The sequence below is a fragment of the Trachurus japonicus genome, chromosome 5 (genome assembly GCF_045865225.1).
Source record: "Trachurus japonicus isolate A0001 chromosome 5, Traja_1.0".
NCBI classification, from domain to species: domain Eukaryota; kingdom Metazoa; phylum Chordata; class Actinopteri; order Carangiformes; family Carangidae; genus Trachurus; species Trachurus japonicus.
The window spans coordinates 475054-619232 of NC_140911.1; the positions used below are offsets into that span (position 1 = coordinate 475054).

Here is a 144179-nt window from a genome sequence, read left to right on the forward strand (position 1 = left end):
AGTGCTGAAATGAAATGAATGTCACCACCCGAGAGAGAGAGAGAGAGAGAGAGAGAGAGAGAGAGAGAGAGAGAGAGAGAGAGAGAGATGCGCTGCGATCGGCTCTGACTCTTTCTTTTCTTTTTTCCATGGACCAGCTTTCCTGCTTGTGTACACATTTGTCTTTCATCTTATGACATGCGCAGTCCCTGCAGATTGGCAGCTGATTTGAGAACCTAATGCATATGATTTACTATTGCGCATTTCCTTTTGCTGCTGTAATAATTATACAAATACGATGGAAACTGGTAATAACAAACATGCATCAAAATTAGAGAAAGAAGTGTCAGGCAGGGAAGTGAAGTTTTGCTCGGTGCAGAGGGAGAGAGCACAGCAGCAGATATTTAGCCTAACTGCTCCACAAAATGACACAAACAGGAGGCAAAAAAGAAAGAAAGAGGCAAACACATAAGCCGTGAGTCTCCTTCGCCTCGAACCTTTCCAAGCTGACCCATAAACTAGACAATTAGTCATTATTCTAAAGCCTAAAAAACTCAAAAGACAATCAATCATTTTTTACTGCCATCTTTGATTCAAATATATGTCAATTTGATAGGCTTTCAAATCACTAAATGATTTGCTGTGAATAATTTCGTTTGTTGTAATGATTGTGAGCATGGACAACTGTACTGTACTGTACTGTACGCAACGAAATGTCATGCAAGCGGAGCTGAACAGGCAGATGCGTAAAACACATATTTTGACTACTTCATGCTGTTGCTATTTTTTTTAAAGTTACCTTTCGTTTCCTTTGGATTTTTGTGCGTATTATGAAGCTGTCCTGGTCCATGTTTGTAAGCCTTTTTACCAGGAGTAAATTCCCAAAAGTTGCAACAACTTGTAGTGATCCACTGGGTTTGCCTGGCCAGCTGGGGTAGTTGATTAGCAGGTTTGCTCCCCAGGTTTTTTTCATTGTGTATTAGGCCAGGGAAATGATCAATTATCCTTGTGGTTTGCTCACAGGGACGTGCGGGCCTTTATTGAATGAATAAATGTTTCTTTTTTGCTGTAAGTTGTGTGCGTAATGCGGAATGGGGAAGTGACGTGGTGAGAGGGGAGGAGAGAGAGAGTCAGTCACCCTCACCATGCGCCAACACACACACACACAGACTGACTGTGCGCTTGCGCACCCCCGCACACACACATACACGCCGGCACGGACAATGACAGTGCGCTCGCGCACCCACACACATACACACTCATTCCCACAGCTGGGACTCGGACTTAATGGACAGCGGGAGGGGGGAGGGCTTTCGGGTTCTGTTGATCAGTGTGTAATTGTTTATTATATGCCGCCTGTGGTGGGCGCGTTTTGAGTTCAGTGAAATACAGAGACTCAGACTAAGTAGCGAGCCTAGGTCCGCCTGCAGCAGGACGGCGTTGTGCCAGTTCCCCTTATATCCTTATTGTAAGGGAAATTGTTACAAAGGTGGAGCGTGCTACTATTTTCATTCATGAATAATACCGGCGGTTCCGCTGTTGTGTTGCCTGTTGCGTTGGCTGTGTTTGTTTATCTCAGTCTAAACAATTTTTGTAATTAGTCATGGTTATCATAGATTAGCCGGGCTAACGGTTAGCTACCTGTTTAACTTTAATAACTCAGTGACTCAATAAACGGTCCATGAAAAAATATTTTCTCCAGCGGATATCTGAGTTCCAACATGACTGAGCTAACTGGAGTAGTTTCATGTGGTGTCCCACAACGGGAGGGTTTTAACAGCTGACGTCCTGCTGCTACCACCGTTAGCTTTGCTGCCGCCGTTAGCTTAGCTACCACCGTTAGCTTTGCTGCTGCCGTTAGCTTAGCTACCGCCGTCAGCTGTCCCTGTCAGGTGCAGCCACTGACGCGACACCGTGATTCCCCCAATAAATACCACACATAGCGACACAAAACACACACAGAGAGAAATAGTAATGTTTCTTCAGGCATTTCAGATTTGTCTAAACGGCGATCGAGCGTGACAACGGGTAATTTCATTTTCCACTTCGTTTTAAGCATCGGACCTCACTACATTTTGAGGGCTGATTTTAAGGGCAAATCGCACTTCCCCTTCCTCCCTAGAGTAATGGGACACCCTACCCCTACACGTGAACGCGCAAAATGTAGGGTTAGGGCAAATATTTAGGGTTAGGGGGAGAATTGGGACAGGGCCTTTGTGTTTGTTTTTTTATTAAGCTTCCACTGACTGTATCACATCTTAAAACATGCAAAAAAACCCCCCCAAAAAACGGAAACAAACACACACCCTAACCACCGCTCGGAGTAACACACATTTCCTTATGGAAATTAAAGCCTTGTCGGAATGGCGGGACGAAACTGTCGGAATGGCAGGACGTTTGCATGTCGGAATGGTGACATGTCTGAATAGTCGAATGTCGGAGTGGCAGCATGTAACCCACACACACACACACACGTCTTATGTTTACAGTCATTTTTTGGCTACAGTAACAGTAATAACTGACAGTTGTAAAGTTTGCTAAGTGAATAGGCCTACTTACTCTAATCCCTGAGCAGACGCGTTCCCGTGTCGGGAGCGTGCCTATGTTCCCTCAGCCCTATGTTCCCTCTGGACTCTCTCTACCTATCTGGCCTGTCTAGCCTCTACCTGGTCTTTTTACTAAACTTAACCAACTCTTTTCTTCATTGCCTAAACCCAACTAATGGTGGGACCAAAGGGCTGTGGGAATAGGGCCTAATTTTCAGTGACGACAAAAGTTAGAAATGAGGGAACATAGGGCTGTGGGAACATAGGGATGACCCCCCTGTGTCCAGTGACTTGCACATCTCTTTCCACTCTGAGCCTGATGAATTGTATCGTTTGTTGCTCACTCCCTGTTTGTAAGCAAAACCTATGCCCTTAAGGATCGATCTGACCAAATCATCAGACTGCAATAATCACAATCTACACACAGTTGTGACAATCAACGTTTTACTTACATACACACTTCTTCTTTCTGGCTCTTTCCATCGGACCGCTTTGGTTTATTTACAGATTGTTTTTTTCCTCCTTTTTTTTTTTTTTTTTTTGTTGATATTTCCGGGTATTCTGACGGCATCCTGCACAGCGCTATGAACTGTGGGTAATTCCCTCACCCAAAGTCCGCATCGGTGCTGACTTGCGGTAAGGGGGCAGTAAGGGCTCATTCACTGACTCACTGGCTGCGTTCCAAAAGCGTGTTGAGTCGCCCTCGTTCACTTGCCCTCAGCACTTGCCCTCGGGGGAATCCCCGCCGCCATCATAAGGGCTGTTCCATTTCTCTAAACAGCTGAAGTGAACTTGGTGAGATCGACCCTTGAGGGCTGAGTGATCAAGTCAACATCGATGGTCACTCCAGAGCTGTATATCACCCACAATGCATTGCAGTGGTGCACGAAAAATACGTCCATGCGGTGGCGATAATGAACCTCAAGCACCAGTTGTGTGTTTACCACCAAAGAAAAAAATAAATGAAAGGGTCAGTAAATATTCAATTCAATAAACTAGTTTAGCAGTGACATGTCAGAACAAACTATTTACAAGTGGTCGGCTAGTAGAGATATATAACAGGCAAACTTGTTTGTCACAAAAAAAAAACGTGTCTAAAGAGCCTTTTTAATCTGACGTTTCATATTCACATAGTTGCTGTGCCTGTGTTGATGTGTAGTTTAATAAGGAATTTTAATCAGGATTGGTCTGATGAAGCAGAGCTCATCATCAGTGACAGACAGAGAGAAAGAGTAGTATATATTGATATTACAGAGTAGCCTATTGAATTTTCACCGTAAACCGGCCAATGTGTTGGGGAGCATACGTCAGTCCGACTGCCCACAAGTCCGACGGCTCATTTCTCCGACTACCCATTCTACAGTGTTGAGGTTAGGTTTAGGGTAAGGTTAAGGGTTAGGGCTACTTAAGTCGGAGAAGTGGGAGGTCGGACTGATGGACGCAAAAATAAAGAAATGTATGGTCGGAGTCGGAGAAATGGGTGGTCGGACAGACGTCATGCGCCCCAATGTGTTATGTGAAAACAATAACTAGTAATGAAAGCATAGATGCACACAAAATATGTAATGGAAAAGTTGTAGCCTAATAATTTCCATGACCACAGTTGTCTATGACAGCAAATTTGCAGAAAAGTTGCAGTGATTAGTTAAAATTGCAAGGCCTGGGGCCTCATTTATCATTGTGGATACACCTTTTTTCCCCCGTTTTGTGCGTACGCACTTTTCTCCGCCAAATTTGGGATTTATCAAACCAAAACCTAATGGGAAAAAGTGCGGACATTTACACCCATTTTGACCCTGGCGTACCGTGATTTACGCCTTTTTTGAGGAACAGGAGGAATTGGCGCCACCGTTGCTGAGTCAGAGAACTGCAGTGTGAGAGGGAGAGAGGAGCGGAGTACATTTAGAAGAGCACAGTAGGATTCTTTTGAAGTAATTGTGGTAGTGGTGGACCGTTGATGCTGGCAATCCAACCCGCTCTATAATAACACTAGGCTTTATGTTAATTGATAAACAGAGCGGATTGAGGATTTTGCTTTTTTGCTTTTACACACTCTAGTGTGACGTCTGACAAGGATCAAACCATCCAAGTTTAAAAACACACCGGCAGCAGCGCACACTGATCTGCAGCCTAGACTGGCATTATTCTGTCACCTGAGTTAACGAGGTGCACGTGAGTTTGGAGCTGACGAGAGAATAAAGACTGAGACAACGCGGCCCTGAGGAGGAACTGTGAAGGACTCAGCTGTAATGGAAAATGACCTAAACCGAGTCCAGTAGAGCTGTAACTGTGTAGTAGAAAGGCGTGCAAAGTAACGGTAACTATTGTGGAAATCCTGCTAAACGTTGTTTTAACATAGGTGTAAAAAAAAAAAAAAAAAAAAAAGATATTCTGGGATAAAGGGGCAGATTACATAAGATTCTTCTTCTTTCTGCTCCCTTTTGTTGAGATTTGGGAGGTTTTTGTTTTTATTGTAGCTTATTAAAATGCAAGATCATTTTTCTGACTGAGTTATTGCCCGATATCGCCGTGTATGTAGTTCCGCTTCTTTCCCCCGTCCTCCGCCTGTTGTCTCCGTTGTCTCCATTGTCACTTTGTTGTCACTTTGTAGCCGCTCCACAGAGCGCACATGGCTAATTAATATGCACGTGCTGACCATATATGGCGTTGTGGGGGTGGAGTAAGAGGTGTGCACCATTCTTGGGTCCGGTGTGATTTATCAAAAGGAAATTGTGGAGAGTTGTGCGTACGCACTGTTTGATTGATCTGAAAAAGGTGTTCATATTTTGGGTGTACGCCATTTTCGTCTTTTCGCCGTACGCAAAAATGTAGTAGCAGTTTTACACCCTCTTTGATAAATGAGGCCCCTGGACTGGTTCAATTTAAAACATTGACATACCATTGTCACTTTTGTCCAACATTTAAGATATTCATGTTGTGCACTTTTGTGCAATATTGCTTAGTGTACTTTTTATTTTACCATTGTAAATGTAAATTATTAGTGACGTAGTTCGATAAACCTAGGGGTCACTCGGCATAACCTCAGTCTTACTTTTGTTCAGGTTGTAATTTCAAAAGAGATTAAACCAGTATGGCTATAAAATGTACATTTTAACTAATTTGACATGCCTTCTTTGTCACTGACCCATATGATACTTCCTTTCTACAACATCTCTGTAGAAGAGGTGGCTGCTTATGAGTGCATTGAGGGACCATGTAAAGATAGGCCCAACTAATAATTGGACCTGATTGAGATATGACACCTTGTGAAGGTTGTTTGAATGTATATATTTTATTTTTTGACCACCTGCAACTTGGCTCATCTGTCTGGACCGGGGACAGCTCTCCATTCCGACACACCTTCACTTCGAAACACCACTGTTCCGACACAGTCCCCCCGCAGCTGTCCAATGTCCAAGGTGCTGAACCGCGTGACGTTGTTTACATTCTGCTTTGTGGCTTGTCTGTGAAACGTGCTGCTCAGGGACTGGGCAGATCTGTCCCACTTGCTTTCTCCCCGACTCCGTTGTTGGAGATCTCCACACAGTAATAGAAATACACCCACCCCCCCCCCCCCGCTCCGCTCGAGCGCGGCTGAACCCGGCTTGAGCTCACAGGGGCGAGGCTGCAGCCGCCGCTCGTGCTGACAGCTGACTGAGGGAGATGCTTTGGTTGGGCTTAGGCAATGAAGAAAGGAGTTGGTTAAGTTTAGTAAAAAGACCAGGTAGAGGCTAGACAGGCCAGAAGCATAATGAACATTATGTCATTAATATGAAGTATTTGCTTGTTTTGCAGTTAATTATGCACATGATCCGTTTGACCCCAAAAAGGAAAAAAGGATCACTGCGCACTGCACAGCCTCCGTTTCCTTTCTGATTAGGTCCGTCTGTCCGTTCGGAGTGGGGGGGGGTTTCCCCCAATAGCCTTTTCGGAATAGCGGGGTCTTTAGAAAAAATAGAAAACCCCGCTATTACGATGAATGGAAGTCTATTGTCGGAAAGGCGGGGTGTAACCGTCTGGACCCTCTCGTGCAGACATTGGGCAAACTCTTCCATAAAGGGCCATGTGGCCAAAAGTTTTAGTTCCAATCAGTCAAGAGCACACAGTCTGACCAATCAACTGTCTGAAGACTGAGATCAGCTGATGAAATGGATCAAGTCTGCTGTGCTGCTGCTTGGTTGGAACAGAAACCTGCAGCCACACAGCCCTTTGTGGAAGAGTTTGCCCATGGCTGTTCAGGTGGGTAGAGAGGGATTTGCCTCTTCACCAATACTAGGTGGAAGTGGGGTAGTGGTGAGAGGTAAATTATCATCCCTGATAACATGGGCCTCATTCACGAACCGTTCTTAAGAAAAAATTTGTTCTTAAGTCCTACTTACGAAGTTTTTACGAAGATTGTGGCATTCATGAATGTTTTCTTATCCAGAATTTGTTCTTAACTAAGAACAAAATCTACGAACAGTCAGGAGTATACTTACGCACTTTTAGGTGCTGAGACTTCTGCAAAAATAACCGATTATAGCGTTTTCTTTTGTTCTGCAGTTGTATGACATTATATGATTTGAATAAGAATTATTTTCTTATATTTTATGATGTTTTTAATAATCATATATATTAATAATAATAATTGACAAATCATTGCAGTCTCTTAAAAAACATTATAGACACTTAATTCATATCAGTTGTTTTTTTTTCTCTGTTTGGGGGGGGGGCACTTACTGTAAGTGTTCACACTACACACAACTGTTTTTTTTTCATATGTGATAATATGATGATATTTATGATGGCACACGTGAGAGTGTGGTCTGAGCTGCATCCACTAGTGATGCTACTAAATATAGCCTAAATATAAAAATATAAACTAAATATAAGCCTTTTGTTTGTTTCTTTGTTTCATTCCTGCCACAGTAGCGCCACTTCACTACTTAAGTTCTTTTTACGTTTGGAGTCTGGTGCTCCCTCCCAGATTTTCATTTGAGCATTTCAACTTTCTTTCTCTCTTCACCTTCTCTGCTCAGTGCCTGTGGGTGCTGTGTGCACACGGCCCTGCAGTCTCATGCCCTTTTACGGGCATTGATGGGGTGGTTACCTATGCTAATCCTATGTTAATTAGACTCACCTGGCACACGCCCTCAACTTACGAGGAGATGGCATAAGAACACAGCTGCGAACAATTCTGAGGCTTACGAACGCGTTGATGAATCTGACGTAGGGTTTTCTTAAGGAACTTCTTAAGAACAACTTAAGAAAGAATCTAAGAAGGTTCTTAAAAAGATATTGGTGAATGAGGCCCATTGTGTCTTTCATAATCTTTTGCTTAACTTTTGTTTAACAGCCTGGCTGGCAATTGGCCAGTCTCACCCTTAGTACATCTAACGCATCGTGATCACAGTCACTGGGGACAGCATCTTTTTTCAAAGTAAAATAAAAAGAAAAAAAAGAACTGAGAAGAAAGTTAGCTACTTACACTGTGTTATTCTGTGACCACACTAAACACAGTTGAGTGATTTTTACTAGACACCTGAAAGATGATGTGTGCCAGAAATCTTTGTCTTATCTATATGTCAACCTTATTTACTGACCTTCTTTGTTGAGGCTTTGATGCAGCCATCTTCATCAGGATATAATCAGCTCTGATCATGTAACAATTTACACTAAACATATGAAACTGCACATAAATGATCAGGAGGATTTCTTACTTAAGTATTTTTTGGAAACATATTAATACTCCATTTAGGGCCTTTCAACTGGAATTCGGAATTTTCAAAAAATCTGGTGCCAGGTACCCCAACTTTCAGCAGTTTTTTTTAGGAAGTTTCCCATGGGAGTTGAATTTCAACATTATAATATGTGATACTGCACACCTTCCTGAACACAATAGTGAAGAAATTTCTTGGTTTCTTGGTAGTTCCCAGATTTTTTTTTCATGTTTCCCTTCTCACAGTTATTTTGATTTTACATTTCTGTTGTTCATGTTAGGAAATCCAGGGTACCAACCAATATAGCCAAAATAAACATACATAGGACAATATTTCAGGCTGGGATCATTTGTTTACAAGACATCTTAATGATTGTAAAAATTAGGGCTGCAACTAACGATTATTTTGATAATCGATTAATCTGTTGATTATTTCTTCGATTAATCGATTAATCGGACTTTTAAAAAAAAGGCACAAATTTGATTTACATTGTAGGGAAGAGAAGAACGAGAGGAGGAGTTGTTTCTCAGTTTGATCCAGCACGTCACTGGTAGTGGCGGCCGGTCAATAGGGGGCGCTAGGGCGCCGCCCCCATCAAAATTTCAGGAAGAAAGTGTAGACACAGTAAACATAAATAACATAATAAAAAGTAATTACCATATCTGTTCAGTGTTCACTCATACAATGGGTTTTACTTTGAAATTTGTAAGCCTTTCCATTCCATATTGGGTTTATTCTGGGTTGTTTCATACGTTTCAATAGCGAGGGGCGCTGGCCTAATGAGTGTGTATGTGGGCTCTTAAACTTTTGGAGGGGGGCTATAAACGCGTCTTTTTTTTTTACATGATGCAAATGAATGAAACAGGCTGGCCGCCAGGATCGCGATGTAAACGGAAATAATATTAGTGGATTATTGGAGCTGGATGACTGCCAAGGGCGCCGGAATGGGGGGGGCCAAGGGGCCATTGGCCCCCCCACTTTACGCCCCTGCCCTGCTCTACCGGTCACTGATCACCATAGGCCGCTATCCCGGTTTCAATAATTCCCCCGGTCCCACCCACATCAAATGAAATAAACAAATTAAACATAGGCAAGAAGAATCTTTCATTTAAAATCAAATCTAATGCTACTCTGTCTGTAGTGCAGCCCAGTAAATAGTCCCAATTCAAGTCTCTCCGGCCATATGGTGCCCACGTGAATGCACAGCTGAACGAAGCTTCTCCGGCTTCCGTCGTCCTCCCTCCGCTTATTAGTCACCTTCACCTTCGTCACCTTCTCATCCTGTAGGCTTCATCCACAAACACTGTGGACCAAGTCAAAGTCCTTCCTAATTAATCAATATTAGAACGTCTCGTCTCTGACCAAGTGCACCATCTCAGAAAGTGCAACTTCTGCTCTGCCGGTGAGCGAAGGGAAGTTTACTTTGAAAAAATGCGAGGAAAAGATGAATTAATTTAACCTTAAGTGTTAATAGCCTAGGCTAGTTCAGCTTTGGTGATATGCCTTTAGTTATTTTCAATTCCAGGTGTTTTACAGTTGTTACAGTCGTTTCACCTGGAGATGACGTAGCTACATGCCAGGTGGTGAACCGGACTACAGCGGCGAGAGATTTATGACGTTACGTACAGTAATTCAATAATCAATATTAACTAGGGCGAGTATGGTGTCTGCTTATTTCCAGCATGTCACTGTCTGTTTACAAAATCACCATCTAGCTTATTCCTAAAGTTTGTGAAGTGTGTGTGGAGCGGTCAAGCGGACCTGCTGACAGATGTGCAGCTGACAGCCATGACATCACCAAACCTGAGCCACCAGCTGATCCTCCCTCGCGCACGTACTGAGGACGGGACAAAGTCTCCTGGATATTATTTTTTCTTTTCCTTTATTCATTTCTAACTGGCTCGTTTTGCCAGTAAAAACCATAACTTGTGAGAAAAAGAAGAGACGCAGAAAACAACAAAATGGAAACATTGTAATAACTCATGTGACCACAGCTGGTCGAGTGGTCTATAACAGCTGTCTTTATGAAGCGAGCACAGTCACGGACTGAGACAAAGTTATTTAGCTACATAAAGTCCAAACGTCTGTCTAAGCAGACGTTGACCTTAAGCATTGTTCCTATTATTAAAACATGAATGACAAGAATAAGAGGTGAAAAGTAGCCGCTGCAGACTGATGCGCCACAGACCTGAGTGCTCATAAACTGTTACTTCGGCTTTTACAAAGGCTGATTTTCTGCTTGATCCATGATGATTAATTTACCTACAGAAAAACTAAATGCATGGTAAAAGTAACATTACTAATATTTTAGAGATCTCAAATTCACAAATTATGTTTTCTATTATTAAAATTCTGATTAAAAATTGGGTCAGGTCGGACCACGGGCTTCTTTTATTTTTTAATTTTTGCCGTGGTCCAGCTGAGAGACTGCTCGTGAGTCCGGCTGCATCAGGTCCAGGCTTCAACACCTGGATCGGACCGGGTCGGGTCTTTGAGAACCTAGCAGTTTATAGAAACTGCTCAAACGGGCTTTAAGAGGTGTATTCACAACATTTGATTTACTTAAACCTGCAGCCAGACCAGCACAGGAGACCGGAGTATAGGGCTTTCTTTTTTTTCTCTTCTTTTTTTTGAGAAGTTACGGTAGGCATGACGGTCTGGGAGATGCTGGCGGAGGGGGATTACGCATGCATTGTGCTAGTATTACGCATCACGCAGTGTTGCCAACTTGGCGACTTTGTCGCTAAATCTGGCGACTTTCCAACCCCTCTTGGTGACTTTTTTTGTCAAAAGCGACTAGCGACAAATCTAGCGACTTTTTCCCGTGATATTACAAACGTTTCTGGACCTGAAATCACGTTACCACAGCTGTTTTCAACGAGCAGCGGCGCTGCCGCGGGCACTCACAGGTATTCAGCCTACACACAGTAGTGTCACGGAGCTGCCTCCGCTGCATTCAGAGACGCTCTGCTCCGCGCCACAGACATAAAGAGCGCCGCTGGCCGCTGCCGCTGCCCCCCCCCCGCTGAGATAACGACGTCTTTTAGCGACTTTTACGACAACCAATAGCGACTTTGCTTACTGAGGAGTTGGCAACACTGGCATCACGACCGGACACTACAAATGACTATTGCACCGACAGTGAGTGTGTAAATCTATGCCCCGTAACAACCCAACCTCCATGGCCCCCCCACCTCTAAAATGAATCCGGCGCCGCTGATGACTGCTGCTGCTGACTGTTTTGGACATGGGTAAAGATAAGAAATATTTCCTTTTTTCCCCTGGCTCTGGGCCAAGTTAATCGCTACCCAACGAATCGATAATCAAATTCGTTGCCAACAAATTTAATAATCGATTTTTATCGATTTTATTGATTCGTTGTTGCAGCCCTAGTAAAAATATAAAATTTTAGAAAAAAAAATCACTGGGGTGTGGGTTTGGGTTAGAATTAGTGGATACTGGATGGAAAGTGATGCTCTTTTCCAGAGATGGGACCAAGTCACACATGTGCAAGTCTCAAGTAGGTCTCAAGTCTCAAGTAAGTCCCAAGTCATGCGTGCCATGGTGTCTTTTCTCTCTCCCTTTCTTGTTCCTGATCCGCATAATTTATGATTTTTTTTTTTTTTTAATAAATTTTGCGACATTGCAAAATCCTGGAGGGTCTGTATGTTGTCCTACAAAGAAGAAGGGGTAGAATATAAGTTAGGCCTATACTATATTGAGTATTTAGTAGTAATTTACATGCCGTATTTATGTGACATTAAAGACAACCCCTGCCATGCTAAGGAATAGCCTCTCTGTAATACATTGTATTGGTGGTGGGGGGGATGCAGGGGTTCCGATGAGCGGGAAATGTGGACATGGCTGTTTGTTTTTTGTTTTTTTACCACCAAGGAGTGTTTTGGATGAAACTAATACTTGCAATCAACTCAGAATCATGAAAAGCCCCTAGTTTGACCCCTCACAAGCTACTTAAGGCCAAATTAAACAATTCAGAATTTTCAAAAATCATGTTAGGAAATCCAGGTGGTGGCAGCCAAAATAGCCTAAATAAACATACATGGGATAATACAGTATTTCAGGTTGGAATCATCAACATTTGTTTACAAGACATCTTGAAGATTGTAAAAACATAAAAGTTAGGAAAAAAATCTCAACGGGGCGCTTTGGAGAGGAGTTCCTGTGATAGAATTCCACAGTTGTTTTAACATTTTTTGTGTGTTTTTTTTTTTTATGTACCACACATGATTTAATCATGGCAATCTTCATCCCTACCAATTCCTCACGCCAAGACAAAAAGAAAATGGGGTCAGTTGTCTCTGTAGGATGCATAGTTCAGGAGCTATATAGATTTACATTTTTCATTTTTTACAGTCGGAAATCAAGGATGGCCACAAAAGGTGGTCAAAAAAAAACATGCATGGGACAATAATTGGCACAGGGATCATCAAAATTCATTTACTAGACACCTTAAAGGGACAAAGTGTTTTCACTTGTTAAAGTGAAGTGTTTTCACTACATTTATGAGCCTCCGCACCGTGAAATTCTTTGACCGGCGCAAGACAGACTCATGTTTTCATTCATCAAGAATTAAAGTCAGAGGTTGGAAGACGATCACATACCGTCGTAGTTCCGACTATAAACGGCGAATCGGCAGCGTTATTCTCATGACTCGCCACGAAACCGAAAGTAAAGAAACGCTGGTCGTCTCGCCCAGCATTTCCACCACCACTAATAATAACAAATTAACGATAGAGACAAAACGATATATTTATCGAACAACAACAGCAACAGCACAACAAGTGTGGGTAGCGTAGACTCATCCACATTAACGTGAGACTTTTTTTATAACCAAATAGAAACTCCTCGTTGTCCCTTTAAGGATTACAAAAAGCTAAGTTAGAATTTAATAATCGATTTTTATCGATTTTATTGATTTGTTGTTGCAGCCCTAGTAAAAATATAAAATTTTAGAAAAAAAAATCACTGGGGTGTGGGTTTGGGTTAGAGTTAGTGGATACTGGATGGAAAGTGATGCTCTTTTCCAGAGATGGGACCAAGTCACACATGTGCAAGTCTCAAGTAGGTCTCAAGTCTTAACCTTCAAGTCTCAAGTAAGTGGGTAGCGTAGACTCATCCACATTAACGTGAGACTTTTTTTATAACCAAATAGAAACTCCTCGTTGTCCCTTTAAGGATTACAAAAAGCTAAGTTAGAAAAATATATCTTTAGGGTGCATGGGAACCCCCATTGGCTACTAGACTATTAGTGGAATTTTGGCTGTTGAGGGCTATATGGTTCATGAGTTGAGGTTGTTTGTCTCCTGAGGTGCAATAAAACCTGTGTAATCCACAGCCCAAAATAAGGCTGCACGGTTGGTATTGGGTTGCTCTACCCGATCAAATGTTAACCGCATGCATGATTCCCTCTCATGGCTGATGGTAGATAACAGGTTAGCATCAAGCAGTAATGTTTCAGTAATGTTTCAGTCAGTCTTGATCAGTAAGGCACCTGACTTTTTATTTACTCAAATTGCTTTTAGAAACACTGTGCACAACTACAGCACTAGAGGGTCCAGCAGTGGTCAGCTGGAAGTGCCTCACCCAAGAACAAAGGCCTTATCTCGATCTTTTATCTATAGAGCAATAACTCTGTGGAATAATCTACCTCACTACCTCTGTTGTATTGAAAGTAAACAGGTATTTAACTCATTGAGTCCCAACCACGTAATCTCCAGCAGCTCGGAGCAGAAACAGGAAACTCTCAGCCGACAGTCCCGCCCGGTCTTCATCTGGAGCAACACCGTGTCCTCCCCAAAGTCCTTCCGCCGTAAAATGTGATGGTCTCTGGGCCAAAGCAGACCGGCACCACCGAGCCGTACCACAGACGGACCGCGACCACCGGCGGGACCGGGTGTTCCCGAGCCGCTGTGGCCGAGAGACCCTCACGTTCCGCGGCGAGAGGCTGTGACACGGCACGGTGCGTCTGTGTTATTGCTGTTTAGTGGCGCCCCCCCGCCCCCGATGGTGGTTTTGTGAATAGAACAACAATTGTTGTATATATTTATCTTATACGAACCCTTTGATCCAGAAATGCGAGTGTCAGAAGAGCGACAGGCACAAACAGAGCACCTTTCATAAAAGACGCTCTATCTCCTTTTCTAGAAAAAAAGCAGGGATTTTGGTGAAACCCAGCCATGTTTAGCTTGACTTTTCTCAGGAACAGAGGCACGTAGAAACAAACGGTTTGTGGCCATTTGAAGCATAAAGTTTCACCTTTCAAATGAGCCACAGTATGTGTTGGTGGCAATAATATAGAATACACTGTGGCTCCACAAAAATCGTCAAAAATGGTCTAAATTGCCGGTACACTTGACTAAAACTTTGGAAAGGAGCGCCGTACTCAATGAGTTAAAAAGAAATTGAAATTCTATTTTTTACGAGCTGTATACGAGTAAGAGTGGTTCCATTTTGCTGTCTAAGAAAACCTCTGTTTAAGATTTGTGGAAATTTTCAAATGTTTGTTTTAACTTTTTAACATTTAGGTTATTGTGATTGACTGTGACTGTAAATGTAAATGTATGGTAGTTTAGTTTATTATTACAGTCGTTGATATGTTGAGGACGTGATGTTCTTTTTTTTTTTAAGTATATTTTTGGGCTTTTTTGCCTTTATTCGATAGCACAGTGAGATAGACAGGAAAGGGGGAGGCAGAGAGAGGGGGAATGACATGCAGGAAAGGTCTGCCCGACACGGGACTCGAACCGGGGACGCCTGCGGTGAGGACTATAGCCTCTACATGGGGCGGCCACTTTAACCACTGTGCCATGCACTGCCCCGACGTGATGTTCTTGTGTATATTTTGTGTTGTTCCTTGTGGACCCCATGAAGACTAGCTGGCTACTAAGTGTGACAGTTGAGGTTCCTGTCACTATGCCCCCAATTGATCATTGGCCAAGAGGATGTCCCTTTGGATGACTGGCAAGCGCGCATGACTCTTACCCGGGAGGTGTGGGTTCAATCCCCGCCCGGGCCCTCTTCACCTTGCCACATTCTGGCGTTGTTGGCAGGATCCATGTAGCACTAGGGGTGGGTCCATGGTGTGGCAGCCTGCACGGAAGCACGAGGACGTGCTTGTGAAAAGAGGGGGAGAGATGTGACAGTGGTGGTCCTGTCACTATGCCCCCAATTGATCATGCGCCCTGGCTACTTGGCCAAGTGGCAAGCGCGCATGACTCTTACCCGGGAGGTGTGGGTCAATCCCCGCCCCGGCCCTCTCCACCTTGCCATAAAAGGTACCAGATAATGGGGATCCTTAATAAACAATTAAACGTGGGTGTATTCCTTGGGCGTTATTGGTGTCTGTCTGTGCTGTTCCTCTGATCTCTTGATGGTTGTCTATGTCCTAATACTTCTTGTGAATATTGAGTCTTGCAAGGTCTAAGGTCTTATTTTGGAGTGATCATAAATAGGTTCACAGTGTTTCTTGTCATCTTAATCTTAAACCTAGTTTATGTCTCAATGTAAAGCATTTTGGCTTCCCCTGTGGTTTTTAAATATGCTATATAAATAAAGTAGATGATTGATTCGATGAGGCCAACATCATACTTACTGATAGCCCACGGTGTCTTAGGGATCACCTGTAGGGCTGGAATAGCTGTTACTTGTTTTCCAGACAGAAACAAACAAACTTAGAAGGGTTTTTAGGTACCAGCTGGATTTTTCTTTGAGTGTGTACAACAGATGTTAAACTCTAAAGAGTAGTCCTGCAATGATGGTAAAACTAAGGTAGATCAATCAGTCGAACATGTTTTTCTTGAATGGGTCCCAATCTTCCCAATCATCTTATGGGTGTTTTTCAAGTGTGATGTGTGGGACTGAGTGGTCCATGGTGTACATGTCAAATAGAATTGCTGTGAGAGAGAATGATAAAGCACATCTGTGTTGTGTCTGGTAGATATGTGTTCACAATAGTTTATCAACTCTCTCTCCCAACCAACCTTCCTCATATGTCTCATCAGGTCCTGGTGACACAGGAGGGACAATGCAGGTCCTCAGGTGTCATAGAATTGTTAAAACTCTTTCTTCTATCTTCTGTAACAAGCTTGGAAGAGGCTGTTGCAATTTCTATTGACATGCATACTGCAGGTTTGGGGTGTGGTGAACAAAGGAGTGTGAGAACATTAGATAGTTTGTTTTGCTACATCTGGGGTTGAGACCAGACAAAGGTCTAATTTGCACATCAAGTATCTGCCCTTTAGGTTAATGGGGCAGATTTCACAGGGCATGGATTCATGTTTGAAGCTTGTATTTGGCCCATCTGCACATTTAAATGGAATGGTAATGGTTTTTCTAACTAGTTGACCTGATGGACACATGCGCATCATTGTCACTCAGTTTCTCCATAACTAGTGTCAGTGTTGAAACACAATTTGTAGTGATGTGTATGTCTTTGATCTGTGTGTGTGAATATGGTGCAGTACCTTCCTCAGACCTCGGCCAATAACGTAATAACCAGCCAATAATGCAATAACTTGTTACATTATTGGCAAGAGGTTATTACGTTATTGGCTCAAAAATGTTATTACATTATTGGCTTTATTACATTTAAAATGGCCAAAATTATTACGTTATTGACTGTTATTACGTTTTTGGTTGCTACAAGGTGATTCAAAGAGTCCATTATCATCCCGGTTCCCAAGACCAAGAACATCTCTTGCCTCAATGATGACAGACCCATTGCCTCCACATCTGCAGCCATGAAATCTGTAGGAGCCATTCTTTAGTTTGTGTTTTGTGCAAGTACTTTACTTTGACTACAAGGGTGCAGTACCTTTTCATTTAGTTTGCTTAACACCCAGCAGCTGCCCAGCTGCCTGAAATGAAGGGTGACTAGTTTGAGTTGGATGGTGGTGGGTTCACACAGTTCTTACCGACAGCCGGAGGAAAGCCAGTCATCTTTGTTTTTGCTTCAATCCACATCAACTACTGTTTTGTTAATAACCATTTTTGTTGCAATAAATGGGAACATCACCCAAAAAGAACAAACTCTGCACAACTGTATTCTTTCTTCTGGAATCGAGTACTTTAAATTACACATGTTCTACACATTCTAGCCCTTGTATTTCTCTGTATGTTTTGTTACAAATATTGTTTTATTTTATGATATTTTATTTATTATTTATATGGGAATTAAATATATTTCCATGGCTTATTATTTTAATTTACTACTTAATTTCTAACTAGGCCTACCTTCAATTCTGTGAGAAATTTCCTCTTATCACAGAAAGCTGAGCAGGATTTTCTAAAGAAATTCTTGCTCATTATCTAATCAATTCATAGTCATAGCAGTGGTGGGGGATGCTTGGAGGTGGTAATGTCCTGGACCAGGTGTGAATGTTCAGGAGTGTAGGGTGTGGTGGTAAGTTGGGGGATGCATGCATACCATAATCACAGAGAATAATAGGTTAGCCAGACAGTATTGTGTGACTGGTGAAATGTGTGAATGTGTAAACACCCCCTACCACCCCAACTTTTCCTGCAGGTTATCTACAAGCTAATAAGCATGTGTATGATTTGTACATTAACATCTGTTTCACATTTATTTTTTCAATTTCAGAAGGACAGATCCTTGATACAGTGTGCTGGATGTGAGTGTTATCATCCAAAATGGATAGTGTGATGCAGAGTCCGGTGACAATACCTGTGGACAAGTGGACAAAGTAAACCAACCAGGAACTCATTGCCCAGTCAATGTGGACATTGAGTCCCAAAAAACACACCATGCTCCATGACTGGTATCGCTAGTAACATGCATATTGGTCCCAATAATATTCTCTCTGGTCCAGCTCTCACAGAAGATGTACTTTCCCTCCGAACACCATCACCACATTGGAATACTTCTGGAAGTTTGTGTCTCAACATATTATTTAAGCTCCGACAACAAACACAAATGAGTTCAGTGTTTAAACAAATGGAAGATCTGTAAACACTAATGAAAAGGAAATGGAGCAGATGTGCGTCTTTACTTTCTGGGATTATCGCTGCAAACGAACATCAAAGTTCATGTTTTTGTAATAAATTACTATTTATAAAATATGACTGAGTTAACTTGGAGGAGGACATATAGAAAACCAGGGGCCTTATTTGGAGGGAAACCGGTGGATACTCCTTGCTTACTAAAAATGCTGGTTGCCCACTTTTCCTCAAACATTTCTACAGGGTCACATGATTCTGAAGTTACAGCCCAGTCTATTCTTCCAACCGTCAACTCTGACACCTTAGCAACGGTATCTAAGGGGAGGAGACTTAGCGATGTGACTCCAGGGAGAATATAAAGGAAATCAGATGGTCCTTTCCACTAACAGCTCGGCTCAGCAGGGCTCGGTTGAGGTGCTTCTCCAGCTCTGAGTTCTTCATAGTTGCTCCTCAGCGGGGGCGGGGTCGTCATATCACGTCGTCTCTCTCTTGTTTCTCTCTTCTCGTCAGCTCCAGACTCACTCGTCTTCCAGTGATGATGCTCTGGCCAATCAGTGGAAGGCAGTCGGCTGACAACACGTTTAGTATCGCTTCGGCTCGCTAGGAAACAGGACTGGGGCGTTACCAAAGAAGTAGGAGGTACCAGGTAGGAGGGGCTGGAGGAAAAGAGGATAAAACCGAGTAGAGCCCTGCTGTACCGTAGTGAGCTAGTGGAAAAGCACCATGAGGAGGTCCCGTCTGACCAGGACCAGGATGAAGGAGGAGAACCTAGACCGGGAAATTAGCGACCTGGATCAGAACACGACCGGAATTAAGGAGGAGAACCAGGACCAGGACTACAACATGATGAAGGAGGAGAACCAGGATCCGGATTTGTTTGGGCAGACTGGGACTACAGAGGAGGAACAGGACGCGATCCACCAGGACAACGAGCCCCCCGGTCCGCCCGGTTCCGGTCCACAGGTCTGTATTTCTGCTTTCAGTGGGAGTGAGTCAAGAGATGAAGCTAACAGCTGTTAGCTGCTAACTCTATATTTTGTGGTTCACTAAAAAGTCTATAACCTGCCTACTTTATTTCCTGCTGTAGCGCTGTTACGTCACTTTATTCAGTTTTAAAATAGTTTTTCATGCGAGAAAGTAACTGTTTAGATCCCCAATATAAAGTTAGTTTATCCAAACGCTGTTTAGAAGTTTGCTCCTGCAGAGCTGGTCGACCAGCCAACCTCCGTCGTCATCCCGGGGAAGAAAACGATCGCTTATTAACTTAGCCGCAGATTTTTTCAAGGTTTACCACCAGCTGGTTAAATTCTTTTTGGTAGATAAATGCTGGTCTCATTGACTAAGTCTAACAATTGTGGCTGCCGCATTGTTTGAATGAAAGGTGAAGCATCATGTGCGTATTAGACAGAAGAGCAGTGCTGCCTCGGGGCTCTGTAGCCAACGTACAGACATTACTAATTTACATCAATAAATACATTTTCCAACTGTAAAGTTGCATCAACTGCCACAGTCCACTGTGAAAATGAAAACTAATTGCGTAGCCTCTAACACTGGGAAATCATTCGCCATCCTCATCCTCCATCCCCCTCCCTCAACGCCCATCCTCCCTCTCATTTTACGCTTATTTCTGTTGAGTGGTGGACCTTATCAGCTTTTCGATGACGTCACGAAGTAAACGCAACATTTTTCTTTCTGTGATCAACAGTAATAACCAATTATCTCTTCAATGTAGTGATTACTTTGTGTTGTATTGACCTGGTTTGGGAAGGGTTTGTTTGTTGGAGGGTGGGGGGGTTACTGTTACTGTTCTGTTGTTGAAATAATGAAAATAAATCATTGTTTCAACAATACAACAGTAACAGTGGGAGCACGTATCACAGTTGTTTTCAACGATTAGCGGGTGCTGCCGTGTTGATTAGTGGGGTGGTCGATTAGTCGACTATGGCCATAAGTGATGACCACTGGTCAAACCAACAAAAGCTTTGGCCGGGGCAGCCCTAGGAAACAGTAACTTTTTGAGCCGTTATTTTATAAACGCCCTAATTCCCATCACTGGTTACTGTATCAACTCAAACACTGACATGTTTTGCTTAGTTTCAAAGTATAATTTGTACTGGAAATAATTCTGCTTGTAAGATTTGTATTAATAAAAAATTTAAAAAGGAAAACAAATGTCCATCCATCATTGATTGATTCTCTCTCTTCCTGTCTGTTGCCATAGAAACAGGACCACATCAAGGTGAAACCACGCAGCTGTAATGGGTGTGGGAACACGTTCAGGACCTCATTCCATCTGAATGCTCACCGCCGGCAGCGCCAATGTGGACAGACGGCGTACAGGTGCGAGCAGTGCGGCACATCGTGCACCAACTTGTCTGGACTGAAAATTCACCAGCGGATCCACACCGGAGAGAAGCCGTACAGCTGTGAGCAGTGTGGGAAGGCGTTCACTACCTCCAGTGGGTTAGCAGTCCATTTGCGCATCCACACCGGAGAGAAACCGTACAGCTGTGAGCAGTGTGGGAAGGCGTTCACTACCTCCAGTGGGTTAGCAGTCCATTTGCGCATCCACACCAAAGAGAGGCCGTACAGCTGTGAGCAGTGTGGGAAGGCGTTCGCGACCTCCGGAAATTTAATGATCCACCGGCGTCTCCACACCGGAGAGAAACCGTACGGCTGCGACTGGTGTGGCGCCGCCTTCAGAAGGGCAGACGCCCTGAAAAAACACCAGCGGATTCACACCGGAGAGAAACCATACAGCTGTGAGCAATGTGGGAAGGCGTTCACTACCCCCAAAGATTTAACGGTCCACCGGCGCGTCCACACCGGAGGGAGGCCGTACAGCTGTGAGCAGTGCGGGAAGGCGTTCGCGACCTCCGGAAATTTAATGGTCCATCGGCGCATCCACACCGGAGAGAAGCCGTACAGCTGTGAGCAGTGTGGGAAGGCGTTTGCTACCTCCAAAGAGTTAACGGTCCACCGGCGCGTCCACACCGGAGAGAGGCCGTACAGCTGTGAGCAGTGCGGGAAGGCGTTTGCTACCTCATCAGAGTTAACGGTCCACCGGCGCATCCACACTGGAGAGAGGCCGTTCAGCTGCGAGCAGTGTGGGAAGGCGTTCACTAACTCCAGTGGGTTAGCGGTCCATTTGCGCATCCACACCAGAAAGAGGCCGTACAGCTGTGAGCAGTGTGGGAAGGCGTTCACTCAATCCGGACAGTTAAAGGTCCACCTGCGCGTCCACACCGGAGAGAGGCCGTACAGCTGTGAGCAGTGTGGGAAGGCGTTCACTAACTCCGGACATTTAGTGATCCACCGGCGTCTCCACACCGGAGAGAAACCGTACGGCTGCGACTGGTGTGGCGCCGCCTTCAGAAGGGCACGCGACCTGAAAAACCACCAGCGGATCCACACCGGAGAGAAACCATACAGCTGTGAGCAGTGTGGGAAGGCGTTCACTACCTCCAAAGATTTGACGGTCCATCGGCGTGTCCACACCGGAGAGAGGCCGTACAGCTGTGAGCACTGCGAGAAGGCCTTCGCTAGCTCCTCAAAGTTAGTGGTCCACCGACGCGTCCACACCGGAGAACGTGTGGGCAGTGTGGGAAGGCCTTCAGCCTCTCCAACAACCTGAAGAAACACCAGCAGCTCCACAGCAGCTAGAGGACGGGATGGTCCAGTCCTACACCTCAGAAACTAACGATTATTTTATCATCAATTAATCTGTTGATATGTAATATTCCTTGGGCCAGACCAGATCCGGTATCACTTGAGTGGGCAAAACCTTACCTATACTTAATAGTTTTCAGGGTCAATATAAGTAAATTAAAATATGATTGCCTTTTCATAGGAGCAGCTTTTTTATATTTTTTGTTATTTTCCCCTATAGGCAGATTGTCATTAAAGTGGCTTGTCAATTGGCTCAGATCGGATCTGTAACATGAGAACATGTAAACGGGACAAATATGCACGGAATTGGATATTGTCAGATCAGATTAAGGCCCCCATTATATGTGGAAATAAATCAGATACAAATCGGATATCTGCCAATACGTCTGCAGTCTAAACAGACAGATCGGATCTTTTCTGGCAATGCGTGTCATACGTCTAATATTAAGTCACGTGCCCACATGTTTTGCTGAACCTCTGTAGCCTGTTATTGACACGTGGGACCGACCTGGACTACCTTGGCCAGTTGTCACAGGAATTATAGGTAACACTTTACAATAAAGGTCCCTTAATTAACGTTAGTTAGTACATTATTAAGCATTAATTAACTGTTTACAGAGATATTAACAATCATTGTTATGTATTACTTAGGATTAGGAAACACATTAATTAATGTAGCCTATTAGTAAGTAGTTAATTAATGTTTACTTCTCAAAGTTAGTTAATAAATTAAAAGTTGAATAATGTAATTAGTTATGTATACATTACTCAGCATTAATTAACACATTAGTTTATATATTAATGCTTAGTAATGTAGTAACTAACGTTAATTAAGGGACCCTTATTGTAAAGTGTTACCGAATTATAGTGTTTAATTTTCATGGTGTCCACGCGTCTGCTTTTGTCCAGTCTATGCAGATCGATACGAGGGCAAGCAAGAGAGCGTGCGCGACAAACACCAGATTTCGTTTGAGAAAGGCTCAAAATTGTTCAAGTGAGACTCTCGACAAAACCTTTGATACCTATGCCATCTTAGATGATGGATTGGAGTGCACAATGTTGTTACCTGGTACAGCAGAATATCTGGGCTTGGGGAGAGAGTCTGAGCAACTTGAGCTTCGTAGAGTGAGACAACAGACCAAGAAACTTGAAGGAAGAACCTTAGATTATCTGCTGCCTCAAGCCCTGAGAAAAAATACTTAATTGACAGGGCTTTCACATCCACCACCTTTTGTTCAGATTTTGTTGATCTGCGTTCATCATTGTTCAGTTACCAAAATAAAGGACTGAACTTATATCTGGATCCAGTGTTTTAATGTGCACACCACATGGTTGTTCTGTGAGCCGGCACCACCACCACCACCACCACCACCCAGCACAGTTTTTTCATTGTCAATAAAAGTCTGTCTGTCTGTCTGTCTGTCTGTCTATTTAAAGCAGAAGTAAGTGATATATTTGTGTTAATATAAGTCTTAAATAGTTATATCTTCCGACAGCAATCACTTACATAGAGTGTTTGGACTGAAACACGGGTCTGTCAGTCACTCTGCTCTGCTCTGAGCCGAAGAGAAAACATTTATCGTATCCTACAGTTTTTATCCAATGAGGAGAGAGAACGGCATGCAGGGCTGTGTGTGCAGCCAAGGGACGCCGTGAATGTGGCGACGTAGCGACGAGGACTGTTATGGTGCGTTCAAGGAAACTCATATTTTTCCGACCTGTGAAGTGGTACCAGTTCGATCTGGTACAAGTTCACCGGTCGGAAGTTACGAGTGGCCGTTATAGTGACTTTCACCGGTAAAACAGGTCGGAAAAACACGAGTGGGTTGCCTGGAACGCTACAAAGTCGTAAGTTGTGACTTGAAGCTGTAATTTACGGTTTCAAAAGCCTGCCTGGAACGCAGCATTAGCCAAAACGACCGGACCACTTACTTCTGCTTTAATTTGCAAAAAATAGCGAAAAAGAACAATCATTGGAGTTTTTCAAACGTCTACTGCTCAGGCATACTTTCACCTAGAGACTTCATTTAAACTTTAAACAGTAGACACAAGTCTTGTGTATTGTCGTATTACTCCACGTTTTGATAGGTCATATAGTTTTTGATCAATCCCTGTTCAATGACCATGATCATTTTTGGAGAAATTCTGAGATTATAATGGTTGTGTATTGCACGGAATGTTCTTGTCAGAGTGCGTGACATCATCGGCTAGAGTGGGTGAGAGCCCAGAAAAATTCCTGATTTTTTCTCTTTCCACATTCCCCCTGGACACAATTTACACTCTGCACACGTGATTTTTTCCAAATTTGTTAGACAAACCTGTTCTGTGTCTCACCATGTGCTCAAAATATCAGAGAGACTTACAGAATTTGAATTATCAGCCTCTGAGTGCGGCCACGTCTGTCCCTGCTCCTCATTGAGTCCAATACAAAGATTTTCTGAGAGAAGCAGAACGGACCGATGTTTTAAAATTGCCAGTGTCTCCAAAATATTTACTGTAGAAACACCAAATCGTACCAAATTTTTCAGGAAGTCCTTACAGCACCGTTGATCTGTGTTTTGTTCTGATAGGAGTTACCGTTTTGTCACAGTAAGCCTTTTGCGAGACCAGTGCAGAGGCAGAAAATCGCTCTTCTTCTTGATGTTTCTTTCTGCCTCAGCCTGGGTGGCCCCTATCGTCATTGGCAACCACCTCAAGTTGCCGTGGTAACGTCTGATTCTCAGAGGCCAGAGCTTGTTAACTTCATCTTCAGCTTCATGTGATTACAGTTACAGATCTCTTAGCTGTCCATCGTGTACGATGTTGTCGCTGGTGCCACTTCAGGTGGCTGACGAGGCCGATCCATGAGCCGATCATCCGGCCGCAATCTGGGCAGGGGAGCCCGGATGCAGGTTGGATGCCGGCTGCCCTTTGGTGTCGCTGGGCACGTCTCTCGGTCCTCCTCTGCTGGTTGCCGTAGTGTATGGACGAGGTTGCTCTGGCACAGGCGGCCTGCCAGGCTGGTCGATCAAGTGCCAGAGATTCAAGCTGCGTGGGGTTGATGGTGCTGCGCTTTAGCAGGTCTTTTGTGTAGTCCTTGTAGCGTCTCTTTTGTCCGCCAGGGGCTCGCTTTGCAGCACTTAGTTGGCCATAGAGGACTTGGCGGGGCAGGCGGTGGTCAGGCATGGGGATGGTGTGTCCTATCCACCGCAGGTGTCTTTTGGCAACGGCTGCGTCCATACAGATGGAATTGGTGCTGTTCAGGATTTCAGTGTAGGGAGTGCGGTCTTCCCATGACAGACCAAGGATCTTCTGAAGGCAGCGGATGTGGAAGCCCTCCAGGTTTTTGATGTGCCGTCTATATGGAGTCCATGTTTCTGCCCCATAGAGTAGGGTTGAAACACAGACTGCGTGGTAGACGGCGACCTTGGTGCTAACCTTCAGGTTACGGTTTTCAAATACTCTGTTGCGCAGGCGTCCGAAGGCTGATGAGGCTTTATTGATGCGGGTGTGTATTTCGGTGTCAAGGCTGCAGTGTTGGGATAGTGTGGAGCCGAGATAGGTGAAGTGGTCGACTGTTTTGAGTGGGATTCCATTTAAGTGAAAGCACGGGGGTGAAGCTGAGCCTGTGTCTCTACACTGAAGACTGCACACAGACACCTCACCAGAACCAACACTGAACATATATTCTCCACTTTGACATTACTGATCAACACTGAATATATCTCACTGATGATTGTTTTATTAGATTGAGCACTTACACATTTTACCCATTTAAACAAGTTAATCCTGAGTGATGTGGAAATTGTGTCTTTATGTAACCATTCTGAACTGTATTTGAGCTGATGTGTCCTGTTGAAGAATGTGAGGGAGTCAAGCATTAGCCCTGTGGTACGAAGGGTTAACACATGGAGAGAGGAGTCAGGACATATAGAAAGATTTATGTACCTGTTTATGCATTCACTTTAAGTAGTAGTAAAGTTTAGTCTCATGTTTTAACTAACCTACTGTGTCTTATATTTTTGACTAACACACTGAGTTTAAAGACAACTGAAGCTTGTATTCATAATGTAATGAATACCAGTAACCTGTTTGATCGTTCAGAGAGCACACAGAGCCACAGTGAGAGGAAAACATCTCCAAGGCCGAAGGGAGGAGAGGATGAGATGCTGAATGCAGCATTGTGAGGAAGAGTTTTTAATGATCTGTCTTATTTGCCCTGACCCCTCAGACACCTGGGATGGAGAGTTATGTCAGTGTAGGGAGGGTTTGTTGTGTTTCAGGCCCAGAGGTTCGTGTGCTGGGAAGATGGGACCAGCCTGTGCAGCCTGAGGGCACCAACGAAGGGAGGGCTAAGTCTAAACCACAGCCACTCCCCACCTGTTTCTGACCAATAAGAATTAATTACACTCACATAGTGCGAGGTATTAAAGGGATAGTTCACCCTAGAATGATATTTCGCTCATTATCTACTCACCCTCATGTTGACTAAGGGCTGGAAGAAGTTTCAGAGTCCACCGTCCCTTCTCTCAGTTACAGGGGGTCTCGGCGTAGCAGTGCATGTCCATATAACGGTTGCAAAGGGACACCAGAGCTCTTCGTAAAAAAACACACACAAAAAAACATCCAAATACCTCCATGATGCTCGTATGTAATGTCCGTCTTGTGCTGAAGCCCCAAATTGCGTAATTGTCCCGAAAAAAATTAAATAAGTCTATATTTTAAGCTTGTTTGTAGCGGAAGCTTCTCGAAGCTCCTCTTCCTGGTCCGTCCAAATCTCGCGTGATTTGCGCCGGCGTCAGTGCGGTTACTGCGAATCACGCGAGATTTGGACGGACCAGGAAGAGGAGCTTTGAGAAGCTTCCGCTACAAACAAGCTTAAAATATAGACTTATTTAATTTTTTTCGGGACAATTACGCAATTTGGGGCTTCAGCACAAGACGGACATTACATACGAGCATCATGAAGGTATTTGGATGTTTTTTTGTGTGTGTTTTTTTACGAAGAGCTCTGGTGTCCCTTTGCAACCGTTATATGGACATGCACTGCTACTCCAAGACCCCCTGTAACTCAGAGAAGGGACGGTGGACTCTGAAACTTCTTCCAGCCCTTAGTCAACATGAGGGTGTATAATCACATGAAGTTACCTGTGTGTGTTAGAGTGTGGGAGAGGAGTGCGCGCTTCCGCGCGCATTTGTATGTTACCTGTGTGTTTTGATGTGTGTGTGTGTCTGTAACTGTAATCACATGAAGCTGGCTCTAGAGTCTGTGTGTGTGTGTGTGTGTGTGTGTGTGTGTGTGTGTGTGTGTGTGTGTGTGTGTGTGTGTGTGACTGTAATCACATGAAGCTGGCTCTAGAGTCTGTGTGTGTGTGTGTGTGTGTGTGTGTGTGTGTGTGTGTGTGTGTGTGTGTGTGTGTGTGTGTGTGTGACTGTAATCACATGAAGCTGGCTCTAGAGTCTGTGTGTGTGTGTGTGTGACTGACTTGACACATAGTTAGTTAGTAGCTGCATCCTGTGTCAGTCTGATTTAGCTGTGTCTGTGTTTATAAACATTTAAACGAGCGCCAGGTGGATTGTTTATGAAGTTAACGAGCCCTGGCCTGAGGATCAAAGAGGTTACCACGGCGATAGGGGCCCCCGCAGGCTGAGACAGACAGAAACGTGGAGAAAAAGAGCCATTTTCTGCCTCTGCACCGGTCTCACATTTAGGCTTAGCATGACAAAACGGTAACTCCTATCAGAACAAAACACAGATCAACGTTGCTCTAAGGACTTACTGAAAATTTCGGTACGATTTGGTGTTTCTACAGTTTTTGGCGACGCTGGCAGTTTTAAAACATCAGGCCGTTCTGCTCCTCTCAGAAAATATTTGTATTGGACTCAATGAGGAGCAGGGACAGACGTGGCCGCACTCAGAGGCTGATTCTGTAAGTTCTGTAAGTCTCTCTGATATTTTGAGCACATGACATGAGAGATAACAAGTTTGTCTTACAAATTCTGAAAAAATCATGTGTGTAGAGTGTAAATTGTGGCCGGGCTGAGTGTTGAAAGAGAAAAAATCTGGAGTTTTTCTGGCATCTCTCCCACTCTAACCGATGATGTCACACGCTCTGACACAAACATTCCGTGCAATACACAACCATTATAATCTCATAATTTCTCCAAAAATGATCATGGTCATTGATCAGGGATTGATCAAAAACTATATGACCTATCAAAACGTGGAGTAATACGCCAATACACAAGACTTGTGTCTACTGTTTAAAGTTTAAATGGAGTCTCTAGGTGAAAGTATGCCTGAGCAGTAGACGTTTGTTAAACTCCAATGATTGGTCTTTTTCGCTCTTTTTTTTTCGCCCGTCCCATTGACTTCAATGCAAAATTTTGCGCAGTTTTTTTGCTGCAGCTATTTCATAGCTGTAGGGATCAGTGCCCGGTGCGATGGCCCGTGGCCCTAATTAATGTAACGCTTTTGTCTTGAGCAGATGACAAAGAATTCTGGCTCTCTTGGGATGGTGGTTGCAGCTAACTGCTTGCAGACTGCGGTTTCCTGAACAGGAGAGTTTCTTGTATCTGATTCCTTTGATGATCCAATCTAATAAATAGTTAACCGGAATGTCGTTGTTTGTCCTCTCTTGGAATAAACAAACACACGTCAGTTTTCCTGTTTTTTCAACCTGACAGACGGAGAGTCTCTGGTAGTGACAGCAGCTTCAGTCCTGTGCTTTAAATGTTGCTGGGGGACGAGGTTTACCTTTGGTTTCTATTTGAATCACTGGTTGTGCCTTTAATTATCTTGTTCACACTGTGTTAACACTTTTCTTCCAGCAGTCTGGTAGCTTCTCATGTTTTATTGTTTTAGGAGGAGAACAGCAGAGACTCTCAGACTTAGTAGAGAAATGTTTTCACTTTGATGTTGAACTAGTTCCACTGAAGCTTCAATAGTGAAGTGAAGTGAAGTAACAAACACTCCTCCTGTTGTTCCAAAGTAGAATAAAGAAATCCAGGATCAGTGGAAAAGCAGGTTGGACAAAGGCTACGTTTACACGTGCCCGGCTATTTTCATAAATGGACATTTCACCCTCTATGTTTACAAAAAACACTGCGTGCACACCAGTCCGTTTTCAGAAAACGTTTCGTTTACACTAACCCGTGTATATATGCCGTCAAGAGCATGCCAAACCTGTAGGTGGCAGTGTAGCGAGAAGCTCAAGCCCATGTCAGCCAATCAGAATCCCGCACATGATCCTGCATAGCAACCTGATAGCAACAGCAACAACAACAACGTCACTTGCCATCCTTGTGTGTAAAGTTTTAATATTTTTTCATGCGAGAAAGTAACTGTTTAGATGCCAAATATGCGGCCAGTTTATCCAGATGAGGCTGTTTAGAAGTTTTCTCCGATGTTTCTCGGAGAGGTGAAGCTTTTTTGCCAGAGAAGTGAAGCTCCGACATCACAGAGACAGCAGCCGGTCTGCAGAGCTGCTTGGTCGGCCAGCCTCTGTCGTCCTCCCGGGGGACAAAACAATCGCTACCCAGGACACCAGGAAGACTAGCGGCGTTTTAGAGCGCAGCTAATGGGGATCCTAACAAATAAGAGGTTTACCACCGGCTGGTTAAATTATTTTTAGGATATAAATGTTGGTCTCATTGATGAGATCTAACAATTGTGGCAGTAGCATTAGTTAGTCTGAATGTTGTCGCGACCACGCGCCACCCTGGCAAGTTAACTTCACAATTAAGGCTCTAACAAGTCTAGGCTTCAGGGCGGACACCGGTGCACATACTTCTATTACTAAAACCCTGGAGTTTGGTAGAATCCGCCGCCATATAGTGCAATGTTCTGACTCACCAGTTGCTTCACGGTCATCACCTGTAGCTTGGCTGGCGAATCCCTCTTAGCTGACTGGCGTCCTGCTGCTGTGGCACCGGGCCGGCACCAGCTCGTCAGTCCGTCGTCACGCGGTCGTGGCTTTCTTAGTTCATTTGTGTGTGGACGAGACAATAACTAAACAATAATTCAATCTTGAGGTGAAACGTGTCCTTTCTCATCGTCAACTTCTCTTGACTACTCAGCGGGGCTGCAGCCGCGTCCATGCGGCTCTCACTCTGGGGTTTTCCCAGCATCCCTTGCTCCTTCCGCTCACGTCAAACCTAAGCGGACAGGTAGCCAGGCAACCAATCTAAACATTACACCCCCCATTACACCCCCCTTCTCAAACCCACGAAAGTGACCGTAACAGCAGTTAAAAAGAGGATTTATTTACAAAGATGAGAGAGACTACTCACCTGCAAGTTGTCTCTCTGGGACCGTCACGGTGTGGCTGGCTGACGCAACATCCTCCTTGAGATGATTGTCAAAATAAAAGTCCCATAATTGTATTTTCGTGATGGTCGCCCCAGATGATATTTCAGACAATGAACATAGATTGTGTATTATGATTGAAATGTATGTACAAATGCTTCATAACTTTATCAACAAATGGAAAACAAGTTTGAAATTATGCCAAATGGGGCAAGGATTATATTTAAATTGTTTTAATGTGATTTAAAACCAGTTGTCCAAATAGAAGTCAAGGCCGGACGGTCGCCCCACATGATGTTTTCACACTTCAGAAGGCAGAAAATGACAAGTAACCAACATGTTTAAAGAAATTAGAGTGGGCACATGTATAAGGAAGGTATTAGACATTCATGTTATATTTGTATTCATTTTAATGTTTATTATTGAGTAAAATGTTTCTTTGAACCATTTACAATAATAGCTCAGGGCCAGTCGGCTCAGGTACAATCTCCATGGGTCCATGTCGGTTCAGGACCCGTGGAGACCTCTAGCTCAACCCAAGATGGCTGCACATGCCGACATTGGAGACATGCCCAGCATCGTTACACCAACCACCCGAATGCCCCGTGTATGCAGCTCCTCCACAGCTGGACTGAGAAGGACCCCTTGTGTTTCTGGAGACAGAGACTTAAACCCTGTTTCCACTATGCAGTACGGTACAGGTCGGTACGGAACGGTATGCTTATTTCAGCGTTTCCACTACCATGGAACCGTACTGGTTACCATGGTACCCGTTACCATGTTTGTAACCTTTCTGGTTGGGGTACCTAGCACACAGGACCGGTTCCCTTGAGGAGGAGCCGAAGCACTGCGAGCTGGTGATTGGTTGACGGACATCTGAAGCACAACAACACAACCGACCGCGAGCCAGTGGCTATAGCCTGCCCCACAGTAAAAATGGCACATAAAAGAAAAAGAGGAGTAAAGCAACATATATTTAAGCATTAAAGATGTTCAATCAAACCCGCATAGTTTGAAACAACGTTCAAAACACACACAGCCAGTGTCAGAACGAAGCATATAATGTCCGCTAGCTTAATGCTAACGTATAATGTAAAACACCATAGACGGGCTAACAGAAATTAGCCATTTCGCTGCAACTGAGCCATAGCAGTAAAGCTGCTACGTCTTCCTCTCAGGAGAGTAAACGAGCCAAAAGTAACGTATCCGCACGCTTTTAGAGGTTTACCGCTGGCTGGTTAAATTCTTTTTAGGAGATTAGTGTTAGTCTCATTGATTAAATTTAACAACTGTGGCAGTCGCATTATTAGTTTGTTTGAATGAAAAGTGAGCAGGGCTGCCTCTGTATTTCTATGGGAGTCCTATCGCCACTCTGTTATATCAATCGCTCTGGTCGGCAGTTGTCGACTCGTCGGGGCGGTGTGTGTGTGGGGGCCTTTAGTAGTGACGCTTCGACACGCACTCCCCTGAAGGTCCCCTTACACAGTGGAAACGCAGAGCTGACCATATCCGACCCGAACCGTACCCCAACCGTACTGAAAGTGGAAACGAGGCTTTAGTCTGGTAATATGCAATGGGAGCCTTCCAGTGTCCTTGCAGGCCAACCACCATGAACACCAGAGCCTCAGTAGCAACATCAGTCTCACTGCTGCCATCACCCATGTCTACTAATCCAGACATTGACTGGGTATGTGGATTATATTGTCATGTTTTCTGATGGCCACGGCGTCCAACATGAGTGCAACTCATCCATATTTACCCTGGTCTTCCTGGTTTTCCTGGCTCTTCGCTCCAGCATCATCTTGTTCAGGCTCGTCATCCGCCTGACGCAGCCACCTGGAGAAAAAATTGACACGTAGCTATTTATTTAGTATCTTTAACGTGTCAGTATGTTCCCATAATTAAATCAGACAACATTAAGACTACCTTTGTACTGTAAGTGGATGATGGAGGGGAAAATGTTGAGTCTCTCTGAGGTATTTGTACACCTTTGGACCCTGTAGATGGAGCGTGAGCGCTAAGTCTCTGTAGCCCTTTGTGTACTCATGACCCTGGTTGGCCATCAAGTCTATCTGAACATCTGAAATGTTATGAGCAAAAATTCCCTAAAAGTCCCCTACTAGGGCTGTAACGGTACACACAAGTCACGGTTCGGTACAACAGACACTAATTGAATGTAAAACTAAAAATGATCTTCTGTTAAAGGTTTTTTTTTATTTTTTATACTTTATTTCTTTGGTTTTCATAAGACAAACATGAGGTCATATACAAACATTCAGTCACACTGAATAATACACATAAGTGCACGCCACAGGGTGATAAACTTTTGTTCACAATCTACAACAATTTCAGCCGTCACACTCTGCGTCTGTTATAAAGGTTTTAAAAAATAAATAAATAAAAAACAAAAACAAGTGCATTAGGAGTGTTACAACACCATTCATTCATTCTACAGGAAAAAACCTGCACTTGACAACTGACAGCTATTATAAAAAAAACAAGAAACTAACATCAGTGTTGTTTTACACTGTTAATTTAGGCTAGAGGCCTGTTAGCCTGGTCGCGCCCACACTAGTGACGTCACGCCTCGCAAAAGCGCTGCTGACTGCTAGTCTGGCCAACCGTGCTATTAACTGGATTTCTGTCTCCCGAATTTTCGGGAACTCCACCCTCTTTTTCGAGAGCCAATCAACGTCGAGCCTCTCCAACGGCTCTGGGTAGAGGCGTGTTCAAGTAAGTGACGCAGTAGAGGAAAGAGCGGTGTGATTGGTTTAAGCTTCGACACCGCCTATTCTGGCTTCAACCAATAGCAGACTGAGGCATTTGAGGGGGGTGGGTAAACCAGGTTTGAAGGATGCGCTTTGAGAGATGGATTCTCTTAACGTCTTGGCCAGACCCAATGCTGAGTATCAACATTGGAAAGTCGTGCCAACCAAGCTAGAGGCCTGTTGCTATGGTGGCGTATTTGTGTGTGACCCGACACGGGATGAATATCAATGCCGTTACACCCCTATCTCCTACTGATAATAACTAGGGGAGAGTGGGGTAAAGTGAGACACTTTTTACATTTGCTCCCCTCTAAGCAAGCTAAAATGATTTATCAGTAAAATTTACACATTTCCCATTAATTCAGGATGTTTCCTAGCAATGGAAATTATCAGAATGTATTCAGGATGAAGGACAGTGAAAATATGATAGTTTAAAAAAAAAGTGGTCTAGTGTCTCACTTTACCCCAGCTCAGGGGTAAACTGAGACAAACCAGAGAAATCAATGGGGTAAACTGATCCACTTACTTTTTCCACTCTGAAACTACCATAACAACACATGTTGTAACAGTTAGAATCCTGACAGCTAGCTTGACAACCACACTTCCCAAAACTAATGTCGGACTAGTAGCAGAATCATGGGGATTGGTCAATTAAGCACTTTTTTTTTCTCAACACAAAGTGACTCAAGAACAAAATCAAATACAACACAAAATGTTTTAATTAACATTCAAATGACAGATAGACCCAGTTAGATAGGCTGGGGGTCAGATTGTAGGACCCGACAATTGTGACCATTTCGATCAAAAGTCCTCTTTTATGTGGGGGGAGCCGACAAAGTGGAACGTGACTAAAATTGAATGTAACCAATATTAAGCGAGCTGACTGAAGGGCACATATCATAACAAAGCAGTGTGGCTACAGATCATGCTTGATCACGCAAGATTTCTGGCTTGGGGGACGAGATTCTAGTGTAAATCTTTGTGTGTGGTGTGCTCACAACTTGTCTCACTCTTGGATTTATTATAATGCATCCATGGTCTCACTTTACCCCGCAGCATTTGTCTCACTTTACCCCAACACCCCCATTTTAGAAAAAACGACCTCTCTTAGAAATTCAGGCTAATTTTCAGCCAGCATCATCACATGGTTTTATGTGTTGGTAGTTCATCATCATGTATCATATACGTTTTTCTACCTGAATCAATTTGCTTTGGCACAACAGTTGATTAAGTTGACAGCAAGAGAATTTACTTTTACATGCAAAAATCATATTTTTGTGAAAAAAACATGCTTTCCACAGCATCATGAGGTCCTCTCCTTCATGGCCATAGGGAAATGGAAGGGGCTTGAAAACATAATGGTCAGATGACCATAAATGTGTTCCGTTTTCTAGATACAGGGGGTGTCTCACATTACCCGGTGTCTCACATTACCCCACTCTCCCCTAAGGAGTTTCCTAAAGACATAAGAATAACATGAATTTCAAAGTGCTGATTTCGTTTCACCTGAGTAGAATTCAAGCCGCTCTCTGAGCTCTTCATTAATGAGGTTCTTGTCCCTCAAATCCCCAGAAGACTCCTCACTGTGGTCTTTGCCCTCTTTTCTCTGGCCAAGGCATTCTTCTTCTCCCGCTCCAGACTTTCCACTCTCGCCAACGCTTCGTTGAGTCTGGTCTTCAGAGCGGCAGGAGAAGGAGGTAAGGCATAGCCGTGATCCTATAGGAGAGAGAAGCAGGTAAGGCATAGCCGTGATCCTATAGGAGAGAGAAGCAGGTAAGGCATAGCCGTGATCCTATAGGAGAGAGAAGCAGGTAAGGCATAGCCGTGATCCTATAGGAGAGAGAAGCAGGTAAGGCATAGCCGTGATCCTAGGAGAGAGAAGCAGGTAAGGCATAGCCGTGATCCTATAGGAGAGAGAAGCAGGTAAGGCATAGCCGTGATCCTAGGAGAGAGAAGCAGGTAAGGCATAGCCATGATCCTATTGGAGAGAGAAGGAGGTAAGGCATAGCCGTGATCCTAGGAGAGAGAAGCAGGTAAGGCATAGCTATGGTCCTATAGGAGAGAGGAGCAGGTAAGGCATAGCCGTGATCTATAGGAGAGAGAAGCAGGTAAGGCATAGATTTCAGTCTGTTGTCAGTTGGTTTCAGTTTGTTGTCAGTTGGTTTCAGTCTGTTGTCAGTTGGTTTCTGTCTATAGTCATCTGGTTTCAGTCTGTTGTCAGTTGGTTTCAGTCTGTTGTCAGTTGGTTTCTGTCTGTTGTCAGTTGGTTTCAGTTGTGTTTTCTACTTGTTTGTTTAGCAACACAATAACGGAGTCGGCAGAGACGTTTATCACTTTTACTTCAGCTTCTTGTAGCATACAACCGGAAAACAGGATATGACAAAACAATGACGTCATTACCCACTTAAAGAAATAACAGGAATAAAATAAGTCTGTTCAATACACTACAGTTTCAGTCTGTTGTCAGTTGGTTTCAGTTTGTTGTCAGTTGGTTTCAGTCTGTTGTCAGTTGGTTTCTGTCTATAGTCATCTGGTTTCAGTCTGTTGTCAGTTGGTTTCAGTCTGTTGTCAGTTGGTTTCTGTCTGTTGTCAGTTGGTTTCGGTACGTTGTCAGTTGGTTTCGGTCTGTTGTCAGTTGGTTTCAGTTTGTTGTCAGTTAGTTTCAGTTTGTTGTCAGTTGGTTTCGGTCTGTTGTCAGTTGGTTTCGGTCTGTTGTCAGTTGGTTTCGGTCTGTTGTCAGTTGGTTTCGGTACGTTGTCAGTTGGTTTCGGTACGTTGCGTTGTGAGGTATGCCTTGGGTATAAAAGGGTGTTCCAAGCCAAGCAGGCTGGACTCACTGTACAAACAGACCAGTTAGCGTCTGAAGAAGGCTTAGTCAGCTGGAACATTACGCCACAGCTGATCTATACTTGGGCCGTTTAGGTCTAATTTTTTGATATACTACCACCCACTCTGTGGTGGTGGTAAAATAAGATTGTATTAAAATGTAAACATATTGATGTGTGCTGTCATGTGGGCCTATGTGTGCGGCCATGTGAGGTGTCGGCTGAGCCGGGAGATGCCTTCGGCCTGGCACCTGTCAAAACACTTTTTCACCTAACCCTACTATACACCTACTATACACGATGACACCACTCCCAAGTCTCTAGGACATTCCGTTCAAAAGTTACCCGGAAGTGACCCGGAAAGGGTGATTCATTGCTATTTTTAGAATCAGCGTACCCCAAAATGGGGGGGTAGCCAAAGTTTCAAGTCCATGAATCATTGGGAAAGGTAATGAATCAGCAAAACCAAAGTGGCACTCTTCCCTATTCTCCTCCAGTCAGGTGGACCCCCTCCCCTCCTCCACACGCAGACACAGACATGAAGAGTGTGTTTCATGGTGAGAGACGTGAGGTCGTTTTGGAATCTCCGGTTGCTATGGATACGGTACGACTTCTGTGGGTGCGTTATGGCTACTGTGTGTGTGTGTGTGTGTGTGTGTGTGTGTGTGTGTGTGTGTGTGTGTGTGTCTGTGTGTGTGTTGGGGGGGGGGGGGACTTGGCAGAAGTTCATAAAGGGACCTCACGGTGTATTGTCTTGAAATCTCCGACCAAGTCGCAGAGTTTACTTTAACTATTGTTATGCGTGACACAGTTGTGACGTTGTCAGGTGATGGAGAAAAACAAAAACTGATTAAAAAATAAAAAATAGGGTTACTTAGCCTGGTGGGGGGGCAAGTGAGACCTGCGGCCCGCCAGGCTTATAATACACTGGGGGAAACCCTGAGCTATCCACAACAGATGACACACCAATGGACAGGCCATAGATAAGATAAGATTAGAGGCCGTTATTGTCACTGCAGTAAAACTGTAAAACTGCAGCTGCCCATCACAATGGTGGCATTCATCATTCATCATTACACATTGTAAAAGTAGGAAACAGAAAAACACATAAAAACAAGGAACAAGGTAGATTAAAAAAAGATAAGACGGACACAACATGGCAGGTTGCATGAAATAAGGTGCTTTGAGTGCACTTGTAAGTGGTGGGGGGGGGGGGGGTGGCACCTTATCTTATTACAGACAAAAAATCTTTTTATCTTAAGTGAAAAGATGCTGTTAGTTCAGGTCTGTTTATCTCCTGTTTCTCTGTCTAGCACTATGCCCTGGTTTGGCGGGGAACAGAATTATCTACTGGAGATTACACTCAGGGGCCATTTGTAACACATACAACCCCACTTACAAAAAACTGAATTATCCCTTTAAGTAGCTTCCATCTGGCTGGAGATACAGCCGAGCGACCTGCAGGATCAAAAGGCTGAGAAACTCCTTTAATCCTTCTTTAATTTTAAAAGGTGATCATGTTGTTGTACTCATTGCCTGTGATATTGTATGTCTTGATGGCTGTGTGTGACACTGCTGGCTATAAAACGAATTGCCCCTCAGGGATAATAAAGTCTTCCTTGAACCTTGAACAATGAACATGTCAACCACAAGTCCACTCTGTTGTGTCACATGATTTATCAGAAAGGTCTTCCTGTTTTGTTGTTCCACTTCCCTTTGCTGTGACAGCAGCTCAGAGACCAGTCAACTGTCACTGACTGATGGACAAACTGATGAAGACCCTCACATGTTAAAGTCCTGATGGAAAGTCTGTAAGTTCTGCTGCTTTTCTCTCTTTCTCACTCTTTCTCTGTCTTTCCTGTTGTGTTCATGTTAATGTCTCTACTCTTTGACTGTAAAGTGATTAGAGACTGATGCTGATGCTTCTCTCCATGTTTTCGCCAGGGGGTGCGGGGGGAGAGTTCTGCAGACCACTGTGTTCTGTGTTCTGCAGACCACTCGAGCTGTGTCTCCCTTTAGGAAATCACCCCTCACCCTCACGACAAGCTGGTGATCAGCTGTGGTCATTGAATTGTTAGACTACACTACAGTAGGTCATCTCAATTTGCGCATCTGTGTTTTTTCCTTTTTATTTTTTATAACATTTAGGCTATATGCGCATCGAGTGAGTGAGTGAGCAAGCGCCAGAGAAAGAGCGGGTGCACCAGATGACCAACCGGCAACAACTGAAATGAGACGGTTAAAGAGAGGAAAAACACAGAATATACAATATTTATGTCCAATAGACTTTGTCCCATTGTCACAACATGAGGGAGGGAGGATCTGATGGTGGCCCAGGTTTAGTGATGAGGAAACTGTCACTGCAGCTGCACATCTGTCAGCAGCTGCTCCAAACAGACACATTACAAACTTTATTTTTTTTACGAACTTTATTTTTACAATCGAACTCCCCCCTCCCCACGGTGCGGCTTGAAAACTTTCTTTGTCCAAAGCGGGAGATGACAGAAAGAGTCTGAGAACTACTGTAGCCTAATCGAAGCTACATTGTTGCGAGTTATTGGCTCCGGCTGAAGCTCTGCGCCATGAACACTGTTTCGGCTCCCTATTTTGTCATAGTTTATCAACGTTTTTCCGTCATTCTTCATTAGGATAACGTTCAGTTAATTTTGTGGTGGGGACAAAATTGTTCTTGACAAAAAGTGGTGGGGACATGTCCCCAGTGTCCCCAGCGTAAATGACGCCTATGATGCTATGCCTAATTGAAAATGTTATTTGCCATGTGCAATCAATGTAAATGGCTGTGACGTGACGTGAGTGGATGCTATGCGCAGGCTGAATGAATCACAATCTTGTCAAGACGAATCTGATTGGACAATATGCTTTGACAATAAATAAACGTTTGTTTTATTTTATTTTATTAAAATTACCCCTATATTCAGACTTCATCTCAAATATGGCTTACAATGTTGTGGAACAGAAACAGCAACCACAAATATTTTATTGTCATTTCAATTTCTCAACTTTCGCCACCAGGGAGTGCCGCAGCCCCTGCCACACCCCCACTTCTGGCGCCCCTGCTTCTCTCTGTGTTTCCTCTACAGGTGAAGGAAGAGCGACTCTGACTGGATGTGGGTCTGAATTCACCTGGTGAGTGTCGTCTTTGTCCTACAACCCAGCTGATTTATCTCCTTTGTTCTGTTTGTTCTCCAGTGGATAAAGGTTCAGTTGTATACGAAGGAAGGTGGTTAATGTTGTGTTTTAAACATTTAGCTATTGAAGGGGAACTATGCAAGATTTGCAATAACAGTTTGACATCAGAAGGATTTGAACTTTCTTTCCTTCAGCACCATCTGCTGGTTGACAGCAGAATGACACTGTGGTGGACAGGTGTGTAAACCTTGTTGTGTAAACCTTGTTGTTCTGACTGAGTGCAGCTCTCCCTGCAGGTGGAGGCTCAGCTATGGATCAGTGTGAGGACAGACAGGAGGGAGCCCCCCCCTCTGAAACCACTGTGTGTGGGGAACATGAGAGCCGGACCAGAGGTCAAAGGTGAGATGAGGATCTCTAACTGTCCAGGACTCAGATCACTGCTCGGCACGGGTGGAGATGCTGCTGTTAGCTGATAGCAGCTTTTTAATGTGACAGGGTAGTGCTTTATTGTTTTACTATTATTATTGGTACTAATAACAGTGAATAACTAATTTAAATCAACAAGCCATTGTTTCAGTCTCACAACAAGATCAGAAGAACTGAGAGGCTTTATTGTCATTATAGAAATATACAGTTAAATTCTCCTGGATGGTAAATATATATATATACGTATATATATAAATGTTAAGTAGAATAACAAGTGAAGGTCAGTAACTCTGTCTGTGGTTAGAGTACCAAGAGTTCTGCTGATCAAATGTTCACTGGAACAAATGAACCAGTTTCAGCTTTAAGATCATCATACACACTGTCATTTTAGAAATTGTTCTATTTACTCACAGTATATGTTAGAAATAAACCTGTCTGACCCAGAACTTCATGACTGTTTGAGAGAATACACACTAAGGAGAACTACACTGCCTTTGCCATTTGTGCTGTTCAAAAAAGAGATTCAGGTTTATATGGACAAGGAAAATTTGGCCAATATGGTTCATCCATTTTACAAGGACTGTAAACAGCAGCTAAATATAATTACAGACAACTAGCTACAGAACTTTATAGTGTAACATTACATCTCCCTGTTTTCTATTTCTTTTACAATGCAATGAAGTTCTGTAGTGTTCACAACGGGTTCACACAGGCTCAAAAAGGGAAAACACAAGTTCAAGGGAATCAGCTTGTGGCTCTGCCTCAGCTGTGTGATACCATTATGAGAGGCGACCAGAGATTCAGACTGGTTTGAATCCATCTGACCATCTGTTTGCCTTTTGGGAGCGGTTCATCTCTTCTCCTTACCCCTGTAAACTGCAAAAATGGGTGCACAATACATACAGAAATTTGAAATTAATCAATAAACAGTCATATAGTAAGTCAGAATTCAGTCATACAGTGTAAACCCAGTTTCAAACTGTTTGTCATTCCTCTTTCAGGGAAAAGATGGAGACACTCCCAGATATCCTTTTGAAGACTTTGGAGGATTTGGGAGATGATGATTTTGAAAAATTCAAGTGGTACCTGTGGCACAGAGTCCTAGAAGACCTCCCATCAATCCCAAAAAGTCGACTGGAGAAAGCAAACAGGGAAGACATAGTGGATCTACTGGTCCAGACCTACTGTATTAACACTGTGAAAGTCACCAAAACAGTCCTGGAGAAGATTAATCAGAATGATCTACTGAGAAATTTCACACAGCCCATCTCAGAACCCAAACGTAAGTTTGATCAAAAAAGTGAAGTTATAAGGACATTGTAGAGTGGTCAGTCAAAACCAGGTTGATGAGGACAGTTTCATCATCCAAAGAGCTTCTTTGGTCTTGTAAGAAGAGTGGGGAGTTTCTGTGGGGAGTCTTGAAACATAAGGCCAACAGTGAAGTGTCAGTGCTGCAGTTCCTCTCCTGGCAGGTTGTTGAAGCATCTTGGAGAAAGCTCAGGGTGAGCAACAGAGGAGGGATCCCTCACCCAGGACGGACAGACGGGACAGAGATGTTGTTACAGACAAGAAAATAGTTTATAGTTTATGTGGGAAACATGGAAATGAAAACAGAGAAGGTGTTTCCATGATTAATGTTTTCTATGCAATAACTAAAATAATAACTTCTCATTGACGTCATTGGTCCTTTATTCTTACAGAGATTCTCACTGGCTGCCAATGTAAACTCAAATCCAACCTGAAGGAGAAGTTCCAGTGTGTGTTTGAGGGCATCGCTATAGCCGGACACCAAACCCTTCTGAACCAGATCTACACAGAGCTCTACATCACAGAGGGAGGGACTGGAGAGGTCAATGATCAACATGAGGTCAGACAGATTGAAACAGCATCCAGGAGACCAGACAGACCAGAAACAACCATCAGACAAGAAGACATCTTTAAAGCCCCACCTGGAAGAGACCGACCAATCAGAACAGTGATGACAAAGGGAGAGGCTGGCATTGGGAAAACAGTCTTAACACAGAAGTTCACTCTGGACTGGGCTGAAGACAAAACCAACCAGGACATACACTTCACATTTCCCTTCACCTTCAGACAGCTGAATGTGCTGAAAGAGAAAAAGTTCAGCTTGGTGGAACTTGTTCACCACTTCTTCTCTGAAACCAAAGAAGCAGGAATCTGCAGCTTTGATCAGTTCCAGGTCGTCTTCATCTTTGACGGTCTGGACGAGTGTCGACTTCCTCTGGACTTCCACAACACTGAGATCCTGACTGATGTGACAGAGTCCACCTCAGTCAACGTGCTGCTGACCAACCTCATCAGGGGGAACCTGCTTCCCTCTGCTCGCCTCTGGATAACCACACGACCAGCAGCAGCCAATCAGATTCCTCCTCAGTGTGTTGACATGGTGACAGAGGTCAGAGGGTTCACTGACCCACAGAAGGAGGAGTACTTCAGGAAGAGGTTCAGAGATGAGGAGCAGGCCAGAGAGATCATCTCCCACATCAAGACCTCACGAAGCCTCTACATCATGTGCCACATCCCAGTCTTCTGCTGGATCACTGCTACAGTTCTGGAGAAGATGTTGAAGACCAGAGAGGGAGGAGAGCTGCCCAAGACCCTGACTGAGATGTACATCCACTTCCTGGTGGTTCATCTAAAACTGAAGAAGGCCAAGTATGATGAAGGAGCTGAGACAGATCCACACTGGAGTCCAGAGAGCAGGGAGATGATTGAGTCTCTGGGAAAACTGGCTTTTGAACAGCTGCAGAAAGGAAACCTGATCTTCTATGAATCAGACCTGACGGGGTGTGGCATCGATATCAGAGCAGCCTCAGTGTACTCAGGAGTGTTCACACAGATCTTTAGATTGGAGAGTGGCCTGTACCAGGACAAGGTGTTCTGCTTCGTCCATCTGAGTGTTCAGGAGTTTCTGGCTGCTCTTCATGTCCATCTGACCTTCTTCAACTCTCGATTCAACCTGATGTCACAACAACAAATATCTTGGTGGTCTCAAGTGTTTGGAGACACATCTACACCTTTCTACCAGAGCGCTGTGGACGAGGCCTTACAGAGTCCAAATGGACACCTGGACTTGTTCCTCCGCTTCCTCCTGGGTCTTTCACTGAGGACCAATCAGAATCTCCTACGAGGTCTGGTGACTCTGACAGGAAGTGAATCACGGTCCAATCAGAAAACAGTTCAATACATCAAGAAGAAGATTGAAGAGACTCCCTCTGCACAGAAAAGCATCAACCTGTTCCACTGTCTGAATGAACTGAATGATCGTTCTCTCGTGGAGGAGATCCAACAGTCCCTGAGATCAGGACGTCTCTCCACAGATGAACTGTCTCCTGGTCAATGGTCGGCTCTGGTCTTCATCTTACTGTCATCAGAAGATCTGGACGAGTTTGACCTGAGGAAATACTCTGCTTCAGAGGAGGCTCTTCTGAGGCTGCTGCCAGTAGTCAAAGCTTCAAATAAAGCTCTGTATGTGCACATATATCCATCTACATTTACTGTATCTTCTTAATAAAGGGATAGTTCACCCAAAATTCAAATTTCACTCATTAACTATGTAGCCTGGCTAAATTGAACCAGCACAGGACACAAAAATACCACACTATGCCTGACACACGGGACGCTTACTGTAACTCTGTCTAGTCTGCTATATTCACCAGATAATATCCGTAACCCTTAAGTAATTATCCTATTACAAATAGTGCAAAAGTAAACAATGTAGACTAGCACCAAAGGGTACAAAATGTGTCTTGAAGTTCAGTACAAAGAAATATTAAAAAAGAAGTCTGCGGGCTGCTATCAGAGTGTACAAAAATGTACTTATAAGCAACAATAGAGTGCAAGAATTAACTACAGTGGCTCGACCCTATAACACAAAGAGCCCACTAATTCACATTAAACACTCTTACATTCACAGGTCAAAATGTCACAATGAATGTGCAGTATTGTAATACATAACTTTACAAACTTGTGCATTTTTCCCGTAGCACAAACAGCACTGATGACGGCCTGCTACACGACAACCGTTGGGTCTCTCTTATTGTCTGTTTATCTGTTAACCACTAACACATACGGCCACATTAACATAAAACATTTCAGTCTGCACATGCATTACTCTTAAACATATATCCATTAGATATTTTATGTAAACAGCCACATTTATGTTATATTTACCCTCATAAACCTCTGAAAACCGTGGTGTGGTCGCACCGCTGTGAACAAGATGGCGACTTCCGGTATCTTCCTCCAGTTCACCAAACTGAGAAAGTGCCCTCTGGTGGCGTTAGTAAGCAGTTGCACTACATTTTCCCACCGGCTACATCTACTCACCCTCATGTTGACTAAGGGTTGGGAGAAGTTTCAGAGTCATCCGTGCCTTCTCGGAGTTACAGGGGGGGTCCGCGCAGCACTGCACTGCCATATGACTTGTCTCAGTTCACTGCTCTGCCGGTGTCGTACAATTTGCAAAAAATATTAGTTGTTTACTTTTGTTTTCCTGATTTCTCTTCAGACTGAACTACTGTAACCTCTCAAAGGGAAGCTGTGAAGCTCTGTCCTCAGTCCTCAGCTCCCAGTCCTCTAGTCTGAGACACCTGGACCTGAGTAACAACAACCTGCAGGACTCAGGAGTGAAGCTGCTGTCTGGTGGACTGGAGAGTCCACACTGTAGACTGGAGACTCTCAGGTGAGGATCCATCCAGCTGTTTATCTGATGACACTTGAACACAGCAGCAGGTGTTGACAGAGGGTTCCTGTGTGTTGTTGTGTGTGTTCAGTCTGTCAGGATGTCTGGTCACAGAGGAAGGCTGTGCTTCTCTGGCCTCAGCTCTGAGCTCCAACCCCTCCCATCTGAGAGAGCTGGACCTGAGGAACAACAACCTGCAGGACTCAGGAGTGAAGCTGCTGTCTGCTAGACTTCAGAGTCCACACTGTACACTGGAGACTCTCAGGTGAGGATACAGCTGTTTGTTGGACAGCTGATCTTTAACATCCTTCTGTAACTTGTTGGTGAAGATGCTCAACATCTGCAGGATTTCCCTGTTAATGTGATTTTCTAAAACTCTGAGTTCATCATATTTTCTATCTCCAGTCTGTCAGGATGTCTGGTCACAGAGGAAGGTTGTGCTTCTCTGGCCTCAGCTCTGAGCTCCAACCCCTCCCATCTGAGAGAGCTGGACCTGAGCTACAACCATCCAGGAGCCTCAGGAGAGAAGCTGCTGTCTGCTGGACTGGAGGATCCAGACTGGAGACTGGAGACTCTCAGGTACAGTCAGACAAGAAGGACTCAGTCTGTCTCCTTTCTTTTACGTTTCGCTGCTCGGTCAGTCATTATGAAAGACGTCTGATTTGTCTTAAGCTGGGGACTAGGGTTGGGCACCGAAAAACGGTTCCAAATAGGAACCGGTTCCTAACGTCCGGTTCCGGAATCGTTAAGAAGCCGTTTGAATTTCGATCCTTTTTTTCGGTTCCTAAATGTCCGCACTAGTTTGTTTGTTTTACTCCGCTCGCACTAGTTTTAAGTAATTTGACCCGCCCCGCACCACCGCATCTATTTTCACAACCCTCCCCGCTGCTATTAAACGTCAGACAGCGGCCTTTTACTTTGAAAGGGCAGACAGAGGCGCTGTGTTGCCGGTAGCTTGTCAGTGTGGAGCTCGTGAGGAGTGGGAGAGTCACAGTGCAGCACGAGTGCAGCAGCCGCCGCCGCCGCCGCCGCCGCCACCTCTCTCTCTCTCCGGTCTGCTCTCTGCTCTCAGTGAAACCAACCCCGCTCTGCTGATGCGCCCAGCCGCCGTCTCACCCGGTTCCCTCACACCTCCGCCTGCTTTCCCATCAACATCAGCGCGCCCCTGATAACACACTCTGGACTTCATCATCAGTTTTTTTAATGACCCGCCCCACCGCGCCCCGCACCGCAAATAAAGTAAACATTTCTTGACCCGCACCGCGCGTCACTAGTGTACAGACCTCCTCAGCCTGAGAAGGCAGACATGATTATCTTCTTAAACAAAAACTGTTTTTGATTTGTCATCATGACTGCTCCAGTGTTTGTTTTATTTTGTTGCATATACATTCACCTGTTCTGCAGCTCTTTGTATGTTAGACTGCTTGCCAAGTTTCAGTTTTATAGTTAGTTAGGGACCCTCCCTTTTAATTGAATACCATAGTTGGCAAAATCTATTTTTGGAGGCCTTTTGGAGGTCTTAGAAGCTGTGTAAGATGTATGTTTGAAGTCCAAGCATGCATGCAGCCTGTGTGAAGAGTTTGTCAAATAAAAAAATATCCTGTGAAATAAGTTGTGACCTGTTGACCTGCACCTCAAAGAATCGGAATCGAGAATCGTTTGGAACCGGAATCGAAATAGAGAATCGGAATCGGAATTAGAATCGTTAAAATCCAAACGATGCCCAACCCTACTGGGGACACACTACACGATTTTCACAGTTGTTGCCGATTTAGAAAAGACTGAGTTCACACTAACCAACTGACTTCAGCAGATTTTTATAATGATCACACACGACTTCACTAGATGAAGGGGCACAGACTACACGCAGGGCTCCAGACTAACACCGTCCTGTTGTCCCAGGGACATGAAAATATGTATTTGGGACGATAATCAATATCCCCTGGGATGCAGTCGGGACGAAACAGTTTTTGTTTTTTGACTGAAAATGCACACACCACTGTCACTACACAAATGGCACAAAGCTGCACAAGACTCATACACAGACTATTGCACGAGGCTGACAATAGACCCGCAAAATTAACAATAAAGACTAGAAAAAGCATTTCCAAGAATGGAAATGTTCAGTTCAGTTCAGTTCAGTTTTTATTTATCCCGAGCGAAATTTAATTTGCAACAAGCATTACCAAATACAAGACAAAAAACAGCATCCAAGACATCGACATGTCACAAGCCACAACATAATATAATACATTAAAAAAACAAAAAACAGTACAAATAATAAAAACATACTCCTACTACTAATAAATTACTGTTAGTCAGTTAGTTAGTTCCATTTATTGTCCACAGTGTGGAAATTTGTTTTTGGTCTCATAAAAACAACAAGCAGGACACCAACAACAACACAACACTGTTGATATTGGGGCGGTGTGTGGCGCAGTGGTTAAGGCGGCCGCCCCATGTAGAGGCTACAGTCCTCAACGCAGGCGTCCCCGGTTCGAATCCCACGTCGGGCAGACCTTTCCTGCATGTCATTCCCCCTCTCTCTGCCTCCCCCTTTCCCGTCCATCTCACTATGAGCTATCAAAACATATACTTTAAAAAAAAAAAAAAAATGTCTTCACTCTGTACATTAAGGAGAAGTGGGAGAATGAAGATGAACATTACTGTAGAGGAGTGGCAGAGTATGTGTGAAGCACAGCACACAACCACAAATTCGAGAATATGGCGGGAATTCGGGTGGAAAAACCTGACCTGTTTTTTCATCACTCCCAAATTAAAAAGTAAACTAATAGGCTACCAGCACTCATGTTGGCGTTCATGTGGAGAAAGGGAAGCGAATCATACACACATTTTCTGGGGATGTCAGAAACTTAACCCATTTTGGGAAAACGTACACGATATAATTAAGAACATCCTGGGTTATGAAATACCCAAAGAATGTGGTGATATGTACCTTGGGAACTTGAATCAATATGTCCTGGTCAAAGACAGATATTTAATAAAAATATTACTGGTCACATGTAAAAAAAAAAAAAAACAATAACAAGAAGATGGTTTAAGGCTGAGCCACCAGCTGTGAATGAATGGCTAGAAATCAGTAGAGTAGTCCATAACATGGAGAGAATCCAAGATGACGCTACGAGCCTCTCTCTCCCTTTTCTTTGTTTTTACTCTAGTTTTTAGCTCTTTTGTTCACTCGACGTCTTCGACAATTACTTATGACCGCCGGACTCTATTGGACATCAGCCAAAGTGTCCTCGGCTCCTATACACCACCAGGGTTTTTGAGAGACACAGTGTTCAACCCGAAAGTGTCCTGGAACACCGGCTATGAGTGCCAGCACAGGCGGAAACGAGGAAGACGTGGCAGGTTACTGGTGAGACTACGGCGACGTCCTACTCGGCCTCCCATCCCGAGTATTCTGCTAGCCAACATGGAGTCCATTAGCAACAAGCTAGACGAGCTCCACTGCCGCATCAGCGCCCAGCGAGATATGAAGAACTGCTGTGTGTTCTGTTTTTCTGAGACTTGGCTAACACCAGACACCCCGGACAGTGCCATACAACCCGAGGGCTTCTCCGTGCATCACCTTGACTGCTCGTGTGAAGCAACCGGCAAGGCTAAAGGAGGGGGAGTGTGCCTTCTGGTAAACAACTCGTGGTGCACCGACATGGAGGTAATTTCTCGCTCCTGCTCGCCGGCTCTTGAACATCTCACCATCAAGTGCCGTCCATTCTACTCACCAAGACAATTTCCTTTTGTCCTGCTGTCTGCCGTCTACATTCCACCTCAAGCCAACGGTGCGGTAGCTATGGAGGAACTTCATGGCGTTATCAGCATTAATGAGAACCAGCACCCGCAGGCTATGTCCATCGTGGCAGGGGATTTCAATCACTGCAGCTTAAAATCGGTGCTACCGAAATACTACCAGCACGTCAGCTGTTATACCCGGGGCAACAAGACTTTAGATCACTGCTATTCCAACATAAAGGGAGCGTTTAGGTTTATTCCCAGGCCTCATTTTGGGAAATCAGACTGTAATATTCTCAGAGAATACGATTTCCGACCGGTCCCTGAAGTATACATGAATGTGATTGGCACATGTGACGTGTGTGTGTTTATTTCCTAGTTTACTGCAGGACTGTTTCTTGGAGAGTGCACAATTCACATTAACCCCAATGCAGTACCTGTAGTTCACCCACAAGACATTATTGTGAAAGTCACTGAACCAACTGAATGGGTTAATTCAATGGTGGCAGCAGAAAAACCACGCACAGGAAAACTGAGAGTATGTCTTGATCCAAGGGACCTGAATGACTTCATGTATTGTGCCAGTGCCTAAAAAAGCAAATGCTCGTGACATACAGGATTTTAGGCCAATAGCACTGACCTCTCAGCTTATGAAATGTTTTGAAAGAGTGGTCCTTGGGCATCTTAGTAAGCAGGTTTCTGCATACCAGGATCCACTACAGTTTGCGTATAAGAAAGGAGTCGGTGTGGATGATGCCTTACTTTATATGCTACACAGAGTGTACAGTCACCTGGAGAAAGCTGGTGCATCTGTAAGAATTTTATTTTTTGATTTCTTGAATGCTTTTAATACTATTCAGCCGCACATTTTAGTTAAGAAATTAATTGATTGGAATATAAATAGCTGTACTGCCCAATGGGTTATGGACTACCTCACTTGTAGACCCCAGTTTGTGAAAATGGGTAACAAGGTACTTAAAACTATTTTAACAAACACAGGGGCACCACAAGGTACTGTTTTGTCTCCATTTTTATTTACTTTGTACACATCAGACTGTAGATCAAGCTTGTTGTCTGACTGTCATCTCCAAAAAATTTCTGATGACTCTGCACTTGTAGGTTACATCACTGGTGACAAGCACACATCCTACTTAAGAGAAATAGACAGCTTCGTCAAATGGTGTGATGATAACCACCTTATTTTAAACTTAAACAAGACAAAAGAACTTGCAATTGATTTTAGAAGGAAAAAGACACCAGTCACTCCGGTAATTATCAAGGATGTGGCTATCGAGATCGTCCCCCACTACAAGTACCTTGGCATCCTTGTGGATAATAGGCTGGACTGGAAAGAACACCTGTGCTATTTTCACAAAGGCCCAGTCCAGGCTGTTTTTCCTCAGGAAGCTAAGATCATTTGATGTTAGCAGGCCACTCTTGAATGTGTTTTTTCATAGTATTCTAGCTAGTGTGCTTTTTTATGCTGTTGTCTGCTGGGGGTGGGGGTTGAAGTCTGAGGACAGACACAGGATTAACAAAGTGATTAAAAAGCAGGTTCTATCATTGGTTTGCCTCCTGACTCCTTAGAGGTGGTCATGGAGAAGAGGGTGGGGAGGAAACTCTGGTGCATTCTGCACAATAAGGACCACCCACTCTATGTTTTCTTCCATGAACTGAAGAGTTCTTTTAGCAACAGACTTGTGATGAAGATGTTCCTCAGAAAGATTCAGGAGGTCTTTTGTACCTGGTGCAGTGAAGTTTTTTAATGAACATTGTTGTTAATTAATGTTGTTTTCTGTTGTGTGCTAAGTAATGCATTGCATTGCACTTAATGTACTGCCTGAGTTGTCAATGCTTGTCATGTTGTAGTATTGTGTGTTGGATGTTCAGTTCAGTTCAGTTCAGTTCAGTTCAGTTTATTTTATGTCCCCAAAGAGCAATTTGGATTGCAGCTCATAGAATCACATAAAGGTAAAAAACACAAAGACATATAGTGACATAGAAACGCATCATTATAAATAACAATATAAAAAATATGCACTAATTGTGATCATATAAGAGATAAATATAGGAAATACCGTTAAAACACAGAATACAAGATCCAAGATAACACTATTAAGAACATAGTGGTCAAGTAAAGTGCATCAGATAAAGTGCAGTCTCACACAGAGGAGAGCAAAATGATTGGGACAGTACGGTGGCCAGTACAGACTTAAACAGGTTACAACCAGTCATTATTTCGAGGCATTCAGTGCTTGAATGGAGACAGGCACAAAGGAAAGTCTGTATCTATTTTTTGTGGCCCGAGGGACGCACAGGCGAAGGCCTGATGGGAGGAGCCTGTTCTCTGAGCACAAGGGATGGGCATCCTCTGAGCGAATGGACAGAGCTTTGATGAGCACCTGTCTATTAAATATGTGGTCCATCAAACTGGATGCCTGCGACCTTAGAGGCCACTTTCACAATTCTTCCGAGGGAATTCTTATCTCTGATGCAAAGATTGCTGTACCAGCAGACAATGGAAAAAGAGATGACAGACTCAATATAGGCACAATAAAACATTTTCATCAGAGTCTTGTCCACATGAAACCTGGCCAACTTCCTCAAGCAGTATAGGCGCTGCTGGCCTTTCTTACATAACATTTCAGTGTTGAGGTCAAATTTCAGTTGATCATCAATTATTGTACCCAGGTATTTATACCTGTTTACAAATTCAACTTTCTCACCGTTTATGTTGGATGGGTACGCCTGAAATCGATGCAGATCTCTTTTGTTTTTGTTACATTAAGTTGCAAGAAGGAGTCATTACACCAAGACAGAAAGTCATCAAGAACAGGACCATGACTGTCCTCATCATCATGTAGCAGGCTGACAATAAGTGAATCATCGGCATACTTAATGATGGATCTATTTATGTGACGGCTGCGACAGTCATTGGTATATAGAATATACAAGAGGGCAGATAATACACAGCCCTGAGGTGAGCCGATGGAAGATGACAGGGTGCTGGACAAAATCCCATTAACTCTTACTCGTTGAGATCTATTTGTTAAGAAATCAAGAATCCAGCCTACCAGACATAGATCCAAACCAATTCCAGTCCTTAAAACTAATTTTCTGCACTTTGCCTCTTTTTAATGCAGTGCGATACACGGGAATGAGATGCACACAGTTATGATCGGATGCACCCAGGGGCGGGAGGGGTAATGACTTATATGCCTCTCTGACATTGACAAAACATTTGTCAAGGATCTTGTTGCTCCTGGTGGGGCATGTGACATATTGGAAAAAGTCTCTCAGAGTTTTATTCAGTGAGCAGTGGTTCATGTCGCCAAGGATGATGTTTGGTGCGTCTGGAGAGATTATTTGGAGCTTCTGTGTAACTCGGTGTATTTGCTCACAGGCGCTCATTTCTCTGGCCCCGGGATGGATATATATCAGGGTGATAAATATCTGGGGGAACTCCCTGGGCAGGTACGGCGGCCATAATGAAACGGAGAGCAGCTCGATGTCAGGAGTACACAGTCTCTCGCGGACGATAACAGATTTAATACTACACCAGCGCTCATTGACATATAAACATACCCCTCCGCCCGTTGACTTGCCCGTGATTGTGGCGTCTCTATCCAGGCGGATAGGTGTCCCGAACCCGTCGATCTCCAGGTCAGCATCAGAGTCCCGGTTGGATAGCCAGGATTCGGTGAAAGCCAGGATGCATGATTCCCTGAAGTCGTGATTGAAGCGCACCAGCGCTCGCAACTCCTCGGATTTATTCCTGAGGGACTGTGCGTTGGAGAGGATGATGGATGGTAGCGGGATACGGGAGAGGGGTTGTTTTTTCCTTTGGCGAACGCCACCTCTCCTCCCTCGCTTCCTGGTCTTACGTTGTTGATGTCCTCCGAGGGGCTTCTGGCAGCCAGATCACCAGGATTAGGCACGATGAGGTCACCCGGACGGTCCTGCACGTTCCAGCGGAGTAGAAGCTCTCTGCTGTACTGTATTCTGGTGGGGTGGCTTGGAGACCGTAGGCTCCAGGCAAGGTGAAACGCAGCCTGCACCAGGAACAAGGTAAAGGAGTCCATGATTGTAGGCTATGTCTCAGGTCGAGAGTTCAGGAGAGACTCCAGGAGGGATTTCCTCGCAGACTCAAGCTGCGAAACTCGGCCCGCACACAAATGTTATCTGGGCACACACGAGCGAGCCCTGAGGAGGAGGATGTTGTGCGTACAGAGTGACAATCAATTTCCCTTCAGAGGGATTAATAAAGTAAACCAACCAACCAACCAACGAATAAAGTCATCAAACGCCCGCACTACCCTTTACCTACCCTTGACGACACCACATCCAAATTGGCAGGAGCCTGTTTCTTCAGTGTAATGGATGCAAGGTCGGGCTACTGGGCCATTAAGCTCTCAGATGAGTCTTCAAAGCTGACAACCTTCAACACTGTTTTTGGACAATACAGATTCCTCCGCTTGCCTTTTGGATTGATCTCTGCTCAGGATGAGTTTCAGCGTAAAGTTGATGAGACTTATGAGGGTTTGCAGTGTGTCACAGTAATAGTCGACGATATCCTCATCTATGGCAAGAAGAACATGATACCAACCTCCGTGCCATGTTGCAGCGCTCCAGGGAGCGAGGAGTCAAGCTCAACCCAGATAAGAGTACAATCTGTGCCACTGAGGTCAGCTACTTTGGACACAGAATCACCAAGGATGGAATCAAGCCGGATCCAGCTAAGATTGCAGCTGTAAAGGACATGGAGCCACCAAAAGACAAAGGTGAGCTGGAAACAATCCTTGGCATGATTAACTATTTGTCCAGATTTGCCCCTGGACTGTCTGATGTCAATGCAGATGGGATGCACAACAGGAGGAAGCATTCTGTCAGGTGGGAGGGTTTTGGACTAGAGTTTGGAGCCGGACTCGGGGGTGCAAGTAATGAAAAGAGTTTATTAACAAAAATGGTAGGTGCAAAGTACAAATGAAAAACAACCACGAACTGAGGGGCGAGAACTGAAAAGGTGGTGGCGACAGGGGACGAGCTGACCCAAGGCACGGTGGACTCCAAACGTTGGCTGTCTGAAAACAGGGAAACAAAACGGAGGAATTACTAAAAAGGTGCTGGCAGGACAGGCAAGACTTACTGAATGAGTGGTCGTGGTGACTACCGCATGGGACGGAATAATCTGGCAGCTGGGTGCACTGGTGAAGGTGTTTTTGAGGAGCTTGATGAAGGTGGAATTGGATGCAGGTGTGCAACCTGGAAGTGGGTCAGCTCCGCCCCCTGTCACCACACACCTAAACGGAGGGAAGAAAAAAAAAGAGAAACACAAACACAGGCCAACACAAAATCCAAATCAAACCAAAACCATGACACATTCAAGAAAATTAAAGAGCTGCTCACTCAGGAACCAGGTCCAGTATTAAGATACTTTTACCCGAGCAAAGAACTCAGACTCCAAGTTGACGCATCAAAATATGGATTAGGTGCAGTACTGTTACAAGAAGGAAAGCCCCTAGGCTATGCATCTAAATCACTGACTGATTGTGAAGTCAATTATGCACAAATTGAGAAGGAGCTATATGCTATTCTGTTTGGATGCAAGCGCTTCCACCAGTACATCTATGGTCGCCACATCATCGTGGAAAGTGACCATAAGCCACTTGAATCCATTTTGCGAAAACCACTTGCAGCAGCGCCTCCAAGGTTACAAATAATGATGCTTCAGCTACAGAGGTATAACTTTACCATCACTCACAGACCAGGCAAGGACATTCCTGTCGCAGACACTCTCTCCAGAAAGTCACTGCCTGACCAGGACACCAGCCTCAGTGAAGGTATGGACATGCAGGTGCACACTGTTTACAGCAACCTACCTGTCAGTGACACCAGACTTGAAGACATCAAGACAGAGACTGGAAAAGATGCTCAACTCATTGTGCTGAGAAAGACAATTAAGCCAGGATGGCCTGAGGAGAGGAAACTAACACTTTACTTGAAGGTACCGTCATAAGAGTGACATGACAATGTCATAACAGTGTCATGTCACAGTCATAAACGTGTCATAAACATTAAGTCAATGTCATTAAACATTTATGTCATTAAGTGTCATTCGTTTTTGTAATGACAAGTTGACATTATTTTGGTTGTCTTGATTATGACACCTTGACATTAATCAAGGTGACATAACCAGAAGTCGTCTTTGTCATGACAACTTGACATTAAAGCAGAAGTAAGCGATCCGGTGGTTTTCGCTAATGCTGCGTTCCAGGCAGGCTTTTGAAACCGTAAATTACAGCTTCAAGTCACAACTTACGACTTTGTAGCGTTCCAGGCAACCCACTCCTGTTTTTCCGACCTGTTTTACCTGTGAAAGTCACTATAACGGCCACTCGTAACTTCCGACCCGTGAACTCGTACCAGTACGTCTTTTTTTACAGTCTATGTACCAGATCGAACTGGTTTCACAGGTCGGAAAAATATGAGTTGCCCTGAACGCACCATAACAGTCCTCGTCCCTACGTCGCCACATTCACGGCGTCCCTTGGCTGCACACACAGCGCTTCATGCCGTTCTCTCTCCTCATTGGATAAAAACTGTAGGATACGAGAAAGTTTTCTCCTGGGCTCAGAGCAGAGCAGAGTGACTGACAGACCTGTGTTTCAGTCCAAACACTCTATAGAAGTGATTGCTGTCGGAAGATATAACTATTTAAGACTTATAGTAACACAAATATATCGCTTGCTTCTGCTTTAAATTTGTTTGGGATGACCTTATTATGACAACTTGACATTACTCAAAGTGACATTACCAGAAAAGGGCCTTGTCATGACAACTTGACATTAATGAAATATTTTCTGTTTAGTTGACATAATGATTATTAATTAGATGTGCAAGGTTACAGAACAAATCTAGCACATGGTCATTGTTGTTTGACAGGATGTGGACAGGATACCCAAACCTGACTGTCATGACACCATTATGACAGTGTAATGAAGAAATTCTCTGACCTCAAGAAAAGTGGTAGCATTTTTATTTGTCATTAACATATCATGAAGGATAAACTGACAGTCATGACACAATTATGACAATGTAATAATTTTTTCACATCACGTAAAACAGAGATCAAACATTTTTGAAAGCTTGAAATTATAAAAACAATTATACTGACAATAAATAAAAAACAAATATATAATAACATTGTCTAAAAACCATAAAAAAACATAAATAAATCATTCAATTTCCAGGTGGAATTTTATGTCAAGGCATGCCTTGACCTCAGCTGCAGCGCTGCGTGTGTTCTGACCCAGGGGTGGGTTCACACCATAGGTTCACACTCAGGTTTATTCCTGTATGACGGCGACATAAAACAAAATGGATGTGAGTGAATCTTCTCCTACCACAGAATAAATAAAATACATTTAGCAAGTACACTAGTACATGGAGGACGTACTACCACATGCACATCACACACACACTCACTCACGCACACACACACACACACACACACACACGCATGCACACACGCACACACACACACACACACACCCACGTACAGGGAGAAATCGCGGCAAAATAACTTTCTCTCTCCTGCTCAAAACGGTTCTTAAAACATGCTACTCGACAGAAAACACCACAAACACATCTCCAAACAGTTTTACATTAACATTCTTTCGATAAATTAGCATAACTTTTTGGTCCCGGAGCCTACTACATTACCTCAATCAGTCAGGAACAGTGCAGACTGACGATTATGACAATGTAATGAAGATATTCTGTGACCTCAAGTGAAGTGGTACCTACCTCAATCAGTCAGGAACAGTGCAGCCTGACGAGGGAAGGGAGCTACATGCGTCATATCCACGAACTTTCAAAATAAAAGCTTGGACTTGTAAAAATGAAAGAAATACAAAAATAAATCCACAAAAATTGAATTATTGAATTATAGTAACAAAAAAACCCTATGTAAAACAGTATAATTCAAACTTTCATGGATTTATTTTTGTATTTCTTTCATTTTTACTAGTCCAAGCTTTTATTTTGAAAGTTCGCGGATATGACCCATGTAGCTCCCTTCTCTCGTCAGTCTGCACTGTTCCTGACTGATTGAGGTAGGTATCACTTCACTTGAGGTCACAGAATATCTTCATTACATTGTCATAATTGTGTCGTGACAGTCAGTTTATCCTTCATGATATGTTAATGACAAATACAAATGCTACCACTTTACTTGAGGTCAGAGAATTTCTTCATTACACTGTCATAATGGTGTCATGACAGTCAGTTTTGGGTATCCTGTCCACATCCTGTCAAACAACAATGACCAAGTGCTAGATTTGTTCTGTAACCTTGCACATCTAATTAATAATCATTATGTCAACTAAACAGAAAATATTTCATTAATATCAAGTTGTCATGACAAGGCCCTTTTCTGGTAATGTCACTTTGAGTAATGTCAAGTTGTCATAATAAGGACATCCCAAACAAATTTAATGTCAAGTTGTCATGACAAAGACGACTTCTGGTTATGTCACCTTGATTAATGTCAAGGTGTCATAATCAAGACAACCAAAATAATGTCAACTTGTCATTACAAAAACGAATGACACTTAATGACAACAGTCATAAATGTTTAATGACATTGACTTAATGTTTATGACACGTTTATGACTGTGACATGACACTGTTATGACAGTCACACGTCGTGTGTTGGCTCAACTTATGTTACACAGTACAGAACAAGACACAGACCATTCATCGGTACTCCTGCTACCTGTCTATAGGCAGGAGGTTAAGAGGAAACCCACCTTGAGGACAGTCCAGTGCTGGTCAGCGGAGGACGAGCTTAAACTGCAGGGCTGTTTTGATTTAACAGACTGGACAGTTTTCAGAGACCCCATTAACCTGAGTGAGTACACTGATACAGTTACAGACTATGTTCAATTCTGTGTTGATCTATGTATCCCCAATCGTACCATTCGCTCCCATACAAACCAAAAACCATGGGTTAACAGCGATGTGCGCATGAAACTGAAAGAAAGATCTGCTGCTTATAAAGCGGGACAGAACGAGCGCTACAAGGAAGCCAGGTACGAGCTGAGGAAAGCCATTAAGTCAGCCAAAAAACAGTACCAGGACAAACTCGAACAGCAGTGCAATGAGGGGGACTCTAAGCGTTTATGGCAGGGCCTGCAAGCCGTCACAGATTACAAAAAAAAGCCGGGCGGTTTTATCAACATCACCACTCCAAACCCGGACAAGCTGAACAGTTTTTATGCCCGCTTTGAACATGCGGTTGAGCCGCCATCACTGGTCCTGGATGAGGTGTCACTCAACGAGCCAGTACATCAAGTGAGGATGACGTGAGAAAGGTCTTTAAACAGTAGTTTAGATATAAACCACTCTGACTGTGTTTCTTCCTCCAGGTTGAACAGTAGTTTAGATATAAAACCACTCTGACTGTGTTTCTTCCTCCAGGTTGAACAGTAGTTTAGATATAAAACCACTCTGACTGTGTTTCTTCCTCCAGGTTGAACAGTAGTTTAGATATAAAACCACTCTGACTGTGTTTCTTCCTCCAGGTTGGACAGTAGTTTAGATATAAAACCACTCTGACTGTGTTTCTTCCTCCAGGTTGAACAGTAGTTTAGATATAAAACCACTCTGACTGTGTTTCTTCCTCCATGTTGAACAGTAGTTTAGATATAAAACCACTCTGACTGTGTTTCTTCCTCCAGGTTGAACAGTAGTTTAGATATAAAACCACTCTGACTGTGTTTCTTCCTCCAGGTTGAACAGTAGTTTAGATATAAAACCACTCTGACTGTGTTTCTTCCTCCAGGTTGAACAGTAGTTTAGATATAAAACCACTCTGACTGTGTTTCTTCCTCCATGTTGAACAGTAGTTTAGATATAAAACCACTCTGACTGTGTTTCTTCCTCCAGGTTGAACAGTAGTTTAGATATAAAACCACTCTGACTGTGTTTCTTCCTCCATGTTGAACAGTAGTTTAGATATAAAACCACTCTGACTGTGTTTCTTCCTCCAGGTTGAACAGTAGTTTAGATATAAAACCACTCTGACTGTGTTTCTTCCTCCATGTTGAACAGTAGTTTAGATATAAAACCACTCTGACTGTGTTTCTTCCTCCATGTTGAACGGTAGTTTAGATATAAAACCACTCTGACTGTGTTTCTTCCTCCAGGTTGAACAGTAGTTTAGATATAAAACCACTCTGACTGTGTTTCTTCCTCCAGGTTGAACAGTAGTTTAGATATAAAACCACTCTGACTGTGTTTCTTCCTCCAGGTTGAACAGTAGTTTAGATATAAACCACTCTGACTGTGTTTCTTCCTCCAGGTTGAACGGTAGTTTAGATATAAACCACTCTGACTGTGTTTCTTCCTCCAGGTTGAACAGTAGTTTAGATATAAAACCACTCTGACTGTGTTTCTTCCTCCAGGTTGAACAGTAGTTTAGATATAAAACCACTCTGACTGTGTTTCTTCCTCCAGGTTGAACAGTAGTTTAGATATAAAACCACTCTGACTGTGTTTCTTCCTCCAGGTTGAACAGTAGTTTAGATATAAAACCACTCTGACTGTGTTTCTTCCTCCAGGTTGGATCATGGTGGAGAGAACAGGCTAAAACCTGGTCCCTGGAGATGTAAGTGTGGATTTAATGTGACTAATGATCAGACAACAGCTCTGTCAGTTTGTCTTTAAATACAATGTTGATTCAATGAACCATCAGAAGATGAACTGCAGCTGTGTTGTGTCTTGTTCTCTCCATCAGACGCCTGTCAACTGGAAGTGGACATGAACACAATGCACAGACAACTCATCCTGTCTGACGACAACAGGACGGTGGAATATGAGTTATTGAATAACTCATACCCTGACCATCCAGACAGATTTGACCAGTGGCCTCAGCTGCTGTGTTCAACTGGTCTGGCTGGTCGCTGCTACTGGGAGGTGAAGTGGAGGGGAGCGGTTCAAATATCAGTGAGTTACAGAGGAATCAGAAGGAAAGGACACAGTCTGTTTGGAAGAAATGATCAGTCCTGGAGTCTGAGCTGCTGTAATGGTGGTTATTCTTTCTGTCACAACAAGACAGAAACACGAATCTCCTCCTCCTCCTCCTCCTCCTCCTCCTCCTCCTCCTCTGTCTCTAACAGAGTAGCAGTGTATGTGGACTGTCCTGCTGGCTCTCTGTCCTTCTACAGAGTCTCCTCTGACTCACTGACTCACTGATCCACCTCTACACCTTCAACACCACCTTCACTCAACCTCTCTATCCTGGGTTTGGATTCTGGTCCCCCCTTATTTCCTCAGTGACTCTGGTTGATGTGTAGGATGCAAGGGCGCCAGTTTACTTTGAAAAGTGGTGGGGACAATGATCATATGTAGCCTACCCCCCCCCCCCAACCGCCGCCACTGCTGCACCCCGTACCACCGCACCTGACAACGTCTCCCAGACTGTCATAGACTACCGTTCTCAACCTGGTCTCCTAGTGGACCGGGTCTGGCTCCAAGTTTGAGCAAATAAATGAGCAAAGACCCGACCAGGTCCGACCAGTGTTGAAGCCTGGACCCTGGACCCGATGCGGTCGGACCGCGACAGAAAAAAAAAAAAAAAAAGCTCGTAGTTGTGTTCATTCATAGAGACGTGACAGGTGGGGCATTTTTTTTTAATAACATTTAGGCTATATGCGCATCGAGAGTGAGTGAGTGAGCAAGTGTGAGAGAAATAGAGATGATTGCCAACCGGCAAAAACTGAAACGAGACATTAAGCATATCGGGTGCTGTCCAGTACAATTGACGTCCTCCCTCCCCCCCAGCCCTTCTCAAGAGAACCCCCCGCCATCCCCTCCCCACGGTGCAGCTTGAAAACTCCTCTTTGTCCAAAGCGGGAGATGACAGAAAGAGTCTGAGAACTAATGTAATCGCAGCTACATTGTTGCGTTGGCTCCGGCAGAAGCTCTGCGCCATGCACACTGTTTCGGCTACCTATTTTGTCATTTGCAAAAAAAAAAGCACCGGCTTATTTTGTCATAGTTTATCAACGTTTTTTCGTCATTCTTCGTTAGGATAATATTAAGTTAATTTTGTGGTGGGGACAAAATTGTTCTGCTGCTTGCTTTTTATGAGAAGCGCTGACAGATGCACATGAATAGGCCTAATTATGAAAAATAGCCTAATAAATATTGTAAATGTATTTTGTTTGTTTAGAAATCAGGCCATTATGTACACAAGAACATGGAATAAATGTATGAAACACATTTATTTCTGATCAGAGTGACTGACTTCACAGATAAAGACAACAGAATCAACTAACTGGTGCATTTATCACTTCTAGGCTAGACTACTGCAACTCTCTCCTGTCAGGATGTCTGAAAAACTCTCTAAAGAGTCTCCAGTTGGTCCAGAATGCCGCAGCGAGGGTTTTGACAGGAGTTAGGAAGAGAGAGCACATCTCTCCCACCTTAGCTTCTCTCCACTGGCTTCCTGTAGGATTTAGAATAGACTTCAAAATCCTTCTGCTGACTTATAAGGCTCTTAATGATAAAGCTCCAACCTATCTGAAAGAACTAATCATTCCTTACTGTCCTACCAGAGCACTCCGCTCCCAGAACGCAGGTCTGTTAGTGACTCCCAGTACCTCTAAAAACAGACTGGGAGGTAGAGCCTTCAGTTACCGGGCTCCTTTACTGTGGAACCAGCTCTCTCCATGGGTCAAAGAGGCAGACACTCTAACTACATTTAAGTCTAGACTGAAGACCTTCCTTTATGACAGGGCTTTTAGTTAGGGCTGGTTCAGGTAGCTCTGAACCATTTTATAGCTACGCTGCTATAGGCTGGCCCCATTTCAACCGAACTTCTGCGTTGGACCCCCCTCGGCCCCCCAGATGACAGTATTATCTATCATTTAAACCGTCGGCGGTGGTCGCCCCACATGCAGGGGCGCCGGAAGTGGGGATGCGGCAGGGGCTGCAGCACCCCCTGGTGGCGAAAGTTGAAAAATTGCGATGACAATAAAATGATAGATTATAAATATTTGTGGTTTGCTGTTTCTGTTCCACAACATTGTAAGCCATACTTGAGATGAACCACTTTTTGTTAACAATTGTGTCCCCACCACAAAATTAACTTAACATTATCCTAATGAAGAATGATGAAAAAACGTTGATAAACTATAGGCAGCCGAAGCAGTGTGCACGGCGCGGAGCTTCTGCTGGAGCCAACTCGCAACAATATAGCTTTGATTAGGCTACAGTAGTTCTAAGACTCTATCTGTCATCTCCCCCTTTGGAGAAAGAGGAGTTTTCAAGCTGCACCGTGGGGAGGGGGGCGAGAGGGGTCTCTTGAGGGGGGCTGGTGGGGAGAGAGGAGGTCGATTGTACCATAAGACAGCATCCGATATGTTTGGGTGCAACAAAGTCACTGTTAACAAAATCAACATCTAATCTAATCTGTCCCTTCAAAATAAAGTTTGTAACGAGTGTTTGGAGCAGCTGCTGACAGATGTGCAGCTGACAGTGACAGTTTCCTCATCTGGGTCCTCCCTCCCTCACGTCTTAATGACGGGACAAAGTCTCTTGGACATATAAGCCTATATTCTGTGTTTTTCCTCTCTTTAACCGTCTCATTTCAGTTTTTGCCGGTTGGAAATCATCTGGTGCACCCGCTGTTTCTCTGGCGATTGCTCACTCACTCACTCTCGATGCGCATATGTTATAAAAAATAAAAATAAAAAGGAAAAAACACAGATGCGCAAATTGAAATGACCTGCTACTGTAGTGAATGTAGTCTAACAATTCAGTGACCACAGCTGACCACCAGCTTGTCGTGCCCCACCTGTCACGTCTGAACACAACTACGGGCTTCTTTTTTTTTTTTTTGCCGTGGTCCGGTGCAGAATTAATAAAAACAAATAATGCTCGTCAGTCCGACCGCTGGGGTCCAGGGTCTAGGCTTCAACACTGGTCGGACCTGGTCGGGTATTTGGAGCCAGAACCGGTCCACTAAAGACCAGAGTCTGTTTGAGAACGGCAGCCTGCTGTCTGGGAGGAGACGTTGTCAGGTGCGGTGTTACGGTACGGCGGGGGGGGTACAGAACCCCCCCCCCCCCGCACCCGCACCCCCTGGCGAAAACTACTTCCTGCGCGTCTGCCCACATGATGTCTAATCAACTATAACAGGCTAACGGTTAGCTATAGAATCCAAGCTAGCTGCTTCCCCCCAACATATCACTAACAAATTTACCTTAAAAATATAGATTTTCTAATAAAACTCATTATTCAGTTTTAGGGTGGTCGCCCCACATGATATCCAAATGTGACGTATACATTGCAGGAGTTAAAAAGAGGATTTATTTACAAAGATGAGAGAGACTACTCACCTGCAAGTTGTCTCTCTGGGACCGTCACGGTGTGGCTGGCTGACGCAACATCCTCCTTCAGATGATTGTCAAAATAAAAGTCCCATAATTGTATTTTCATGATGGTCGCCCCAGATGATATTTCAGACAATGAACATATTCCGACAAGATTTGTGTATTATGATTGAAATGTGTGTACAAATGCTTCATAAATTTGTCAATAAATGGAAAACAAGTTTGAAATTATGCCAAATGGGGCAAGGATTATATTTAAATTGTTTTAATGTGATTTAAAACCAGTTGTCCAAACAAAAGTCAAGGCCGGACCGTCGCCCCACATGATGTTTTCACACTTCAGATGGCAGAAAATGACAAATAACCAACATGTTTAATGAAATTAGAGTGGGCACATGTATAAGGAAGGTATTAGACATTCATTTTATATTTGTATTCATTTTAATGTTTATTATTGAGTAAAAAGTTCCGTTGGACAGAAAAAGCAAGCGTCACGTCTTTGACCCATTTACAATAATAGCTCGGGGCCAGTCGGCTCAGGACCCGTGGAGACCTCTAGCTCAACCAAGATGGCTGCACATGCCGACATTGGAGCCGATCCATTGTTCCACACAGCGAACGCCCCGTGCATGCTGCTCCTCCACAGCTGGACTGAGAAGGACCTCTTGTGTTTCTGGAGGTAATATGCAATGGGAGCCTTCCAGTGTCCTTGCAGGCCAACCACCATGAACACCAGAGCCTCAGTAGCAACATCAGTCTCACTGCTGCCATCACCCATGTCTACTAATCCAGACATTGACTGGGTATGTGGATTATATTGTCATGTTTTCTGATGGCCACGGCGTCCAACATGAGTGCAACTCATCCATATTTAGTCTGGTCTTCCTGGTTTTCCTGGCTCTTCGCTCCAGCATCATCTTGTTCAGGCTCGTCATCCGCCTGACGCAGCCACCTGGAGAAAAAATTGACAAGTAGCTATTTATTTAGTATCTTTAACGTGTCAGTATGTTCCCATAATTCAATCAGACAACATTAAGACTACCTTTGTACTGTAAGTGGATGATGGAGGGGAAAATGTTGAGTCTCTCTGAGGTATTTGTACACCTTTGGACCCTGTAGATGGAGCGTGAGCGCTAAGTCTCTGTAGCCCTTTGTGTACTCATGACCCTGTTTGGCCATCAAGTCTATCTGAACATCTGAAATGTTATGAGCAAAAATTCCCTAAAAGTCCCCTACTAGGGCTGTAACGGTACACACAAGTCACGGTTCGGTACAACAGACACTAATTGAATGTAAAACTAAAAATGATCTTCTGTTAAAGGTTTTTTTTTATTTTTTATACTTTATTTCTTTGGTTTTCATAAGACAAACATGAGGTCATATACAAACATTCAGTCTCAATCTACAACAATTTCAGCCGTCACACTCTGCGTCTGTTATAAAGGTTTTAAAAAATAAATAAATAAATAAAAAACAAAAACAAGTGCATTAGGAGTGTTACAACACTATTCATTCATTCTACAGGAAAAAACCTGCACTTGACAACTGACAGCTATTATAAAAAAAACAAGAAACTAACATCAGTGTTGTTTTACACTGTTAATTTAGACTAGAGGCCTGTTGCTATGGTGACGTATTTGTCGTGTGACCCGACACGGGATGAATACCAATGCCGTTACACCATAGTGCAAATTACAGGGGGGTTTGGGGGGGTTTGACCCTCCTAATTACGACTGCGACCCCCCTAAAAGAGGTACAAATAACAGATAGGGGGGGTTGAAACATGTATCTTTCTTATTAGTAATCATAAATACTACAATATACAGTATTTCCATAGTCATGCCAGGAAGATGCTTGTAGTAAAATTTCAGACACCCCTAGTGGACTAAACCATTTAATTGTCTTTGCTAGGGTGTGTGTGCATGGGTCTGAATTTCGGCAGTTTAGATCTAGAATATTTTGTTGGTGATTACAAAAATTGTTTGTGTGGTACATTATGTGCCGCATGAACTGTAAAATTGTGTAAAATTTGGTTTATCATCATCTACAGACTGTAGACATTTCATTGAACAAGCAAGATACTGTAAGACTTCTGTTAACTCAAGCACGCGCCTGCGCTGTACTGCGCGCTGTGTAAAATGTTGACCCCCCCAATTGTCATTGTATAATTCGCACTCTGCGTTACACCCCTATCCCCTACTGATAATAACTAAGGAGTTTCATAAAGACGTAAGAATCACACATACATGAATTTCAAAGTGCTGATTTCGTTTCACCTGAGTAGAATTCAAGCCGCTCTCTGAGCTCTTCATTAATGAGGTTCTTGTCCCTCAAATCCCCAGAAGACTCCTCACTGTGGTCTTTGCCCTCTTTTCTCTGGCCAAGGCATTCTTCTTCTCCCGCTCCAGACTTTCCACTCTCGCCAACGCTTCGTTGAGTCTGGTCTTCAGAGCGGCAGGAGAAGCAGGTAAGGCATAGCCGTGATCCTATAGGAGAGAGAAGGAGGTAAGGCATAGCCGTGATCCTATAGGAGAGAGAAGCAGGTAAGGCATAGCCGTGATCCTATTGGAGAGAGAAGCAGGTAAGACATAGCCATGATCCTATAGGAGAGAGAAGCAGAAGAGAGAAGCAGGTAAGGCATAGCCGTGATCCTATAGGAGAGAGAAGCAGGTAAGACATAGCCATGATCCTATAGGAGAGAGAAGCAGAAGAGAGAAGCAGGTAAGGCATAGCCGTGATCCTATAGGAGAGAGGAGCAGGTAAGGCATAGCCGTGATCCTATAGGAGAGAGAAGCAGGTAAGGCATAGCCGTGATCCTATAGGAGAGAGGAGCAGGTAAGGCATAGCCGTGATCCTATTGGAGAGAGAAGCAGGTAAGGCATAGCCGTGATCCTATAGGAGAGAGAAGCAGGTAAGGCATAGCCGTGATCCTATAGGAGAGAGAAGCAGGAAAGGCATAGCCGTGATCCTATAGGAGAGAGAAGCAGGAAAGGCATAGCCGTGATCCAGTGTTAATTTTGACAACAAATTCTAATTTAGTTTTAGTCTTAGTCTTTTGACTAAAATACAATTTAGTTGTAGTCATATTTTAGTCATCTGAAATATTTTAGTTTTAGTCTAGTTTTAGTTGACAAAATATCTTTAGAATTTTAGTCAGCTAAAATTACAGTGAATTTAGTCGACGAAATGTTTCTCCAGAATATCCAGTCATTGGAATTATCCATCAATCTGTTATGGAATGGTATTAAGGTTTGAGAGTCTACAATACAGGCACAGAAACAGTTGTAATATGGTGCATTTTGTTTTATTCATGTTCTTTTAACTTTCATGTTAATACTGAGTTTCAATCAAATTGCTTTGGTTTTCTTTGGAACAGTTTAGTCAGTCTCCCATCTACTATCTCCATCATTAGCACAAAGTCCTCAGCTGCAGTTGTGAGTGGTAAATGTGTGTGTCCAGTCCATCTGGCCTGCTCCTTGGTCTGTTGTTCTAGAAGAACTGAGGTTAAGCTGTAGAGATGAACTGCTGCTGGGCTGCACAGCAGCACTAGCTTTATCTCCACTTGGTCCATGGTCATCTGTGTCATCAGAGTCTTCTGTATCTGTGAGGGTGAATAAGGGGGGAATCAAGTTGTGATCTTTGTCGCTCAGTCCTCCCAGATCTCTCTGTCACACTATACACACACACACGCAGGCACACATGCACGCGCTTGCACACGCACACACACGCGCAACGAATCAATCTTCTAATCAATACAATTCAGAGGTGGTTTCCTTTAGCTTCTATTGCATTTCATGTTTAGTCCTATAAACACGGTGGTTTGTCTGATAATATAACTTAAAAGTGTGTGCTTACTGTCGCGTGTTCTGGATGAGCTCTGTGTAGATGATGCTTCACGTTGCTGGTGTGTGGATCGATGTGGGTCCCCGCGATTTCTGCTCCGGTTTACAGGGGGTCCTGGGCATTGTCCTTGTTGTCATATGTGAAGTGTGTGACCAGATGTCATTTCTTCGTTTCCGTCCTAAACTCAGCGCTGATATTTCCGTGGTGTTGTGTTCATGACTCATGCTGTCGCGCTCGGAGCGCGTGCACCGCAGGACGCTAAGGAGCGAGGCCAGTTTTATTTTTAAACTTTTCATGTGCCGCCGCCGCGGCTGTGGCTCTGCTTCCGGAGAAATCAACATGATTGGACCTCTTCTCCATTCGTCCCTCCCTAACATTTTCGTCTCGTTTTTATTCGTTGACTAAATTGTTTATTAATTTCATCATCGTCTTCGTCATCACAGCTGACTTTTTATTTAGTTTTTATTTAGTTTTCGTCCGTGAAAAAGGTTCGTTGACGAATATATTTCGTCATAGTCTTCGTCAACGAAATTAACACTGCCGTGATCCTATAGGAGAGAGAAGCAGGTAAGGCATAGCCGTGATCCTATAGGAGAGAGAAGCAGGTAAGGCATAGCCGTGATCCTATAGGAGAGAGAAGCAGGTAAGGCATAGCCGTGATCCTATAGGAGAGAGAAGCAGGTAAGGCATAGCCGTGATCCTATAGGAGAGAGAAGCAGGTAATAGGAGAGAGAAGCAGGTAAGGCATAGCCATGATCCTATAGGAGAAAGAAGGAGGTAAGGCATAGCCGTGATCCTATAGGAGAGAGAAGCAGGTAAGGCATAGGCACATTCACCACGCTATGAGATAATAACACAACGTTACCAGACAGAGTTGTTTTAGAGGTAAATTCATGTAAAACCACTGATGCGTGTTGCCTTCAGGGACAGTTTTTCATCAACAGTCTCTGTATTTCCCTCTAAAACAACTCTGTATGGTAACGTTGTAGGGTTGTTCGGTATACCGGTACTAGAGTGGTACCGGGGTACTAACACATTTAAAACGGTACCATACTGCGCTTAGATGGGACCGGTACTTTCATTTTGCGCCGCCGGCAGCGGTGACGTCGCCACGTGAAGTCGCCGCATTGTAATTTGAGCCGAGGCGAGCGAGTGAGCGAGTCACAAACGAAGCAAGGTGCTTTTTTAAAATTACCGTTACAGCGCCACCTGTCCACGTGCCTGTGTTTGTGTGTGCGCCGCGCGCGAGAGAGAGAGACGGGCCGCTACAGACTCGTTAATTAATGCAAACACTGTTTCGTTTCTACCGCGCACCACCACTGGCTGCATGCTCTCTCTCTCTCTCTCTCTCTCTCTCTCTGTGAGTGAGTGAACACAGCGAAGGAGCGCTACGCGGAGGAGGAGGGAGGGGGGGGGGGTTAGAATCAATTTGGTCTACGTGAGGGAAACAAGTGTGTGTTTGAGTAAAATGAAAGTTTGTGTTTCATTCATTCTATAAACTACTGATAACAATTTCTCCCAAAAATTACAACTGGTCAAAATAACAAAAAAAAGATGCAGTGTTTTGAGACCTCAAATAGTAATGCAAAGAAAACAAGTTGATATTCATTTTTAAACAGACCACTAATGTTTTAATTTAGGAAGAGTTCAGATTAATATAGATGGAAATTTAATCCTGCAGCAGCAGTGACTGTTTACTGATTTACTGATTATTTACTGATGCATATGTTATAGTTCTAAGATTTTCTATTAAAATAAGGCCAATAATGACATTTCTCTTTTTATTTGGAAAAGTACCGAAAGTATCGAAAAGTATCGAAAAACATGCTGGTACCGATACCGGTACCAAAATGTTGGTATCGTGACAACACTATAACGTTGTGTTATTATCTCATAGCGTGGTGAATGTGCAGCTCACAACTTGTCCACCAGAGCGTTGTGGAGTTGTTGGATTGTGTATTTGATGAGTTTGATGAGGGAAACCAAGAAATCCCATAATGAGCCTCCGTAGCGTAGCTCTGAGCAGCTCACGGCTCTGCCCCGCCGTTCTAAAAACAGCTTGCACCGACAATTAAAGGTAACGAACCTACTGCTATGACTATAGGGATTATGGCAATGGGACAATTTGCCAAAATGTTGAACTATCCCTTTAAAGTAGTACTCACGTCACTAGGCTGAGGCTGAGGTTGTGGTTGAGGTTGAGGTTGAGGTTGTGGTTGAGGTTGAGGTTGTGGTTGTGGTTGTGAGGCTGCAGCTTCCTGAACTGACTGGCCCTCTGCAGCTCTTCTGGACGTAGCTGTCGTCCTGCTCTTGTCCGGCTGAAATGAAGAAGATTAATACAGGGATCAGTATCTCACCCCGCGCTGTGATTGGTTACAGAATATTTACATTTCGTTAGCCTAATAGCATAATTGCCTAAGTCATATTTGAACATTTTCGGGAAAAAAAGAAAATACACAATTTCTAGCAAGCAAAGTCAAAAAGATGACTTAGGCAGATAGTGATTTTGGACTCTAAAAAGTGTTCTGATTGGTTGAGGACATTTCTGAATGCTAACAGCCTCATGATGATACACCTACTCTCTGGAGATGATCCGTGAAGCTGAAGACGGACGGAATGACACCATCTCTGAGTCGGACAATCTGGCCGGTCCGATCAAAATCTCCCTGCTTGAAATGTTCACAGCAAAGCACGGACGAATCGCTCGCAGTGAACCCTTTCCTTCTCAAAGCCACTTCCCACTTCTTCCGCACAGCTTTGTCTTTGGGAAACCTTCAGAATGAAAAAGGGGAGAATCTGTAGAGTCTACGCAAAAACATTTTACAAAAGGAGGTCAAGCTGATTTTCTTCCTTCAAATTTCTTACAACCTTTCTTCAACAAAACTCCTTTTTGATGCTCATCTGTTGATAATGAACCACAGCTGCTTGAATTGTGAATGAGCTTGTTTCTACTACTATTCTACAATCAGGTGTTCTGTTGTCTGTATCTTTAAAGCAACACTGTGTAGTATTTCCACCTAAAAATAATGTTTCTAAACTCATTGAAGTGGTAGAAAAATGTAATTTAATTAATGTGATCTCTGTTTTTATCCTGGTTGTAGCAGCTAGTAGCTCCCAGTGGCTGCAGGAGATTTACTGTGAGATGTTGGTTGGTCGTTGTGAACTATTGGATGTTTGATGTAAACACAGAAGAACTGAGCTGCTGCTACAACAAGGATAAAAACAGAGATCACATTAATTTTTCCATGTCTTGGCTTCAGGACACTTGGGTCAGCAGGACGAGCTGTATGGAGGTATTCATAGTGTGTGTTTTGGACCAATCAGAAGTGATCTCTATCCCCCTAACCCATTATATGAGAACCCGTCGGCAGCCGGACCCCCCCTGGAACTCCTAAAGAGTTTTGATGACTCTGGAAGTTCTCCAGACCCTTCCTTTAGTTGGCATGACGGGGAGGAGATGATGATTGGTGAATTATCGGTTTTGGGTGAAGTATCCCTTTAAATAATGATGGACATGTTAGAGTCATGGTGATGCACAGTTGCACTTCAGCCAGAATAACTGAGAACTCTTCTAAGTTGCCTCCTTGTGAATCTTTAGTTGTTTTAACTTACATTACAGAATGCTTTAAATTCTTGTATTCTCTTTAGATATTCAGACATTCATTATTATCATTATGTACTGTAAATACACACATCAACTTTCAGGAGTGCTGTCTTGGAGCACTTTTGTGTCCCCACCAGTGTCAAGATCAAACCTAGTCCCTTGGTTCAGGTATTTTAAGTATCTTTGGTATATAAGAGGTATATAAAGTATCTTTGTTATATAAGAGGTATATAAAGTATCTCTGGTTCAGTCTTACTTGTGGAAAGTAATCCCTCGGGCTCTGTTTCCCACGGTCCTTCTGTTAGAGCAGGAATCTGCTGCACAATGCTCTGGCATCTTCTCTTCTCTCTGCTGCTCCACCAACACCACAATGACCGGTTCAAGATGGCGGCCGCGTCTCTTGCGCCGCAGCTGCTATGCGTAACCACGTTGAAGTCTCGCAGATAGACGAGTTCGAGTTCTCGCGAGAACACGCCGCTGCCCCCCAGAGGAGGAGTAATGGACAGTGGGAACGGCGGAGGGCTAGCTGTCAACAACAAACAGAGAAACATGCTACCGAACAAGAGCAGAGGAGAGTTCACCCGCAACCCCAGGAAAGACTCAGAGGTCGGTGGTTTAAGACTAATGTTTTATCTCCAGTGGTTTAAAATCTCTGTTTATGTCCAGTGAAGCAGGAAGAGACGAGGCCTCGGCTGCACATCCCGTTAGCTCAGTTAGCTCCGGCAGGCTAATGCTAATGCTAATGGAGCCGTCGTTTCTTAACGTTACTCGGTTCCGCATGTGAAAACATTAACAGCGATCATCATAATCATAAGTTATTTAATTAACTACTCGTCTGTACCGTTTAATCTCTAATCCGCGTGTTGTCTGTTTATAATATTAGTCGAACAGCTCGGAAACACAGCAGAGCTAAGCTAAGCTAAGCTAGATAGCAGCTGTTAGCTCGGGCAGCGACCTGTTGGAGATAAATAAACCCGTCAGATCAGTCTCGTCCTGTTTAAAAGCTTCTGACCGACAGGATCAAGTCGTTTCACTGTAACTGGATAGTTAATTTAGGGTTATGGAGGTTTCATGTACGGAAACACAAAACAACTGGAAGATTTCTAACGGGACCTGGTGGCTGTCGTGTTGTGTTTGTTTTAAGATAAAGAGGATGTGAAGCAGCTGACTGAATCCCGACTGAAACCACTGGAGCAGTAACGTTAGATGAGCTCATAAACTACAGCAGAAGAGTTCATAAACTACAGCTATAGGACTTTAAAACCTTGTGCAGTTGAAGCGACAGCAGCAAAGTTTGCAACGTAGAAATATAAAACTGTCATGACAGCGATGCTTTTGTAAATGTTGTTAAAGTCAATGGACACTGTGTGGACACAATGATGGGACAGTCTTTCCAAATAGGACATTTCTTAAAGGTATATTCCCCCCATCTAGCGGTGCGGTTGCATATCTGAACATATTCTTGATGTTGCATTCAGGTGAAATGGGGCAGACGTCAGACAGACAACAGACGCTGCATGTAACAGGATAAACAAGTGGTGCGCCAGCACGAGGCAAAACAATACAGGCCTGACAACATGTTGTCATGGTGATGTGGTATTGTTTTACTCTCTCTCTAAAGCCGTTTTCCCACTAAAATTAGCGGGTCGACGCAGGTTTTTTAAACGCGGGTCGACGCGCTAACAATCGGCATTTGGCCCCTTTCCCATTGACCAAAATGAGCCGAGTCTGACCCCCCGCTGAGGGATCAGACAGAGCATAAACCAGTCGCCCCGCTCTCATCCGCGGTGCAAGAGACACACACAGTCATGCCACAGCCGCCTGCCGCGGAGTGTCCGTCGGCCGAGGCAGACTCTCTGGCTGGCTGACCTGGAGCACCAGGACCGCGGAGGACAGAGAGTCTGCTGCGGCCGGATGACGGACGTCCGCGGCACAACACGTCAGTTAAACAGACTGTCGCTTCTTTTCTTTTCTTTTTTTCTATCGTTTTTGGTCAGTGTTCTCTGATGTTTTGATCCCAGTCTCGGATGAGAGCAGAGCGGAGCAGAGCTTTGTTTTGGTGATATGAGACGCGACCGGCGCGATGATGTAGCGTCACGTAACGTTCAGTGTCATCACGTAAATTAGCGGGTTGACGCGGGTCTGGCGTTCCCACTGCAAGCCGTTCGGATCCAAGCCGATTAAAGGCGATTTTAACCCGCATCGACGCGGGTCAAACAACTCGGTGCGCCTTTCCCACTGCCACCAAAAGCCGATTGTTAGCGGGTTTAAACAGGTTTTTTGGCCAGTGGGAAAGGGGTATTAGGTGGAGTAAAATGACATCCGGTTGGTTTGCCGACGGCCGTCTGCCTGACTGCACCTGAATGCAACACCGGTGCCTCTGTCCTTCCTCACACTACACAGTGGTGACAGTTTAACAGGCCGTTTCCGTGGTACGGTCACGATTCAACATGGCCGCCTCGGTTTGGTGCGTCGCCCACTTATGTATTTGTAACGACTTGTAACAACTCATTCTAAGGAACCAGAAAGCTTTCATTTGGATGCAGCTGTGATTCACCTTCAGTCAAATACAGATTTATGAAAGACATGTTTGATTTTTGATCATAAAAAGACAGATAAGTTACACACTGGGGCTTTAAGTATAATCATGTCTTAAATGTTTCCAGGGGCTGTCAGAGTCTCCAGACCTGGAGTTTGACTACGCCGACACAGACAAATGGGCTGCAGAGCTGTCAGGTCGGTGGTTTCTTATCAGATTTATGATCATGGACTCTGAGTTTCATTGAATCCCTTTTTTTTTCTCTCCTTCCTTCTTCATTTATGCTGTGAAAGCTTAAACTAACTACAGTTGTGTCTCTTCTCTGCTTGTTCCAGAGCTGTACAGCTACACCGAAGGACCAGAGTTCACTCTGAACAGGAAATGCTTTGAGGAAGAATTCAGGACTCACGGTTTGTAGCTGAACTTTAACTTTAACTCAGTCGGTTTGTAGCTGAACTTTAACTTTAACTTTAACTTTAACTCAGTCGGTTTGTAGCTGAACTTTAACTTTAACTCAGTCGGTTTGTAGCTGAACTTTAACTTTAACTTTAACTTTAACTCAGTCGGTTTGTAGCTGAACTTTAACTTTAACTCAGTCGGTTTGTAGCTGAACTTTAACTTTAACTTTAACTTTAACTCAGTCGGTTTGTAGCTGAACTTTAACTTTAACTCAGTCGGTTTGTAGCTGAACTTTAACTTTAACTCAGTCGGTTGGTAGCTGAACTTTAACTTTAACTCAGTCGGTTTGTAGCTGAACTTTAACTTTAACTCAGTCGGTTTGTAGCTGAACTTTAACTCAGTCGGTTTGTAGCTGAACTTTAACTTTAACTCAGTCGGTTTGTAGCTGAACTTTAACTTTAACTCAGTCGGTTTGTAGCTGAACTTTAACTTTAACTCAGTCGGTTTGTAGCTGAACTTTAACTTTAACTCAGTCGGTTTGTAGCTGAACTTTAACTCAGTCGGTTTGTAGCTGAACTTTAACTCAGTCGGTTTGTAGCTGAACTTTAACTTTAACTCAGTCGGTTTGTAGCTGAACTTTAACTTTAACTCAGTCGGTTTGTAGCTGTAACTTTAACTCAGTCGGTTTGTAGCTGTAACTTTAACTTTAACTCAGTCGGTTTGTAGCTGAACTTTAACTTTAACTCAGTCGGTTTGTAGCTGAACTTTAACTTTAACTCAGTCGGTTTGTAGCTGAACTTTAACTTTAACTCAGTCGGTTTGTAGCTGAACTTTAACTCAGTCGGTTTGTAGCTGAACTTTAACTCAGTCGGTTTGTAGCTGAACTTAAACTTTAACTCAGTCGGTTTGTAGCTGAACTTTAACTCAGTCGGTTTGTAGCTGAACTTTAACTTAGTCGGTTTGTAGCTGAACTTTAACTTTAACTCAGTCGGTTTGTAGCTGAACTTTAACTCAGTCGGTTTGTAGCTGAACTTTAACTTTAACTCAGTCGGTTTGTAGCTGTAACTTTAACTTTAACTCAGTCGGTTTGTAGCTGAACTTTAACTCAGTCGGTTTGTAGCTGAACTTAAACTCAGTCGGTTTGTAGCTGAACTTTAACTTTAACTCAGTCGGTTTGTAGTTGAACTTTAACTTTAACTCAGTCGGTTTGTAGCTGAACTTTAATTCAGTCGGTTTGTAGTTGAACTTTAACTTTAACTCAGTCGGTTTGTAGCTGTAACTTTAACTCAGTCGGTTTGTAGCTGAACTTAAACTCAGTCGGTTTGTAGCTGAACTTTAACTTTAACTCAGTCGGTTTGTAGCTGAACTTTAACTTTAACTCAGTCGGTTTGTAGCTGAACTTTAACTCAGTCGGTTTGTAGCTGAACTTTAACTTTAACTCAGTCGGTTTGTAGCTGAACTTTAACTTTAACTCAGTCGGTTTGTAGCTGAACTTTAACTTTAACTCAGTCGGTTTGTAGCTGAACTTTAACTCAGTCGGTTTGTAGCTGAACTTTAACTCAGTCGGTTTGTAGCTGAACTTTAACTCAGTCGGTTTGTAGCTGTAACTTTAACTCAGTCGGTTTGTAGCTGAACTTTAACTCAGTCGGTTTGTAGCTGTAACTTTAACTCAGTCGGTTTGTAGCTGAACTTTAACTCAGTCGGTTTGTAGCTGAACTTTAACTCAGTCGGTTTGTAGCTGAACTTTAACTTTAACTCAGTCGGTTTGTAGCTGAACTTTAACTTTAACTCAGTCGGTTTGTAGCTGTAACTTTAACTTTAACTCAGTCGGTTTGTAGCTGAACTTTAACTCAGTCGGTTTGTAGCTGAACTTTAACTCAGTCGGTTTGTAGCTGAACTTTAACTTTAACTCAGTCGGTTTGTAGCTGAACTTTAACTCAGTCGGTTTGTAGCTGTAACTTTAACTTTAACTCAGTCGGTTTGTAGCTGAACTTTAACTCAGTCGGTTTGTAGCTGAACTTTAACTTTAACTCAGTCGGTTTGTAGCTGAACTTTAACTCAGTCGGTTTGTAGCTGAACTTTAATTCAGTCGGTTTGTAGTTGAACTTTAACTTTAACTCAGTCGGTTTGTAGCTGAACTTTAACTCAGTCGGTTTGTAGCTGAACTTTAACTCAGTCGGTTTGTAGCTGAACTTTAACTCAGTCGGTTTGTAGCTGAACTTTAACTTTAACTCAGTCGGTTTGTAGTTTAACTTTAACTCAGTCGGTTTGTAGCTGAACTTTAACTTAGTCGGTTTGTAGCTGAACTTTAACTTTAACTCAGTCGGTTTGTAGCTGAACTTTAACTTTAACTCAGTCGGTTTGTAGCTGAACTTTAACTCAGTCGGTTTGTAGCTGAACTTTAACTTTAACTCAGTCGGTTTGTAGCTGTAACTTTAACTCAGTCGGTTTGTAGCTGAACTTTAACTCAGTCGGTTTGTAGCTGAACTTTAACTTTAACTCAGTCGGTTTGTAGCTGAACTTTAACTTTAACTCAGTCGGTTTGTAGTTTAACTTTAACTCAGTCGGTTTGTAGCTGAACTTTAACTTAGTCGGTTTGTAGCTGAACTTTAACTTTAACTCAGTCGGTTTGTAGCTGAACTTTAACTCAGTCGGTTTGTAGCTGAACTTTAACTTTAACTCAGTCGGTTTGCAGTTTAACTTTAACTCAGTCGGTTTGTAGCTGAACTTAAACTTTAACTCAGTCGGTTTGTAGCTGAACTTTAACTCAGTCGGTTTGTAGCTGAACTTTAACTTTAACTCAGTCGGTTTGTAGCTGAACTTTAACTCAGTCGGTTTGTAGCTGAACTTTAACTTTAACTCAGTCGGTTTGTAGCTGAACTTTAACTTTAACTCAGTCGGTTTGTAGCTGAACTTTAACTCAGTCGGTTTGTAGCTGTAACTTTAACTTTAACTCAGTCGGTTTGTAGCTGAACTTTAACTCAGTCGGTTTGTAGCTGAACTTTAACTTTAACTCAGTCGGTTTGTAGTTGAACTTTAACTCAGTCGGTTTGTAGTTGAACTTTAACTCAGTCGGTTTGTAGCTGTAACTTTAACTTTAACTCAGTCGGTTTGTAGCTGAACTTTAACTCAGTCGGTTTGTAGCTGTAACTTTAACTTTAACTCAGTCGGTTTGTAGCTGTAACTTTAACTCAGTCGGTTTGTAGCTGAACTTTAACTCAGTCGGTTTGTAGCTGTAACTTTAACTTTAACTCAGTCGGTTTGTAGCTGAACTTTAACTTTAACTCAGTCGGTTTGTAGCTGAACTTTAACTCAGTCGGTTTGTAGCTGAACTTTAACTCAGTCGGTTTGTAGCTGAACTTTAACTTTAACTCAGTCGGTTTGTAGTTGAACTTTAACTCAGTCGGTTTGTAGCTGTAACTTTAACTTTAACTCAGTCGGTTTGTAGTTTAACTTTAACTCAGTCGGTTTGTAGCTGTAACTTTAACTTTAACTCAGTCGGTTTGTAACTTTAACTTTAACTCAGTCGGTTTGTAGCTGAACTTTAACTCAGTCGGTTTGTAGCTGAACTTTAACTTTAACTCAGTCGGTTTGTAGTTGAACTTTAACTCAGTCGGTTTGTAGCTGTAACTTTAACTTTAACTCAGTCGGTTTGTAGTTTAACTTTAACTCAGTCGGTTTGTAGCTGTAACTTTAACTTTAACTCAGTCGGTTTGTAGCTGAACTTTAACTTTAACTCAGTCGGTTTGTAGCTGAACTTTAACTTTAACTCAGTCGGTTTGTAGTTTAACTTTAACTCAGTCGGTTTGTAGCTGAACTTTAACTTTAACTCAGTCGGTTTGTAGCTGAACTTTAACTCAGTCGGTTTGTAGCTGAACTTTAACTCAGTCGGTTTGTAGCTGAACTTAAACTTTAACTCAGTCGGTTTGTAGCTGAACTTTAACTTTAACTCAGTCGGTTTGTAGCTGAACTTTAACTCAGTCGGTTTGTAGCTGAACTTTAACTCAGTCGGTTTGTAGCTGAACTTAAACTTTAACTCAGTCGGTTTGTAGCTGAACTTTAACTTTAACTCAGTCGGTTTGTAGCTGAACTTTAACTCAGTCGGTTTGTAGCTGAACTTTAACTCAGTCGGTTTGTAGCTGTAACTTTAACTCAGTCGGTTTGTAGCTGAACTTTAACTCAGTCGGTTTCTAATTGTTTCTAATTCACTGAGACGTTCTCAGTTCTCACCTACACGTCTTTTGTTTCCTCAGTGACAGACCAGAAATGGACGGACCTGGACGCGGCTCAGCACCGAGCTCACGCCATGCGGCTGCTGGACGGTCTGGAGGTGATCGGCCGCGAGAAGAGGCTGAAAGCAGCGAGAGCCATTCTCTACATGGCCCAAGGTCAGTCCACTACACAGCAGTAGTTTAGTAGTTTATGGTTTTAAAGAGACTGAACTCTCAGTCCACAGCAGTAGTTTAGTAGTTTATGGTTTTAAAGAGACTGAACTCTCAGTCCACAGCAGTAGTTTAGTAGTTTATGGTTTTAAAGAGACTGAACTCTCAGTCCACAGCAGTAGTTTAGTAGTTTATGGTTTTAAAGAGACTGAACTCTCAGTCCACAGCAGTAGTTTAGTAGTTTATGGTTTTAAAGAGACTGAACTCTCAGTCCACAGCAGTAGTTTAGTAGTTTATGGTTTTAAAGAGACTGAACTCTCAGTCCACAGCAGTAGTTTAGTAGTTTATGGTTTTAAAGAGACTGAACTCTCAGTCCACAGCAGTAGTTTAGTAGTTTATGGTTTCAAAGAGACTGAACTCTCAGTCCACAGCAGTAGTTTAGTAGTTTATGGTTTTAAAGAGACTGAACTCTCAGTCCACAGCAGTAGTTTAGTAGTTTATGGTTTTAAAGAGACTGAACTCTCAGTCCACAGCAGTAGTTTAGTAGTTTATGGTTTTAAAGAGACTGAACTCTCAGTCCACAGCAGTAGTTTAGTAGTTTATGGTTTTAAAGAGACTGAACTCTCAGTCCACAGCAGTAGTTTAGTAGTTTATGGTTTTAAAGAGGCTGAACTCTTTGCCGTTAATGAAGGAGATGATGAACGTGTCGTTGATGAAGGAGATAGTTAACGTGTCTCTCTGTGCAGGGACCTTCGGCGAGTGCGGCTGCGAGGCCGAGGTGCAGCACTGGATGAGATACAACGTCTTCCTGCTGCTGGACGTGGGGACCTTCTCTGCTCTGGTGGAGCTGCTCAACATGGAGATTGAGTAGGTTGTTCTCCACTTTCATAGCGTTGCAGGAAAGAAGAAATATTCCTTGGAAAACCCCGTTTCTCCACCCAGACTCAGGTGGAGAACAGGGAACGAGTCATTATCTCATCATTAACATATCGACTGACATGAGAGTTGGTTCCTCCTTGTTCAGAGCTAGATTATTGTTTATTGTTTATTGAGAATCCCCATTAACGCCAGGCTAGTCTTCCTTCAAAATAAAATAACAATACATAGATCCAGTTACAATAAAAACAAAGGAAAAGGGGAAAGAAAAAGAAAAGCTAGTGACCAAAGCCATTTATCTGGATTTTAGATTTGTAAAACCATGATGAAATAACTTGGTTAGCTTAGTAATAAATCTTCAGTTGTTATATTGTTATATCTATATATTTTCTGTGTTGTAGATGTAGATAACGGTGTGTTTCCATCTCTCAGCAACTTGTTATATATATTCTGTGTATTAGATGTAGATAACGGTGTGTGTCTGTCTCTCAGTAACTTGTTATATATATATATATATATCTATATATTTTCTGATGTAGATAACGGTGTGTTTCCATCTCTCAGCAACTTGTTATATATATTCTGTGTATTAGATGTAGATAACGGTGTGTGTCTGTCTCTCAGTAACTTGTTATATATATATATATATCTATATATTTTCTGATGTAGATAACGGTGTGTTTCCATCTCTCAGCAACAGCGCGGCGTGCAGCAGCGCGGTGAGGAAACCGGCCATCTCTCTGGCTGACAGCACCGACCTGCGCGTGCTGCTCAACATCATGTACCTGATGGTGGAAACCATCCAGCAGGACGAGGCGGCCGACAGACCTGAGTGGACCGGCATCAGAGAGACCTTCAGGACTGAGCTGGGTCAGTTTATACCAGAGTTAAACACATCAACACCTTCAGGACTGAGCTGGGTCAGTTTATACCAGAGTTAAACACATCAACACCTTCAGGACTGAGCTGGGTCAGTTTATACCAGAGTTAAACACATCAACACCTTCAGGACTGAGCTGGGTCAGTTTATACCAGAGTTAAACACATCAACACCTTCAGGACTGAGCTGGGTCAGTTTATACCAGAGTTAAACACATCAACACCTTCAGGACTGAGCTGGGTCAGTTTATACCAGAGTTAAACACATCAACACCTTCAGGACTGAGCTGGGTCAGTTTATACCAGAGTTAAACACATCAACACCTTCAGGACTGAGCTGGGTCAGTTTATACCAGAGTTAAACACATCAACACCTTCAGGACCGAGCTGGGTAGGGTTATACCAGAGTTAAACACATCAACACCTTCAGGACTGAGCTGGGTCAGTTTATACCAGAGTTAAACACATCAACACCTTCAGGACTGAGCTGGGTCAGTTTATACCAGAGTTAAACACATCAACACCTTCAGGACCGAGCTGGGTAGGGTTATACCAGAGTTAAACACATCAACACCTTCAGGACTGAGCTGGGTCAGTTTATACCAGAGTTAAACACATCAACACCTTCAGGACTGAGCTGGGTCAGTTTATACCAGAGTTAAACACATCAACACCTTCAGGACTGAGCTGGGTCAGTTTATACCAGAGTTAAACACATCAACACCTTCAGGACTGAGCTGGGTCAGTTTATACCAGAGTTAAACACATCAACACCTTCAGGACTGAGCTGGGTCAGTTTATACCAGAGTTAAACACATCAACACCTTCAGGACCGAGCTGGGTAGGGTTATACCAGAGTTAAACACATCAACACCTTCAGGACTGAGCTGGGTCAGTTTATACCAGAGTTAAACACATCAACACCTTCAGGACTGAGCTGGGTCAGTTTATACCAGAGTTAAACACATCAACACCTTCAGGACTGAGCTGGGTAGGGTTATACCAGTTAAACACATCAACACCTTCAGGACTGAGCTGGGTAGGGTTATACCAGAGTTAAACACATCAACACCTTCAGGACCGAGCTGGGTAGGGTTAGACCAGAACTAAACACATCAACACCTTCAGGACCGAGCTGGGTAGGGTTAGACCAGAACTAAACACATCAACACCTTCAGGACTGAGCTGGGTAGGGTTATACCAGAGTTAAACACATCAACACCTTCAGGACTGAGCTGGGTAGGGTTAGACCAGAGTTAAACACATCAACACCTTCAGGACTGAGCTGGGTCAGTTTATACCAGAGTTAAACACATCAACACCTTCAGGACCGAGCTGGGTCAGTTTATACCAGAGTTAAACACATCAACACCTTCAGGACTGAGCTGGGTCAGTTTATACCAGAGTTAAACACATCAACACCTTCAGGACCGAGCTGGGTAGGGTTATACCAGAGTTAAACACATCAACACCTTCAGGACTGAGCTGGGTAGGGTTATACCAGAGTTAAACACATCAACACCTTCAGGACTGAGCTGGGTAGGGTTAGACCAGAACTAAACACATCAACACCTTCAGGACCGAGCTGGGTAGGGTTATACCAGAACTAAACACATCAACACCTTCAGGACTGAGCTGGGTAGGGTTAGACCAGAGTTAAACACATCAACACCTTCAGGACCGAGCTGGGTAGGGTTAGACCAGAACTAAACACATCAACACCTTCAGGACCGAGCTGGGTAGGGTTATACCAGAGTTAAACACATCAACACCTTCAGGACCGAGCTGGGTAGGGTTAGACCAGAGTTAAACTCTGTTGGTCGGTTTATACCAGAACTAAACTCTTTTGGTCGGTTTATACCAGAACTAAACTCTCTGTTGGTCGGTTTATACCAGAACTAAACTCTGTTGGTCGGTTTATACCAGAACTAAACTCTCTGTTGGTCGGTTTATACCAGAACTAAACTCTGTTGGTCGGTTTATACCAGAACTAAACTCTCTGTTGGTCGGTTTAGACCAGAACTAAACTCTCTGTTGGTCGGTTTAGACCAGAACTAAACTCTCTGTTGGTCGGTTTATACCAGAACTAAACTCTCTGTTGGTCGGTTTATACCAGAACTAAACTCTCTGTTGGTCGGTTTATACCAGAACTAAACTCTGTTGGTCGGTTTAGACCAGAACTAAACTCTCTGTTGGTCGGTTTATACCAGAACTAAACTCTCTGTTGGTCGGTTTAGACCAGAACTAAACTCTCTGTTGGTCGGTTTAGACCAGAACTAAACTCTCTGTTGGTCGGTTTAGACCAGAACTAAACTCTCTGTTGGTCGGTTTAGACCAGAACTAAACTCTCTGTTGGTCGGTTTAGACCAGAACTAAACTCTCTGTTGGTCGGTTTATACCAGAACTAAACTCTGTTGGTCGGTTTAGACCAGAACTAAACTCTCTGTTGGTCGGTTTATACCAGAACTAAACCCTCTGTTGGTCGGTTTATACCAGAGTTGAACACTGTTGCATCAACAAACACAGTTAAAGCTTAGACACTGGAGGATTTAGTAACTGAACTTCATTAAGGAAAACAGGAGTGATCAGACAAAACAGGTTTCTCTTGTTTCCAAATTAAACTGTTGAGACTTCCAGAAATAACACGAACATTAAAAAGAAAAGTTCATCATTGAGTCTGAGCAGCAGATGTTTGATGGCACCAGACTGCGGCTCGGTATCAACAGAACTCCTCAGTTTCCTCTTTCATGAGGCTTGAACTCTGCTGAGGCTTTCTCACATCTCTGGATAAATCTGTTTATTTCCTTTTTTATGTTTTATAAAGTTGAACGACCTCGTCCCTCTGGACTTTAGACAGTTCTGTTGCAGCGGTGGATGAAATGTTCAGTGTTTGTCTCATTGACTCTAATTACAGGCATCAAGTTACAGACGTGGACAGTTACCATAGTAACCATTTAAACCCGTCTGTGTGTTTATCATCAGGGTGAAACTCTGAGGGTATTTAACTGTTGATCAGGGTCATTTTAGTGTTTGAACTTCTCATTAGGATTCAAAGAGATGAAACCCAGTTGTGTGATAATAAATGTCTTCACTCAGCCCCTAACTCTGAATAAAAACAGTTTAGTTGTATATCAGTTATATTTTCTGGGATGTAGCCGGTGTTTATCTAATTCTGCCGAGTATTTAAATGTTAGAGCACAGCTGTGTCTCACATTAACACCTGTGACTGTGTTTATCTGTTGAAGGATCTTCTCTGTTCAACAACGAGCCGATCTCCGTCATGCTGTTCGGGATGGTCACCAAGTTCTGCAGCGGCCACGCGCCGCACTTCCCCATGAAGAAGGTGCTGCTGCTGCTCTGGAAGAGCGTTCTGGTAGGATTACATTACTATTACATTACTCACATTACATTACTATCATTACATTACTCACATTACTAACATTACATCCTCTAACTCACATCTACACTCACACTACACTGCACTTCCCCATGAAGAAGGTGCTGCTGCTGCTCTGGAAGAGCGTTCTGGTAGGATTACATTACTATCATTACATTACTCACATTACATTACTAACATTACATCCTCTAACTCACATTACATTACACACTAAATCCTCTCACGTTGCACTTCTCCATGAAGAAGCTGCTGCTGCTCTGGAAGAGCGTTCTGGTACGAGCATTACATTACTATTACATTACTAACATTACATCACTCACATTACATCCTCTAACTCACATCTACACTCACACTACATCCTCTCACGTTGCACTTCTCCATGAAGAAGCTGCTGCTGCGTTCTGGTACGAGGAGCAACACTTAAACTACATCCTCTAACTCAGCGGTTGTTATCCCCGCTGTCTTCGGGGGGGGGGGGCATGTGCGTACATAGCCTACTGTATAAACAGGACTGTAGACGTTCACATAGTTTTCTCTTACGTTTACGTTCTTTGTTACAACTCACCATAATATAGGATCACAATGATGCTGTCAGTCATCGGGGGTGATGCTTCGTCTGTCGTCTCGTTTTGCTGCTGGCGCTGCAGAAAATAATGTAATAGAAGCAGGTGTTCAGTGCTGTTGTGGCGATCTCAGGATATTCTGCTTAAATCCAGAACGCAGGGAGATCAGTTTTCTGTGAAGTGATGAAGCAGCAGAGAGTCGGTCATGTATTACACACTGTGGAGGTTGGAGCAGGTGAATCACCTGTTGAACCCGTCATTTCAACAGGACTCGTGCTTTTTCTTCTAGAGCAGCTTTCTTCTTGTTGCTAGGCGTCGGGTCTTCTGTCGTCTCATTATTGAGTTTTTCCCGGCGACGTGTGTTTTCATTCTTTTACGTGTGGCCCTGCCTGTCAATAGAGCAGCGCTGGAACGATGCACAAACAGAAGTGGCAACAATTTAAAAATAAAACGACCAGAAGTGAAATGGACGAAACAAAACAATTTTTTTTTTTTTTCAACCTCTTTCTGCAGCTCGGTGGTTGGAGACCGCTGGTCTGACTCACATCTACCTTCACTCACACTAACTCACACTGCTGCCTGTCAGTGCCCGATCTGTACCCGGAACACGATCCGTTCCAGGACGCTTCTGCGCTTGCGCACGCACATGCGCACTCCCCCCTTCTTTTAGTTTACGGCAGACACCGCGGATATGGATGAAAACAGAGACGTTCTATGAGGAAAAACACAAGCACGTCGCAACGAATTCCCCTCTGTTCTATTTCTGATTAAATTAAATGTAATGTAGACCGATCAGTTAATTGTAAAACATTTATTTATTGATGTAAATGTGGTGATTTCTGCACATACAGACAGCAGCAAGTCAGCAATGCTCCTCTGACCAGCTCCTCCTGAAGCTTCACTTTTCATTTACACAAACTAATCAATGAGACCATAAATTAATCTGCTCCTTTCTCCACCGACGTGACGACGTCTGGGTGACCGGTCAATCACCTCAGCCGGCCGGCTGCTGCCTCTGAGATGAGCCGAGCAGCGAGCTAACGTTAGCTCCCGGTGGCTACTCCCAGCTATGCTCCCAGCTCTGCTCCCAGCTAGCTCTGCACCTCTCCCAAAACCGGAGCAAACTTCCAAACAGACGTCAGTTGGATAAACTGACCACAGATTAGGACTCTAAACTGTGACTTTCTCGCATGAAAAAATATTTAAAATTAATAAAGTGACGTTTTAACAACGCTACGGCGGACTTTTAGCTGCTCTACTGCTAGGCTATCAGTTAGCATAGCTTTGAAGCTAATGCCGTAAAACGGCGCATGCGCAGAAGCGCTGGAACGGATCGTGTTCCGGGTACGGATCGGGCACTGACACTGCCTTTACCTTTACATTCACATCTACCTTCACCTGCAGCTGAAACATCTGAGAGTAAAGCCAGATGTTGTAGTAAATCCAGATGTTGTAGTGAAGCCAGATGTTCTGCTGTGTTTCAGTTCACCCTGGGCGGCTTCGAGCGGCTGCAGAGGGTTAGAGTTAGAAGCCAGATGTTAATCCAGATGTTGTGTATTGTTTCAGTTCACCCTGGGGGGCTTCGAGCGGCTGCAGAGGGTTAGAGTTAGAAGCCAGATGTTAATCCAGATGTTGTGTATTGTTTCAGTTCACCCTGGGGGGCTTCGAGCGGCTGCAGAGGGTTAGAGTTAGAAGCCAGATGTTAATCCAGATGTTGTGTATTGTTTCAGTTCACCCTGGGCGGCTTCGAGCGGCTGCAGAGGGTTAGAGTTAGAAGCCAGATGTTAATCCAGATGTTGTGTATTGTTTCAGTTCACCCTGGGGGGCTTCGAGCGGCTGCAGAGCATCAAGGTTTGTAGACGAGAGTCCCTGGGTCTCGCTCCGCTGCCTGAAGACAGCATCCGCGTCACTCGCAGCATGAGAGCCGCGTCGCCGCCGGCGTCGGCCTCAGACCTCATCGAGCAGCAGCAGAAACGGGCGCGACGCGAACACAAGGTACGTTCACTCTTCACCTCGCGGCTTCAAGCTGCTGCCAGTGAACCGGTCTGAGTCGTTCTGCTCCTCAGCTGCAGCTCACACACCGGCAGTGAGAGGGTTAAAGTAACATTGTGGAGTTTTTCGGCCTTAAAATAATGTTTCCAGACTCACTGAAATGGTAGAAAAATGGTGAATAGGATGAATGAATAAAAGGATGAACGGTGCTGCCGCTGCAGCCTGAGCCGGGTCGCCTCGGCTGAAACTTGAAACTGCACTATGGAACTTCCCCATTTCCTTTTTCCCACCAGATGGTGGAAGCACTGAGCTGAAACTCCGCAATGTTGCTTTATACTCCCATTATCCCATACTATATACTATATATATATATATGTATATGTATATATGTATATGTATATAGTATATAGTATACATTATGTTGCTCCGTAGGCGCTGATCAAACAGGACAACCTGGACGCGTTCAACGAGAAGGACCCGTACAAGGCCGACGACTCCCGAGAGGACGAGGACGACAACGACGACAACGACAACGCCATGGAAACGGAGACCTTCCCTCTGGAGAGGGACGAGGTCATGCCCCCTCCCATCCCTCACCCTCCATCAGAGAGGGTCTCCTTCCCCAAGGGGTTGCCGTGGGCGCCCAAAGTCAGGTATAATATAATAATATATAATATAATAATAAGGGTTGCCATGGGCACCCAAAGTCAGGTACTGCAGTCTGGATGCACAATTATTATTATTATAATAATAATAATAATAATAATAATAATAATAATAATAATAATACCGTAAAACTTCAAATAATGGCCGAGTCCCAATTAACCGCCGGGTGTAGCAAAATATTTTTTATATTAAACGCCCATCCCATATAAGCGTCAGGTCAAACATTGTTTTTCTGGTTGCCAGAAAATATTCTATGCAAATATAGCCTCCCTAAACACAAACAAATAACCTTAAACAGATTGAAAGTGTCTCTAGACGTTAAAGACGGCCGAGGACCGACGAGACGCCTCTGGGCTGGTTGCTGCTGCCCGGTCTGTCCTCCTCTCATCCGACCTTCAGCACCTGTCCTGGGCTGCACCGTGTCGGCTCGGCTCGCTCCTCGTTTAAAGGGGAACTAAACCCCTCAGTTTTGGATGACGTGCTCTAAGCTTGAAATTCAAAAAATGCCTTGATTATGGGCGGGACTCCTGAGCACTCTCCGATCCCCCCTCCCCCCTCCCCCCTGCGCCCCATTCACACCCGCGAAATCACACAAAAGAGAAAAAAAAGTAATAAACACACATCGACACTTCTGCTAGCGCTAACGAGCTACTAACGAGCTACTCTAACAGCACTAGTAGCGCAGACACTACTAGGAGAGGACGCCAGAGCCGTGACACAGCATCTACAGCTGATCCGCCGGCTCGTTAGCTCGTTAACGGCTCATTAGCGCCGGCCGCACTAACGACTCCCGTTCAGGCAGCTGTTAGCAGCCGTTAGCCGCAGCAGAGCAGCTAGAGCGCCTAGCAACCGTTAGCGGCAGGCAGCAGCCGGTGCTGATTGGTCGGGGAGCTGGTGGCCGGTGACGAAAGCTGCCTCCAAAACGTCATCTGCCTCCATCTCAGCCAATAGAAAAATTCGATTGTAATAGCCGTGTTTCAACCCATAGAGGGCAGTCACTCTACAGTTTTACTACAAAATACACCAAATTGAAATATTTTGACTAAAATGTCAAAAGTTGGACCGGAATCAACTGACAACACTACCTTATACCCAAATATATTTGTTTTCAGCAGAAAAAAGTGGTTTGGGGGTTTAGTTCCTCTTTAAATGACTTATTACTCCTTTTATAAGTAGTGTAAACAGCCTACTGTTCTCTGATTACTCATACGCGTATTTAGTTAGGCTATACGTTACATTATTATTAGTTATAGGCCTACTTCATTCAATCAAAAAAAAAAAAAAAAAAAGGACGGAGGAGCGAGCCAACAGGTGCTGAAGTGTGGGAGAGGAGGGAGAGACTGGGCGTCCGCAGGGTTTTTGCAACTTTTTGCAACCCAACGGGCCAGGACGGCGGAGGTCAGCGAGAGAGAGAACGAGTCCGCCCTGGCCGTATTTACAGTAATGCCTTGAGAAACACACGTATCACTCCACCGCCGCCTGCCGCCTCAGAGTGAAGCCTCTTTCCCCAGAAGGAGGTCCAGGTTGAACACTATTAATAAACGCAGGTCCCTAATAAACGCCTGTTGATTTGAGCGATTTAAGCCTTTATTTGGTGTTTTACAGTGATAATGATTAGCTACTGTGTGTTTGTTATTTAAAGGGTTTGTATTTATTTATTTATTAATTCCTTCCTCTTGTTTTTGCTCCAACAGGGAAAAAGACATTGAAAACTTCCTGGAATCCAGTCGAAGTAAATTCATTGGTTACACACTCGGGAGGTAAATGGATTTAATGATTGGTTGGTTGACACTTTATTAATGAGCTTGTTGTTGCCTCCAACGATGAGCTGCTGCTCAACGATGTGATAAACGACGTTGTGTTGTTGTGTTTGTGTTGCAGTGACACCGACACCGTGGTGGGTTTACCCCGACCGATTCACGAGAGCATCAAGACCTTAAAACAGGTGAACGACCTAATGTAACCCTTCACCCCTATACCTAACCCTCTAACCTAACATAACCTAACCCTAAAGCAGGTGAACGACCCTAACCCTCTGACTGAGGTTAGATATCCTAACGTCGTGTTTCTACATGTTCACTCAGAGATACTTTAGTCTATAGTGTTGTATATTTACTATAGTGTTGTATATTTACAGCTTTAATAACTTTAGTTATAGGGTTATAACTAAATGGCCTATATAACTTTATTTCTGTTTCTCTCCTCAGCACAAGTACGTGTCCATCGCTGAGATCCAGATCATCAAGGAGGAGGAGTTTCAGAAGACTCCTCTGTCTGGGGTAAACAACACAAACTCTTCACTGTGTTCATCTGTTGTAGTGAGACTGAAGCAGGTTGTGTTGTTGTAGTGAACAACGAGCTGGTTTCCTCTGTAGTCCTTCTTCGTTGTGTCCTTATCGTCTCTCCTCTCTGTCCTCTGTCCTCTCTCTCTGTCCCGTCAGGGTGAGGAGGAAGTGGAGCCGAGCGCCACGGAGCTGCTCTACCAGGGGATTCTGCCCAGTCTGCCTCAGTACATGGTCAGTAACACGAAGCAGCTTGAAACCGACTCTCCACTCTCATCTTCTAACTTTACAACCTCTAATGGATGGAAATTACTGCCCTACAACGCAAGAAAGGGGTAACTCATTTTTTGTCAAAAATGAGATTTTGTCATTTTTGGGACATTAAAGGTTCTGCTACATCATGTGGATAAATATCTTGACTCAACGTGATCTTATTTGGGATATATTTATATCTGAGGGTGGTTTTCACAGAAACTCCCAAAACCTGTGGTGAAACAACAAGAGAACACAGTAACATGAGTTACCCTTTTTCTCTCTGTGTGTAGATGTTCAACAGGCCCTACTGTACAACAGGCTGCTACCATTATGAACCAATAGGAGTTAGTTTCCCCTTTCTTGCGTTGTATGTCCAGCTTATATTTAGCCTCAATGCACAAACAGACAGAGGTAACTCTGAAATAAGGGTCAAATGTTAAGTTTGAGTTAAATATTTTTACACAGCTAGACTACTACTCGCAAAAGCAAGGATTTGATTTTTCAGAATCCTCAGTTCACTACAGTTGACTGGACAACAAAAATACTTTAAACTCATTTTTCTCAGAACTGCCCTCTGAGGAGTTTTACCCCTTTCTTCTGTTGTAGGGCAGATTAACTTTGCTGCTGTAATCTGGCACATTCACCGTAAAATTCGGTGTATAAATTGCACTTTTTTCCCTTTTTTTTCCATCTAAAAAGTTTTGTGCGGCTTATACACCGGTGCGACCTATAGACCTATAGAGGTAAATGTCAACCCCGTTTAAAACTGCTGTTAACGCGTTCTCAGTGATCAGCACTAATGCACTATATCACGCTGCTAAATGTACAGTGTTTAATTACCCCGCGATCTCTTTTCTTTTTACATATAAAATAACAATAAAGAGCTCCACCGCAGCACAGAAACATGTGGAACCTGTAGAATGTTTTATTAACAAATAGCAACAGAAAACCTTGTTTTCCCAGTTTGAGGCCCAGAAAAATAGACTGCGACGTATATTCCAAATTTTACGGTACATGTTTTTATATGCTCATTAATGTGCACTGTCCCTCCCAAATAAACTAATAAAGTAAAGTAAAGTGAATACTTTTACTTTCCAGACTATAACCCGCTACTTTTTCCCAGCTCTCGTCTCCATGGCGACACTGCCACACAAACATAACGCACTCCGTAACCCTTTAATCTCTTGTTCATGACGGTTCAGACGACACAAACACACACGTCGTAACATGGTACCATATATGTTATGTAACGTTTTCCACCGCTCCATTTATTGATGTTTCACCGGCTTTGTTGTAAACAGATGCACATGGAGGAGAGGAGGTAACCAGAACAGACTGTCACATCCCTACTGTCTTTCTGTGGAAATATCTCATGTTACTACATCAAAACCTGACGCTTAGATTCAAGTGCAGCCTAGATATGTATTTTCTTTTAACATTTAGCTGGTGCAGCTGATACTCAGGTGCTCTATAGTCTGGAAAGTACGGTAGTTTGACTGGCTGTTTAGTTTTTATTTAGTTTATGACGGGACAGTGTGTAACGACATGAATCATTTGCAGGAAATGAGGAGGTGGTTGAGCTCACAGCTGCTTTCCATCTGCAGCCCAACATGGAGCATATAAAATACACAGAAGACACAGAGACTACGATACAAACTACGATACAAGGGAAAACCTGACACAAATAGACAACAGACAGCACAGAGACAAAAACAGTTTCCACATCTGAAAAGACAAAAGTCAAGTGCAGTTCATTTGGGAACGGTGACACTGTCCTGGAAGGTCGATGGAAAGAAAAGTGAAGTTTTCTACACGATACAAAATACGATGAAACATTTTAAAATGCCCAAGTTCCTATTGGGCAAAAGGTGAAGCTGCTCCACCGTCTGTTCCTCTAGCGGTCACTGATCAGACACTCAGTGAAGTAACTAACTAGCTCAGCGTTAGTAAAATGTGGAACAGAACCAGGTTTGACTCCGCGGACTGTACCTTTATTAAAATGTTTGACTCTGCGGACTGTCCCTTTATCTCCCTACAGATCGCTCTGCTGAAGATCCTCCTCGCCGCCGCTCCGACCTCTAAAGCCAAAACCGACTCCATCAACATCCTGGCCGACGTGCTGCCGGAGGAGATGCCGTAAGTCACCAAGAAAACATCCCATAATATCACAGCTTCAGTTCAGGAAGCTTGAAGAAAACATCCCATAATATCACAGCTTCAGGTCCGACAGCAGCGAGGACAGTAGCTACGTGAGGAAGATGAACTAATGAACGATGAGCTCGGTCGTTAATGTGTAAAAATGAACTGAGGGATGTAGAGTTAAAGGCCGTCGCCGTAGCAACACACTGAGCTGTCACATGATGAGCCAGGCAGACTGCATCCAGAGTCAGACATATGATCAACTGGCCTGCCGGTCACTTCAGCAGCTTGAGATCCGTAGACACATTTAAAGATGTGATGTGAACAGCCAAACTAAACATCGGATTTGAGCAGTAAATCAGAATTGAGCATTAAGACGTGTGGTGTGAACGTTGCCATAGAGACAGACGTTCTGAATGCTCTTAGAGATATCTCTGGGAACAAACACCTGAAGACGATAGTTCCCACTCAGGAAGGTTTAAAGGTTAACGCACGCTGTACCGGCGCCGGTACGGCTCCAGAAGGTGGCGCTAGCATCAATTACTCCCGAACATTTTTAACAGCAGCCCTTAAGCATATATATTCATGTTATACATTGTTAGAAAGCTTAGATCGCCCCGATCAATTCAAGACCACCCATGATTTTTTTGGTTGCTCACAGCCCTAACAGGATTAGCAGTTAGGTCGGCTAGCCGCTAAGCTAACGTATGATGCGTACATACCTTTCAAGTCTTCCCTCTATCCACAGCTGATCTACAGCGACCATCTTATGACACAAGACCGTTTGTACTGCTCACCAAGTATCCATGCTTGTGAAATATGAAATCCGTTTCCTTTTAACCGAAGTATTTTCCTCAATATGTCCATGTGTTTAGTCCAATGCGTAACGTAACACACGCGGATCAAAACAAAAACCGGCCCCGTTACCGCATTTTACGAGTTGCACGGCGATCTGTGACTACATGTGACTGAATGTTTACATCCGTGAGGTCTTCCTGCTTCAAACGACACCACTCAGTAGCCAATCGGTGGCGAGGATGGGCCGGGACATGTCTCGAAAGCCAATGAGGACACGTGACGACGAGACTGACAACGTGACTTTGACAGCTGCTTGAGCCAATAGAGAGTGTCTGAGAGTGTTACCTTTACAATGATACCAGGCACATCTCTGAATCTTAAACTATGTGGGATCTGTGCTGCTCACAACTTGGGCATGGCGCTATGGCAAAAAACATGAAAAATAGGGGCCTTAGGTACCTTAACTGGTTAAAGGTTTAGGGGCGTGAAGTCTGGTGGTTGTTTGACCTCGTCCTCATCTCTCTGTGTCTCCAGGACGACGGTGCTACAGAGCATGAAACTGGGCGTTTAGTTCCCCCTCAGGTTAAAAGGTTTAAAGGTTTAAAGGGTTAGGACAGTGAAGTTTGACCTCGTCCTCGTCTCTCTGTGTCTCTGTGTCTCCAGGACGACGGTGCTGCAGAGCATGAAACTGGGCGTTGATGTGAACCGACACAAGGAGATCATAGTGAAGGCCATCTCAGCCATCCTGCTGCTGCTGCTCAAACACTTCAAACTCAACCACATCTACCAGGTAACGGCTAGTCTACACTACACTACACTATCTATATATATATATGAAGAGTTCTTTTCCAAAACGCTATAAATCCATTTTAATAGTTTTCCAGAAAATTACATTTTTTACCTAGACCCACCCATTTTGTTAATATTCAATTTATCCTGTTAAAATGATTGTTGGCTCAGTCTGGACATGTTGAACAATGATTATTAAATCAAACTACAATATTGTTGATTAAAAACTCAAAGTTTATTTTATTTTTTCTCAAAACGCTATAAATCCACATTTAAAAAAACAAAAATTGATGGTTTCTGTCTTGAAAAACCAACCAACATGACATGAGAACATCACTGAGGTGCTGCGTGTCTCTCCCTCTCTCTCTCTGTGTGTGTGTGTGTGTGTGCGTGTGTGTGTGTGTGCGTGCGCGCACGTCGGGGGGAGGGAGGGGGGCGGTAATGATGTCTGTCTCTTTACATGTTAAACAAAGAGAACTATGGACTATGGAAGTTTTAATAGTCAAAATACAGACGCTATCATGATGTGAGCACATGTTGCTGTAAACAAAACTACGTCTTTGCTGTTAAAAAAAAAAAAAAAAAAAAAACGATCGTTGATACGGAGGACACCCGGCGTTACAGGCGGCGGCGGGACTCGTAGGCTACGGTATGCGGGGGCTGTGGGGGTATACTTAACGGCACAGTGTCCACCACATTAACAGATACAGTAATTAACACAGAACCCAGAAACTACTGAATGAATGACTGAAAACAGACCTGGGTTCAGAGCACCGCCATGTTGGACTGCATGGAGCCTCATAGAATTCTGAGGAGAGGGAGGAGATGTCGCGTTTTGGCTAAAAATAGACTTGGTGCTTATCGCGGTTTGGAGGGAAACTGCATCTTGCGGTGCCTTTTAAACAGGGAAATGTAGCGATTTGACGTGATACGTTGATGGAGCAGTGTAATAGGCTCAGTACACAGCAAAATGGCGTGACAAACCCAGTTTTTTTAAATTTGGCGTTTATCGCGTTTTGGAAAAGAGCTCTTCATATATATGAACACTTCAAACTCAACCACAACTACCAGGTAACTACAATATATACTATATATACACATCTAACACTTTAAACTCAACCACATCTACCAGGTAACTACAATATATACTATATATACACATCTAACACTTTAAACTCAACCACATCTACCAGGTAACTACAATATATACTATATATACACATCTAACACTTTAAACTCAACCACATCTACCAGGTAACTACAATATATACTATATATACACATCTAACACTTTAAACTCAACCACATCTACCAGGTAACTACAATATATACTATATATACCAGTGGCGTAGATGACGTAGGGTTGGTGGGTTTTGTAAACCCATGGGCCCTCTTGTGGTGAAATCCTGCGGCCCCCCCACACACTGCCGAGGATTTTAAATTTTTTTTTAAAGTTTTTTGGTTTAAATCAGGGGCGGGCTGGTCATAGGGAGGTTCGGGACGCGGTTGACCGTGGCTGCCTTCCATCGCAGCGGCAGGTAGCACAGAGTGTAACATCAGACTGGGTCACTGCATTATGTTGCATATTAAGGGGGGATACGAGCGGGCGCGGCCCCTCCCAATTTGAGCTGATCCATACGTCTATTACATCAAATTAAACAACAGAAGCTGGTCTACAACGTGTAAAAATCATGTTTCTATGACCCAAACACAGCCCAAACACTACTCAAATAAACAACTAAACATCAAACTTCATGAAGCACCTCTGTGTGGACTCAGTCGCCACATTTCTGGCTCGTATACTACTGTACATTATGCAAAACAGTAGGCTACACAGCTACCGCTCATATGAAAGGGCTACAAAGATTGGAACGTTACATAGCAACCGCGGCTGCACAGCAGCAGGCAGAGAGAGAAGACAACAGCCAGCAAAGTCCAGCACACACAGACACTGCTTGACCAAAACATGGTTGTACATTTCCTCTTACCTTTGCTGTTTTGCCGTGAAAAGTTTGTTTTATGGGTAAATCCCATAGACCAGGGGTGCTCATTACGATTGGGTCGATCGCGTGATGAAGAACAAAAAAAAAAGTATATTTAAAAAAACACAGTTGTCTGGACGGCAGCATTTTTCTCACAACCGACCTCAAAAGCGAGGGCAGGTCCGCCTAAGCATCATTCCGGGTGAATCACGCTCTCCGCCCGTTGTCTTTGTTGTTACTCCGCTCCACAGAGCGCACATGGCTACTTAATTATGCACGTGCTGACCATATATGGTGCTGAGGCATTCTGGGGGTGGAGTATGAGGTGTGTTCATGTCCGCACCATTCTTGGGTCCGGTGTGATTTAATGGAATATTGCGGAGAGGTGTGCGTACGCACAGCTTGATCAGTGTTTCCCACAAACAGAAAAAAAAAAAAAAAAAAAAAAAAAGTGTTTTTTTTTCCTCACGTGTGTCTACGTGCGGTGCGCCCGCACGCGAGAGAGGCGGCAGGTTGAGAGGCTGACTGGCGGAGATGAGAGATGGTGAAACGCTAGCATGATTATTAAAAAAACATCTCTGCCCGCACATAGACAGACACAGGTTCACATACAGACAGGGGCGCACGGTAAATGCAACTGCAGCGCTATTAACCCCCGCATAGTCCGACAAACGACTGGATGACCAAAAATGTATGGACATTTATTGTGCAGTGTTATGTATGTTCATATACTAGGCTATATAAATAAACGTGAATCATTAATAATGTTGGTAGATCATTTTGACTTGGTCACTTGAAAAGTAGCTCTCAGGCTGAAAAAGTGTGAGCACCCCTGCCATAGACTGTAAGGTAAATCCACAATATTTCCAGTTTGAACAGAACTTTGACAGGTGTTAGCTACATCTAAATCGGTCCGGACGGGCTTTAGGAGCGGCCGAACCTTTGTTGTTTATTTTTTTAAAAATTTTTTTCAACTTTATTTAAAGTTGTAGCAACAACAACATTTCAGTCTTTCCAGCTCACATTCGTTACAACAGTAACAGCACACTTTATCAGAATCAACCACTGCAGAGATAATGTTCATACATTGTACAATCATTTGATAGAGGTTTTGAGCTTTAGCAGCATCATTCTGAAGGACACATCTAAAATATGATAAAAAACGTTCTTTTTTTTGGGGGGGGGGTCTGTCCTCTATTTGTGTGTACAATGTGGCCCGCTGCGCACGCGGGCCCCTTGGACCTCAAAACCCATGTGGAATACAGCCCAGCTACGCCACTGATATATACACATCTAACACTTTAAACTCAACCACATCTACCAGGTAACTACAATATATACTATATATACACATCTAACACTTTAAACTCAACCACATCTACCAGGTAACGGCTAGTCTACACTACACTATCTATCTATCTATATATATATATAAACACTTTAAACTCAACCACATCTACCAGGTAACAGATACCTAACCCTAACCCACCTCCTCTACACTACACTATCTATCTATATAAACTCAACCACATCTACCAGGTACCACACTACACTATATCTATCTATACATCCTGCTGCTGCTGCTGCTCAAACACTTCAAACTCAACCACATCTACCAGGTACCACCTCCTCTACACTACACTGTGTTTGATGTGTGTATATATATATCTATATTATAAACTCTTTTAATCATTTAACTCTTGTTGTGTCTCTGTGTGTCTGTAGTTTGAGTACATGGCTCAGCACCTGGTGTTCGCCAACTGCATCCCTCTGATCCTGAAGTTCTTCAACCAGAACATCATGTCCTACATCACGGCTAAGAACAGGTTCGTACCGGTTTAATCCAGTTCATCACCGCTAAGAACAGGTTTGTACCGGTTTAATCTGGTTCATCACCGCTAAGAACAGGTTTGTACCGGTTCATCACGGCTAAGAACAGGTTCGTACCGGTTTAATCTGGTTCATCACGGCTAAGAACAGGTTCGTACCGGTTTAATCTGGTTCATCACAGCTAAGAACAGGTTTGTTCTGGTTTAATCCGGTTCATCACCGCTAAGAACAGGTTCGTACCGGTTTAATCTGGTTCATCACGGCTAAGAACAGGTTTGTTCTGGTTTAATCCGGTTCATCACCGCTAAGAACAGGTTCATACCGGTTCATCACGGCTAAAAACAGGTTTGTTCTGGTTTAATCTGGTTCATCACGGCTAAGAACAGGTTTGTTCTGGTTTAATCCGGTTCATCACCGCTAAGAACAGGTTTGCTCTGGTTTAATCCGGTTCATCACGGCTAAAAACAGGTTTGTTCCAGTTTAATCCGGTTCATCACAGCTAAAAACAGGTTTGTTCTGGTTTAATCCGGTTCATCATGGCTAAAAACAGGTTTGTTCTGGTTTAATCCGGTTCATCACCGCTAAGAACAGGTTCATACCGGTTCATCACGGCTAAGAACAGGTTTGTTCCGGTTTAATCCAGTTCATCACGGCTAAGAACAGGTTCATACCGGTTCATCACGGCTAAAAACAGGTTTGTTCTGGTTTAATCTGGTTCATCACCGCTAAGAACAGGTTCATACCGGTTCATCACGGCTAAGAACAGGTTTGTTCCGGTTTAATCCAGTTCATCACGGCTAAGAACAGGTTCATACCGGTTCATCACGGCTAAGAACAGGTTTGTTCTGGTTTAATCTGGTTCATCACGGCTAAGAACAGGTTTGTTCTGGTTTAATCCGGTTCATCACAGCTAAGAACAGGTTCGTACCGGTTCATCACAGCTAAGAACAGGTTCGTTCCGGTTTAATCCGGTTCATCACGGCTAAGAACAGGTTTGTTCTGGTTTAATCCGGTTCATCACCGCTAAGAACAGGTTTGCTCTGGTTTAATCCGGTTCATCACGGCTAAGAACAGGTTTGTTCTGGTTTAATCCGGTTCATCACAGCTAAAAACAGGTTTGTTCTGGTTTAATCCGGTTCATCACAGCTAAGAACAGGTTTGTTCTGGTTTAATCCGGTTCATCACAGATAAAAACAGGTTTGTTCTGGTTTAATCCGGTTCATCACAGCTAAGAACAGGTTTGTTCCGGTTTAATCCGGTTCATCACGGCTAAGAACAGGTTTGTTCCGGTTTAATCCGGTTCATCACAGCTAAGAACAGGTTCATACCGGTTCATCACGGCTAAGAACAGGTTTGTTCTGGTTTAATCCGGTTCATCACAGCTAAGAACAGGTTCATACCGGTTCATCACGGCTAAGAACAGGTTTGTTCCGGTTTAATCCGGTTCATCACAGCTAAGAACAGGTTTGTTACGGTTTAATCCGGTTCATCATGGCTAAAAACAGGTTTGTTCTGGTTTAATCCGGTTCATCACCGCTAAGAACAGGTTCATACCGGTTCATCACGGCTAAGAACAGGTTTGTTCCGGTTTAATCCAGTTCATCACGGCTAAGAACAGGTTCATACCGGTTCATCACGGCTAAGAACAGGTTTGTTCTGGTTTAATCTGGTTCATCACGGCTAAGAACAGGTTTGTTCTGGTTTAATCCGGTTCATCACAGCTAAGAACAGGTTTGTTCCGGTTTAATCCGGTTCATCACAGCTAAGAACAGGTTCGTACCGGTTCATCACAGCTAAGAACAGGTTCGTTCCGGTTTAATCCGGTTCATCACGGCTAAGAACAGGTTTGTTCTGGTTTAATCCGGTTCATCACCGCTAAGAACAGGTTTGCTCTGGTTTAATCCGGTTCATCACGGCTAAGAACAGGTTTGTTCTGGTTTAATCCGGTTCATCACAGCTAAAAACAGGTTTGTTCTGGTTTAATCCGGTTCATCACAGCTAAGAACAGGTTTGTTCTGGTTTAATCCGGTTCATCACAGCTAAAAACAGGTTTGTTCTGGTTTAATCCGGTTCATCACAGCTAAGAACAGGTTCATACCGGTTCATCACGGCTAAGAACAGGTTTGTTCTGGTTTAATCCGGTTCATCACAGCTAAGAACAGGTTCATACCGGTTCATCACGGCTAAGAACAGGTTTGTTCCGGTTTAATCCGGTTCATCACAGCTAAGAACAGGTTTGTTACGGTTTAATCCGGTTCATCACGGCTAAAAACAGGTTTGTTCTGGTTTAATCTGGTTCATCACGGCTAAGAACAGGTTTGTTCCGGTTTAATCCGGTTCATCACAGCTAAGAACAGGTTCGTTTGGAATGATAGAAAAGGTTTTTCTAGTTTATTGAGAAACAATGCCCAGGTCAGCAGCATGACAACAAACACGTGGTTCATTCGTCCAGTCACATAAACCAACACAGCGTGGACACACACAACTCCGGTGACATGTAAATGTGAAAAAAGTGTTTCCATTACACTTTTGCGATAAACATTTATATCGATACGTCTGAAAAACCAACTCATGAGAGCGTAAAAACGTTTTAGCGATGTTTGAGAGTTTTTTTTCGAAATGTAGGTGTTTCTATTACCAGTTTTTAATATCGATATTTAGGTTTTGCGCGTTTCAAGGGGAAATGGAAACGCACCTTCTGACTCGTTTCTCTCCCCGACAGCATCTCGGTGCTGGACTTCCCGTACTGCGTCGTCCACGAGCTGCCGGAGTTAACGGCCGAGAGTCTGGTGAGTTGCTGCTGCTTCTTTACTGTTGTTGTGTCGTCGCCGTTATGATGTGATGTGGTGGTAACCATGACGATTCCTCAGGAAGCGGGAGACAACAACCAGTTCTGCTGGAGGAATCTGTTCTCCTGCATCAACCTGCTGCGGATCCTCAACAAACTGACCAAGTGGAAGCACTCGAGAACCATGGTAACGGACTCTACATCCCATCAGTAGACATGTTAATGTAGATGTAAATGTTAATGTATGTATAAATGTAGATGTAGGGTTGAAGCTGTCAACGCCGGCCTCTCTCCTCCAGATGCTGGTGGTGTTCAAGTCGGCTCCCATCCTGTACATGTAGATGTAGATGTAGATATAGATGTAGATGTAGATGTAGATATAGATATAGATATAGATATAGATAAAGATGTAGATATAGATGTAGATGTAGATATAGATGTAGATGTAGATGTAGATGTATATGTATGTATAAATGTATGTATAAATGTAGCCGATGTCATATCTGGCCCTCTGCGTTGTGTTTCTCACAACCTGCCCTAGGTGGAGTTCGATCCCACGACCTCCCGCACCGGAGGCAACGATGCTAACCTCTTCGCCAAGAGGTTGACAACCACTTGGCGGGTTGGTTAGCACGTCTTTTATGGGTGGAGTGAGTGCACATCCGCTACATAAATTTAGATGTTCCTCTCTCGTCCAGATGCTGGTGGTGTTCAAGTCTGCTCCCATCCTGAAGATGTAGATGTTAATGTAGATGTAAATAAAGATGTAGATATAGATATAGATATAGATGTAGATGTAGATGTAGATTTAGATGTATATGTATGTATAAATGTATGTATAAATGTTCCTCTCTCCTCCAGATGCTGGTGGTGTTCAAGTCTGCTCCCATCCTGAAGAGGGCGCTGAAGGTGAAGCAGGCCATGATGCAGCTCTACGTCCTCAAGCTGCTGAAGGTCCAGACCAAATACCTGGGCCGCCAGTGGAGGAAGAGCAACATGAAGACCATGTCGGCCATCTACCAGAAGGTCCGCCACCGCCTCAACGACGACTGGGCCTACGGGAACGGTCAGTGGTGTGGTGCTTCTCCTCTAGCTTTCAGATAGTTTAGAATTAAATTAAATTATTATATGTATGCAATTATATATGCATGTGAGTATATGTGTATACATATACACATACATTACATGTGTTTGTGTCTTGGAGCAGATCTGGACGCTCGTCCGTGGGACTTCCAGGCCGAGGAGTGTGCTCTGCGCGCCAACATCGAGCGCTTCAACAGCCGGCGATACGACCAGAGCCACAGCAACCCGGACTTCCTGCCGGTCGATAACTGTCTGCAGAGCGTTCTGGGCCAGAGGGTCGAGCTGCCCGAGGACTTCCAGATGAACTACGACCTCTGGCTGGAGCGGGAAGTCTTCTCCAAGCCCATCTCCTGGGAAGAGCTGCTGCAGTGAAGAGCTGCTGCAGTGAAGAGCTGCTGCAGTGAAGAGCTGCTGCAGTGAAGAGCTGCTGCAGTGAAGAGCTGCTGCAGTGAGGTCTTCTCCTGGGAAGAAGAAGAGCTGCTGCAGTGAGACTCTGTCCACATCCGTTTCCTTTTCTCTTTGTTTTTTATTGAACTATTTAAATCCAGAGTTCAGCTCAAACCTTGAAGACGGGACCATGTGACGTGTTCTCCAGACTCGAGCTGACGAAGAGTTTCCCAGGTTTAACTTCATGGATCCGTGTGGTGTCACGGTTCCAACCCAACGTCATGAACTTTGCCTTTAAGAGTTGTTTCAGTCACACCGACTTTGTCCACTATCGCTTCCTGCTGGTTTTATTTAAACTAAACAGCTTAAAAGTTGATTGATTCTGTAAACACCTCCTCCTCTACATAGACAGCTGGCCACTTGGACCTGGAAGCACTACACCACCGACTTCTACACGACCGACTTCTACACGACTTCTACTCTGAAACTCAAACACGTGTTTGGAATAAATTATGTTGTAAATGTTTTAAAGAAGCTCCACACCTTTAAGAAATAAATCTCACATTCCTTTGGTTTATCTTCTTCAGGGAGGTGAAGGAGAAACATTCATCAGTTCCGTACAAAGAGACTTAAATTAGTTTCTAATAGTTTATAACCTGATCTGGATTCACGACTTCATGCCCGTTAGTTTCCAGTCGTAGTTGAGTGGATGAACAGCGTCAAACACTGACTCGGTTTCTGTTTGACCGGTTTCTCTTTCTCTTTCTCTCCAGCTGCAGTAACTTGATCATTAAATCTCTAAACGTTTCTAATGGACCTTTAGTTACCGACCATTCCCCGTCGTTTTCTACTTTTTGTTTTATTATGAGGTGTAAAGAAACAAATCACACATGTAAAGTGTTAAAGCTTCTTATTTATCATGACGTTCTCTGTTTTACATCGACGTAAATACTGTAATAAATAAACATATACTGTCATTCAGGTATTTATTGTTTTCCTCATTCAGCTTTGGACAAATGTCTCAGCAAATTCTCTTTACACTGGCTGTGTTGTGATAACAGATTTATATTATATATATATATATATATATATATATATATATATATATATCCTACAGCGGGGGAAATAAGTATTGAACACGTCAACATTTTTCTCAGAAAATATATTATATAGAGCTATTGACATGAAATTTTCACCAGATGTCGGCATCAACCCAAGTAGTGCACACATACAAAGAAATCTGAACATTAATGTCCATGAATGAAGTCATGTGTAATAAAGTGAAATGACACAGGGAAGAAGTGTTGAACACATGAAGAAAAGGAGCAGAAAGGTTTAGAAAGCAGCTGAGTCGTCATCCTGTCTCCTATCAGCTGGTTTAGTCCTGATTGATCCTTTAAAAAGGTTTCTCACCACCAAGGTGTCAGACAGGAAGCATTGCATGGTGGGTAATAGAAATAGAAATACGTCACAGAGCAGCAGCAAGACAATACAGACAACAACACAGATCACAAACACTGAGTAAAAATACATGAAGACATAAAAACACATAGTATATTAAAACACAGAATAGAAATAAATAAATAAATATATGAATACGAGATGCGTGTAGAAGGTTAAAAGTTAAGAAGTTAAAGGAGTTGTACAGCTGTGTGTGTTGCAGTGGGTATGAATGAATGTTTATATTCATATAAAGCAAAGAGCTGTCTAAAGACCTACACAACCTTATTGTTGTAAAACACACTGGAGGACGTTGGTTAAAGGAACATTTCTAAACTTCTGAAGGTTCCAGTGAGCACCGTTGACCACCATCATCCAGAAGTAGAAAGAACACGGCATCCCATAAACCGGCCACGGCCACGTGCTCCTCGCTGATCTCAGACAGAAGAGTCACAACAATAATCAGAAGGGTTCCCTAACAGTCCAGAGCTGCAGACAGACCTGGGATCAGCAGGTACAGTTGTTTCACAGAAGACTATCAGTAATGCAGTAAACCGCCGTGGCCTCATGCACCAAGCCAGACATGGACAGGTTGATTTCACACCGTGTGATATACTTGGAGTGACATTGAGTTGTTTAAGTGTTCCCTTTATTTTTTTGAGCAGTGTATATTTATACATATACATACATACATAGTTATACACAAAAAGCAGCTTGTTTTTAGACACTTTTTACTCCTTTCAAGCAGATTTTCACTTGAAATAAGTAGAAAAATCTGACAGTGGAGCAAGTTTTTCTTAATTATTACAAACACAAAAAACTTGCTTTCACTGGCAGATTTTTCTACTTATTTCAAGTGAAAATTAGTTTGAAACAAGTGAAAATGATCTAGAAACGGGGCGTTGCGTGGCGTAGTGGTTAGAGCGGGCGCCCCATGTATAGAGGCACAGTCCTCGCTGCAGTCGGCCCTGGTTCGAGTCCCGCGTCGGGCGCCATTTACTGCATGTCATTCCCCCTCTCTCTGTCTCCCTGTTTCCTGTCTGTCTCAACTGTGCTATCCATAAAGGCATAAATGCCCAAAAAATATACTTAAAAAAAAGAAAGAAAATGATCTAAAAACAAGTTAATTTGTAGGTGATGAGTCTCATTCTAAGTAGAAAGAGATTAGTTTTGACTAGAAATGAGACATTTTGACAAGAAAAAGGACAAATATTCTTGGAAAGATGTAGAGTTTTGTGTCATTTGCTGCTGTAACAGCTGAGTTTTCAGTTTTCAACGTTGTCTCAGTTTCCTGTGGAGGGGGGCAGCATGGAGCAGAGCAGAGTTCCTGCTGTGAGTTTATGATCTGATGCACATTCATCAACACTTTGATCAAACATGGACTAATGAACATGCATCGGAGAGCGGCGTCAGTTAAGTTAAGTTAAGTTAAGTTAAGATTCCTTTATTTGTCCCACAGTGGGGAAATTTACATTTGTGCAGCAGCAGCAACAAATAGCAACAGGATAAAAGAGAAAAAACTGAATAAAACAAGAGGAATATAAACATCACACAACAATAATTTATAGAAAGAATGATCTGTGATCTGTGACCTGAGACGAGACGGATCAGAGACCGGGACAGAGACGAAGCTTCGTCTAAGTTTCTACCTGTGGACTTACACAGCTAACCTGTCTTTCTCTGGGCCCCATCAGTTTTATTAAATACAAACACATAGTTGTTGTTGCACATTGTTTGTCCTTCTATGTACTTTTCATTTATTTTTCTTTCTTTCTCTCTACACTGAGCTCTTATGTATTTCTTATGTATGTTATTTCCTCTGTATTTGGTTTAATGTAAAGCGTCTCTGAGAGCTGTAAAAGCGCTGTATAAATAAAATGTATTATTATTAATCTGTAGCACACAGCACATGTTCTTTAACACTTCTGTCTCACAATCACATCAATCATCAATCACATCAACTTTTAACTTTTTATTAAATGTAATAATTCTCTTTTTTACTAGAAGGTACGAAACAGAAATCCAGCCACATCTTGTCTCTTGTCTCTTTATTATCACATTAATACCGTTGGTGATGTTTTTTACATTTATTGTCAGTATCTTAACAATCGTAACACGACTGAAGGAGGAAAGAGACAAAAGCTGTAAAAGGACATTTTCTAAACGTGTTGAACCGTGTGCTCTGTAAGAACCTGCACACACACACACACACACACACACACACACACACACACACACTTGTTATATACATAAACTCCAGCAGTTGAGAGGAAGAGTCTCATTAACCCTTCGGCTACAGTTGGATGCTAATCAGGTTAGTTTCTACCTGCTATTGCTTTTACACTGACGTAGAGTTTATCACCATGACGACAACAAAACAGCTGCTACTTCTGGTCGTCCTAGTGAAAAAAGTGCATTTATAACATTCATTATTTCTGTAGGTTGCACTAACGGCTAGAACAGTTTGTTTTAAGACTTTAAGACATCGATACACATGAGTAGAATCACTAAGTTACAGGATTATTAACAACAACTTCTCTAAATGACAACAGGAATAGAAGTACCGTCGCACAGAAACTATAAAAACACAAGAAACAAACCAAGACTTCAGGTTTATAGCCACACTAGTGTTTTAAGAGACTGGTACATTCATCTCACAGCAGAAAACTACATCTTGTATGGAACTACTAATATAACTACTTGGTTGATAAATACTGAAACCTTTTCTTGTACCAGTGGATTCCTGGTTGATCTGAATCTAATGACGTTGGTTCATGTCAAACTGTGTTTGGAGCCACGTCTCAGTTTTATGTATGAAACCAGAGTTTGTGAATCAGGAAGTAAGTGAACGAGCCGTGTGTGTTTCCGTCCTTCGGCCACTAGTGGGCGCTGCAGGATCATAATCTACATTCAGCCACAAGTCACATTTCCTGTGTTTGGTAAAAACACAGAAAGGTTGAAAATAAAAGTCAGTGCAGTGGAATGTGTGAATTAAAGGTTGTGGCTAATGTTGTGTTTATTGTAGAAATAAAAGTCTTTACTCATTACACACTCACATTAATTTAGCTATGTTCTATATTGTGATTTTTGAATTACTTTTGTTTTCTGATTTTATACTTTTATGTTTTGTTTGTTTTGTCTATTGTTGTGGTCTCTTATTTTTTGTTTTTATGAGGTGAGATTTCTCTTATAAACCCATCTGGGTTTCTTTAATCTCACCTGCACAACTGGTTTGCTGTTTTTATGCTGTTTTTTCTTACTTGTTAATTGTGCAAATAAAATAAAATAAAATACTGTCAGGTCAGTCTGCACAAACTTTACCAACTACCAGTATTTCTGTGCAACATTTCAATCAGTGATTGAAGTGTTGATGTTATGGGATGGCAGCCATCAGCCTGTCAGTCTCTAGTGCAGCTTTTCACCCGTTACTGGAGATCAGCGTTAATCAATTAGCACCTAAAGAAAGTAGAAACACATATTTCTTTAAACGAGGTTGTAGAACCAGAAAGACAAATCTAAACGTAGCTCAGGCGACTGAAACTGTTTTAAAGGTCAAATGTTGAACCAGAAGAGTTTTTAACAGCGTGTTGAATCCTGAGCTGCTAGTGTGGCTATAAGGAAGTGGACCGGTCCAGCTGGAGAGGTCAAAGGTCAAAGGTCACCTGCCACCTCCACCTGCAGCAGCTTCTCTCACAACACAAACTACAAAGACATTAGTCTTCAAATAAACAGTTAAACATGAAAATATACAGTTTATATTTACTGGTCACTTTTAAAAGATACATACACGCAAATATACAGAGATACAAATATCTTCTTTTTTTTACCTGAACACTATGGCTTTGAGTATTGTCATAAAAAAATAAATAAAAGTTTGTTCTTCTGTGTAACAGTAACTTCTTCTTGTGCTCAGTTTGAACATGAGACAGTTTTACACAACAACTCTAATGAATAAAAATGAAACGTGTTCATGGAGTTAATGTTACTGTCTAACTCAACAGGTTTATTACTTCACAGATGTATAGAAACAGTGTGTACATGTGTGTTTGAGCATGTACGTATTCTTACGTATATTTAAGGTGAAGCTGAGTTTAATGTTCCATGACCGGTGATCCTTGTTGCTTAAGTTTCTGTATCTTTTGGTTTTTTGTCTCATGTTCATTGTGTTTATAGTGAACTTTGTTTGTGCTACAACTTCATTATGGAGCTTTGTCCTTGTGCGTAACATATTTGATGGGAACTATTATTTTAGTTCCATATGTGTTTAACTGTTATAGAATAATAGTCAGTAATTAGGGATAATAATAATTAACCCGTGTGCAATAATTATTTAAAATCTCTTTTGTGCTTTTGGAGAAATGTCAGTTTGTACAAAGAAAACCAGAACAGAATTTGTTTCACAATCACATGAGCAAGCTGTGCTTCCTGTCAGTGCACATTGAAATGCAGTTCAGCATTTTAAGTCTATAATTCTGTCTTTTAAATGTGGACTTCAGGTTTTCTGTTGCAGACGTTTTACTCTTTGGTGCAGAGACTGAAACAAGTTAAAACTGTGTGTGACGGACGGTGAGAGGGTGTTTTTTTGTTTTTTTATCTCCTTTAGGTAACAAAAGTGAAATTCTTCTACATTGTGTAACTACACTGTACATCACTGTTACAGAATGAACAACAACACTGACTACACACACACACACACACACACACACACACACACACACACACACACACACACACACACACACACACATTTAGATCTGAATGTCTTCAGAGCAGCTGTAGTTCACAATGTGAAGACTAATCTACATGACAGGAAGTGTAGCGTCGTTCAGAGCAGCACAACAGTGTCGACATACCGTCTATACGTACTGACATACTGTCTAATAGGAAATAACTAGGTCTGTGTTGAACAGTAACACAACAGAGAGCAGCAACACAAACTGTGATGAGCTTTAAAGGGATATTCCAGCGTAAATTTAAGCCATGGTCCAACGCACCGTAACACCGAGTTCGACCCCCCCCCCTCATTCTGTGTCATAAACTGTAAACTGTTTTCTTGTCTGTAACAACATCTCTGTCCTGGGTGATGATCCCTCCTCTGTTGCTCACTCTGAGCTTTCTCCTGGTTTTCCCTGTTAAAAGGGTTTTCCATGGAGTTTTTCCTCAGTGGATGTGAGGGTCTAAGGACAGAGGATGTTGTTATGATGGGATGTGAAGCCCTTTGAGACAAACTGGTGGTAAAAACGGGCTATACAGATAAAATTGCCTTGCCTTGCCTTGCTTCGACAGATGTAGTCTGCTAACCGTTAGCTTCTCCAGTTGTAGCAACGTTAGCAATGACCGCACCATAACAAACAGCGCAGTCTGTTGATCCACTATCCACCAATCAAAAAGCCACTTACAGCCACAAATAATGCTCAGAACAGCACCAAACGTCATCAACAGTACAAACAGGGTCCCATCCCATAATACGAGGCATCAAACATCTGTTAGCTCCAGGCACTGACAACACACGTCCCAGGCCGACTGGCAGCACAAACATCTGGTTTCAGCACAAACATCTGGTTTCAGCACAGACATCTGGTTTCAGCGGCCACCGACAGCACAAACATCTGGTTTCAGCACAAACATCTGGTTTCAGCACAAACATCTGGTTTCAGCACAAACATCTGGTTTCAGCACAAACATCTGGTTTCAGCACAAACATCTGGTTTCAGCACAAACATCTGGTTTCAGCACTGACCACTTGATTCCCCCATATCCTATCTGTGATGTCTGCTTGTTGTAGCCATGGTTACAGGTAGTCAGCTGTTGTAGCCATGGTTACAGGTAGTCAGCTGTTGTAGCCATGGTTACAGGTAGTCAGCTGGCGTGGAGGCGTTTACCGAGTGACGTAGAGTCCCGCAGCTCAAGGATGAATGTGTGTGTATTACTCGCGCGACCGATGCCGTTCGTTGCAGGAAGAGACTGTCTGTAATTTAGTGAAGGAGACATCACGGACACAGCTGAGTTTATGGAGTTTGAGAACAACAACGACTGGTTTCATTTCAATGGGCGCTGCTATCAGTTAGAGACCGAGTTTACTGAAGACGAGCTGAAGGAAATGGAGGAGGAAAGTCAAAGAGGGGCAGCTGAGGTGGAGACTATGTGCTGGACCTGGGGGAATCAAGTGGTCAGTCTGGTGGTCACTGTCTGTCGGTGGCCGCTGAAACCAGATGTCTGTGCTGAAACCAGATGTTTGAGCTGAAACCAGATGTCTGTGCTGAAACCAGATGTTTGAGCTGAAACCAGATGTCTGTGCTGAAACCAGATGTTTGTGCTGAAACCAGATGTTTGAGCTGAAACCAGATGTCTGTGCTGAAACCAGATGTCTGTGCTGAAACCAGATGTTTGTGCTGAAACCAGATGTCTGTGCTGCCAGTCGGCCTCGGACGTGTGTTGTTGCTGCATAGCGTATAACTGGAGCAGAGTGGGTGAGTTGTTTTCGTCTCGTTTCAATAGAAACCAGGCAAAGCTAACAGATGTTTAATGCCTCGTATTATGGGATGGGACCCTGTTTGTACAGTTGATGACGTTTGGTGCTGTTCTGAGCATTATTTGTGGCTATGAGTGGCTTTTTGATCGGTGGATAGTGGATCAACAGACTGCGCTGTTAGGGTTAGGGTAGCAAGGGTTAAAGTTGCTACAACTGGAGAAGCTAGCGGTTAGCAGACTTCATCTCTCGAGGGGGGGGTCTAACTCGGTGTTACGGTGCATTGGACCATGGGTTAAACTTACGCCGGAATATCCCTTTAAACTTTAAAATAATCAAACTCACATTCATCTGAGTGAAAACCTGTTCAACTCTACCACATTCCTTCCCTCAGGTCCCTGCTCCGTGCAGACTGGGATGTGCAATAAACTGTTGGAGTTACATCTTTATACTAAGGCAAAGAAACACAGAGCATCATCCTAAACACACACACACACCGTGGTTTTAAATACAGAATAGACAGAGATTTACAGTGTTTCACTGTCCATCTCACCCTGATTTCAGCTGTGGATTTAGTCTGTTTCTATGACGTATGTCTCCATCCCATCCACTTGTCCAACACTGGGAACCATGGAAACATGTTGAACATCTTCTCCTTCTGTCTTGCTTTGGGACGTAAATGAGGCAGCTACATGACGTTACATGGTGTTAGCAGGGCAGTCGAGGCCCCGGTGGAGACTTTAAAGGGACAACGAGGAGTTTTGTAAAAGCGAAGTGTCTTCACACTACATTTATGAGCCTCCGCACCGTGAAATTCTTTGACCGGCGCAAGACAGACTCATGTTTTCATTCATCAAGAATTAAAGTCAGAGGTTGGAAGACGATCACATACCGTCGTAGTTCCCACCATAAACGGAGATTCGGCGGCGTTATTCTCATGACTCGCCACGAAACCGAAAGTAAAGAAACGCTGGTCGGCTCGCCCAGCATTTCCACCACCACTAATAATAACAAAATAACCATAGAGACAAAACCATAGATTTATCTAAAATGGACCATTAACAAGTGGTAACGTAGATTCATCCACATTAATATCAGACTTTTTTATTGTCGCGGAATTTTTCGTTCTGCCGATGGAGAAACTCCTGGTTGTCCCTTTAAGGTAAACTGTGCTACAGGACTTGATGATGGGGGGGTTAGGAGTCAGACTGTGGTGTTGTTGGTGTTGTGGGTGTTGTGGGTGTTGTGGGGCTGACGGCAGCGTTCTGGTAGCTCGTACCGTAGCAGCTGTGTGGAGACAGGGAGTTTGGGTCCAGGACTTTGTTCCCTCCGGGAGTCAGGTTGGCTCGTGTCGCCCCTGACGACGGCCCTGACGACGGCCCTGACGACGGCTTGGCGGCCAGGATGGAGCGGGCCTCGTCCTCCTCCAGGTTGGACATGTCCTTCATCATGGTCTTGCGGTACGACACCGACAGCTTGTTGGAGCCGTCAGACATCAGGTGGAAGTGGCGGGCGACGAAGACCACGGGCAGAGGAAGCATCGCCACGGCGATCAGAGCAAAACACATGCCCAGCGCCCAAGGAGGGTAACTCTGGAAACGCTCCTCAGCCTAGACACACACACACACACACACGGAATATGTCACATCATGATATTTATCTGCTAAACACTGTGTGACTTTGGGTGTTTCACTTCTCACAGACAAATCTCCCTTGTGGGACAAATAAAGTTCATTTGATTTGATTTGACTTCCCTACATCACTCAGCTGTTTCACTTTGTTGGTTAAAACATTAAAGGGACATTGTGTAGAATTCCTCCATCTAGCGTTGTGGTTGTATATTTTTCATGCTGCATTCAGGTGAAATTGGGCAGGCGGCAGAGTAACGGCATAAACAAGCCTCTATGTAAACAAGTGGTCCGTCAGCACCAGGCAAAACAATACACGTGACAACATGTTGTCATGGCGATGTGGTATTGTTTTACCGTCTTTCTCTGGACTTCTTCTGTGACTAAAATGACATCTGGTTTGTTAGCGACGGCCGTCTGCCCGACTGCAGGTGAAGGCAGCATCAGTGTAACGCTCCATTCCTCCTCACTGCGTTACCGCGGTGACTGAGCCGACAGCTCCGGTGTCTCCGCTGAGTTTCCGTGGTTTCCTACCGTCACCATGGAGACACCACATGGCAGCAGCACCGAGCTTACCCGCTCCATGGAGATATGAATGATATGAACGGCTCATTCAGAGCTGAAAGGAACACTTCACTTTGTTGATTCATGAAAAACAGACTGAAGAACCAAATAATAGGAGTTACACAATGTCCCTTTAAATTAAGAACACATCATTTCAGCAGCGTCGAGTGGCGCCGGTCGAATCATAGGACCACAATGGAAACAAGCCGTTGGGCTTTATTGTGTTTTTATCCCTTTGAACACTTGTCTAATGTTGTTCAATAACATTTTCAATCAATCAATCAATCAATCAATCAATCAATCAATCAATCAATCAATCAATCAATCAATCAATCAATCAATCAATCAATCAATCAATCAATCAATCAATCCCACATCGAGCGGCCCTTTCCTGCAGGTCATTCCCCCTCTCTCTACCTTCCTGTTTCCTGTCTCTCTCAACTGTTCTATCTAATAAAAAGGCGTGAAAAGCCAAAAGAAAACACATCAATTTATAAAACATGATGCTTTGTCATAGATTTAACCCGCCAACAGTAAATAAAGTTACTAAAATAGAAACGTTGCTTTGATCTTCACACATCTGTAATTATCAAGAAAAATACCATATAGGCTACAATAATATAACAATACAGTAATATGTATTATCAGTTTAGATATTATGATATTAATCTCAGTAAAGTCCCTGTTTCTCTCAGTAGCACCTCTACTTCCTCCGATGCTTCAGACTCTGCCATGACTCCTTTCTGACAGCAGGGGGCGCAGCTCTGATGCTCCATCTCCCATTAACCCTTTCTAAGCCTGTCCTCCAGCCTTAGGTCACAGTAAACAATGGCAACTGGAAAACAAAAGCTTTTATTGCAAATGTTGAAGCGCAGGCGACGAAGAAGACGTCTGTCCGACCACTAAACCAGCCGAGGCTGAGAACGGGTGAATTTACCACACTGACGTTCTGAACGGACCAATCACAGTCCTTCGGTTAGCGTCAACGTGTCGATGCGACGCATAGTCAGGAATTTCAGGAGGTGCGCTTCGGGCTACGGCGTAGGGGTCCGCGTTGACGCCGTAGCTACGGCAGAACCATAAACCAGGCTCAATACCCATCGACATCAGTAAGATTTTAAATGCAGGGCTTTTTTAAACTTGTAATGCAGTTTTTTGAATTTGTGGTACTACTGCTTTTTGTTGCTCTTGGCAGCACACACACACACAGAGACACACACAGACAGACACACACAGACACACACACACACACAGACACACAGACACACAGACAGACACACACAGACACACACACACACACACACAGACACACAGACACAGTAACTGACCAGGTCCTGGACCCAGGCGTTGTATCCGGGGGGGACGATGACCATCTCTATGACGGTGGCTGAGATGAGGACGATGAGGCAGAACGGAGAGACGTACTTCCACAGGTAGAAGTAGATCATGTTCGGTCTGAAGCCCAACATGTCCTCCAGGTCCTGCATGAACCTGGCGCACACACACGGACGTTACCGTGGTTACAACCCCGAATACACTCAATACCATGAATAAAGTTTATGATTCAACTTTGATCATAACAACCGTCACACACAGACAGGTACATCTACCTTTTAGTGCCATAAATCCAAGCCACAGACACGTTCTCCAGGATGACCACGACGGTGAGCGGCAGCCCGGCGGAGTAATCATCGAACATGGTGACAAAGTAGTTCCCTGAGCGCTGGACGAACAGCAGACCACACAGGAAGGCCACCACACAACAACACACTGGGAAAGGACAGAACAAGAGCTTTCAGGGCACTCAGAGCAATAACACAAAGTCTAATGCGTCCATTCCCAAATGTCCTTTAATCCCTTCCAAGTGCTGAGTAAAGACTTATATCAGCTCTAGAGGCCTAGTGGGGGGTTTCACCTGTGAAGAGCTCCTTCTGGACCTTGTAGGTGTCGAGGACCGGCGTGGTGATGCCGGTCATGGTGCCGATCATGCTGCCCAGGCCCAGGTTGATGAGCATGAAGAAGAACATGACGGACCAGAACGGAGAAGCAGGGAAGTGAGTCATCGCTTCTGTGAAGGCGATGAAGGCCAGACCGGTTCCCTGGACCGCCTGCAGACAGACACACAGACAGACAGACAGACAGACAGACAGACAGACAGACAGACAGACAGACAGAGAGACGAGTCCAGAGTCAAACTCAACACTGAAGCCTTTGGAAACGCTGTACAAGCAAACCCTTAGAGTTTTGGACCAGAAACCGAACAGCTCACATCATTGCACCATCTTACACAAACATCAGCTTCTGAGCTGGGAGGATATCATAAAATATAGGAACATCTGTCTGGTTTAGCTCCTCCACCATTCAACTCATTCATAAACCAACACAATAACACTGGTCTGATCACTAGAAGCGCCACTCGTGGTGACTCAATAGTCCCATTCAGGAAAAGTACATTTGGCCAGCTATCATTTTCTGTTAAAGCATTACAAAACTGGAACTCACTTCACACCCATATTAAAGAAATACATAGCCTACATACTGTACTTTTACATCCAAACTAAAAACATGGCTCGCTCATAACTACACCTGTACCCACTAAGATATTGTGCTGTTTGCATCATGATCATGCTGCCTGTCTGTGATCTATCTGTCTATGTGATGTCTGCTTGCACCCCTGTCTGTCTGCATCCCAGAATGTGTAGTACAGTATGTGCTGATGTAGCCTGTTGTGTGTGATTACTGGTATGTTGCATGTGCTGCTCTTGTATGTTTCTATGTGCTGTCTCTGCATGACTGTACTGATGCCTACCTGTTCTATCCCTATGCCTACTAACCCTAACCCTGTTCTATCCCTAGTGATTCTTTTTAATCATTGTGTTGTAAATATTGTTGTTGTTGTTGTTGTTGTTGTTGTTGTGGTTGTTTTTTAGGGTGCCCATTGTCATCTGGCCGGGGACTACAGCAGGATATTAGCCCTGCTGGCTGTAGGAGCCAATATTATGTTAAAGAAAGTTGAGAGTTTTACTGTCGATTACAGCGTGTTTTATATTGGTTTTGGTTGTGTTATGACATTATTGCCTTTTATTGCATAGATGTCAAATTTACCACAGCACCTGAAGTAGGCGATGCTCATGCGTACTGCGTTAGGCGCTGCACATGCACATTGTTTTGTTTGGAAGAACTTGTGCAAAGTACAAGACGTGGATTAGCAGAGTGGTAATAGGTACAGAGAAAAAAGGTCTTTTGACCGTCACTTTCAGATGTTACCGTTACGTTAAGATGTTGTGGACCGTTGTGAAAACCAAGAGAAGCTTGGAATGGAGTGTATTAATGGAAATACCTGGATTCTGCAACGAGAAATAAAACAACGGAACTACGACCTGACTCTCCGGTGGTTTGTGAGTAGTAAAGGAACACAAGACAGTAACATACGAGTCGAGCCGGCTGTACCAGCCTACTGCTAATAAAACGAGTGGCTTTGGAATTAAAATCTACGTTTGCCACTACACTGGCTAAAGCCCTTTTTACTGTATTTGATGCAGTTGATTAATTGGGACTGTCCACGTACAATAAAACAATAACATAAAAAAATAAAAAATAAAAAACACAGAACAGAAGACACTACAGAGATTCCACATCTACAGAACCAAAGCTTTGCCTTGTTGAGTTCGTCCTCCAGGAGACACGGCTGCAGTCCCAGATGGTCGAAGCCGTCCTCTTTCACCGTCTTGATGACGCCGTACAGCTCAGCGTAGTCTGACGTGCTGAGATCGGAGAAGTTCACGTGTGGAGGGATGAGATCGTGACTCAACACGTTGGAGTCGAGGTATCCCACGATCTTCTCAGCGTTTCTACGTGGTTAAAACATAAGAAACTAGAATTACTGCCTCAAAGAATCATCGTGTGAAATCATCAAACAAGTGTCTATTGTTAGGGTGAAAACTCTCTTAACACTGAATATTTACCTTTACTAACTGAGTGTGATATTGTGCCTTACTGACTAACAAATAAAACTTACTGACTGATGAGATAAAGCTGAACCTGTGTCTCTACTGGAGATTGTAAAGCTGCACACAGTTGCCTCAACAGAACTAACACTGAACATATATTCTCCACTTTGACATTACTAATCAACACTGAATATATCTCACTAATGATTGTTATAGTAGATTGAGCACTTACACATTTTACCCATTTAAACAAGTTAATCCTGAGTGGTGTGAAACTTTTGTCTTTATGTAAGTTGTTCTGAGATGTATTTGAGCTGTTTTGTCCTGCTGAAGAATGAGAGGGAGTCAAGCATTAACCCCGCGGTACGAAGGGTTAACATATGAAGAGATAGGAGCCAGGACATATAGAAAAATGTATGTACCTGTTGATGCTTTCACTTTAGGTAGTAGTAAAGTTTAGTCTCATGTTTTAACTAACCTTGTGTCTTATATTTTTGACTAACCCACTGAGTTTAAAGAAAACTGAAACCTGTAAGCAAACCATATAGATTTGTGTTTATTATTATATTTGAATACCAGTAACCAGTTTGATCATTCAGAGGTAAGCTGAGAGCACACAGAGCCAAAGTGAGAGGAAAACATCTCCACACAGAGCCACAGTGAGAGGAAAACATCTCCAAGGCCGAAGGGAGGAGAGGATGAGAGGCCTGTGGCCCGCTGAATGCAGCATTGTGAGGAAGAGTTTTAATGATCTGTATTATCTGCCCTGACCCCTCAGACACCTGGGATGTTAAGTTATGTCAGTGTAGGGAGGGTTTGTTGTGTTTCAGGCCCAGAGGTTCGTGTGCTGGGAAGATGGGACCAGCCTGTGCCAGCCAGAGGGCACCAACGAAGGGAGGGCTAAGTCTAAACCACAGCCACTCCCCACCTGTTTAAGAATTAATTACACTCACATAGAGCAAAGTATTAAAAATCAATGTAACGCCTTTGTTTTGGGCAGATGACAGAGAATTCTCGCTCTCTTGATGGTGGTTGTTTGGGATGTTGGTTGATTGGGATGGTGGTTGATTGGGGTGGTGGCTGATTGGGATGGTGGTTGATTGGGATGGTGTTTGATTGGGATGGTGGTTGATTGGGATGGTGGCTGATTGGGATGGTGGTTGATTGGGATGGTGGTTGATTGGGATGGTGGTTGATTGGTGGTTGATTGGGATGGAGGCTGATTGGGATGGTGGTTGATTGGGATGGTGGTTGATTGGGATGGTGGTTGATTGGTGGTTGATTGGGATGGTGGTTGATTGGTGGTTGTTTGGGATGGTGCTTGATTGCGATGATGGTTGATTGGGATGGTGGTTGATTGGGATGATGGTTGATTGGTGGTTGATTGGGATGGTGGTTGATTGGTGGTTGATTGGGATGGTGGTTGATTGGTGGTTGATTGGGATGGTGGTTGATTGGTGGTTGATTGGGATGGTGGTTGATTGGGATGGTGGTTGATTGGGATGGTGGTTGATTGGGATGATGGTTGATTGGCGGTTGATTGGGATGGTGGCTGATTGGGATGGTGGCTGATTGGGATGGTGGTTGATTGGGATGGTGGTTGATTGGGATGGTGTTTGATTGGGATGGTGGTTGATTGGTGGTTGATTGGGATGGTGGCTGATTGGGATGGTGGTTGATTGGGATGGTGGTTGATTGGGATGGTGGTTGATTGGTGGTTGATTGGGATGGTGGCTGATTGGTGGTTGATTGGGATGGTGGTTGATTGGGATGGTGGTTGATTGGTGGTTGATTGGGATGGTGGTGGATCGGCGGTTGATTGGGATGGCGGTTGATTGGGATGGGGGTTGATTGGTGGTTGATTGGGATGGTGGTTGATTGGTGGTTGATTGGGATGGTGTTTGATTGGGATGGGGGTTGATTGGTGGTTGATTGGGATGGTGGTTGATTGGGATGGGGGTTGATTGGTGGTTGATTGGGATGGTGTTTGATTGGGATGGCGGTTGATTGGGATGGTGGTTGATTGGGATGGGGGTTGATTGGTGGTTGATTGGGATGGTGGTTGATTGGGATGGTGGTTGATTGGGATGGTGGTTGATTGGTGGTTGATTGGGATGGTGGCTGATTGGGATGGTGGTTGATTGGGATGGTGGTTGATTGGTGGTTGATTGGGATGGTGGTTGATTGGGATGGTGGTTGATTGGTGGTTGATTGGGATGGTGTTTGATTGGGATGGCGGTTGATTGGGATGGTGGTTGATTGGGATGGTGGTTGATTGGTGGTTGATTGGGATGGTGGTTGATTGGGATGGTGGTTGATTGGTGGTTGATTGGGATGGTGGTTGATTGGTGGTTGATTGGGATGGTGGTTGCAGATAACTGCTTGCAGACTGCCATTTCCTGAACAGGAGAGTTTTTTGTATCTGATTCCTTTGATGATCCAATCTAATAAATAGTTAATCGGAACGTCGTTGTTTCTCCTCTCTTGGAATAAAGGAACATGCATGTCAGTTTTCCTGTTTATTCACCCTGACACTATTAAAGGAGTCATCACCCGGAAATCGCATTTTTCCTTGTTAAAACACGTCTACTGGTGTTGGACCTCAGTGGAAACTTGCCTGAAAACCTGGGGTTTGAAAGTGGCTGAGTTTTTTGGTTTGGGCTCTTTGTTTAAGCCAGAGTAGCTCATGAGGCTGCACACCTCAACATTACGAGATTTTGATTCTGCGCCTACGGTGACGTCACCGTGGCGACTGCTTTCATAAACACACCTCTCTTCCACCACCCCGACTTCTGCCGCGCCGCCATTACGGGTTGTTTTATTTCCCACTGTAGCGCTGTTATTTCGTCACTTTATTAAGTTTTAATAATTTTTCATGCGAGAAAGTAAGGGTTTAGATCCCCAATGTGCGGTTAGTTTATCCGAATGACGGCTGTTTAGAAGTTTTCTCCGCGTTGGGAGAAGTGAGGTGCAGCCAGCTGCAGCCAGCACCAGAGGAGCGGAGGAGGAGTGACTCCTCAACCCGCCTGCAGCGCTCGTTTACCTGGCCGAACGACATCGTCATGCCGCCGAAAGAAACAGTCATTAATTTATTAAGTTTTAATATTTTTTCATGTGAGAAAGTAAGGGTTTAGATCCACAATGTGCGGTTAGTTTATCCGGATGACGGCTGTTTAGAAGTTAGCTCCGCGTTGGGAGAAGTGAGGTGCAGCCAGCTGCAGTGAGCACCAGAGGAGAGGAGGAGGAGTGACTCCTCAACCCGCCTGCAGTGCTCGTTTAGCCGGCCGATAACAACGTCGTCATGCCGCCGGAGGAAAGGGTCGTTAATTTATTAAGTTTTAATATTTATTCATGTGAGAAAGTAAGGGTTTAGATCCCCAATGTGCGGTTAGTTTATCCAAATGACGGCTTAGAAGTTTGCTTCGCGTTGGGAGAAGTGCAGCTCCAGCGAGGCAGAGGAGCGGAGAGTGACTCGTCAGCAACCCGCCTGCAGCTGCTCGTTAACCGGTCAAACTACGTTGTCATGCCCGCGGAGGAAACGGTCGTTAATTAACTTACCCGCAGGTTTGTAGAGGTTTACCGCCGACTGGTTAGATTATTTTTAGGAGATAAACGTTTGTGTCATTGATGAAATCTAACAATTGTGGCAGTCGTATTAGTTTGTTTGAATGAAAAGTGAAGCTTCACACAGAGCAGCAGCAGCTTTGCACCGGGGCTCTGTAGCCTACGTACAGAAATCACCACATTTGCATCAATAAATACATGTTTTACAATGAACCGATACAATTTTGTTTTATTTTATTAAGTTATAACATGGTTACGGTACATGACAGAGCAGCATAGTGTGCGGTTTCCAATACAGCCTGCATGTAGCCCACTGGGCTCTGTCCTCCCTGCGTCCAATCAATGCGCGCCTCATTACATATTAATACAATGAACATCCGGACCAGTCAAAACCTCGCGCCTACTCTCACGAGAGAAAGTTGCCATATGAAAAAGTGTCAGAACAAGCTCTATGTTTGAATTTTTAAAAAAAAAATGTTTCCAATAAGTTTTAAGAACTGATTCAAAGCAATTTAAGGGGGATTGGATACATAAAAAACCAGGTGATGACTCCTTTAAGATCAGTGTTTGTTCACATTCTTGTTTTCAGTTTTTGTTGAGAGATCATATGATCCACATGCAGTGACTGGCGCTTGAGGATAAAACTGTTGAACTCACTCGGCGACACACTTTTCATTCATGATGTTGGCCTTGAAGCCCAGCACGGCGAACACCACCAGCGTGGCCAGGATGGAGGTGAGGAAGTTGATGACGGACACGAGCACGGCGTCGAAGTGACAGTTGTTGTCGATCTTATTGTAACTGGAGAAGGCGATGACTCCTCCGAAGCCCAGACCCAGAGCGAAGAAGACCTGCGTGGCCGCTTCCCTCCACACCTGAGGCTCCAGCATCTTCTCCAGCTGCAACACAATACACTCCAGTTACTGCTGTTAGGTATATGATATTATACATTATATATATATATATATACTGTATATATTTAATATTCATTGTGACCAGTCTCACTTTGGGGGTGAACATGTGAGCGATACCGTCCACCGATCCTTTCAGCATTAACCCTCGCACCAGGAAACAGAACAGCACCACGTAGGGGAACAGAGAGCTGAAGTACATCACCTGTAGATAAAGGGAGGAACAACTCATTTAGAAAACCACTACGTTAAAACTTAAAGGGATAGTTCAACATTTTGTCAAATTGGCCCATTGCCATAATCCCTATAGTCATAGCAGCATAGAGCCATAGCATAGAGCTACGCTACGGAGGCTCATGGGATTTCTTGGTTTCCCTCATCAAACTCATCAAATACACAATCCAACAACTCCACAACGCTCTGGTGGACAAGTTGTGAGCTGCACATTCACCACGCTATGAGATAATAACACAACGTTACCACACAGAGTTGTTTTAGAGGTAAATTCATGCAAAACCGCTGATGCACGTTGCCTTCAGGGACAGTTTTTCATCAAGCAGCCTCTGCATTTACCTCGAAAACGACTAAAACTAAAACAAACCTGCTGCTATGACTGTAGGGATTATGGCAATGGGCCAATTTGACAAAATGTTGAACTATCCCTTTAATCCCTTTCTTTCCTTGTATAACCCTGTACCTTCCCAGACGAAGCGATTCCTTTGATGACAGCCAGACAGACGATGATCCAGGCCACGAACAGCGACAGCGTCATCTTGAGGTTGAGGCCGCCGCTCTCGCCGATGCTGCTGGTCGTGTTCAGAGTCTGACGGTACCAGAAGTACGTCGTGGCCGAGCTCTTCTCACACTCCGGCTCCACAACTGGAGGTTCACAGCCAGACAGACAGAGAAGGGTTAGGGTTTAGTCTGGATGGTGGTGATGATGGTGTTGCAGCTGTGAGGTTTGGATGAAATCTAACGAGATCCAGAAGGCAAGGCAAGGCAGTTTTATTAGTATAGCCCGTTGTTACCACCAGTTTGTCTCAAAGGGCTTTACATCCCATCATAACAACATCCTCTGTCCTTAGACCCTCACATCCACTGAGGAGAAACTCCATGGAAAACCCTTTTAACAGGGAAAACCAGGAGAAAGCTCAGGGTGAGCAACAGAGGAGGGATCATCACCCAGGACGGACAGACGGGACAGAGATGTTGTTACAGACAAGAAAACAGTTTATAGTTTACAGAAGGTTTCTCTGTGTCGGTGTCTCGGCTCTCAGCTGGTTTACACCTGTCAGACGTCAGTGAGCTGAACGAGGTCGTCTGAGTCGTTGGTGTAATATATGCAGAGCGTCAACCTCCACTTCACACCACTGAGATGTTTATCAGGGCACAGCTCATTCTTCTGCTGCCTTTGGGAAATGATAAATACTGTGTGTGGCTGAGTTTAGACTTCACATTAAATCACAGGATGGTGCTGATTTACATAGATGTTTATAAATGTGTGAAAATCTAAAGTTGACACATCATCTGCTAAATTCAGTGTTACAGGGACAACGAGGAGTTTCTATTTGGTTATAAAAGGAGGCTCATAAATGTAGTGTGAAGACACTTCACTTTTCCAAAACTCCTCGTTGTCCCTTTAACTCATCAGGTTCCAGCTGTGCTCTGTCAGACTGGACGCAGGACGATGAGAAGCAGAGATGCAGCGTCTCTGTTTGACGTTCTGCTGCTGTCCTTCAGGACTAACGACCTTCAGACAGAGAGGCTGAATCTCTTCTCTCTACAGCAGTTTCATAACGAGCCGTGCTGAGTCACACACACACCAGAGTGTCTGTTCTGCCCCGGGGGGTCACGCTGTTATCACCACTAATCAAACTCCAGAGGGTTTTAATCTGGATTATGTCTGTGAAGTTGTGGAGAAAGTTAACTCCATTTGTCTGATCTGCTGAGGTGAGTCATTATGGAGCGAGGCTGAAGATTAAAGAAGGTTGACTGTTTAGTTTTCTTGTGTTGTGTTATTACTGTAACTAAACCGTAAGGTGACTCACTAGTTGTTGTGTTGTGTTATTAACGTGACTCACTAGCCAGCGTCCCGTTCCTCCTGATGGGACATTCGCTCCAGGGAAGAGGGAACTGGAACGACTGGAAGAAGTAGAAGATGCTCCAACCGATGATCACGTTGTAGTACAGACCCACGAAGCCACACACCTGGAAGGATGGAGGGATAGATAGATAGATAGATAGATAGATAGATAGATAGATAGATAGATAGATAGATAGATAGATAGATAGATAGATAGATAGATAGATAGATAGATAGATAGATAGATAGATAGATAGATAGATAGACAGATAGATAGATAGATAGATAGATAGATAGATAAGGTCAGGTTTGAAGCATGTAAATGAGGCGACACACTGAGCTGCTGTCGGTCTCTTACGAGTCTCTGGACTTTCAGGAGCTAAATCCGGTCGAGTTGAGGAAAACATGAATAATTAACGTGTTCTCTTTTCAGCAGAGATCTTCTGTGAGATATTTATAGCTACTTCTGCAAGGACCGCACAAGAAAAGGCTGCATTTCACTCTCTGACACGTCGATACCTCCCATCCACCCTGGAGAACGTGAAGGTTGTTGTGACCTCATTGTCCATCCTGCATCCCGTACCACTATATCTATATATTATCACATACAACAGTGTGTAGGTGACAGAGCTACAGACAGGCTGCAGACAGACATGAGGACGTCTTCATGAACGACTTCAGAACGGTGGAATAATTCACCTCTTTCAGTTTGTTCTTCAGCCTCCATTAACATCTTCAACACGCCTCAAACCCTCTCTTCTCCTCAGCATGTGATCAGACATAGGACTGATACTCCCTAGTCTTTATGGTATTATACCCACTGTTTTCAATTCTTCTATTATTATTCTATTCTTATTGTTCTTCTTGTCTTTGCACGTAATTGTAAAGCACTTTGGTCAGCATGTGTTGTTTTTAAATGTGCTCTAAAAGTAAAGCTGACTTGACAAGTCACATTGACTTGTTTGTAAAGAGTGGCAGTGTCACTATGTTAACCTGCATTGTCCCTATCAAATAAACTGAACTGAATTGAATTGAATGGAGTTTTAGTTTTAGCCTCATTCAGCAGCTTCTGAGTAATTTAGGGCTGACTTCCAAAAGTCGACTATTCGACGATTCGATTCGGAGGGGTCTGATTCGACTATGAACCTTGTAGTCGAATCTAACCAGGACCGTACCATTCTGACTATATGGGGGTGCCCACGGCTGCTGAGCATAAATTGTTACATAGAATGTCTTTTTTCGTTATAAAAAGACTATTTTGATACAAAATCTGCCTACTTTGTTAATAAAGAGTTCAAAATGATGTGTGCGTTTAAACGGTAGTCTTAGCTTCTTACTACGTATTAATAAATCACCCACTGCAGTTGCACAATCAATTGAGCGGAGGTTTTTTTTTTTTTTTCAAATGAGCGGAGGTGAGCAGTAGGACCGTCAAAGTCACTGCAGAACACTCACGGAGTGGCAAAAAGACGAGAGGCAGAGCCGCCAAAGTTTAAAACCAAGGAAGTCTGACAGTCTAACTTTGTCAGCATTTATCATGCATGACCTGACAGAACAGCAAAACATTGTGAGGATACATCTGACTTTGACCGAGTTACATTCAAGAACCTGCTTTCAATCACGGAAAATAAATTAACTCCAGCGGTGATTTTTTTTTTTCGATGGATCAGCTGTGTTTACCGTTTCAAGTGTCAATAGTTCTGATGGTTAGACAGATGAATTAGTCTCTAACACATCCTAAAGTTTTGACATGTCAGAGTTTTTCAGAAGAGGAACTTGTTTTTTTTCCGACTTCCGAGTTGTAATGAACGCACCATAAGTGTCGGGAGTCACAGCTGTGATCTCGTCCCTCTGCAGCCTGTCAGTCTCTCTGCCGGTGCCGCGGTCACACTGTGTGTGTTACAGGATTGATTAACGTAATGTACGGATTGTCGAGTCCTTCTGACCTCCGTTTGTTTTGATACTACATGTTTTACCCGGTTTCTCTGTGTCCACGACCACCGCTATCCTTCATCACATTGAGGGATGTTTGATTTGCCACTCACAGTCCGAGCAAAAGGAGCGTTGTCCAGGGCAACGTGACATAAACGCATACCCTGGCTCACAATGGCTACTAAAAATCATCCAAAGTGTGGGAAATAAATAAAGGTATTTGTTTTACACCTACCATATTTTTTGGGTGTTTTAGCTCTTTTGTTTGAAACGGGAAAAAGTCGCAAATTTGCTGCTATCTAAAAAAAAAAAAAAAAAAAAAAAAGGTTTGACGATCAGTCGACTACGGCAAAATCTGACGAATCAGATTCGACTATGAAAATCCTTAGTCGAAAACAGCCCTAGAGTAATTCAGCTGTTTTCCTGTCAGACGAGTCGACAGACACCTTGTGTTTCCTCCAGGCTGCAGACAGAAGCATCAAACAGCTACAGAGTCGGTGTCAGGGCTCGTCTGGTCCGCTTGAAACAGACTTTTCCTCTGGTGCAGACCTTTTGGGGAGGTGTGAAAACAAACCAGCGGACTCTGGTGCAGATCAAACAAGTGAACCGAGACCACCTCTGCAGCTGGGACTCGGTTCACTGGTTTGGTCCCAAATGAACCCTGGTGCGATTCCCGTACGCTGTGAATGCAAACCGAACCTTCCCCGAACCAAATGCAAAATCCAAGCGCCTTTTTGGATTCAACAGGCTTCCGTTGTTGAGCCGTGGGTCAACATGGAGCACAGATAGACACGCTGCCTCCTTGATGTCTGGTCAGAGGAAAACATTTATCAGATGCTAGAGAGGACGAGGACGCACCCGTCGCCGTTAACGATGCACATTCTGAATATATTTTATCTGATAACAGAAAGTCGTTATCCGATTAATAACCGTTAACAGAAATAAATGTGACTTTATGCCGATCGGCAACGCGGCATCCTGAGAGAATGATTATGTTTTTGGTTTGTTTGTTTTTTGCTGTGCCATCCTTTTTTTTTTTCAGTGCACCATCCTTCAGACGCACATGCAGACGTCTGTGTGTTTGTTGTCTGACCATCGTCACGGGGACGGCTGCATAACGGCCATTTTTATCCAATGACTGAGCGACTGTGGGACACACGTGCTGCTGTTTACAAAGGACTTTCCTGGTGTGAATACGCCCAGGAGAGTCCCATAGTTCACTTGCTTTGGTGCGGACTAAAGTTTTTTTTACTTGGTGCGGTTTGTATTCACATCGCATTTTTTCACAAGCGGATCAACTTTGTAAACAAAAGCACGTGTGTCCCACAGTCGCTCAATCATTGGATAAAAATGATCAGCGGGATCTTCCACAAAAAGTAGCTACACAATGGAGGTCATGGATGTGTTTCTTTTTTTTGGGGGGGGGGGGGCGTTTTTGCCTTTTTATTTGATAGTACATAGTGAGATAGACAGGAAAGGGGGAGGCATGAATGAATGCGTTTCTTGCTGCCTTTTTGGTTTGGTTTGCTTTCACACCGTACAAGAACCGCACCAGGGCACCAGGGTTCATTTGGGACCAAACAAGTGGACCGAGTCCCAGCTGCAGAGGTGGTCTCGGTCCACTTGAGTCGGCTGGTTTGTATTCACACCTCCCTAAAGGTCCGCACCAGAGGAAAAGTCCGTTCCAAGCGGACCAAACGAGCCTGGTGTGAATACGGCCTTAAAGACTCACAGTCATAGAAACGACAGACGAGGATAACGACGATAACGTTGCTCCTACCATCAGACTGGACATCCCGATCCCGCCCAGACGGGGACACACGTAGTTCCACACGCCGATGCTCCCACGGCGGATCTTCTGCCCCACGGCCAGCTCCAGGAAGAAGAGCGGGATGCCGATGATGAGGAGCAGGATGAAGTAGGGAACCAGATAGGCACCTGGGAACAGAGAGGTGAAGCTGAGCTCACACGTTACAGTGGATGAGGAGTTTCATGGAAAAAGGTTTGATTGACAGACCAACAGACCAACACAGGCCCAGAGTTTCAGGATACATCTTGAACTTGAATAATGTGACGTAGTGGTTCAGTGGGATATATAAGAAACTGTAGTTCATGGAGTATATTCTGGATTCTGTATTTTGTGGCTTGATGTAGGGCTTTAGTCTGGTACTTCATGTTGATACTGGATGAGTATTATATTATCTATAGAGGGAGCTACTTCACTGTGCTGTTGTGCTCCGTCTCCTTCTATTATAATGCCTGACCGCACTTTTTTAATTGCTCTATTTACCTTTGTATTTACCTGTGATATTTGAGATGTCCTGGTTTTTTGAATATATTTTTCTACATATTGTTGTATTTTTCTACATATTTCTATTTTTCTAATGTCTGTGCATTGTTCATTTGTTGTTTCTCTTGAATATTAATACTTGTCAACCAAGTGATTAACTACAGCTGTGAGTATTTAAATGCATCACTTCCTGTTGAATGTTGCACACTGAGGAAGACATGGTCCAAACCGGTCTGTGTGTGTTAAGCGCCGACGCAGTTTGCAATAAAGGACAATGAGAAGGACACGAGTGCTGCTGGCCTTTCTTTTGTTTCTTTATATATAAGAAACCAACCACCAGCACCCAGCTGCGGCTCCACCCACAAATATTCTTTGGATTTCATTTCAATTTACATGGAAGTCTAAATTTGTCTCTTTGCAGCTTAATCCAGAGGCGCATAATCAGGATGCAAGTGTTTTTTATGCATCATCCAGGATATAAAGACTTATAGCAGGAAAACATGTTCTACTATTAATACATCAGAAGGAGGAATTACATTGAGGGGCACGCAGCATGTTTCATCTTGGTGGAGTAACGAGGCAGCAGAGAGACTAAATCCAGAAGGTTCAACGGCCTCTGCTGACAAACACTGAACCACTTCATCACAGGTTATTTAGAGAGGAGCCACTTCTAGATTCATCACAGTCAGGGGCATAAAGATGTGACTATAGAGGGAGAAGTGAGGCTGCACAGTGATAACTACAAACAACACAGACCTTTAATGTGTCTGTAATTGGCTGCCAGACGGTGAGAAATGGCCTCGTGCCCGGCTGCACAACCACAACCTGGCTGGTCTACGCTCAGTAAATCCTGCATGTTGGCCCAGTCATTTTATTAAAAAAAGGTTGAACAAATTGCAACAGAATCAAACTCAACTGGTTTTGTTTCCTCAACATGTCCGTAGTTTTCTCACGTGAATAGGGTAAAATGTTTAACCTTTAGATATCTCCATGAAAATTACTGAGTTGATTACTGACATTAAGACAAACAAAAAATGTATTACAAGTTTTTTGAAATTCTTTGTCAACATGAGCAGATTTGCATAAATTCCACCGTTTTGACGGTACATATAAAGGTGCTGTGGTACCAGCATGAAAACTGGGATGACTTGACTAATAGTTAGTTGAGTTGAAAAATAATGAATAGGTGTATAAATGGGCTATATTTGGGTCTTTTTCTAAACTTTCCCCTAATGGGATTCTTCGAGGCTTTTTTCCCCTCACTCAGGACATGTTGAGGATACAAAACCAGTTGTTCAACGTTGACACCTTTTTAGGCTTAAAATGACTGGACTATGTCTGCAGCAAAACACCTGGAACCAGTGGAAGCAGCAGCATGTCTGTCAAGGTGTTTTCACAGGTTTACACCGTGTTGTCAAGGTGTTTTCACAGGTTTACACCGTGTTGTCAACGTGTCTTCACAGGTTTACAGCGTGTTGTCTTCACATTACATTCATCTGCCCCAGAATCAGCCTCATCATCTCTGGAGTGTCATCTGAGCCGGCTGCTCTGCTGGCCGAGGGAATCGATGCTGCAGCTATATTTAGATGCTGCTGCTTTCTACACAATACAGCTGCTAGCTCTGCACACGCCCGTCCTGGTGGGATGCAGTGTGTGTACTATGGGATGGCCGGGGGGGTCACTGAAGCTGAATGTGGTTCAGGATGAGCTCGATTGAGTGGAAACGTTAAGCTACTAAACCCTGATGTCAAACAGGGCTGCAATGTTAAAGTCAAGATAACAGTAATTCAATAAAAACCTGAAAAAGCACAAAACCTATCTCCTATTAATGTATAAATAATGAATGTGGAAAAAGAAACAATGAGTATTATCTTTCTATCAGACGGCGCCACATCTGAGTTCTTAGTTAGAATCAGAATCAGAAAACCTTTATTGTCCTCTGCAAAAAGCAGTGGAAATTTTTCTTAGACGTGTGCATAAAAGAACCATAAGTTAAGAAAAACACAATTTAACATCACATAAAACAAACAACAAATAGATAGATACAGTCTAAAACCTTAAAAGAACATTAAAAGATCTCATAGTGAGTTGTTGATGATGTTGATGATGGATGAGGTGAATCTCTGACTGACTGACCAGACAGCAGTTGGGTTGCATTGTGGGTAATGTAAATGGAATAAGGAATAATAGGACTACAGGCATATGCTGAGTACAAATATAAACTGATGGATGTTTTCAGTTAATTAAATGTTAAATTTAAAGGGACATTGTGTAACTTCTCCTGTTATCTCTTCATTGAGGAGGAATGGAGCGTTACACTGATGCTGCATTCACCTGCAGTCGGGCAGACGGCCGTCGCTAACAAACCAGATGTCATTTTAGTCACAGAAGTCCAGAGAAAGACGGTAAAACGATACCACATCGCCATGACAACATATTGTCACGTGTATTGTTTTGCCTGGTGCTGATGGACCACTTGTTTACATAGAGGCTTGTTTAAGCCGTTACGTGCAGCGGCTGTCGTCCGTCTGCCGTCTGCCCAATTTCACCTGAATGCAGCATGAAAAATACGACTCAGTTGCTTCAGACATACAACCGCAACGCTAGATGGAGGAATTCCTACACAATTTAGCTTTAAAGGGATATTCCGGCGTAAGTTTAAGCCATGGTCCAACGCACCGTAACACCGAGTTAGACCCCCCCTCGAGAGATGAAGTCTGCTAACCGTTAGCTTCTCCAGTTGTAGCAACTTTAGCAAAGACCGCACCGTAACAAACAGCGCAGTCTATGGATCCACTAGCCACCGATCAAAAAGCCACTTACAGCCACAAATAATGCTCAGAACAGCACCAAACGCCATCAACAGTACAAACAGGGTCCCATCCCATAATACGAGGCATCAAACATCTGTTAGCTTTGCCTGGTTTCTATTGAAAAGAGACGAAAACAACTCACCCACTCTGCTCCAGTTATACGCTATGCAGCAACTTTCCGTGTCCAGCACAGAGTCCAGGCACTGACAACACACGTCCGAGGCCGACTGGCAGCACAAACATCTGGTTTCAGCACAAACATCTGGTTTCAGCACAAACATCTGGTTTCAGCACTGACATCTGGTTTCAGCGGCCACCGACAGGCAGTGACCACTTGATTCCCCCAGGTCCAGCACATAGACTCCACCGGCTCTCTCCCTCTGTCACTTTTAGCCTGTTAGTGGTCAGTGTGGTGGTCACTGCCTGTCGGTGGCCGCTGAAACCAGATGTTTGTGCTGAAACCAGATGTTTGTGCTGAAACCAGATGTTTGTGCTGAAACCAGATGTTTGTGCTGAAACCAGATGTTTGTGCTGAAACCAGATGTTTGTGCTGAAACCAGATGTTTGTGCTGTCGGTGGCCACTGAAACCAGATGTTTGTGCTGAAACCAGATGTTTGTACTGAAACCAGATGTCTGTGCTGAAACCAGATGTTTGTTCTGAAACCAGATGTTTGTGCTGAAACCAGATGTTTGTGCTGCCAGTCGGCCTCGGACGTGTGTTGTCAGTGCCTGGACTCTGTGCTGGACACAGAAAGTTGCTGCATAGCGTATAACTGGAGCAGAGTGGGTGAGTTGTTTTCGTCTCTTTTCAATAGAAACCAGGCTAAGCTAACAGATGTTTGATGCCTCGTATTATGGGATGGGACCCTGTTTGTACTGTTGATGGCGTTTGGTGCTGTTCTGAGCATTATTTGTGGCTGTAAGTGGCCTTTTGATCGGTGGATAGTAGATCTGTATACTGTGCTGTTTGTTATGGTGCGGTCATTGCTTAAGTTGCTACAACTGGAGAAGCTAGCGGTTAGCAGACTTCATCTCTCAAGGGGGGGGGGGTCTAACTCGGTGTTACGGTGCGTTGGACCATTGCTTAAAGTTACGCCAGAATATCCCTGTAACATCGCCTGCTTTTTGAAAAACGTTGGTAAAGTTTTGCTGTGGTTTATATTATATTGTCTTTAAAGCAGAAGTAAGCGATCCGGTGGTTTTGTCTAACTTCTTGTCAGCAGATGGAGTTAGCAGTCCCCGCCCTCGTCCCTACGTCACCACATTCAGGCGCATCCCTTGGCTGCACACACAGAGAGGACTGCCCCTTTATGCCGTTCTCTCTCCTCATTGGATAAAGGTTGTAGGATACAAGGAAAGTTTTCTCCTGGGCTCAGAGCAGAGCAGAGTGACTGACAGACCCGTGTTTCAGACCAAACACTCTATAGAAGTGATTGCTGTCGGAAGATACAACTATTTAAGACTTAGATTAACACAAACATTCACCTGACTTCTGCTTTAAGTGAATTTACAGTTAGTTCTGAGTATCTGTAATAAACTGAACTGTTAATGGAGCTACATATAAAATCTCTTATTGATGTCGACTCACCTCCTCCGTTCTTCTGGCAGAGGTACGGGAAGCGCCAGACGTTGCCGAGGCCGACGGAGAAGCCGACCTGGGCCAGGATGTACTGCAGCTTGCTGTTCCATGCCGGACGGCCGTCGCCGTCGGGGACGTCGGGGAGCTCCAGCCGTGGAGCCTTCCCCCTCCCCCCCGCCGCCCCGAGGCTCAGAGAGCTGCTCTGGTAGTCCAGCGGCGCCTCGTGGGCCAGAAGGTCGGCCACCGACTCTGTGACGGGCTCATGGCTCTGCTCGCGCTGCGTCGCCACGCTGGTCTTAGGCATCAGGGAGACTGAGGGGGGGAATGGGTGGGGGGGGAGAAACCCAGCAAGACAAAGACGAGGCTCAGAGGAGAGGAGGGACAGAGACCAGAGGCTCAGGCTGAGAGAGGAGAGGAGATGGATGATGATGAGGATACAAGGGAGAGGATGAAGAGCGACGGCTGGACTTCAGGCCTCGGTCCTGCAGCAACAAAACAGTAAACAGTGAAAACAGAAAGTTTTATTTCAAGGCCGTCGTCCAAATGACTAAAACTCTATTATTATTCCATTTCCATTAATAGAAAAAGTCCCATAAATACAGTTTTCTTCTAAGAAAGAGCTGGTTCTCTGATGAACAGTCAGTCTGAGCTTTAAATAACTAGAAACACAGTCACTCCTCCATTTACTGCCTGGTTCAGACACTGGGGGATGTTAACCACTGCAAACTGGAGGCGTCTCTTCCTGGATTTGAACAATATGTTAAGTGTGGCACTCGAGACAGTAGAGTGTTGGACAAGTGCTATGGAAATATAAAGAATGCATACAGTGCCAGACCAAAGCCCCCCCTGTCTAACTCAGACCATAACACAGTCCACCTGATCCCCACCTATAAGACGGTTTTAAAGAGCAGCAAACCACTAACCAAGACTGTGACTGTATGGTCTAAGGACAGTATAGAGACACTGGGGGCTCGTTCCTCTGTACGGACTGGGACATTTTTTCATGGTTTAGGTATTGATGAAGCCACGGACACAATTACAGAGTAGCTATATTACATTTTGTGTGGATTGTGTGGTTACTAGGAAGGTTATCACAATCTATCCAAACAATAAGCCATACATCACCAAGGAGCTAAAGGACTGTATCAACCGGAAGAAATTAGCTTTTAGGAATCAGGACAGAATGGGGTTAAAATCAGTGCAAAGGGAACTTAATCAGTCTTTAAGGGAAGCAAGAAGAAAACACAGGGATGTTATTGAACAGAATTTTGCCTGTATGGACTCTAAGAAACTCTGGGTCTCCATCAAAGCTGCTACTAACATGACAACACATAGGAAGTGTGAACTCACAACATGGAATGAGCTGAGCAAAGCTAATGAACTTAACGATTTCTTTCTCAGATTTGATACACATGATTTTTCTCTGGAATGCAATACTGTACTGCAGTCAATTACAACTGACCCCTGTTCAAGGTTAGTAGTTGACCCTTTCCAAATTCAGTCACTTTTCAGCCACATATGTAAAAAGAAGTCTGCAGGCCCCAATCAGCAGAGCTAACCCCAGCATGGTGCCCTGTGTTCCAGAAATCTGCAGACTCTCATTTAGTTCCTGCCCTCTGGAAAAGAGCTACCATTGTTCCCATCCCAAAGAAATCTAGTCCCACAGAAAACAATGGGCCTCATTCACCAATATCTTCTTAAGAACCTTCTTAGATTCTTTCGTAAGTTGTTCTTAAGAGGTTCCTTAAGAAAACCCTACGTCAGATTCATCAACGCGTTCGTAAGCCTCAGAATTGTTCGCAGCTGTGTTCTTATGCCATCTCCTCGTAAGTTGAGGGCGTGTGCCAGGTGAGTCTAATTAACATAGGATTAGCATAGGTAACAGCCCCATCAATGCCCGTAAAAGGGCATGAGACTGCAGGGCCGTGTGCACACAGCACCCACAGGCACTGAGCAGAGAAGGTGAAGAGAGAAAGAAAGTTGAAATACTCAAATGAAAATCTGGGAGGGAGCACCAGACTCCAAACGTAAAAAGAACTTTAGTAGTGAAGTGGCGCTACTGTGGCAGGAATGAAACAAAGAAACAAACAAAAGGCTTATATTTAGTTTATATTTTTATATTTATATTTAGACTATATTTAGTAGCGTCAGTAGTGGATGCAGCTCTTCGGGTTGTTATCAGAGAGACCACACTCTCACATGTGCCATAAATATCATCATATTATCACATATGAAAAAAAAACCAGTTGTGTGTAGTGTGAACACTTACAGTAAGTGCACTGTTGCAGCCGCAATTAGGGGGGAAAAAAATCATATCGGCAGCTGTATGTTGCGCACAACAAAACTGATATGAATTAAGTGTCTATAATGTTTTTTAAGAGACTGCAATGATTTGTCAATTATTATCATATATGATTATTAAAAACATCATAAAAGATAAGAAAATAATTCTTATTCAAATCATATAATATCATAACTGCAGAACAGAAGAAAACGCTATAATCGGTTATTTTTGCAGAAGTCTCAGCACTTAAAAGTGCGTAAGTATACTCCTGACTGTTCTTAGATTTTGTTCTTAGTTAAGAACAAATTCTGGATAAGAAAACATTCATGAATGCCACAATCTTCGTAAAAACTTCGTAAGTAGGACTTAAGAACAAATTTGTTCTTAAGAACGGTTCGTGAATGAGGCCCAATGATTTTAGACCGGTGGCTTTAACTTCTATTGTCATGAAATGTTTTGAAAAATATATGGTATCCATGCTTAAATGTGACGTTAAATCCGAACTAGACCCACTACAGTTTGCCTATAGGCAGGGGAGGAGCACGGACGATGCAGTTAACAGCATCACCCATCTGACTCTCAGGCACCTGGAAGATCCCAAGGCCTATGCACGCCTTTCGTTTGTTGATTTTAGCTCAGCTTTTAACACACTGCAGCCTCACCTGCCCCTACAGAAACTGACCCAGATGAATGTTAATCCCTTTATTATTAAATGGTTTTATTCTTTTTTAACAGATAGAACCCAAAATGTCAGAATTAACGACTCAATCTCTGAATCCAAATGCATTAATACAGGTGCACCGCAGGGCTGCGTAAGTTCACCGGTCCTGTTTACACTGTATACAAATGACTGCACTACTTCTCTTCCTGGCAACATGTTTTTTACATTTTCAGACGACACCATTCTCAGCCTGCTCCACCAGAACTCAGACCCCTCATCATACTTCACTGAAGTGAACAAATTCGTTCAGTGGTGTGATGAGAACTACCTCATCATCAACACCAGAAAAACTGAGGAGATGGTGCTGGACCCCCACACACGGGGAGGAAATGAAACAGGTGACATCCTACAGGTGCCTGGGCATCCAGATGGATAACCTCTTCAGCTGGAGTGATCATGTTGATTTGGTCTGTTGTCGCCTACAGCAAAGGCTGTGTTTTCTACGTAGGCTGAGGGTGTTCGGGGTCAGTCAAAACATTATGTTTCTTTTTTATCAGGCAGTAATAGAGAGCGTTATTAGATATGGCATAACAGCGTGGTATGGTAACCTCTCTGCACAGTCTGAAGCCAAGCTGCAGCGCCTGGTCCAGACGGCTCTGAAGGTGATGGGGAGGACTGACAACCCCTCCCTCCAGTCCATCTATGAGCAGTCTGTAGTCAGGCAGACCCGTCCCACATCCTTCTAGAGAACTACGAGCTCTTGCCTTCCGGTAGGAGGTATAGACTCCCTAAATGCAGACTGAATCGTTTTAAATTCTCTTTTGTACCCACCTCCATCAAACTTTTAAACAGCTCTGTAGATGGTGTAACGCTGAGGCCTGGGAGGTGCAGTAACTCTTGTTTTTATTTAATTTTTTATCTGGGAGATGTGCAATAACTGATGCTTGTTTGTTTGTTTGTTTACTTTTTAATCTTTTTCAACCCTTAACTGGGTGTGTCATGAGTGTGTGTGTACATGTCAACTGTCATTTATGTATTTTATGTATATTAAGGCAGCTTTTTTACCATGCACTGAGTCCACAACAAATTTCCCCTGTGGGACATTAAAGTTTATTCTATCTATTAGATGGTAACACATGGTTGTGCTGCACAATAACACACACACACACACACACACACACACACACACACTCAGTGCATAGCCTCGGTCATATGATTCTCATGCAGTGACTTTGGTTCCAAAAAATTCCCAATCCTGCAAATTGTTCTATTTAATTTCCCTGTTCTGCAAAGCTTAACTTTCCCTCTGTAAATCCTCTAATCCTCCGGAGCGTCGCAGCATCATCCATCCACACCCCTCTGTCAGGACGGGAATGGTTCGACCCAAAACCTAATGGAGGAAGTGAACATGACACGGTGCTCTGGATGAAGTGCTGTCATGTGTTCCCCTGATCCACCAGCCTCTTTCTGTGTGTGTGTGTGTGTGTGTGTGTGTGTGTGTTCATTACTTATTGAGAGAATGGGTTCTCTCTCTCTCTGTTATAAAAGTCTGACATGCAAAGCTGCCAAAGCTCCGTAGGTTGATCGGACACAGTTTCCCAACTGGACCAGAACAGAAAGATGATGAAAGAGTTCAAATCTCACCAGAGTTAAAACCCTGAGAGGAACTAGAGGCTGAAGCTGATGCTGCAGCAGCGATGCTCATCTCCATCGTCATAACAACGCCCATCGCTCACGTCAGCTTCAAACAAACCTCTGAGTTACAATCTGCAGATTCTCCACAAGAACCACAAACTGTCACAACAAACACAAACACTCAGGATGCTGACAGTGTGTGTTTGCTTTACTACTTGTTTATTCATGTTCCATCCCATAATACTGTAGATTTCCCTCCATGTGCATGCTGTCTAGATGAGCCTGTGATGTAATAATCCTGTGTGCATTAACTGTAAAGCTTTTCTGTCTCGTCATCCAGTCCCACGCTACAGTTTTTATTCCAGACACGTCACATCAACCAGCATCTACTCACACATCCCATAATACCACAACACACATCTACTCACCCATCCCATAATAATCCTGCTGGGAACAAACACACAGATGAAACGACTTCAGCTGCTGCTGTAGGAACATGTCTGAAGCAGCGTTCCCTTCCTCTAATGTAAATATCTAGCAGGGTTTTATCTGTCAGGACCTTCAGGGATTCAACATCCGTCACTATAAGAGATTAAAACTGAGATAATAAAACTGTGATACAGTCACGTGTAAAACGGTGTAAAACTGTGTATTTCCTCCAGTAAAGTAGTGAAGACAGAGGTCACATCAACAGCAGAGGAAGGTTAGAGGTTATAGAGGTTATAGAGGTTATGGGATGGAGCTGTTCACTGTGAGATAATACCGTATTTCCTCTAATAGTAGCCGGTATCTATTTAATAGCCGGGTCTGTTATAATGGCCGGGGGCGTGGTTTACACGAACAAATAAAGGCCGGCCCCAAATACAGGCCGGGTCAATGGGAAAAAAAACAAACAAACAGAAAAAACCTGAATTTCAGTCACTGTGGATGCACTGGTCTCAGGCGGCCAAACACGGATGCAGTAACCCACAAGTGCCAGCAGATGGCAGTAGCTAGATCTGAAGTGCCACATGAACCCACGCTTCAAGGAAACAGTCACTGACAACTCGACCGAAGAGAGCTTTAGCAGCATGGCGTGTCACTACCCGATTTGCGACGCTACCCGATCTGTGACAAAACTGGTCACTTGTGCTCCAGCGTTTATTAGCCTAATCCTGTCCAGCTGATCGCTGCTGTTGCGGTACCTGCTACAGTAATGTGTAAAAAAATATAATTAATTGTAGGCAGAATGAAAACTGAGCACGGTAACTGTCAAATTTGAGCACCAGCATGAAACAGAGGAAGAAATAATAGCCTCTCTCAAATATAAGCCGGTCTCCAATACAGGCCGGTTCCCCTGGGCAGCTAAAGTAAATAAAGGCCTCGGCCTCTATTAGAGGAAATACGGTATGTAGTTTCACTCAGGAAACAACTGCATGTATCAGCTTTAGAGGATGTTGCATCATCATCATCATCATCATCATCATGTGTCTGATAAATGAACTGGTGTTAAAATGTGAAACCAACACTTTATATGAATAAATCACAGTGGTAACCAACGACGACCAGCACCAACAAGGTCACAAGTTGAACACAAGCTTGAAACACATGCAGAGTCTGAAACATCCCATAGTCAGAAACATCCCATAGTCTGAAACATCCCATAGTCTGAAACATCCCATAGTCACGTAACGTAGTAACGTGAAGCTCTGATAAAGACTGAAACTGGAGCTGCAGCTGCTCTCATCAGTCTCACTTAGAGGTCTGACTGCTCAGTAATAGATTACTGACTGGAGCAGTAATAGATTACTGACCAGCCTTAAAGCTCTGAGCCACTGGTGTTGTTATTATGGGATGTGAAGCTCTTTGCTTTACAGATTAAACTGTCTTGATGCTTCACAACCACAAAGTGTTAAAAGTCTGAGCAGGTTGACACAAACTACACAGATGTTCACACCGAGATGACAGCTTCATCTTCATCTTCATCATCATCATCATCATCATCATCATCACCATCTTCATCATCTTCTTCATCACCAGAGCTGCTGCAGCTTCAACACAACCAAGGTCACTGGACTGTCCTCTGATCCTCTGATCTCCATGGAAACTACACAACTACACAACTAGACAACTAGACTAAACTACACAACTGGAGCTGAACAGTTTTATTCACTAAAGTGACGTCACGTGACACGGTTCAAACTCTGTCAGCTGCACGTGCACTTCCGAAGACACGTCAACAACCAATCAACCAACCAGACAGACAGACAGACAGACAGACAGACAGACAGATAGAGACAGACAGGTAGAGATGTGAAGAGGTGAATGTAAACGTGTCTCACCGTGAGTCTCCAGCAGCTCCCGGTCCCGGTGAGGAAGAGGAGGAGGAGGAAGAAGAAGAGGAAGATGAAGAAGAGGACAGAGTCATGGAAACATCCTGTCGGGCTGCACGCGCCTGTCGGAGTGGAGCTCAGACCGGGACACCACGGAGCGCGTGACGCAGAGCGACCAGCTGATCTGCTGCTCCGCTCCGCGCGGGAAACACAGAGAGAGAGAGGGGGGGGGGGGGGAGATAGAGAGACAGAGGGGGGGGGGGGGGGGGGGGGGGGGGAGAGAGGTTGGTCAAGGTGACTCTCTCTCTCTCTCTCTCTCTCTCTGACGCAGCTTCTCGTCATTGATGAAACACTTCTGTCTTCATATCAAGAGACGGAGACTCAGATGTTTAGTATTTCCCTCTAAAACAACAGTTTTTCATCATCAGTCTCTGCATTTCCCTCTAAAACAACTCTGTGTGGTAACGTTGTGTTATTATCTCATAGCGTGGTGAATGTGCAGCTCACAACTTGTCCACCAGAGCGTTGTGGAGTTGTTGGATTGTGTATTTGATGAGTTTGATGAGTTAGAAACCAAGAAATCCCATAATGAGCCTCCGTAGCGTAGCTCTGAGCAGCTCACGGCTCTGCTCCACCGTTCTAAAAACACCTTGCACTGACAATTAATAAAGGTAACGAACCTACTGCTATGACTATAGCGATTATGGTGATGGGCCAATTTGACTAAATGTTGAACTATCCCTTTTACAGTGAACAAAGAATGTTAATGTCTCATGATTTACACCAGAGTTAATCAGTGTTGAGCTGTAAACTCAAACAGATCATAATAATATAATATAATAATACTCATGATTGATACATGAACAACTCTTGGTAACAGATGAAGAACAGAGGATGGAAGGAGGATGTTTTATATGTTTTGTGCTGTTAGAGATGATGTGATGTTTATTTAGGCAGGAATATAAATGTAATGTCAAACCTTTTTACTCTAGTTGAAGCAGCTGCTTGTGTTCATTGAAGGTTTTATTTATATTTCACTCTAATATTCCCTGACTGACAGTTTCATCTTCCTCATCAGACCATAAATCTTAAAGCACTGGGCGGTCGTTTCTCTGCTGAGGTATCAGACAGGCGATCTGACTGCAGCAAGGGGCCATGAATCACCCACCGTCCATGAGTTTTCTCTTGATGCCACAGAGACGGAGCAGGAAGATGTTTATCCAGAGGCCGTTTCTCATCCTGACCGTGTGGATTTATTTAGTCCAACACTCTGAAGTCTCATCAGGGCTTCATCAGCAGCAGATCACACCTTCAACATGAAAAATAAACACTTGGTCCCGCACTTTATGTGTTTATTTGGGAGGGACAGTGCACATTAATGAACATATAAAAACATGTAAATGAGCCGGATTATAGCAGCGATGCTCATTTCCATCAGGAGTCCCAAAACATAAAACAGTCCAGTGACAGAGAAACACAGTATTATAAACGACATGACAATGCAGACAAGGACATAACAAAACAACTATAACTAAATAAAACATTGACATTTTTACAACACTTCCATGGGTAGTGTCCATAGACTGTAAAAAGAATGGACGTAGCACCGTGACGTCCCCCATTGGTTTTGGGGAGTCGTTTTTGTGACTCCAACATGGCGGCCTGAACAGCGCCATGTTGGATTGGCCGGCCGAGAACCCGCCCACTGGCCTCGAAGCAGCTGTCAAAAAAACGTTCTGACACCAGGCTTTTAACATGTTTACTGAGGATGTAAAGTCGGCGATTTTAACATGGGGGTCTATGGGGAATGCTCCCTTCTGACACCAGCCCCCAGAGGAAGAAGAGGGGATTGCAGTTTTTTGAACGCGGAAGTGAGCTTCACTTCTCAGACCGACAACTGCCCCCTTGGTAGTAGGACCTAAAGAGTTTCTGACAGATAAAGTGTAAAGGTGCAAAAGTGCAGAGTGCAGCAGTGCATCATGGGTACCAAGTTGTGTTGCACGGTGCCCTAAAGTGCACATCAGTTTAAAGTGCCAGGTGTATTGCATCAGATTAAAGTACGACATGGTATATTATCCACATATTATAACAACTATTTATATTCTATCTATATTCACGTTTTTGTTCTCACTTGAAGCTAGCCAGTATTTTACTTCTGTTGTGTGACTTCCTTTTAAAAACCAATCCCACTCATGCAGTGAACTGATCACAGGTGTGTGTGGTCGTCTCAGGAAGTGACATCGTTCAAGACCGGCAGAGAAACTTAGAGCTTGACACATTCAAACATAATCCATTTTGGACCAAAGTCTTAATCAGATGTTTCACCACCAGCTTCTCCTTGTTCCTCCTCGTTCCTCCTCGTCCTCATCTGCAGTTTGGTCTCGGTGATGAAACATAACACCAGCGAGTAAACATGAGGAATTACGTGGCTTTAAACTCTGTGACAGAGTGGAAGCTCAAAATCCTGTTTAAAAAACATTAATACAGTTTGGACCGACTCCAAAGAGCAAAGTATAACCCTGCACAACATTTGAATCACAGCTCATTAAGTATATAAATATATATACTGTATATAGATATATATAGATACATGTACTATATGCAGTGGGATGTTGTTCAGCTTCTCCTGGTCTTCGCTCTGTGACGGTCTTGATGCACCTTCTTCCAGCTGACCACTGGGAGCCGTTGCCACAGCAACCCCAGGATCATATGACTGATCTCTTGCTCTCTGCATCCATCCCATAATAACTTGCTTCATTGAAACAAAACACTACATTCACATGAGAACTGCTCGGCTGCCTCAGGTCCGTCCTCTGAAGTTTCTATCGGAGCTGAAAGAGACGGGAAACTAAATCTGAATCATAATACTCACCATACCATAATACTCACCATACCATAATACTATACCATATCATATACCACTCTAACACCATGGGTTTCTGCTTGTGTTTCAGTGCTTCCACAGACTCTCAACTAGAAACAGTCTGATGGAGCCAGAAGAAGGAAAGAGAACTGATCTGAGTCTGAGGGAGAACGACCACAGACATAAAAAGATGTTTTGACTTCATGAGAACGACCACGGTGCTGCAGCAACATCTGTCAGTGGACCATTGAGTCTTTTAGTTGTAGTTTTCTTCAGCAGCAGCAGCAGCCGTGAGGCCGGTGGGACCGTGGGACCGTAGCGCCGTAGCCCCGCCGCCCTCGGCCTGACTCATGCCTCTCTATATTTACATTCTATTTAACCTTCTGCAGCATCTCTCCACTGTGGCTGTAATCTGCAGGAGTGCTCATATGTGACACTAAAAGATTTGTTCTGTTTGTTGTTGTTAACTTGGTTGGCTAGATGACAGGCTACAGTTCAGTCAGTGGCTCAGTGAAGCTGCTCTCAGCCACAGCGGTGTGTGCTAACATGCTAACATGCTGTAAGCCTGTGAATATTCTCATTTGTCCAGGTCATCGTTATCCCCAAAGAGATTTAAGTCAAAAGCAACTTCCTCGAACTTCCTTTGAGGAATGCAAAGACCTCTACATTGGAGAAACAAAACAACCACTGCATAAACCTATGGCCCAACACAGGAGAGCTAACTCCTCAGGCCTGGACTCTGCTGTCCATTTACATCTCAAGGAGAAAGCCCACTCCTTTGAGGACAGCAATGTCCACATCCTAGACAGAGAGGACAGATGGTTTGAAAGAGGAGTTAAAGAAGCCATCTATGTAAAAGTAGAGAAACCATCCCTCAACAGGGGAGGTGGTCTCAGACACCACCTATCTCCAATTTACAATGCTGCCCTTTCATCCCTTCCCAGGAGATTCAACAATCTAGCCTCAAAGAACAACCACTGTTCACAAGTGGCAAGTGACTCCAACGACTGTCGTTATAACAACATAGGGCACTAACGGAGTCGAAACCAACTTTCCATCAAAGACAGTCATTTAAGGGTCATTCCAGAATTGGAGGACATTTAAGGACTGAAACACCTCAAAATTTTACTATTTATTTGATCATTTTCTGCTATATATTTAAGAAATACAGGTAATTAATCATCAAATAATTATGTTTGGCCAGCTCAGGACTCAAAGTGACACTTTTTATTAGATATTTTATATATTGTGTGTGCTGCTTGGTGCAACCCTGTTACCAATACTCAGGAACCTGTAAAGGTATTATATAAGTATTTATCTATAAATATTTGCCAAAATACATAATGAATATAATCATACACACTACCAAAATGACAATAGGATAAACCCTCATGAGCTGATACAGTCATTTAAGATAATTTTAAGATAAATTACACAGTAACAGGGTTGAAATTAGAGTAACAGGGTTGAACAAAGTAACAGGGTTGAATAGATTCATTACTTTTGATTGTAGATTATGACATAAATCTCAACCCTGTTACTCTGAAGTAACAGGGTTGCAAGTAACAGGGTTGCAAATCAATGCTTATGTCAGCTGTTTAGCAGAAGAAAGATGCTAGCTATGGAATGTAATGTTACTGTAAGGTTGAGAACAAACTTAGTTATTTAAAGGAACAAAGAAAACTTTGAAAATATTTTGCCTTATTCTGGTAATATGAGTAACAGGGTTGCATTGGTTAGAGTGACGCACTCAATCAGGGCAGACGAAATATGAAAAATATGAAAAATAGAAGAGAGGACTTACCTTGTGTCTACCCATGCTATTATCTAACAGTTTGATAATACAAATTATTTTGTGTCATGTGTCTCATACTTCTTTTTCTTCTTCTTCTCTGCTAAAAAGGTTTTGGTAACAGGGTTGCGTGGATGTTGTGGGACACAACTTTAGTGCAAAATTACTTTTATTTAAAATATGTTTATGATTAAACTAAGTGTTTTTACACTTACAAAAGACATAAATCAACAAAATCATACAAAAAAATTAAAATTTTAAACTTATTTTAACCGCTTTATTTGACATGCATGTTGGCCATTAAGAGGGTGGGACAAGAGAAAAAGGCCATTTTAGGGGGTGCTTAGAGTTATTTTGTATTTTAAATAATATTTTGGAACCAGTTTTTGTATAACTATATTTATATTTTGTCTCAGAGTAATTATAATTTTCATGTCATTTAAACGACTGTGGTTATAACAACATAGGGCACTAACGAAGTCGAAACCAACTTTCCATCAAAGGCAGTCATTTAAACGACTGTGGTTATAACAACATAGGGCACTAACGAAGTCGAAACCAACTTTCCATCAAAGACAGTCATTTAAACGACTGTGGTTATAACAACATAGGGCACTAGCGAAGTCGAAACCAACTTTCCATCAAAGACGGTCATTTAAACGACTGTCGTTATAACAACATAGGGCACTAACGAAGTCGAAACCAACTTTCCATCAAAGGCAGTCATTTAAACGACTGTCGTTATAACAACATAGGGCACTAACGAAGTCGAAACCAACTTTCCATCAAAGACGGTCATTTAAACGACTGTCGTTATAACAACATAGGGCACTAACGAAGTCGAAACCAACTTTCCATCAAAGGCGGTCATTTAAACGACTGTCGTTATAACAACATAGGGCACTAACGAAGTCGAAACCAACTTTCCATCAAAGGCGGTCATTTAAACGACTGTCGTTATAACAACATAGGGCACTAACGAAGTCGAAACCAACTTTCCATCAAAGACGGTCATTTAAACGACTGTCGTTATAACAACATAGGGCACTAACGAAGTCGAAACCAACTTTCCATCAAAGACGGTCATTTAAACGACTGTCGTTATAACAACATAGGGCACTAACGAAGTCGAAACCAACTTTCCATCAAAGGCAGTCATTTAAACGACTGTCGTTGGCACTTGGAGCACAAAAGGGAACCAGTGACATCATCACCCTTGTGAACGCCCACACAAGAGGTTAAATAGTGAGTCTCCACACCAGATAGTTGGACCAGTCCCAGCCTGGTCAGATGCTACAGGGGGTGAAGGTGAAACGTCTTCCCAGACAAATAACTAAGTCCAGCTGCTTTTGACTTAAATTTCTTTGGGGATGCTAACATGCTAACAGTGCCAGTGATATCATGCTGGTGGCTGTAAAGGTCTAAAGTCCTGGAGACAGTGAAGGTTGACCTGATGATGGTGTTAGATAAAACATTCAGTTCATGGCATCTTATCACTTAAAACCACGTTGGCATTGGAGGAAATGGAGGAAATGGAGGATCACTGGGATCAATGCAGTCGATCCTCTGGACCATGAACGTCTGTTTAAATCACTGTACTAATGTATAGTACAACAGTTATTCAGATGTGTGAGACTTGGATCCATGCTGTTAGCACGGCTGATAGCAGAAATGTGAATTATAACATGATGTTTTTTTAAGCTTTGTGTCTGTTTTTGCTGTTGGATGTGAAATCGTACAGTTTTCTCTTTGCTCGTGGCTTTTCTCGGGTCAGTTGTGTCGATGTTGTTTCTCTGTGTCATTGTCATCTCTCTGCACTTGTTCTTTCTCTGCTCATAGAGAACGTCTTCCCGTGTGCGTCCTCTCTGGGTTTAGTCGTCGTATCTCTGACGTCAGCCGTTCACCTTCAGCTGCCTCTGACTTCACATCGTCTCCGTGCTGCTTTTCTTCTTTTCTTTCTGCTTCCCAACGCTCATGCATTCTGAATTCTGCAGCTGCAGCGCCACATCCGCCCAGTACTTTTCCTCCTTCACTCCCGTCTCATTTATATTCCTCCCTCCCTCCCCATCCCATTTTCCCTCTCCCCTTCCCTCCCTCTCCTCTGTTTCTTCTCTCATGTGTTCTGCTGTCTGGGTCACTTCAGCTGCTCTGGGATCAGTTTGCTGCTTAGTGGAGTACAACGTCTCACTAAAGCAGGTGAAGTGAAAAAGATGTGAATGGATGAAGCTGCAGATGTTTCAGCTCACATGCAGGACATTGCTATTTGTGATCAATGCATTGAGTTGTTGCCTCTTGTAGCCAAGGGGTTAAAACTGAAGCTGGATGTTACATAATGTCAGGCAGCATCTTTAAAACAAACTGTGATTGCAACAAAACAGACAAAAGATCTGATTCTAAAGGACAAATAAACAAGGACTTTTCACCTTGAAGATATTTGGGTTTGGGTTTATTAAAGGGATAGTAGCATTTTTTTTAAGTGGGGTTGTATGATCTCCAAATAGCCCCTAAGTACTTTAATTGCAGTAGAAGACTCTCTGCACTCCTCCCGTTAGCAACGCCAGCCCATAATAGCCCTGCCCAGAGATTTACAACATACAGTGTTGTGAACAGACCCAAAGAAACGGCCTATTTTCACGGCCTAAAAGAGGTTTTACCTGAAAAAATAATACACAGTTCCATTGTTCACTATAATGTAATTTTTTCCCGCCCCTCAAAGTGCAGGAAAAACACAGTTTTTATTTGGACCTAACCAACTCACGTATCCCTCCGCCCAGGGTTAGCGCCCGCCGATCAGCAGTTGGTTAGGTCCAAATACTGTCCTGTAAAAACTGTGTTTTAGGGGCTGTTTGTAGATCATACAACCCTACTTTAAAAAATGATACTATCCCTTTAAGTAGTTTTATTTCACATGCAGTCTACTCTACCTGTCGGTGCACGCTCACACTGTTCCAGCAGCTGCTTGTTTCCCAGACGGCATCGCTGTGTGTGTGTGTGTGTGTGTGTGTGTGTGTGTGCTGGTGTTGTGCAGGTGCTCAGCGATGGAGAAAGTGGGTCACGCTGGGCTGCAGTGCTCCAAGATGGTGTGTGTGTGTGTCTTCGCACAAAGCATTGTGTGTTTGTATCAGGAGTTTGTCCTAGTTTGAAAAATATGAAAAATATCTTTAAGAACATTAAAGTTTGGTTGCTATGAGTTTTCAGATTCGTCCCTCTACTTCTGCTGTGCGGCTGCAGGCGACAGGCGACACAGGTGAAGCACCGGTTGTCTTCTGGCTGAGTGATGACGGAGCTACACCAACACATCTGTCAGCAAACATCTGCCACACTAAAAGAGCAGGGTGCACTGGGTCAGGCTGTTCACCTTAATGCCACACACAGAAATAGAAACTCATTAAACCCTCCCCCCTCCCTCTAATCCTTGGCAGATTCCCCCTTTAACGGCTCATTAACAGAAACTCTGGCATCCCGTTCTGTTGCTGATGGAGACGCCGATCGGTTTCATAACAGCAGTGAATTCATGACAGCAGCATAACCGACAATACACTGCAAAAACTCAACATGTCACCAAGAATATTTGTCTCATTTCTAGTCAAAACAAATCTCATTCTACTTAAAATAAGACTCATCACATTAAAAAGCAGCTTGTTTTTAGACACTTTTTACTTCTTTCAAGCTGATTTTCACTTGACATAAGTAGAAAAATCTGATAGTGGAGCAAGTTTTTCTTCCTTATTACAAACACAAAAAACTTGCT

The 144179-nt window shown here is 43.6% G+C and overlaps 2 protein-coding genes, 1 long non-coding RNA gene and 2 pseudogenes across 6 annotated transcripts; 3 read left to right on the forward strand and 2 right to left on the reverse strand.

The window, feature by feature from the left end:
* The first annotated feature begins 19045 nt into the window (after nucleotides 1-19045).
* Nucleotides 19046-21865, forward strand: LOC146986707 (uncharacterized; annotated as a pseudogene).
* Nucleotides 21866-43858: 21993 nt separating this feature from the next.
* LOC146986708 (uncharacterized) lies at nucleotides 43859-58445 on the forward strand. 2 transcript variants are annotated; one of them, XR_015035892.1, is made up of 3 exons: nucleotides 43859-44032; nucleotides 44438-44611; nucleotides 58408-58445. It is a non-coding gene; the product is annotated as an uncharacterized LOC146986708 (long non-coding RNA). The 2 variants fall into 2 exon arrangements; XR_015035891.1 differs by lacking the exon at nucleotides 43859-44032 and adding an exon at nucleotides 44067-44297.
* Nucleotides 58446-63045: 4600 nt separating this feature from the next.
* Nucleotides 63046-70100, reverse strand: LOC146986709 (THAP domain-containing protein 6-like; annotated as a pseudogene). The gene is made up of 6 exons (XR_015035883.1): nucleotides 69888-70100; nucleotides 68607-68799; nucleotides 68249-68345; nucleotides 64461-64672; nucleotides 63287-63380; nucleotides 63046-63136 (listed from the first exon to the last, which is right to left on the reverse strand). The product of XR_015035883.1 is annotated as a THAP domain-containing protein 6-like (transcript).
* On the forward strand, nucleotides 70094-99698 carry strip1 (striatin interacting protein 1). 2 transcript variants are annotated; one of them, XM_085775501.1, is made up of 20 exons: nucleotides 70094-70237; nucleotides 72298-72367; nucleotides 72506-72580; nucleotides 76823-76957; nucleotides 77698-77818; nucleotides 78522-78697; nucleotides 81952-82079; nucleotides 84479-84661; nucleotides 85091-85311; nucleotides 87019-87084; nucleotides 87206-87269; nucleotides 87532-87603; nucleotides 87766-87840; nucleotides 89900-89997; nucleotides 91462-91588; nucleotides 95295-95395; nucleotides 98122-98188; nucleotides 98270-98374; nucleotides 99049-99253; nucleotides 99395-99698. In XM_085775501.1, exons 1-20 carry the CDS (start codon nucleotides 70130-70132, stop codon nucleotides 99640-99642), a joined length of 2445 nt encoding a protein of 814 aa, XP_085631627.1. In that variant the 5' UTR covers nucleotides 70094-70129; the 3' UTR covers nucleotides 99643-99698. The 2 variants fall into 2 exon arrangements, with proteins under 2 accessions (XP_085631627.1, XP_085631628.1); XM_085775502.1 differs by lacking the exons at nucleotides 99049-99253; nucleotides 99395-99698 and adding an exon at nucleotides 98487-98534.
* A 9064-nt stretch (nucleotides 99699-108762) lies between these two features.
* Nucleotides 108763-129185, reverse strand: LOC146986711 (sodium-dependent neutral amino acid transporter SLC6A17-like). The gene is made up of 11 exons (XM_085775504.1): nucleotides 128891-129185; nucleotides 123979-124136; nucleotides 120265-120391; nucleotides 118881-119062; nucleotides 118278-118388; nucleotides 117930-118171; nucleotides 113417-113609; nucleotides 111674-111866; nucleotides 111369-111528; nucleotides 111087-111249; nucleotides 108763-109176 (listed from the first exon to the last, which is right to left on the reverse strand). The coding sequence occupies exons 1-11, from the start codon at nucleotides 129183-129185 to the stop codon at nucleotides 108763-108765; spliced, it is 2238 nt and encodes a 745-aa protein (XP_085631630.1).
* Between the last annotated feature and the right edge of the window lie 14994 nt (nucleotides 129186-144179).

What these genes read in the sequence shown, in the direction of transcription:
- strip1 (XM_085775501.1), top strand. Translation starts at nt 70,130, where the DNA reads ATGGACAGTGGGAACGGCGGAGGGCTAGCTGTCAACAACAAACAGAGA. An exon ending in CCGTGGGCGCCCAAAGTCAG is followed by an intron (nt 85,312 to 87,018) that starts GTATAATATAAT and finishes TTGCTCCAACAG; the next exon opens with GGAAAAAGACATTGAAAACT. An exon ending in TACATCACGGCTAAGAACAG is followed by an intron (nt 95,396 to 98,121) that starts GTTCGTACCGGT and finishes TCTCCCCGACAG; the next exon opens with CATCTCGGTGCTGGACTTCC.
- LOC146986711 (XM_085775504.1), bottom strand. Translation starts at nt 129,185, where the DNA reads ATGCCTAAGACCAGCGTGGCGACGCAGCGCGAGCAGAGCCATGAGCCC. An exon ending in GAGGAACGGGACGCTGGCTA is followed by an intron (nt 119,063 to 120,264) that starts GTGAGTCACGTT and finishes GTGAACCTCCAG; the next exon opens with TTGTGGAGCCGGAGTGTGAG. An exon ending in TGGATTTATGGCACTAAAAG is followed by an intron (nt 111,250 to 111,368) that starts GTAGATGTACCT and finishes TGTGTGCGCCAG; the next exon opens with GTTCATGCAGGACCTGGAGG.